Source organism: Mya arenaria, chromosome 11, assembly GCF_026914265.1.
Source record: "Mya arenaria isolate MELC-2E11 chromosome 11, ASM2691426v1".
Classification (NCBI taxonomy): Eukaryota; Metazoa; Mollusca; class Bivalvia; order Myida; family Myidae; genus Mya; species Mya arenaria.
In genome coordinates, this window is record NC_069132.1 from 47289045 (window position 1) to 47406609 (window position 117565).

The 117565-nt window shown below is 35.8% G+C and overlaps 5 protein-coding genes across 7 annotated transcripts; 3 read left to right on the top strand and 2 right to left on the bottom strand.

The window, feature by feature from the left end:
• The first annotated feature begins 2473 nt into the window (after positions 1 to 2473).
• LOC128208020 (calmodulin-A-like) lies at positions 2474 to 22604 on the top strand. Its single transcript, XM_052911300.1, has 5 exons — positions 2474 to 2621; positions 3422 to 3455; positions 4003 to 4131; positions 17286 to 17531; positions 21098 to 22604. Exons 1-5 carry the CDS (start codon positions 2619 to 2621, stop codon positions 21130 to 21132), a joined length of 447 nt encoding a protein of 148 aa, XP_052767260.1. The 5' UTR covers positions 2474 to 2618; the 3' UTR covers positions 21133 to 22604.
• Positions 22605 to 24681: 2077 nt separating this feature from the next.
• LOC128208017 (neo-calmodulin-like) lies at positions 24682 to 35731 on the bottom strand. The gene is made up of 6 exons (XM_052911297.1): positions 35658 to 35731; positions 35396 to 35426; positions 34850 to 34993; positions 26625 to 26719; positions 25624 to 25771; positions 24682 to 25050 (listed from the first exon to the last, which is right to left on the bottom strand). The coding sequence occupies exons 1-6, from the start codon at positions 35658 to 35660 to the stop codon at positions 25022 to 25024; spliced, it is 450 nt and encodes a 149-aa protein (XP_052767257.1). The 5' UTR covers positions 35661 to 35731; the 3' UTR covers positions 24682 to 25021.
• A 150-nt stretch (positions 35732 to 35881) lies between these two features.
• Positions 35882 to 43700, top strand: LOC128208015 (neo-calmodulin-like). 2 transcript variants are annotated; one of them, XM_052911292.1, is made up of 5 exons: positions 35882 to 35963; positions 36121 to 36151; positions 36765 to 36908; positions 38331 to 38573; positions 43554 to 43700. In XM_052911292.1, the coding sequence occupies exons 1-5, from the start codon at positions 35961 to 35963 to the stop codon at positions 43586 to 43588; spliced, it is 456 nt and encodes a 151-aa protein (XP_052767252.1). In that variant the 5' UTR covers positions 35882 to 35960; the 3' UTR covers positions 43589 to 43700. The 2 variants fall into 2 exon arrangements, with proteins under 2 accessions (XP_052767252.1, XP_052767253.1); XM_052911293.1 differs by having other exon boundaries at positions 38331 to 38492.
• Positions 43701 to 59464: 15764 nt separating this feature from the next.
• On the top strand, positions 59465 to 68863 carry LOC128208014 (uncharacterized). The gene is made up of 5 exons (XM_052911291.1): positions 59465 to 59538; positions 60377 to 60425; positions 60822 to 60965; positions 61856 to 62098; positions 68487 to 68863. The coding sequence occupies exons 1-5, from the start codon at positions 59530 to 59532 to the stop codon at positions 68510 to 68512; spliced, it is 471 nt and encodes a 156-aa protein (XP_052767251.1). The 5' UTR covers positions 59465 to 59529; the 3' UTR covers positions 68513 to 68863.
• A 6866-nt stretch (positions 68864 to 75729) lies between these two features.
• Positions 75730 to 98995, bottom strand: LOC128208012 (ataxin-3-like). Of its 2 annotated transcripts, none has more exons than XM_052911289.1 (7): positions 98947 to 98995; positions 93959 to 94123; positions 90781 to 90917; positions 89925 to 90079; positions 82156 to 82404; positions 79006 to 79281; positions 75730 to 77887 (listed from the first exon to the last, which is right to left on the bottom strand). In XM_052911289.1, exons 1-7 carry the CDS (start codon positions 98968 to 98970, stop codon positions 77826 to 77828), a joined length of 1068 nt encoding a protein of 355 aa, XP_052767249.1. In that variant the 5' UTR covers positions 98971 to 98995; the 3' UTR covers positions 75730 to 77825. The 2 variants fall into 2 exon arrangements, with proteins under 2 accessions (XP_052767249.1, XP_052767248.1); XM_052911288.1 differs by having other exon boundaries at positions 78865 to 79281.
• Between the last annotated feature and the right edge of the window lie 18570 nt (positions 98996 to 117565).

The window sequence follows — 117565 nt, forward strand, 5'->3', positions numbered from 1 at the left end:
GTCCATAAAGGTCAATTGGCAGGAGATCTCATTAAATTTAATGAAGAATCATACATTCAATGATGCAATTCAACTTATTCATTTTGATGAGAATCAGCATTTAAAGAAGTTACCATGAGCTCTGATTTTTTGCTGTGCTTTTTTATGACAAATTTATCATTTCTGTAGAAAATGTCTGACACTATCATACAAATTGTAGCAAAAGAAACAAAAAATGGTTGTACAGAATTAATGTTTATTTAAATATCTATAAAAATAGTTGTTCATATAATAAAACATTATGATGCACATTGTAAATGTAAAACATAACTAAAGTACAAGGACATAAAAAAATATTTAATTTTATATATTTATATGATTTTTGAATAATAATATTTCTTATGATAACAATAATAATAATAAGTGTTGAATACTAAGCACTTAACATATTATACAATGTATGAATATCAATAATAACAGTCAAAAAACAACAGTTCAACCAACAAAAGAGATCCAACAAGTACTAGCAATGGGAATCAAACCAATATGACCCAACAGTGATTCAAATAACACTAGTTGTCTATCACACATTCTGTCCAACAAGCAGTCCAAACAACACTGGTGGTCCAACCAACACTTCCAGTCCAACCATTTATAATTGTCAACCAACACGTATGGTCCATCCAATATAGCGGCCCAGTAAGCAATAGATGCCAAACCAACAATAGCATGTCAGGTACTAGCTGTCCATCACGTTGCTACCAATCTAGCAGCCCAACCAATTGTAGTGATGTTCTTCATTGAAAGTAATGATCTCAGAAGGTAACATCAGCATATTTGAATCATATCTGTAAAGAAAGGAATGGAACATAAAAAGCATATTTTTATAAAAAAGTAAGTTACTCTCAGACTTTTTTATGAATGGGTTTTAAGACAATCTGGAACCCGATTTAATTCCAGGCCTGGGGTATGCGACTAGTCCGGTGGCCATCACAGGGTTCTCAATAAGTTTCGGTTGAACCGTCTCAAATAGTAAAGTAACCGACCAGCTTCTACTTATTCTACTGAAAATTCATTTAGTTTTCCAAATTTGAACCGGCCCTATTGGCATTTGAAATGTCCATTTTGGCCGGCAGCCGGTTCTTATTGAGAACACTGCATCATAATATTTGAAAATAACAAATCATTTAGAAGACTACACAGGTGACAGCATGACATAATTACTCTAAGTAAAATGTTTATTACATAGTAATAAAATACACACATCAGTATAAATATCAGAATTTATATTGATGATGATTTATTTATGTTCATTCATAAGACTTATTAGTTATACATGGTAATGTACATACAGATTCCTCATTAGATTATGACTGTCAGATAGTAAAACAGACTAATGTATTATTTGTGTTAATTTTCAAAACAAATGTTTTATAATAGATGAGAATTTGTTGTTTATAATACTCCAATAAGAATAGTAACTGCAGTCTTTTCTGAACCATCTACCCCACCCACCAGAACTAACTGTCCAAGTAAACAGTCAAGCGATTTATAGCTCATGACATTCAAATAATATCACAATAATGTAATATAAACTCATTAAAATGACAAATCTAATAAAAATAAATAAATTATAACAAACCTGGAATGATAATTTGTCCGTATTTATCGCTGTTATTGTACTTCGTCATAACCCGGAAATAAACCGGAAGTCACCATGCCGCAAAGGCTTATGGTCTATTGGAAAGTCGAGAATTAGTAAACCATAAGCTAAGATATTTTTTTTTTTTTAATTTTATCGATATCGGAATTAAATGTTCACCTTACTTTATTTGTTAATGTGTTGAAGGTGACATTAGTAAAATTTCATAACGATTGTCCCGAGTTATTTTGATTTAGAACACTACACAGTCAGCGCACAAAATGATTGGTCGAGTCAGTCATGTGATATGATGTTTTCACGGGAACTTCATAAATCTTCGTGTTACACTTTGAAAAGAACATTTTCCCTTTGTTTGTGTCATTATATGCTCGTTGACCGTAACTATTCATTGTTTTTAAACATATAACAAATGCATAAACTATTAGACGGCGCCCTTTGATGCCTTGCATCAGTGGTCTTTCTTGATATCTTATAGGCTGCTAGATTCCTTTAACATTTCTTGTTTCGTGGTAAAAGTACGTATTTGCGGCTAGCATTCGGAACTTCTCGGCAATTTTAACGAAAACAACTGCCGTCAGTGTAAAATCCCAATCGGAACACCTCGGCCAGTATGAAACAATCGGAACTCCTCGGCTAGTATCAAGTCTATCTCGAAGCTTGCCCGCAGATGGCCGAGTTGTTACGATTGAGTATGAAACAGGAATTGTCTCAATCGTAACAACTCGGCCATCTCCGGCAAGCTTCGAGATAGACTTGATACTAGCCGAGGAGTTCCGATTGGAATTGTCTATCTCGAAGCTTGCCGGAGATGGCCGAGTTGATACGATTGTGTAAAATCCCCCTCGATAACCTCTTTGGTGTCTATAAAAATAGTTGTAGGATAACCGGTCTGTGTGATCTCGGATAGAGGAAGAAACACTCAACTCATCTTTATTTCCCTTTTAGGTATTGCAAAAGACACACATCAGGAATAAATATGGTAAGTTACTAATGTCTTATTTTATGGACAGAGAGTTCGTTTTATTTGACAAGAGCCGAAGAGGTTGAACATTATATTTGTCAAGTTATACACAGGTGTGTCATATCGAGTTGTCTTTCTTTCCAATTATTATTTCAATGAAATCACCGTTTTATGGGTCTTATAAGTGTTTCTTTGCGGTTTACATGTATTTGTGTAGTATTAATCTTTGAGAAACCAAAATGATTTCCGGTCAGGCCTGTGGATTACCATATCGCGCTCCGTATTTGAAAAGATTGGGCAGGGCACTTAACAAATACTGTACAAGTATTTACCTATGGGCATATTTTTGAGGCCTGAAATGGGGGCGTTCATTTGCAGTGAAAAATAAATAGAAACTAATACAAACCATGACTAAACAATCCATAAACGCTTATAATTGGCATGAAATTTAAATGAAGATTACTGTTCATGACTTATACTAAAACAGTATATATATATATATATATATATATATATATATATATATATATATATATATATATATTATACAGTACAATTACATATATACAGTACTGTTCACTGTTTAGTCAAGTATCAACCCAAAAACCACTGAAATAGTTTATACATTTTTTTATAGAAATTTTCATGCTATTGACTTTCCATCAAATGATATACCATTACACTTCCAATCAAATAAAATTTGCTTTCTATCAAATGAAGTACACTTTCCATCAAATGAAATTGCTTTTAAAACTTAATGATATTTTGAATTTGTGTATCACATATGGTATGTATGTAATGTGGCCTTTATTTTACAGCCTGGACTCAACTTGAACCCCACACAACAAGCCCGTATGTAGCATTTTTTTCTGAAACAAAATTATGAATGGTTTATTCATACTGGTACTGTGTGTCTCTGGTAGTTTTTTTGTGATGAAAATTTTAATTGAAAAACTGTTGGTGTGCAATATCTCCAGAAACCATTTACTCTTTCAGGAGAATTTTTGAAATTTTTAGAGAATAACAAATACTACAAAAATAATGAAGTAAATAAGTACATTATTTTTGTAGTATTTGGTATTTTCTTGAAATTCCAAAATTTCTCCTGAAAGAGTAAAGTTCTGAAGATATTGCATACCAACAGTTTCTCAATTAAAATTTAGTGACATTTCAAATTGAAAATGTGTTACTAAACAGTGAAAGAATTGAAACAGTAGCAAAAAATGAGGCACAACTTAAATGTCCTCCCTTTCACCCAATACATTCCTAAACTATTTTTTCATATTTGTGAGAAGGTAGTTATTGGCTGTTTTAGGGAATTCAGCCATAAAACAAACCAAAATATGCCCTTATATAATCCACACATCTTAAATTTTCTTTCCCTCCCTCCTACATGTAGAATTGAAAGAGGCGTTCGTTATCTTTGACACTGACCAGGACGGGAAAGTGGACAGGAGCCAGGCCACCCAGATCATCCGCTCTGTTGGCATTTCACCCACAAACGACAACTTCTCTGACATGTTGGGACGTAAGTAGATACATGTTCTAAACAGTGAAGTTATGTATTTTCATATTATTAATGTCGCTGAATCTTGCATCTTACCCAAATAGAGTTTAAGCTCAACTTAGCACGAAATGCTCAGGAGAAGCTATTAGGATCACCCTGTGTCTGTCATCTGTTGTCATGCTTTAACATATTGCTTCAAACTACATCTCTTCTTAAACCAAAGGGTGTATTTTAAAAAAACTATATAAGAATGGTCCTTGGGTTTTCTCCATTGAAATTTGCTAAAAAATAAAATTCCATACATATCTCTGGATGCCATGGCAACAAAAAGGAAAATCTTTAAAAAAATATTAATGTCCAAAACTATTAAGCTTAGATATTCGGTATTTATCATTAACTAGTGGTCCTCTTCTAAGCTTGCTCATACTGTGCCCCTGGAGTCAAAATGCCACAGGGTCACTTGTTTTACATAATGCAGTCATAGAACAATAACTTCAAAAATATTTTTGTCCAAAACTACTAGAGCTAGAGCTTGTTTGAATTTAGTAAGTCGTTCTCTACCATTTTTGTTGTCAAAACTGACCAAACCCTTGGGGTCACCTGTTTAACTAGCCTGAGAGTTAATATATATTTTTCCTTGTTAACACGATACAGCCTTCAGTTTTGATAATATCTCGATGAAACTTGTACGGTATCTGTTGCTTTTATTTATTATAAATTTATAATGTTATTGTTTTTATACTTAAAGACTTAATGAAATCTATAGCGCGCTTGCCGAATGGGTATTACCTGATGCCGAGGGTAAATATACAGAGTGAACAATGTCAAATTATTGGACAGCTTTGTTATCAAAAAGCAGCCAGCATCTGATGAGTCTTTCTGTACCCCCTAAAAAGAATAAGTCATCAGCAAGTTCTAGTAGTCGAGTCCCTCAAGATTGATACTTTTTAGCTCGACGATTCGAAGAATAAGGAGAGCTATCCTAGTCACCAGAGCGTCGGCGTAACCACTTATGTTAAAGTTTTTGTACCACCTCAAATATTTTCAAAGTCCATTGACATATGGCTTTGAAACTTTCCACACTTGTACACCATCATACCCCCAAACTGTACACAGGAGGAGGTAACTCTATCAAGCATTTTGACAAAATTATGCCCCTTTTTCTACCTAAAATTTACGTTAAAGTTTGCGTACCACCTCAACTATTTTCAAAGTCCATTGACATCTGGCTTTGAAACTTTGCACACTTGTTTACCATCATGCCCCAAAACTGTACACAGGAGGACGTAACTCTATCAAGCATTTTGACAAAATTATGCCCCTTTTTCTACTTAGAATTTACGTTAAAGTTTGCGTACCACCTCAAATATTTTCAAAGTCCATGGACATCTGGCTTTGAAACTTTGCACACTTGTTCACCATCATGCCCACAACCTGTACACAGGAGGAGGTAACTCTATCAAGCATTTTGACAAAATTATGCCCCTTTTTCTACTTAAAATTTACGTTAAAGTTTGCGTTTCACCTCAAATATTTTCAAAGTCCATTGACATCTGGCTTTAAAACTTTGCACGCTTGTTGACCATCATGCCCTCAACCTGTACACAGGAGGAGGTAACTCTATCAAGCATTTTGACAAAATTATGCCCCTTTTTCGACTTAGAATTTACGTTATAGTTTGTGTACCATATCATGTATTGCATTGAAATCTAATCGAACAGTGATCCATGCATGTTTTGCCAAAACTTTTCAATCCATACAGCGAAAAGCGGCGGAATAGTTGAGGAGGTAACTCTATCAAGCATTTTGACAAAATTATGCCCCTTTTTCTACTTAAAATTTACGTTAAAGTTTGCGTTTCACCTCAAATATTTTCAAAGTCCATTGACATCTGGCTTTAAAACTTTGCACGCTTGTTGACCATCATGCCCTCAACCTGTACACAGGAGGAGGTAACTCTATCAAGCATTTTGACAAAATTATGCCCCTTTTTCGACTTAGAATTTACGTTATAGTTTGTGTACCACATCATGTATTGCATTGAAATCTAATCGAACAGTGATCCATGCATGTTTTGCCAAAACTTTTCAATCCATACAGCGAAAAGCGGCGGAATAGTTGAGCGGAATAGTCTCTGTGACATCTCTTGTTAATATTTATAATAATTTATTTTTTATTATGTCTTGGGTGTATTTTTAGTTACTACTTTAATATTAGACAATATTATAAGGGAATAAAGCAAATAATAAAATTGCAAGTTGATTTTTCATTTTGCAAGTTGCGTCAAAGTTAAATTCGAACCCTGTATTGTGTAAAAAATGCTTGCGAACATGATACAGTCTTCAGTTTTGATTGTATCTCGATGAAACTTGTACAGTATTCAGATATCTATAAGAGGTTGGTTCTTTTTGAAAACAGTGATGTTGACCACACAAACCCAGCCAGTAGAGCATAGGCCCTTTTGGGCCTCTTGTTTTTTTTAATTCTGGCATGGAGCTTAGATATTTGGTATGATCATTGACTAGTTGTCCTGTACCAAGTAGGCTCATAGGGTAACAACTGGACAAGCCCCCAGGGGACACTTGTTTTATGTAGACCTATATAGGCAGAAACTATATAACTATAGGCAAACATTTGCTCAAATTTTAACTGTTGGATTAAAACTGGCAACACCCTGGTGTCACTTGTTTTTAAATCTTCTTTTTCAATTTTGCTTGGAGTAGAGCTCAAATATTTGGTGTTTTGAATCTGCTCAAATTCTGTCTCTTGGGTCACATATGGCCACCTCACTTGTTTTATGTAGACTTAAATGGATAAAAAATCCTTTTGTTTAAAACAAAAGACATGTATCAAGTTTACTTAAATTGTTCTCCTTACAGTGGTCAAAACTGGTCACACGCTGTGGATCACCTGTGTTACATAGAATTAAATAGGAAAAAAACTTTTAAAACTTATTCTTTAAAACTGCTAGGTCTATTGCTTAGATATTTGGTATGTAGTATTGGCTAGTGGTCCTTTACCAAGTTTTCTCCTGGGGGTCAAAACTAGCCAATGGGTCTCACTTGTTGTACTGCCTTATATAAGAAAATCTTTTCAACAAGAACACTTCTACTACTAGTACTACTACTACTGCTGCTGCTACTACTGCTGCTTCTACTCCTTAATAATAATAATAATAATAATATTGAATTGTGTACAAGATAAAAGATACAACAATCTTTATTTAATGTCGGATATATCATAACAAACATTAGCTCATTAAACTATTTTCCGACATGACAAAACAAACATACCTAACATAAGTTAACAATACATAACAATAAATTGGTGACCTTGAAATAAAAGCGAATTTAGTTTTAAAATAGTAACACATGGTATAAAGTATTTACAAAAGCCATTTATATTCATGCAGACAATTACAGGTTCCTGTTGTGAAATCCTTGAAAATCTTCTTTTTTGAAACCACATTGCCCAGCCCTTTAATATTTGTTATGTATGATATCTTGTATGTAGCATCAAATGATGGCCTTATACTAAGTTTGTTCAAATTATGCCCCTGTGGTCAAAGCTGGCCCCATCCCTTTTGACCTACTTTCTTATTTTTGAAGCTACTGCAATACAATCTGGACCATGTGTACAGTTTTGAAAACAAACATCAATGTTGTACATTGATTACCTTGACTGTGACCTTTTGACATACTCTCTTATTTTTGAAGCCACAGCAATGAAATTTGGACCATGTGTAGAGTTTTTAAAACAAATATCAATGTTGTCCTTGGATGACCTTAACCCCTACAGCATTTGACAATACTCAATCATAGTTTAATCCCTAGTTGCATTGCTTTAACAAATAAACTCATTCATTCTCTTAAAAAATAAAGGTGTAAAATTTTCACTTAGGTGAGCGGATTTAGAGCCCTCATGGCCATGTTGTCATTTCATTTCTTGAAATTTACTTTAAATCTAATTCTCAAACCTGCCCATATCTTTCCATGCTATAATTTTTCAAACTTGAGTATAGTAATAATGCTACAATCATTCACATCATATTACAATACCTGTTTTTCATAGAAAATGGGCGTATGGGAAGTATCCATTGCTACCAGCTATACTCTTGTTTGACAGTGTTATCAGCCTTTTTAACCAGGTTTTCAACGAAAACCGGGTTATTAGAATGAGGTTGTCGGGCGGGCGGGCGGGCGGGCATCAAACATTGGTTTCTGTTCAATAACTTAAGTTAGCATTGATAGATATTGATGAAACTTGGTGTGTAGGTAGCTTATGGGAAGAGCTAGCTTGGGATTGCTTTTGAGGGGGGTGGGGCTACGGTCAAGGTCACTGATACTAAAAAAAGAAAAATGGTTTCTGCCCAATAACTTTAGTAGCATTAACCGATATTGATGAAACTTGGTGTGTAAGTTGCTTATGTGAAAAGCTAGCTTGGGATTGCTTTTGAGTGGGGAGGGGCTAAGGTCAAGGTCACTATTACTTAAAATAGAAAAATGGTCATGGTCACTGTTACTTAAGATAGAAAAATGGTTTCTGCCCAATAACTTTAGTTAGCAATGACCGATATTGATGAAACTTGGAGTGTAGGTAGCTTATGTACAGAGCTAGCTTAGGATTGCTTTTGAGGGGGGTGGGGCTAAGGTCAAGGTCGCCTTTTACTTAAAATAGAAAAATGGTCAAGGTCACTGTTACTTAAAATAGAAAAATGGTTTCTGCCCAATAACTTTAGTTAGCATTGACCGATATTGATGAAACTTGGAGTGTAGGTAGCTTATGTACAGAGCTAGCCTAGGATTGCTTTTGAGTGGGGTGGGGCTAAGGTCAAGGTCGCCTTTTACTTAAAATAGAAAAATGGTTTCTGCCCAATAGCTTTAGTTAGGATTGATAGATATTGACGAAAGTTGGTGTGTAGGTAGCTTATGTGAAGAGCTAGCTTGAAATTGCTTTTGAGTGGGGAGGGGCTATGGTCAAGGTCACTATAACTAAAAATAGAAAAATGGTTTCCGCCCAATAACTTTAGTTGGGATTGACCGATATTGATGAAACTTGGTGCGTAGGTAGCATGTGAAGAGCTAGCTTGGGATTGCTTTTGAGTGGGGAGGGGCTACGGTCAATGTCACTGTTACTTGAAATAGAAAAATGTTTTTTGCCAAATAACTTTTGATAGCATTTAGAAATTGATTAAACTTGGTGTGTGGGTAGCTTATGTAAAGAGCTAGCTTGGGATGCTTTTGAGGGGGGTGGGGCTAAGGTCAAGGTCACTGTGACTAAAAATTTAAAAATGGTGTCCGCCCAATAACTTTAGTTAGCATTGATAGATATTGATAAAACTTGGTGTGTAGGTAGCTTATGTACAGAGCTAGCTTGGGATTGCTTTTGAGGGTGGTGGAGCTAAGGTCAAGGTCACTGGTACTAAAAATAGAAAAATGGTTTCTGCCCAATAACTTTAGTTAGGACTGATAGATATTGACGAAATTTTGTGTGTAGGTACTAGTAGCTTATGTGAAGAGCAAGCTTGGAATTTCTTTTGAGGGAGTGGGGTCAAGGTCACTGTTACTAAAAATAGAAAAATGGTTTCTGCCCAATAACTTTAGTTAGCATTGATAGATATTGATGAAACTTAGAGCGAAGGTAGCTTATGTGAAGAGCTAGCTTGGGAGGTGGGGGTCAAGGTCACTGTTACTAAAAATAGAAAAATGTTCTTCTGCCCAACAACTTAGTTAGAATTGATGGATAGTGATGAATCTTAGTGTGAATATAGCTTATATGAAGCTGCAGATTGAACTTGCTCATACAACAAATTAATTGGCTATAATTTCTGATTGCCCATAACAAAAACCTGGTTTCGTCGCATTGCGGCGCTTCTAGTTTAACTTAATTTAGAATTGGTCAATAACTATATCTATTATTCTCAAACTTTTGAGGGATGTTGGTCTTGGCTTTAAATTTATGACTTGGCTGTCATTAGGCATGCATGGATTTTTAGCTCGACTATTCGAAGAATAAGGAGAGCTATACTACTCACCCTGGCGTCGGCGTTGGCGTCACACCTTGGTTAAGGTTTTGCATGTAAGCACCTTTAGGTCATTATCTCAGTAAATACATCAGTTATTGCATCGAAACTTTGGATATGTATTCCTAACTATCTTGCATACTAAATTTATGAAGTTAGATAACAATTATTTGAATATAATGCAAATAATAGGCCTTTATTATTCGAATTAGAAATTCTGGTTAAGGTTTTGCGTGCAAGCACCCATAGGTTAATATCTCAGCAACTAATTGAGGTATTGCATTGAATCTTTATACAATGGTACTCAACCATCCAACCTACATAAATAACCAAGTTAGATAACTCTAGTTTGCATTTAATGCAAACAATTGCCCTTTCGACTTAGAAATTCTGGTAAAGGTTTTGTGTGTAAGCACACATAGGTAAGTATTTCAGCAACTACTTGAAGTATTGCATTGAGAGTTTATACAATGGTACTCAACCTTCCAACCTACTTAATTAATCAAGCTAGATAACTCTAGTTTGCATTTAATGCAAAATAATTGTCCTTTATTATTCGACTAAGAAATTCTTGTTAAGGTTTTGCATGTAACCACATTTAAGTCAGTATCACAGCAAATATATCATGTATTGCATTTAAACTTTAGACATGTATTCCCAACTATCTAATCTACTAAATTAATGAAGTAAGATAACACATTTTTGAATTAATGCAAATTATGGGCCTTTATTAATTGACTTAGAAATTCTGGTTAAGGTTTTGCATGTAAGCACACATAGGTTAATATCTTAGCAACTACTTGATGTATTACATTGAAACTTTATACAATGGTTCTCAACCATCCAATCTACTTAAATAACCAAGTTGGATAAATCTAGTTAGCATTAAATTCAAAAAATGGCCCCTTTTTTATTCGACATAGAAAATCTGGTTAAGGTTTTGCATGTTACCACTTTTAAGTCAATTCCTCAGCGAATACATTATGTATTGCATTGAAACTTTACACACAGGCTCCCAACCATTTAACCTTCTTATTTAATCAAGTAAGATAACTCTATCTTTTATAATATATAATTTTTGCCCCTTATTATGCGACTTTGAAATTCTGGTTAAGGTCTTGCATGTTAGCACACATAGAATAATATCTCAGCAACTACTTGATGTATTGCATTGAGACTTTATACTATGGTATTCAACCACCCAACTTAATTGAATAACCAAGTTAGATAACTGTATTTTGCAAATAATTGCCCTTTATTATTAGACTTAGAAATTCTCGTTAAAATTTTGCATGTAACCACATTTATGTTAATATCTCAGCACATCATGTATTGTATTAAAATCTAATCTAACAGTGTTCCATGCATGTTTTGCTAAAACTTTTCAATCCTTACACTGAAAAGCGGCGGAATAGTTGAGCGCGCTGTCTCTGTGACAGCTCTTGTTCATAAACATCTCTTGTTACTTTCTTGTTTTTTTGCAATGTATTAATATCCAAATGAAAGGAAAGCAACATTAAAGTTACAACTTCACAGCAGATGCAAAGCTAGCATAAGTAGGTTTATTAGTATCCTAATGGTAGAGCATAAAATTATATTAGGCTATGGTTTGAATAACATTTCAGTTCCAAATGATCAAATTCATAGTTATTTTTATGCCCCCCTATAAAGAAGAGGGGGTATATTGCTTTGCACATGTCGGTAGGTCTGTCCGTCCATCCGTCTGTAGACCAAAGCTTGTCCCAGTGATAACTTTACAATTCCTAGATGTATTGTCATCAAACTTGACATGAAGGTTGGGCATGAGTAGTAGATAACCCCTATTGATTTTAAGAGTCATCAGGTCAAAAGTCATGGTCACAGTGACCTTTAATAGTAAAAGGTTGTCAAAGCTTGTCTGACTGATTACTCTACAATGCCTTGACCTATGGTCATCAAACTTGACATGGAGGCTGGGCCTGACCAGTAGCTGACCCCTATTGATTCAAGGGGTCATTGGGTCGAAGGTCAAGGTCACAGTTACCTTGAATACTTAAAGATTGTCAGAGTGAGAACTTGACAATGCCTGCAACCATGGCCCTCAAACTCGACTAAGAGGTTGGGCCTGACCAGTAGATGACCCCTATTGATTTAGGGGGTCATCGGGTCAAAGGTCAAGGTCACAGTGACCTTGAACGCAAACTTAACAATTCTTGGCCCATATGGTCAGCAAATTTGACATGAATGTTAGGCCTGACCAGTAGATAACCTCTATCGATTTTAGGGGTCATCAGGTCAAAGATCAATGAGAAAAGGTTGTTTGAGTGATAACTTGTAAATGCCTGCATCCATGGCCCTCAAACATGACTTTACTATCGATTTTAGGGGTCATCAGGTCAAAGGTCAATGTGAAAAGGTTGTTTGAGTAATAACTTGTAAATGCCTGCATCCATGGCCCTCAAACTTGACTTTGGTGTTGGGCCTGACCAGTAGATGACCCCTTTTGGTTGTTTGACAAACATCTCTCGTTAAAAATATAGTCAATTTGGTCCTGTGATAACTCAAGTATCAAAGCTAGGTTCATGAAACTCATGAAAATCAGTATGTGGATAGAGGTTAAAATGGAGATTATGCACATTAGTTTATTTATTTCATCAGGCAAAGTTATGCAAGGTTATGGTCCTTGACTTATTAAAAATACATCTGGGACCTATCAATAGGAATGTCACACTGTACCTATCACTAGGGATGTAATACTGGATCTATAACTAGGGATGTAATACTGTACCTATCACTAGGGATGTAATACTGTACCTATCATTAGGGAGGATATACTGTACCTATCCCTAGGGATGTAATACTTTACCTAATCACTAGGGATGTCACACTGTACCTATCACTAGGGATGTAATACTGTACCTATCACTAGGGATGTCACACTGTACCTATCACTAGGGATGTCAAACTGTACCTATCAGTAGGGATGTAATACTGTACCTATCACTAGGGATGTAATACTGTACCTATCACTAGGGATGTAATACTGTACCTATCATTAGGGATGTATTACTGTACCTATCACTAGGGATGTAATACTGTACCTATCACTAGGGATGTAATACTGTACCTATCACTAGGGATGTCACACTGTACCTATCACTAGGGATGTCACACTGTACCTATCACTAGGGAGGTAATACTGTACCTATCACTAGGGATGTAATACTGTACCTATCATTAGGGATGTCACACTGTACCTATCACTAGGGATGTCACACTGTACCTATCACTAGGGATGTAATACTGCACCTATCACTAGGGATGTCACACTGTACCTATCACTAGGGATGTCACACTGTACCTATCACTAGGGATGTAATACTGTACCTATCACTAGGGATGTAATACTGTACCTATCATTAGGGATGTATACCTGTACCTATCATTAGGGATGTAACACTGTACCTATCACTAGGGATGTAATACTGTACCTATCACTAGGGATGTCATACTGTACCTATCACTAGGGATGTCAAACTGTACCTATCACTAGGGATGTAATACTGTACCTATCACTAGGGAGGTAATACTGTACCTATCACTAGGGATGTCACACTGTACCTATCGCTAGGGATGTCACACTGTACCTATCACTAGGGATGTAATACTGTACCTATCACTAAGGATGTAATACTGTACCTAATCACTAGGGATGTCACACTGTACCTATCACTAGGGATGTAATACTGTACCTAATCGCTAGGGATGCAATACTGTACCTATCAGTAGGGATGTCACACTGTACCTATCACTAGGGATGTAATACTGTACCTATCACTAGGGATATAATACTGTACCTATCACTAGGGATGTAATACTGTACCTATCACTAGGGATGTCACACTGTACCTATCACTAGGGATGTAATACTGTACCTATCACTAGGGATGTAATACTGTACCTATCAGTAGGGATGTCACACTGTACCTATCACTAGGGATGTAATACTGTACCTATCACTAGGGATGTAATACTGAACCTAATCGCTAGGGATGTAATACTGGATCTATCACTAGGGATGTCACACTGTACCTATCACTAGGGATGTAATACTGTACCTATCACTAGGGATGTAATACTGTACCTAATCGCTAGGGATGTAATACTGTACCTAATTGCTATGGATGTAATACTGTACCTATCACTAGGGATGTCACACTGTACCTTTCACTAGGGATGTAATACTGTACCTATCACTAGGGATGTAATACTTGTACCTTATCGCTAGGGATGTAATACTGGATCTATCACTAGGGATGTCACACTGTACCTATCACTAGGGATGTAATACTGTACCTATCACTAGGGATGTAATACTGTACCTAATCACTAGAATGTCACACTGTACCTATCACTAGGGATGTCACACTGTACCTATCACTAGGGATGTCAAACTGTACCTATCAGTAGGGATGTAATACTGTACCTATCACTAGGGATGTCACACTGTACCTATCACTAGGGATGTAATACTGTACCTATCACTAGGGATGTAATACTGTACCTAATCGCTAGGGATGTCACACTGTACCTATCACTAGGGATGTCACACTGTACCTATCACTAGGGATGTAATACTGTACCTATCACTAGGGATGTCACACTGTACCTATCACTAGGGATGTAATACTGTACCTATCACTAGGGATGTAATACTGTACCTATCACTAGGGATGTCACACTGTACCTATCAGTAATACTACACCTATCACTAGGGATGTCAAACTGTACCTATCAGTAGGGATGTAATACTGTACCTATCACTAGGGATGTCACACTGTACCTATCACTAGGGATGTAATACTGTACCTATCACTAGGGATGTAATACTGTACCTAATCGCTAGGGATGTAATACTGGATCTATCACTAGGGATGTAATACTGTACCTAATCGCTAGGGATGTAATACTGGATCTATCACTAGGGATGTCACACTGTACTTATCACTAGGGATGTAATACTGTACCTATCACTAGGGATGTAATACTGTACCTAATCGCTAGGGATGTAATACTGTACCTATCACTAGGGATGTAATACTGTACCTAATCGCTAGGGATGTAATACTGTACCTATCACTAGGGATGTAATACTGTACCTATCACTAGGGATGTAATACTGGATCTATCACTAGGGATGTAATACTGGATCTATCACTAGGGATGTAATACTGTACCTATCACTAGGTATGTAATACTGGATCTATCACTAGGGATGTCACACTGTACCTATCACTAGGGATGTAATACTGTACCTATCACTAGGGATGTAATACTGGATCTATCACTAGGGATGTAATACTGGATCTATCACAAGGGTTGTAATACTGTACCTATCACTAGGGATGTAATACTGAACCTATCACTAGGGATATAATACTGTACCTTATCACTAGAATGTCACACTGTACCTATCACTACGGATGTCACACTGTACCTATCACTAGGGATGTCAAACTGTACCTATCACTAGGGATGTAATACTGTACCTATCACTAGGGATATAATACTGTACCTATCACTAGGGATGTAATACTGTACCTATCACTAGGGATGTCACACTGTACCTATCAGTAATACTGTACCTATCACTAGGGATGTAATACTGTACCTATCACTAGGGATGTAACATTGTACCTATCACTAGGGATGTAATACTGTACCTATCACTATGGATGTAACATTGTACCTATCATTAGGGATGTAACACTGTACCTATCACTAGAGTTGTAATACTGTACCTATCACTTGGGATGTAATACTGAACCTATCAATAGGGACCGTACCTATCACTAGAGTTGTAATACTGTACCTATCACTAGGGATGTAATACTGTACCTATCACTTGGGATGTAATACTGTACCTATCACTTGGGATGTAATACTGTACCTATCACTAGGGATATAATACTGTACCTATCACTAGGGATATAATACTGTACCTATCACTAGGGATGTAATACTGTACCTATCACTAGGGATGTCACACTGTACCTATCACTAGTGATATAATACTGTACCTATCACTAGGGATGTAATACTGTACCTATCACTAGGGAGGTAATACTGTACCTATCAGTAACACTGTACCTATTACTAGGGTTGTAATACTGTACCTATCACTAGGGATGTAATACTGTACCTATCACTAGGGATGTCACACTGTACCTATCAGTAACACTGTACCTATCACTAGGGTTGTAATACTGTACCTATCACTTGGGATGTAATTCTGTACCTATCAATAGGGACTGTACCTATCACTAGAGTTGTAATACTGTACCTATCACTAGGGATGTAATACTGTACCTATCACTAGGGACTGTACCTTATCACTAGGGATGTAATACTGTACCTACATGTATCACTAGGGATGTAATGCTGTGCCTTTTACTAGGGATGTAATACAGGGATTTCTTGCATACCGGACGTGTGTGTCATGTGACCAGTGCTGGAAAATACCCATCTTACATACCCCATTTAAGATGAGTCACGCGCAACAACGCGCCACTTCTTATTTCATTTATTGTATGGTTTAGGAAAATATATTATGCCATTTCAATAAAGCGCAATCAAATATATATGTTTGCAAGACTTTTAATTAAAATTGAAAATAAATAATCGTTAAAAACCGCTATTTTTAGTTATTCAAAATTACTGCGCTTTATAACGTCAGTAAACAACGTCGCACGCGCTTTTTGGTGTAATTGTACAAAAGTTCGTTTTCAACGTCATTTTTTCCACAAATTGATAAATTTAGGTATGCAAGTAAAAATATCAATCATGTTTTTCCGGTCCAGATCGAAAAATCCGACCCTTGGCACGCTGGGTGGCTGGTAACTCGGCAAGCCTTGTTACCGGCTTAGGCACGTGCCCTCGGGTCGGATTTTTCTATCCGTACCGGAAACACATGATAGATACTTAAAGTAAAACTGGATTTAACTCTGAACCAGGATAGTAGTTTCTTCGGGACATATCTGCTGTCAGTCCCCATTTGTGCCTGCCGCCCCAATTGCAAGCAATTAAACAATAACAACTACATAACTGACTTGAAATGTTACATTTTAAAGCTAATAAAATATGTTTTAATTGCAATGGTTGTATATTTTACCAGAGAGCGAGCGTTTGTTCAGCATGGAAGACCTGAAGCGTGTCATTCAAACGAAGGCGCCAGCGTTGGAGACACGTGAAAGTCTCCTTGATGCGTTCCGCATCTTTGACAAAGATGGTAATGGCTACATTGATGCCAAAGAGTTACGTCACGTGCTTGTGCACCTGGGAGAGAAGCTGAAGGATGACGAGGTGGACGAGATGTACCGGGAGGTAGATATCACGGGAGATAACCAGATCATGTATGAGGGTAGGTAACTCTTAACATTTGTTTTGATAATGTAACATCATGTACTAAGGTAGGTAACTCATAATTTAAGGGAGATAACTGTAAAATCACACTAAAGAAACGAGATTAACCAATTCATGAAGGTAGGTAACAAGAGTCAACTGTAAATTACAGTAGATAACCAGGTCATGCATGAAGGTATGTAACTCCAAACATCATGGGAGATAACTTTAAATTAATTAATATTGTGTAAACACTCGCTTGTGAGCACGATACAGTCTTCAGTGTTGATTGTATCTCAATGAAACTTGTGCAGTATTTAGATATCCATTAGAGCTTGGTTCCTTTCGAAATCCAGCCAGATCCGACCATGCATGCCTAGATTATGGGCCTTGAAAGTATTAAAAAATAAGTTCGTCAGTAAACAATTGCTTGTGAACATGATACAGTCTTCAGTTTTGATTGTATCTCGATAAAACTTGTACAGTATTTAGATATCCATTAGAACTTGGTTCCTTTTGAAAACCAGCCAGATCTGCCCATGCATGCCTGGATTATGGGTCTTGAAAGTAAAAAAAAATGCTATTTTAAGCTAAGTCTACATGAGGGAATTCTAATTTTAGCCAAGTTTACATGTAAAGTCACAATTACTTGTGAAGGTTTGTTCAAATTATGCCCCTGGGGTCATTACTGCCCCCCCCCCCATGGAGACACCAATGCGGCAAATGCAAACGACCTTGGCGACGTTGGCGGAGGCCCAGGGAAGAGTTCTCTTTTCTATGTAAGAGATGGCCCCACCCCTTTTGACTTACTTTTTAATTTTTAAAGCTACAGAAATGAAATTTTGACCATGTGAACAGTTTTGAAAGCAAATATTTTTTACCCTCAGATTACCTTCACTTGGCACATATTAAAATAGTCCATGCAACTAATCTGCTTACAACACTTCCTGTTCTCAGATGTTGAACGTGCAGCATTTTCAGCTAACCCAAACACAAAAAGTGAACTATATATTTGTTGCCTATTGCTCAAATGTACATGCTCTGGATTGAAAATGACCACAAGAGCCATGCCAGTAGAGCATAGGCACTTTTGGGCCTCTTGTTTCATAATCAGTGCTTGTCCGGGCCATATCTTGGAATGAACTTAAGGTATTAAAATTAAACTCAAAATATAGACAGATGGCAATGAGAGGAAATGCAGTATCACAGCTTTGTCTGTCCCTTTCTTTCGGTCCTTCTGTATTACAATATAAGTAACTGTACCTAAATTCATTGCTACTGTTTACAATATTAAAGATTATAGGTGTGCTTGACCACTTATTCTTAACCAGGTTTTCACATAGTGAAACTGGTTGATTTTTATCTCTATTGGCCAAAGGCCATTTTAAGCTCTATTGGCCAAAGACCAGAAGTGTCTGTCGTTCATGCATTCATCTGAACACAATTGCTTGTTAATGTTTGTACAAATTATGCCCCTGGGGTCATTACTGGCCACGCCTCGGGGGTTCACAGGTTTGGAATACTTATATTTGGAAATGTTTTAAAATGTTTTTGTCTAAAACTGCTGGGCAGACTCTTGCTATTTTGAATAAGGCACCCTTTAATGGTCCTCTGCCAGGATTGTTCAAATTATGCCCCTGGGGTCAAAACTGGCCCTGCCCCAGTGGTCACAACTTTCATAGAGACTTACATAAGAAAAACTTTCAAAATCTTCTCGTTTCAAACCACAAGGCTCATACAATTGATATTTGTTGTAGAGCATCATAATAATTATGATGACCCTCTTCCAAGATAGATAAAAATATGCCCCTGGGGCCAAAGCTGGCCCCACCCCCAGACCTACTTCTTTATTTTTAAAGCTACAGCAATGAAAGTTGGACCATGTGTACAATTTTGAAAACAAATATTTATGTTTTTCTCAGATGACCTTGACTGTGGCCTTTTGACCTGCGTCCTTATTTTTGAAGCTACAGCAATGAAATTTGGACTTTGCGTACAAATTTGCAAACTAGTATCAACGTTGTCCTTGAATGGCCTTGACTGTGATATTTTTACCTACTTTCATATTTTTGAAGCTACTGTTATGAAATTTTGACCTTGTGTACTGTTTGTAAACAGATACTGTGATGACCTTGTTTGTGACCTTTTGACCAACTTTCTTATTTTTGAAGCTACAGCAATGAAATGTGGACCATATGTTCAGTTTTCAAAATCATTATCAATGATTTCCTTAGATGACCTTGAATGTGACCTTCTGACCTACTTTCTTATTTTTGAAGCTACAGCAATTAAATTTGGACCATGTGTACAGTTTTGCAAACAAGTATCTATGTTGTCCTCAGATGGCCTTGAATGTGACCTTTTGACCTACTTTCTTAACTTAAGCTACAGCAATGAAATGTGGACCATATGTTCAGTTTTCAAAACAATTATCAATGATTTCATTGGATGACCTTGAATGTGACCTTCTGACCTACTTTCTTATTTTTGAAGCTACAGCAATTGAATTTGGACCATTTGTACAGTTTTACACAAGTATCAATGTTGTCCTCAGATGACCTTGAATGTGACCTTTTGACCTACTTTCTTAATTTTGAAGCTACAGCAGTGAAATATGGACCATGTGTACAGTATTAAAAACAAGTATTAATGTTGTATTTGGATGAACTTGACTGTGACCTTTTGACCTACTTTCTGATTTTTGGAGTTAAAGCAATACAATTTGGACAATGTATACAGTTTTAATAACAAATTCAATGATAGGCTTTGATGACCTTGATTTTTTCTGCAATTTCGGGATCTTTGAGTAAAATAGTGATAAAATAAGTGTTTTCACATGTATTACCAGGAAAACTAAATTTTGGTCCAAAAACATGAGCGAGTCCCTATGGTTCTCTTTGAATGTGTCACAGTGTGCTGTAACTAGTATGTACATGATTTGGATATTAGCTACTGTCACTGGCACATATAAAAATAGTTCATGTCATTTAGCCGCCACTAGGTCCATGAGTCCATCCATCCATCTATGTTTTGGCTATTTCTCAGCAACTGCAAGTCTTATTCACTGAAACTGTATGTTTAAAGGCTTAGATATGATATTAAAGACATATATTAGCATTGAAAGTGAATGTATCCATAGCTTAGTGATCAATAAACCTGGTTTCTTGTCCGGGAATGGTACTTAGTCACATTTGTTGAAGATAGGTCAGTCTACTTTGCACAAATGAGAAGAAGTCGTAAGCAAATTCTGTTGTCTGAAAAGAGCTAGTGTTTTAAGATGTTGATAACAGTGTATGATGTGTACGGAGATAAAAAACATTTAAATTGAAAGTTCTTACATACACATGCATTTAATTTGAATATATCTAAACTAATTTCTTACATTATAGTATTTTTTTCTTTTTTCACTAAGTTAAACACAAACAGTTTACTTAAATAACATTGACCATTTTGTTGTTTGTTCCAAAGTCGTTCTTAAAATCATCAATATCATTGCAAAACACTAACTAGTACATGTATTCACAGGGATTGACTCTTCGAAGAATATACCGTGATAGTGTTTAAGAATTCAAATTGATTTTCCAGATATTGTACGTGCCATCGAATCCTGCATGAATTGAGAGAGACAGATGATGTGATCTGCCACCGACCATCAAAATAATATATTATCATTCCATGTTTGGTGGGGAATAGCTGCAGTGGAGGAATGGCTGGAAACCAGTTTTAATTTCATCTCAAAGGCTCTTTAAAATACATCTGCTGTCTTTTTAACCCCTCCATGTTGTACAAACAATGTGGTCTTAGGCAAATCAGAGAGTCTGAGACTAATGTTACCAGTGTTAATTTAATGCAACTGTGAACATAGAATTAACAATTTTAAATTATGAAATTAAATCATGCTGATGCTGTATCATATTTTTCTCAAAGTAACATTTTTGTCCTTTAATTTGTTGTTGTGTAACTAACAAAGTTGGACGATCCTAATATGTATACATAAAACTGGCTTGCAGTGATTCCCTCAGCTAGTTTTTGCTAGACTATGTGTTTCTGTTCTGTTACATGTATTTATATATTGTTCCTGAGTTGCCTGTATTTTCATACTTAAAATCCAAGTTCTGTGTTGCATATATCATGTTAACTATAAACAATCATTAAAAGCAAAAGATACAGTTTTTAATTTGTTAAAATTATTAACTGCATTCACTATAATGTTCTTGGTAAAAGTTCATCAAGAACCCTAGTTTCATACCTAGGGTGTAATCTCTGACCCTAATAACTTGGGTATTATCTCTGACCCTATTAGTATTCTTGATGATTGTACCCCCTGGTGACCAAAAGATAACCATTTTTAGCCGGATTTTTTAACGCGAAATTACAGTTTATAGAATGGTGGGTGTGCTGGCCATTTTTCAAGTTATGGCGTAACAATTCTGCATTTTAATTCCATGTCATAAATTCAATAGTTTTATCCAATTATTATGAAACTAGGTTCGAGTACTTTTCTGAATGTTGTCTTCAACAATTATGAATATGTGTCACCTCAGGTCAAAAACTAGCTCACTAGGTCAAATCTTATAAAAAAAATCCCCATAATACTTTTTTAATAATTTTTTCATAAATTTGGTCAGAATATTTATGAATACAGGACATTTCTTTTTAACCTGTCGTTCAGCTTCAGTATAATCAAAACAATAAATGGTAGTAAAAAGCAATTTCTAATTATTGCCCACTAAACAAACATTCTATTGAAAAAACGCCATTGTCAAAATAAAATATCCGGCTATAATGTGGCTTTCTTGTTAAGTTCAAACATCAATTTATAATGCTTTTATTTTGTATTTGTGATTTCATTTGTTCTAGCAAGCTTAATGAAAAAAACTAGGATGTTTATAATTTCTCTACAAAGGTTGTGATAACAGTGTGAAATATTTATTGATGTACATTTTCATTATTATCGATTGGTTCTTACATTTCATCGTATTGATGATAGACTTACATACGACTACTTGGCATGATATTTGTGTTCAGAAAAGGGACTCGTAGATTTTGTATGTGTTACTGTGCATTACGCCATAAAGCGAACAAAAATAGACTTTTCTTTCTTTTTCCTTTCCCCTTGAAAGAATTACTATGTTCTCAAAATAAATGTGTTGGGGTTAATGAGTGAGCCGGCTGTATCACTCTCCTTACCACCAAATCAAATCCACTGGTGAGGAGTTTTTCGTCCATTTGATGAACAATGTTTTCTTGTCGTCTCGTACAATGGATGTTCTTATTAATTGAGTTAATGTAATATAACATTAACATTTATGGTGTGAGGGTTTTCAGTTAATACAACCAGTGCATTTTTAGCTCACCTGAGCAGAAAGTAGGGAGATTATCCATCTTCCGTCTGTCTAAGCAACATTTTCCTTCAAACAACTTTTCCTCCTAAACCATAAGGACAATTTCAACTAAACTTCACAAAAATGTTCCTAAGGTGGTCATCTTCCAGATTCCTTAAAACAAAGTGGTTCCATTCAGAACTCTGGTTGCTATGGCAATGGAAAGGAAAACACTTCTCAAAGACTGCTGACAGGAATAAATAATTTCACGGAAATGTTCCTTAAGTGACCCTGCATCAAGTCCTTCACCCGATGTTAATTCTTAGAAAATATGGCCGCAAGGGGTGAAACTACTTTTCACTTTATCTGTCTATTTTGAAAAATCTCGCCCTGGCCAGATTGATTGAGGCGGTGCTACTTTTCAGTATATGTCTATGTAAAATTTCGAAAATCATCTTTTCAGAAACAATTTTCCCTGATTTTAAAATAATTTCACTGAAATGTTCCTTACATCCCAATGTGATCCATTAAAGACCTGGCTAGTTTTCACAATATGTCTATATGGAAAACTTAGAAAATCTTCTCAGAAACTATTGGACCGACTTTTAAATATTTTCACAGGAATGTTCCTTAGTTAACACTTTAAATATATCAAAATTATTATCATTTTATTTCTTTTTTATATTTATTTTATTGTTGATCATTGAAGATATAAACTTTAAACCGCATTAATTTATTCATTGTAACAATGCAAAATATTGCAAAATTTATGGCCATTTTTAACTTTTTAAATAAATACATATAATCATGTTTTTATACGCCCGTTTAAAAAACGGGACATTTTGTTTCACCTGCGACACTTGGACGGGCAACGTCTAGTATTTTGTCCGATCAATAACTTTAAAACATTCTGTACAAACATGACTAAATTTGGTATAATTTAATATGTCGGCCAATTTCCATAACCAGCCATTTCGCTCTTGTTACTCAAAGAGTTCTCACCCTTTAATTATAGAAATTGCCTTAAAGGCCTAGTTTAAGGAATGTTTGTCATGATAATCCTCTGCATGCATCTTCTGCTGATTGCACTGGTGTCACAGTAGGGGCCAATTTCCTGTGTATTCGTTTATTGGCTCGGAGCCATTTAGGGTCCATTTATATACTAAAACATCCAAAACTGCACCGCAGGATACTCAGATTTAAGATCTGATAAGACAATTAGGCAATAAGTTTAAGATCAATTAACAGAGGTTGTGTAGAAATACACGTTGTTGTTGTTGTTTTTTTGTTGTTTTTTTTTTTTTTGGGGGGGGGGTCACTTATAGAAGGCTTCAACTTAGACCTTTAACTTGGTCTTGTCCGATCAATAACTTAAGCATTTGTCCAATAATCTCCAAATTTTGGTAAGAATGTGTATGGGCATAATACCTTGGACGAATTCGATAACAAGGCAAATCGCTGTAGTCGCCCGAGAGTCATGGCCCTTTTAATTATGGAAATGTCTAGAGCACCATTAAATTTTTACTCCGGTGAGCGATTTAGTGCTATTTTTGCCCTCTTGTTTCAATTCCTATGGTCAACATTTCTTCTTGTTCTGTGTGATGTGAATAGTTTTAGTCACACAAAGGAAACTAAGAAAACATATTTACCCCTCAACTTCCATTCCTTAAATGAACTGCCTTTCGGCACTTGCGTTTATCAATTGATGAACGCAACATCTTCGGATATGTTCGGTTCGCAATTCATCGCATAACAATATACATGCAAAATATTGATCTTGTTATTGTTTGTATTGTGTTAGCAGGTCCCGTAAAAATATAAATCAACATTTAATAAAGTGTTAATTTATTATATTTTAAATGTATTGTTGCCATAAGTGTTTCAATGTACGTTTAAAAATATTTTCAAGTGGTTGATCTTTTCCCGCGTTATTGTGACGTCATTTGAAAAAATTTGTTTCAGGTTACAGTCGGGTCGTTCTATTTACCGAATGGGTTAGAAACGATTACTGAAAGGTTTTCTTAAATGAAATTAAGTATTTCGGACTCCACACACTTTGACCAGTCCAATTGCGTTCATACCCCGATAATGACATCAACCCCGCAATTCATTCCTTAAAATATTTTATACCACATGTATAAATGTTACACGTAAAATATGTACATAATGTTGAATTGCTGCGCTTCTAAGGCTGTATAACCATAGAGATGAACTCTGAAATACAAAGAATAACACAAAAAGATAACTTTGTTTGAAGAATAACAGGACACTAGTTAACACTCGTCACATACAGTATGTTTTAATGAACCATATCATATTTTCTTACTTTTAATAAGAGTTTCAGAATTTTATTCTCACTTTTTGAGGTTTCAAATGTTCACACAACACTCGGTCACATCACAGGTGATAGATTGTTTATATGTTGATTAAAAATTTCAATAAAAATGGACTCGACCGTGAAATCCGGTATGTACATCGTTTCTTTCTTGTATATCAAAGCACTAAATATCTTCAGATGTGTTGTTTATCTCATTATATGTACCCATAATGATTTTAATCAACATTTAAGAGACAAGCAATGATTCAGACGCCTGTAGGTCACATATATTTTACAATGAATAAATTAATACTTTCTTACTTTTAATGATCTAGTTTTAGTCTTCGATTTCTTAGTATGAAGGAATGAGTTATCTTTATCGACGACGCCGTAGGTGTAACATATTTTCAAAATAATATAAGTTTACATAACAGTTCGTAAATAGCCTTTCCAGTATAACATATTTAAACCTGCATAGTCGACGATGCCGTCGCCGTCGGTGTCCGCCTCCTTGATCATCTCCTCAACCTCCTCGTCGTTCAGCACCTCGCCGTACGTGGTCATGATGCGACGCAAGTCCGCGTTACTGATATTCCCCGTGTTCTCCTTGTCAAAAAGCTGCAACACAAATGTGAAGACTCATTGGGTCATAATCGAGGTACTGTTTTAGCGTTTACTTCATAGTTCACTTACGGCAATTTGGGGAAACAATTTTGTCACGTGGCACAAGCATGTTAAAACGTGCACACAGGATGAAGGGCAAAACAGCACAACTCAGGAAAGTTATTTGCATATTTCTGCGTTATTACCTCGCTCCTTAATAAGTGACCTAGCTTTACCGACTGCACCAATTCATAAGCTTTCCGAAATTGTGCGTTTTGTCTTTCAGAACGTTTCAGTTTTTGAGAACATTCAAACATTATTTTCCAAACACGGCATGCCAACGTACACACGGTTGACCAATTTGTTTTAAAAACGTCTTAAATACCGTAAATATTCGTTGTGTAACGGTCCGCTGTAGGCGGTGGAGGTGCGTTCATAATAATATTCCGTATAAAACGGAAGTACGTTCATACCGGATGTAAACTTGGTTGGTAATATACAAATTAGCAAATCCCGGGCTATGTGAGAATAGAGAAGTTAGTGTATATAAAGACCAGTGGACCCCTTCAGGATTGAGCATGCTTTTTCCCTGAAGGGATCTGTTGGTATTTGTTTCATTACGCCAGAACGCTCGGCTATCTGGAGTTTCTTTTTTTTTGACTCGCACGTTTACAGTTGCAAGTGTTTTGAAATGTGCACAAAACGTAAAACATTCTAAAAGACGAAATGCACATTTTCGGACTGCTTATGAATTTGTGCAGTCGGTAGGCTAGGTCTCTAATTTAGGATCAAGATAATAACGTAGAAATGCGTTAATTTATTTTCGGTTACGCTAATAGCTGAATACAAACTAGTTCCTTTTACATACTTTAAAAGCTTCTGTGAGCTCTGTCTCAGGGTCCGTGTCTTTAATTATTTTCGCCAGGATGTTAAGGAATGCCGGGAATTCGACCGTTGCGTGACCTGTGTAAGAAAAACTTGTTTAAAATAAAATAAAGTTTAAATTTAAAAATAATCATACTAATCATCATAATAATCGTCGAATCCTGAAGCAAAATTCCTGTAAAATCGTTCTCTTGAAGAGAAAAGATGTTAGGTTAAATTTGACATTATTCGAGTATACTCGTGTACATATATTTACCTTCAGCCTCTACGGTGCTAGCGAAGTCTGTTATAACAGAACACACAATTCACAAATTATAATTTTAACAATCATGACAAATCTCCAAACAGTTGGCGTGATGTTGATACCCTTCATATACATGAGAAACTAATAGTTTTTATTGGGCTTATGCGGAGGTCACAAGTGCCGAGTATGGCTCCCGTTTGAGACTTGACAGCGCTACGACACAAACAGTGAAACAGCCAGCTAGACTACTATCCTCAATGATCTGGAATGTCCAAATATTGTCTGAACGCAGTCATATTCGTTCGGAACAAAGTCTTATGGATCGGGAATGGTCCGGAGAGGTCGGCCAAGCTCTCCCGTCAGTTATGTGCGTCCTATAACATTCGGGAAACTTTTGTATAGTCGGATTACAATCGTGATTATGGCGTGACACATTCTGCTGTATCGGATCAAAATCGTAGCAATGTCCTGTGTTGTCTGGACGGTGTCATAAGGAACGGGCATGATCCGGAGAAATATTTCATTGCCGTTTCTTGCCGATGGAGTCCAGATTACGCATAGATCTTGCGAAGTCTTCCGTCAGCGTCGGTTTACCATGCGAAAGATACTAATAGGATCGAAAACAGAAGCGAACAGTACATAACACGCAACAACATCCGAATCGTTGGAATAACAGATGAAATGTAAGAGAGAAGGCTGAGATGACAAATATGGAAGAAATAGCCTTTTTGAAAGAGAAATTTGTGACTAATGTAGTCAACGATGTTGATATCGCACATACAAACAAGACAAACACACAACGTGATATTATAGAAAAATTCAGTCGAGAATGCTGAAAGACAAAATTCTCAGAAACAGGACTTGATCAATGAGAACCTCACCAGAGAGAATCAACGGGTCCTCTGTTCATGAAACGCAAAACGAGCAATGAAGTGGAGCGGGCGTGGATGCAGAATAGTATGATATACTATCGGAAGTTGAACAAGACTATTGAAGTTTACGATGAAAACAATGCATGTTCCTACTAGGCTTACCGAGTCACTCAATGCACTTTATTCTTCAAAACTACGATTTTATACCGTTATTTTAGTGTAAATTTTATCCGATACCTTGTTTTGGTCAACGAAGGGTATACTCATCGTTTTCCGAGTACAGATCGCCAGTTTTGGAGATAGATCAGCACATTAATGAAAATGCTTACTGGTTCATTCTGTAACTTTTTAGACCCCAGGTTAATCCCAAATATTGTATATCTATGGCACACTCAAATAACAATTAAAATGCGTCGATTGTTTTTTCCTACTCCATGTTAGTGTACTATAACATGTATAAGAAGAGTCATTTTGATAACAACCTCAAAACTCCCTGCTAAAAGAAGAATTGTCATTACATTTTGGCTGTTAAATATAAGGGAGGCACGGTTAATCTTTAATTAAAACAGCGTTTACTAAAGTTTTGACGAACTACATTTAAGACGTTAAATTGTTGGCTGTCTCAACTCTTTATCTGGCATGCTTGATTCTGTCCATACTCGAAGTGTGTTTTTACACCATATTCGTCTGGAGTTCATTAGCTATGCGTGTATTAAAGCACTGTAGGACCTTATTATTCCCAGATCATTTTCTTCACAGGTCTGGGAAAAATAGGATCCTATTCTTCACAGGTCTGGGAAAAATAGGATCCCATTCTTCACAGTTTCAAACTGTGACATATATGATTGACCAAAATGGTGGTAAGCAAGAGAATCATATTCTTCACAGATTTTTGATAAATTTGATATTAAAAATGTAATAATAAAAAAGAAATAATAATAAAAATAATAATAATAATAATAACTATAGCAATAATGATAATAATAATAATAATAAGAAGAAGAAGAAGAAGAAGAAGAAGAAGAAGAAGAAGAAGAAGAAGAAGAAGAACAACAACAACAACAACAACAACAACAACAACAACAACAACAACAACAACAACAACAACACATATTCTTATAACTACGCCTTATACAAAAATAATAAAACATATTCTTACAACAACAATAACAACACCACCACCATCAATTCTTAAAACTAAAATTGTCTCTATATATCGGATTGTGTCCCCGAGGGTGAATTGTAACACTATCGTAAATCATCATCGCAGCTCGACCATATCAGGCAAGCTCGGAACAGAACTATCTTTAAACCAAAACTCTTCTAGCACTGGTATTCACTGCTTGCCCGAAATTTTCCACTGCATTGGAATACTTTTTCCAGTACATCTGTCTATGCCAACATAACTCACGACAACAAACACAATGCCATCTACCTTGACTAGGCATACACCAACTATTACGGTGCCAACAAGAACCAATACTATTCCTACTTATACCACTAAAACCCGTACAGCAACAACAACAACAAAACTATCTACAAAAACCGCCACTGCGCCTACAACTGCAGCCAACTAACAGCAACAACAACAGAAACGACAACAACATACTCAACGATTCTTTATGACAATATTATATACGCATATATGTATATCAACAAAATATATCTGCAATACTGGAAATAGCAATCTGTGATAAATGTGAATCAGTTGTAAAATTTACTTTTTTTTGTTAAAAAAATGATGCGATTTTTGACCTGTGAGGAATATGATGTCATGGTACATAAAAAACCGGCTTCGATCACAAATTTCTCAGGAGCTGACAGTCGGGACATATATGTACGAAATGTGTGACAAATGAGATCTTATTTTTCCCAGCTGTGAAGAATAGGATCCTATATTTCCCAGGTGGGAATAATATGATTTGGAAAAATAAGGTCTTACAAAGCACCCTTTACAATATGCATGAAATAAAATGATTTTTCGCGCTTCTACTATAAATTATTGAATCTACATGATTAAGGATAAATTGTAAAATATATGTATAGGGAAAAGGGATTAGAAGGAGAGGGGGAGGGAGGAGAAAGAGAGGGGAGAAAGATTAGAGAGCAAATGGAGGGAAAGAAGATAGGGGATAAGGGAGGGGGGAACGAGAGGAGAAAGAGAGGAGAGAAAGGGGAGGGGAGAAAGATGGGGAATAAAGAGGGGACGAAAGAGGAGGAGAGAAAGATAGGGGAGGGAGATATGAGGGAATTGAGAGAGAGAGGGGAAAAAGAGAAGGGGGAGAGAGAGAGAGGAGAAAGAGAAGGGGGAGAGGATGTGGTAAAGAACTAGTTGGAGGTATGGAGATATACAGGCGAACGTGTGAAGTGACAGGGGAAAAAGAGCACGGAAGGAGATAAAATGCGGAAGTTGAGAGTTTGAAAGCACATAAGAAAGGTTTTGGGATTTAAGGGGAAACGATGGGATGGTGTGTTAAGGGAAGAGAAAGTGTGGGGAAGAGAAAAAAGGCTAAGACAGTTGGATAGATCTCGAAACATGTGCGACCACAAACGCATGTACGAGGTGGCTCAAAGAGCCTGAAGGAAAGACGGAAGAGATGAGACAGATCTCGTACCATGCACGACCACACGTACGAGCGGAGGCTCTGAGAGCCAGCATCGCTAGTTCCCGTACAAATTCATCCAAGATTTGAAACCCTTGGATTTTGTCATAATACACAACTTGAAGTTTTAAATAGCAGATTTATATTACATTTTCGTGGAAATGTTATTTGTACAAATTCATGCAGTGGTACGGAAAAACACTACATGTTATAATATTATATTTTAAGAGCTCTATTCTGGAATGACAATTCTTCAAAAATGAGTTAATTGCCTTATTTTAGCTATTTAGTATTATTTTTATGCCTTCCGTTTATTGCTTATTCAGTCTATTTATATTATTATTAAATATTTTATAAATAAGTGTATTATCATAATAACAATGGTATACAGTAAGGCCTTTGGCCATCACAATGAAAGGTGCGAAAATAGGACCATGAAAGAAAATATGACTGTAGTTGCATACCGGCAGAAAATGATAGATTAACTCTTGAAATATAGAGAGTTCTGAAACAGTGCCGTATACAGTGCGACATGGAGGCACCACGCCCCCGCATACAGTATGCGGCAGATAATTCACTGCATTTAGATCGTGTAACGGTGCCCCGCATGAAGCACCATTTGAAACACTGTTTAAGATGGGGGTTTTATCATTGCCTGTTTTGGGCAAAGAATTGATACAAACATGAAGAAAATAAATTAAAATATAGTGGCCGAGAAACTAAACAATAAATTTGCTTAGCCTAATGCAGGAAAGGCATCATTAAAGGAAAACGGTGAAATTTTGAATTTTATTTCACTTCATATCTAGCAGGCTTAATAATATAAACTAGTTGTGTAAAACTCCGGCCATTTATGTATACAATCCTATCATGCAAAAGGTTACCAGGCTCGCTGAGCCTGAATCGGAACCTTTTTGTGATGATCTGACGGTGGTAACCCTGGAAGAGCACTGGAAGAGGCTTCCTCATTACCGCAGGTGAATCATGACTTCCTCGTTATCAGAGGTGTATCACAGCTTCTGTGTTATCGTAGGTGAATCACGGCTTCCTCGTTATCGTAGGTGAATCACGGCGTACGCGTTATCGTAGGTGAATCACGTCTTCCGCGCTATCGTAGGTGATTCACGGCTTCCGCGTTATCGTAGGTGAATAACGGCTTCCTCATCATCGTAGGTGAATCAAGTCTTCTGTGTTATCTTAGGTGGATCTCGTCTTCCGCGTTCTCTTAGGCGTTATAATAGGTGAATACATGGATAAGAAAGAACAATCGACGCATTTTCATCGTCATTAAAGTGTGCAATAGATTAACCCAATTTGTAATGAACCTAGGTTCTTCAAATGACCAGAATGAGCCAGTAAGCATTTTCTTAAATGTGCTGATCTATCTCCAAAACTGGCGATCTGCACTCGGAAAACAATAACAATGCCTTAGATTGACCAATTTCGGATGAGAATTACAAAAAAAGAGAACGGTTAAAAATTGTTGTTTTGAAGAATAAAGTGCATTGAGTAAGTCGGTAAGCCTAGTAAGAACGTGTAATGTTTTCACGAGATATTTTAAAACGGACATGCTTTTCATCTAAAACAAGCGTCATCGTAAATTAGAATTGCTCTTCATTCGGTGCAAAAGGTCGTTTCTAAAAATATCGTTTTAACTTAAAAAACAACAATGGTTATACTCACCGAATCGAGGACATTTTTCACCCAAAACAATAAACCAGGAAACCTTGACTCACCAGACATTACTGCCCTTGGTTAAGATACATTGTGTTCATTCGGATCTCCTCGGCCACTTTTATCGAAAACAACCTCGGATGTATGCAGGTGTCAAGAACACAGACAAACGAAGCTGGTTGTAAAGAACACAGACTTAACGAAGCTGGTTGTAAAGAACACAGACTTAACGAAGCTGGTTGTAAAGAACACAGACAAACGAAGCTGGTTGTAAAGAACACAGACTTAACAAAGCTGGTTGTAAAGAACACAGGCATACGACCGGGCAGTTAAGACGTATGTAAAGAACACAGATATGCAGGTGGACGGACAAATGAGACAGTGGAGCTGGATGTAAAGAACACAGACATACGGACGGACACACAGATATACGGACGGACAGTGGAGCTGGATGTAAAGAACACAGACATACGGACGGACAGTGGAGCTGGATGTAAAGAACACAGACATACGGACGGACAGTGAAGCTGTATGTTAAGAACACAGACATACGGACGGACAGTGGTGCTGGATGTAAAGAACACAGACATACGGACGGACAGTGGAGCTGGATGTAAAGAACAAAGACATACGGACGGACAGTGGAGCTGGATGTAAAGAACACATACATACATGTACGGGCGAACAGTGTTAAGAACACAGACATACGACCGGAAAAGTGGAGCTAGGTGTAAAGAACACAGACATACGGACGGACAGTGGTGCTGGATGTAATAAGAACACAGACATACGGACTGACAGTGGAGCTGGATGTCAAGAACACAGATACACGGACGGACAATGGAGCTGGATGTAAAGAACACAGACATATGGACGAACAGTGGAGCTGGATGTAAAGAACACAGACAAACTGACGGACAGTGGTGCTGGATGTAATAAGAACACAGACATACAGACTGACAGTGGAGCTGGATGAAAATAACACAGATATACGGATGGCCAGTGGAGCTGGATGTAAAGAACACAAACACACGGACGGACAGTGGAGCTGGAAGTAAAGAACAAAGACATACGGACGGACAGTGGAGCTGGATGTAAAGAACACAGACTAACGGACGGACAGTGGCGCTGGATGTACTTAGAACGCAGACATTCAGACGAACAGTGGAGCTGGATGTAAAGAACACATACATACGGACGGACAGTGGAGCTGGATTTAAAGAATACAGACATTCGGACGGACAGTGGAGCTGGATGTAAAGAACACAAATGTACGGACGGACAGTGGAGCTGGATGTAAAGAACACAGACATACGGACGGACAGTGGAGCTGGATGTAAAGAACACAGATATACGGACGGACAGTGGAGCTGGATGTATATAACGCAGATATTCGGACGGACAGTTGAGCTGGATGTAAAGAACACATACATACATGTACGGGCGAGCAGTGTTAAGAACACAGACATACGGCCGGACAGTAGAGCTGGGTGTAAAGAACACAGACATACGGACGGACAGTAGAGCTGGATGTAAAGAACACAGACATACGGACGGACAGTGGAGCTGGGTGTATAGAACACAGATATACGGATGGACATTGGAGCTGGATGTAAAGAACACAGACATACGGACGAACAGTGGAGCTGGGTGTATAGAACGCAGATATACGGACGGACAGTGGAGCTTGGTGTAAAGAATACAGACATACGGACGGACAGTAGAGCTTGATGTAAAGAACACAGACATACGGGCGGACAGTGGAGCTGGATTTATAGAACACAGATATACGGACGGGCAGTGGAGCTGGATATAAAGAACACAGACATGCGGACGGACAGTGGAGCTGGATGTAAAGAACACAGACATGCGGACGGACAGTGGAGCTGGGCGTTTAGAACGCAGATATACGGACGGACAGTTGAGCTGGATGTAAAGAACACATACATACATGTACGGGCGAGCAGTGTCAAGAACACAGACATACGGACGGACAGTGGAGCTGGGTGTAAAGACCACAGACATACGGACGGACAATAGAGCTTGATGTAAAGTACAAAGACATATTAACATACTGTGGAGCTGGATGTAGAAGAGCAGTGACATATGGACAGTGGAGCTGGATTTAACGAAATAAAACAATACATTCTTGTATTTTAAGTTTTAATTAAATGAATTTTAATGCATAAAGGACTGAATGGCAAACATGCTATAAAAGCATTTTCTAAGAAACAATTTTGCCTTGTTGAGTTTGTTTAATACCAGTGCAAGCAACTTATTAGTATAGTCACGCTTTTGAACATATGAATGGTCAAGCAAAAGGCAAAGAATAAAGATACAAAAAGACAGAAGGACGAATGAACATATGATATGTAGTTAATAACAATTAAAATATTTCAATAGTCACAGAAACATTCAAACTAATGCAATGTAAGAGATATATAGGATATGTGAAATGTGTGATCACGAACTTTACCAACCGATTTGTGAAAAATGTGCTCGGGTGCCCTGTTTTACAGTATACTTTTTCACAAATGGGTTTGTGAAGTTCGTGATAACATATTTCACTTAGTTGTGAAAATTAAGATAAATGAATTGTGTAGTCTAACATTGCGGAATGAGGTCCGACTCAGCTGGCTGCTGCACCAATATCTTTAGTGCGATTTTCACCCGCAAAGGTAAGTTCATCTTCGCCATGTCAGGTCAAACACAAACCTACACTCGACCTCGAGTCGAATCTTAAACTACCCAATATATATTATGTTATGTCCCGCCCATGGGAGTAAAGTTGAAATAATATACGCATTTAACCTACCCTCGACTTCTAGTGTGCTAATGAGGTCACTGAGGTCTGCCTCGGTCGGATGCTGCCCGAGGGCCCTTAGAACCGTGCCCAACTCGTTGGTAGCGATCGTCCCGTCCCCCTCCTTGTCAAACAGGCTGAACGTCTCCTTATACTCTGCAGGCAAACAGTATTCGTGTACTTAAATTGTAAGTGTTTGCAATCACCCGAATTCATTTTATCTTTCGAGTAAGTTCTAGTGAAATAAGTCATTAATTAATCCGAAAAATCCACCTACATGTACCTACCGACCCCTTGACATAGTCCGAGTCAAGCTGCAATTAAACAGTTTTTTAAGGACGGTCTAGATGTGTACTCTTCAGAACGAGAATCTTAGTCGGCAAAAATGCTACTTGTAGTATACCATAATTTGGTGCGCTACTGGATACGGAAAATTTGTAAAATTTAGATATCATTTAGCACTTGTCAACAATTATAAACATGTTGTTTTGTATTACATGTATACCAAACAAACTATTGTTCACCTTTTTCTTTATATAAAATTCATGCAGTTTATACCTTCTAGTTGTTCTTCAGTGAAAATGTCCGACTGAAAAAAAATTAAAAAAAATAACAAACCAATAACATTATATTAACAATCCAATAATATTACAATCACAATCCAATACTATTCCAATACATACGTTTTGAAAAACTTATTTGAACGTCTGTAATACTAAATGTCCTTATTTAGTATGTACACGTGTAACGTACTGATTGCCGTTTATTACCGTTTTTATATCATAAGTTTATACAAAATACAGTCGGCGAATGGACTCACCATTTTTATTCCTTTAACACGTGCGTTTAATTTATGGGATTATTTCTTCATGTTTACATTTAGACGAGTCCTACTATTTAAAATATATTGATTATAATTATCAATAAGACAATGAGGCAAAGATTAACAAAGGCCTAAGATAGATTTTGTTACTATCTGTCATACAACACAATTCAAACTTTGTCGCAATGCGGTAAGATTTTCTGTTAGAAAATGTCTTTGTTTCTTAATATGAATTTGACTAAATGCCTCATTTCTTGATTATATCATAATTGTTCCTACATTGCGGATATTATTGAAAGAATGGTATTTTTTTATATTTAAATTATGTTGTTATGTTTAACGTTACAGATTCTTTTACCATATTATGTGTTTGACTTAATTACTTGACTTGATTTAATATTTCTTCTTATTTCTTTATATTATGAACCGTGTGCACAAAAATGGTACACATTAATTTCAGGAAACGCAGCTTACAGAAGAACAAATTTCAGGTATGTATGTGATGTGCATTGCCTATTCAATTTAATTCCATACCATTTCCTGTGTCAATGCCATTCCGTTAAATCCGTCCCATTCCAACGCAGAATCCATCCCATTTCACCGTTAAATCCGTCCCATTTCACCGTTAAATCCGTCCATTTCACCGTTAAATCCGTCCCATATCACCGTTAAATTAATCCCATTTTACCGTTAAATCCGTCATATTTCACCGTTAAATCCATCCCATTTCACCGTTCAATCCGTCCCATTTAACCGTTAAATCCGTCCCATTCCAACGCTGAATCCATCCCATTTCACCGTTAAATCCGTCCCATTTCACCGTTAAATCCATCCCATTTCACCCATCCCATTTCACCGTTAAATCCGTCCCATTTCATCGTTAAATCCGTCCAATTTCACCGTTAAATCCAACCCATTTCACCGTTAAATCCAACCCATTTCACCGTTAAATCTAACCCATTTCACCGTTAAATCCGTCCCATTTTACCTTTAAATCCATCCCATTTCACCGTTAAATCCTTCCCATTTCACCGTTAAAGCCATCCCATTTCACCGTTAAATCCATTCCATTTCACCGTTAAATCCACCTCATTCCGACTGTAGAGTTCAAGGAGGCGTTCAGTCTTTTTGACAAAGATGGGGATGGCACGATTACGTCGATAGAGCTGGGAACCGTAATGAGGTCGCTGGGAGCCAACCCCACCGAAGCCGAGCTACAGGAAATGATCAACGAAGTGGACGCTGACGGTTAGTCATGTGTATTCATAGTTTTACATGGAAGTGTATGCTGTGACACGTGTTCTCAAATGGTAACACGTGGTCGCGTGATTCCCATGGATGAAAACTTGGTATATCAACGAGATGGACGCTTAAGGTTAACAACGAGATGTCCTCGTGGCCGCTATATCGGTACCCAGTCGGGCCGAGCTCACAGAAAATAATACCTAGCGATGGCACCATTTAAATTTGCCGAACTTACATTTTGTTTTGGTGGCATATTTCTGCCACCAGATAACCATATTACTAACTAGTTAATTAAGAGGTTAACTAGTTACGTAACTAGTTAACCTCTTAATTAACTAGTTAGTTATGTTACGTAACTAGTTATTTTTTTCAATAAATAAAAGATCATAACGGGAAATAAATGCATGTTAGTGCCTACAACTGCCATCCTTTTATTATTTTACCAGCTGAATGTTAAGTGGTTAACTAGTTACGTAACTAGTTAACCACATAAATAACTAGTTAGTTAAGTGATTAACTAGTTACGTAACTAGTTAACCAGTTACCAGTTAGCGATGTTTTTGATGAGTGGTAAGTGATTAACTAGTTACGTAACTAGTTAACCACTTAACATTAAGCTGGTAAAATAATGAAAGGATGGCAGTTGTAGGCACTAACATGCATTTATTTCCCGTTATGATAACCATATAACTAACTAGTTAATTAAGAGGTTAACTAGTTACGTAACTAGTTAACCTCTTAATTAACTTGTTAGATATATGGTTATATGGTGGCAGAAGTATGCCACCATAATTTTTGTACTTTTTCAGGAGATACAAAAAACAATATAAAATGTCACATACAATGACATGTAGGTTCGGGTTTTTCTGCAACTTCTTCTGACCAGTAAACTCAATTTCTATTGGCTGTTAAGTGCGGTGTTTTCAGAAAAGGCGGCAAACTAAAATATGTTAATAAAAAGATGAAAACCCCGAAATAGCATAAAATGTAGGGTCGGCTTTTATAAATGGTGCCATCGCTAGGCTGGACAATGCATGGAGGTAAGTAAAGTCGTGCACTGCTAAGTGCCATACTTACAGATAATGTTAAGTTGCCGCGTGGCTCCAAAAGAGGCCGAGCAAAAGGACTGCTGGACACTGACAGTTTGTTCCTTGATCAAAAATGGTTAGGTATCTCTGTTTCTCACATAATCCGAACTCAAAGAAAAATTGACGTGACGAAAGGTCACATGGTTTGATATACTAGTTAATGCCCTATGTACGTCATAATACCGAAACAGGTGCCTTGACCCGACATCTGCAGACAGTATGAATTTCTACATTTTCTCACAATATTATGTATGACTATTTAGTACAAATGGTTGCACGTTCGGGCAACCGTTTTAGGTCCAAACCGTACAGTACATAACGCAGCGTAACGTTTCAGGGAGCGGCACAATCGAGTTCCCCGAGTTCCTCACGATGATGATGCGGAACACGCGCCAAAACGACACTCAGGAGGACCTACGCGCCGCCTTCACCGTTTTCGACAAGGACGCTTCCGGAAAGATATCAGGGGCGGAACTGCGTCATGTGATGACGAATCTAGGTGAGAAGCTGACAGACGAGGAGGTGGACGAGATGATCCGCGAGGCGGACATTGACGGGGACGGAGAGATAAACTATGAGGGTAGGTGCCCTGGGTGCGGCGAAGATTTGTATGGGTAGGGAGGAGGTGGGCAGGCTGCTCCGGGAGGCTGACACTGGCAGCGAAAAAATAAATTATGTGGTAAGGTGCCCGGAAATGGGCGGGTATTCGTGGGTGGGGGTGGGGGCGTCGAAGATTGTGAGGAGGTTGGTGAGCTTATCCAGGAGACGGACTCCGACGGTGACGGGGAGATAAACGAATTAGTATGGTGCATTGGATGGTCGGGGATTTGTGGGGTATGGGTGGGGAGGAGATGGATGAAATGATCGAAAAGGCGCACATTAATGACGACATCGGTAAGTATGAATAAGATGATCCGAGAGGAGACATTTACTACGACGGGGGATGAATTACGAGGGTAGGCGGGAGTTCGTTTTAGTTATCCGGGGAGTTGGAAAAACGAAGTTGGTTGGGACGGGGATATCAACTATGAAGGTAGGCGGGGATTATAGCAGGAGGGTGGTGGTGGTAGTTGTGTGTATGTGGGGGGGGGGGAGGCATTGAGGACGACGGGAATTCAGTTTTGCGGGTACACGGAAGTTGGTTTCAATTAGGTATCCTGGAAGTTGATATCATGGTTTTGGCAGGGACGGAGAGATCAACTAAGAGGCGATTTGGCTTCAGGGGTTAGGTACAGAAGATCATGGGAGAGGAAGGCGGTTAATAAAGTTGGGAGGTGGAAAGAAAAAATAAGCAAAACCTCTAATGTCAAACTGTAAATCGGTACCAGTTGAGGTGTATACGGTAATTGAATGATGGTCAATACTAATTTCCAAAAGTCGCACACGACCACCTACTGCACAAAATGAAAATTAAACAGGTTCTCTACGATAAAATGCACGCGCTTTTAAAATTAATTTACAATTATGTAATAGTTGATGAAATAAAGTAAATTCTTAATGATAAAGAATGGGCGGAGTGAGCATCATACAACCTAATTGGCTGACACATTGTCAACGCTAAAGCTGAAACAGGTATCGGATGGGCGGCAGTAGGCGGAAAGTTGACATTCTTAATGATTAAGCGTAGTGCTTAATGATTGCCTATCTGCAGTTTCATTACGATAAATATTTATATCTTGATAATAATTTCAGTGTGAACGAAAGAGATGAAAACAAATTGAATTGCGTTAACCGGATAAGTATGTTTTCGTATGAATTAAGTGCATCGATTTATCAAATAAGTATTATTATTTTTCCATGATGTATACTGTTTACTTAAAAGCAAAATACGTTTCATCAGTCGTAATTAAGTACACTTTTTAATAACAATTCAAAAGTTCTCCCCAGTCCTGCCTTACGACCGGAATCAATCGTAAAGCTGCACTCTCACAGATTGAACGTTTTAACAACTTTTTTTTATTTTTTGTCTTGGAAGGAGCATTTTTTTTGCGTAAATATCTGTTAACCATTGATAAAAGACTGCTGACAAAATATCAGATCTCAGCTTTTCATATTTCTGTCCCAAAATTGATGTTTTATGCATTTTTCTTAAACCGTTAGTAGGGGTTGAAGGTGTTAATAAACTGTCCGTCAATGAACTAATTTCGATCTGCGTAATCCCAAATTAGCCCTAGCCACGCGCCTGGTAGATCTTTAAAGGGACTTTACACTAGATTTGCACCAAAAAAAGTTATTTTCTGTAACGAATCTCAGGACAATTATTTAATAAAACGTTTTACTCTTTGATATCATTATTGTAAAAAATACCAAAATGTAAAAAAAAATCGTATCGGAGACCGGGTTCGAACCGGTGTTGCCAAAATTGCAATTTAGTGGTGTATCCACTGTGCTACGGAAGCTTATCTTAAACGGTTGGAATACTTAAGCTGTATACTTAACTTGGTAATATCACTTGATTACATTGACTAGCCAATCACGCATAAGGAATGAGTTCTACCTAGTAACATTTTTTAATGGAAAATTACGAAGTTCTACCTAGTAACATTTTTTAATGGGAAATTACGAAAAAACTGCGGAAATGAATTAATTGTAAACTATGTGGTACTTCAGTTAGTATGTTCCATTGTATTGTGCACATTGATACCAAGTTTATGTCAGTTTTCGACAATTTTCTCTCTTTGTTTTCGCTATTTCATCCAGTCTTTTATTTCCAAGACGGAAAAGTTAAACAGGATTGGTTTGATGCTGAATGTAAACGCAAATATGACGTGTATAAAAACGCTGTATGCCAATTTAACCTTACATTTTCGGATACGGATCGAATTTCGCTGTATGTGGCAAAAAAAGATTATAAGTATCAGTGTCGGAGGTCAAAAAATTCATTCAACTTTACACGTAGTCGTAAAATGAACGATTTAAGAAGGAAGTCTCCGAGGGAGTTTTGGAAAATATTTAAAAACGGGAAAAAAGCAAGTAATGGTGATACTATTTCTAATGAGGAATTTCAAACTTTCTTCAGTAATCTTATGTCAGGTGGTGATTTCAGAGACGAGGAAGAATATAATGATTTTATTGGGGAATTTGATTCTGGTTTAGACCATAACTCTACTTTCGAGTCATTAGATGTGCCTATTTCAGATGATGAAATTTTGAAAGCTATCAAGAAGTTAGGTTCGAATAAGGACAACGTTTTATATGAGTATTTTAAGGTATCAGTACCACACATAATTAGACCATTGAATTCCTTTTTTAATCATATATTGAACACGAAATCGTTCCCTCGATCATGGGCAACTGGTGTTGTTATTCCAATCTACAAAAAGGGAAACCAATCAGACCCTAACAATTACAGGGGGATAACTCTTACTAGCTGTTTTTCAAAATTATTTACTATCGTATTAAATGAAAGGCTGAAATTGTGGGCTGAAGAAAATAGTATTTTCACAGATGCTCAGTTTGGTGTTAAAAATAAGTATAGTACGGTTGATCCTGTCTTTATTTTGCACTCGTTGATTCAAAAACAGTTTGAAAGAAAAAAGAAGCTGTTTTGCTGTTTTATTGATTATAAAAAAGCTTATGATTGCATTGATAGAAGTAGGCTTTGGTATAAGTTTATAAAATTGGGAATCGACGGTAAAATTTTGTCCATTGTTTGATCTATGTATAGCGAGGTGAAACTTTGTGTAAAACACCTGGGAACATTGTCAGATTTTTTCAACAGTAACCTTGGCTTATTTCAAGGGGAGATAACCTCTCCGATATTTTTCTCACTTTTCTTGAACGATATTGAAATGCATTTGCAAGAAAATATAAATGACGGCATTACTGTCGACCAAATTTCAATATATCTACTGTTATTTGCAGACGATGCTGTTATTGTTTCAGAGACAAAGGATGGTTTGCAGAACTCTTTAAATAGTTTATATTCATATTGTCGCAAATGGAACCTCACGGTTAACATTGATAAAACTAAGGTTATGGTGTTTAGGAAAGGTGGTAGGTTGAGCAATAATGATAAATGGTTGTATAATAATCAGGAAGTTGAAATTGTTGGTTCTTTTAATTATCTAGGTGTTGTTTTTACCAGTGGCGGTTCTTTTATTCAAGCTGCAAAAACACTTGCAGGAAAGGGGTTGCGATCACTGCACGCACTTATGGGGCTGGTTCGTAATATTACAGTTCCAATTAATATCATGTTTAATCTCTTCGACTCTTATGTGTTATCTGTTTTAAACTACGGCTCTGAAGTGTGGGGTTATATGAATGCGGAAGTCTCAGAGAGAGTACATAAGAAATTTTGTAAATGGGTGTTAAATGTTAAACAATCCACTAACACTTTGGCCTTTTTGCATGGAGAGTTGGGTAGGTTCCCATTGTACATAGAACGTCATATTAGAATGGTGAAATACTTTTCAAAGCACCACTCAGTAAAGCAAGAAAACTGTATTTTAAATGCTATATTACTTGATCAAATTTATAATGTAGATAACAACGTGTCAACCAAGAGCTGGGTGTCAAGAGTTCGTGACATCCTTCAATCATCTGGTCTTAATGAAGTATGGCTTTATCCTGGTTCTGTGAAAATTGAATGTTTTGTGCCTGTGCTTCGGAGTAGACTTCGAGATATTTATATTAGTAATTGGAGATCTGGGTTAGATCTATCCTCTGCTCTAGATGTATACCGTGAAATTAAAACTAGTTTTGAACAATCAGCGTATCTCAGTCTGGTAGAAAATACAAAATATAGAAATGTTTTGGCTAAATTACGTCTTTCTTCGCATAAATTAAATATAGAGATAGGTCGACATAATAAAATTCCTAGACATGAAAGAAAATGTACATTGTGTATTTTAAATGATATTGAGGACGAATTCCATTTTGTTCTTAAATGCCCTGTGTATGCAGACCTTAGACGCCAGTATATTCCTAAGTACTTTTATACTCCTATTAGTTTGATGAAATATATTTTATTAATGCAAAGTAGTAATAAAATACTCATTAGAAAATTAGCAATGTATTGTGATAAGGCGTTCAAACTTCGTGATTCGTTGATATAAAGTATGTGTCATGGATGTTTTCTATCTTATTTTTGATAGGGTAAAAACTCATATTGGGTTGGTGTATTGTCCTTATGTTTTGTTATTTCAGTACATGTTTGCATCATTTTCCTGGTCCTTACGATGTAATCAAATATACTTTCATTACCCATTATACTCAGTCATATGCGGCTATATACATAACCAATGCATGATTACTGTTTGATAAATCTTAAATAATGTCCGACAGTATGTAATATTCAATTAAAAATTATATCATATGATATTAATTCATTCTCACATGTATATCCCAGAAACAATCAAATCAAATGTATTTAGCGTATAATATGCTATGTGTTAAAATTGTTGCATGCCATATATATATATATATGTATTTTTTGCTAATATGACGATAAGCTTGTTATGCTTAAGTCTAATAAATATTCTGTTCTGTTCTGTTCTGTTCTGCTATTTCATCACACGGAGTACAGCCCCTTTAATTATTCAATTGTTTTTCTTTGCAGAGTTCGTTAAAATGATGCTCGCGAATACAAAGTGACAATGGAAACGTTGATAGAAGACGATAGAAGATAGACGATGTTTTCTATTGAAAACTTTTTTTTTTTTTTTTTTTACTTTTGCAAAAAAGTACAATAAATGGATGAAATTCCTGCCTTCATGCATAAATATTACACACAATGTATATAGCGAGTTGCGACTCACCGTTAAAAAGTGTTAAAAACAATAAGAAAAATTAGTTCATGGTTTTTGTTTTGTTTTGTAAGATTAAATCGCACACGCACACATACACAGAGTTTATTACTATTAGATTTGTTGGAATTAATGGGAAAATGGTACTTAATTATATGCTTTTCGGTGGTTTATAATGATTAATCAGTGAAATAAAATTGATAGTTTGGTGTTTCAAACAGTGAAAATATCAAACTGATATTAGTTTGATATTTTCACTGTTTTCAAATTTCAGCCCGCCCTCAATTCCAAATGAAAAAAAAAAAATAAACTGCCATTTAATATTATTTTTAAGCATATACTTAAAAGAAAAATTGAACACTAAAAGTTAGTATTTTACTCGTGGCTACGCCGCTCGTGGAATATAGCTTTGAGTGCTCACACGGTGAAATATATTACGATCTTACATTGAAACAAACAAGTATCCTCTATACTTGGTTGGTAACCCAATATCTGTATATGGTATTAAGTATGTGACGTAGCAATCATAACAGCAAACGGATAATTGAAATAAGTTGTGTTTTATTTAGAATTAAATAAAAAACAAGAATATCGCTGGTAGGCCATTTGCTATGAAAGTCATAAAATGTATTGTGCTGGTAGAAGGTATATGATTGTAACATGATTATACACAAGTTGGAAAAAAAGATCATAACATGGAAATAGGGGCAGGTTTGAGATTTAAATCTTAAGGTACATTTCAAGCAATGAAATAAAAACAACAACAGCAATTGAAATTAACAAATGTCCAAGAATGGCTCCGATTTTCAAAAACTATCATATTAAGTAGAGTTTCAGGGGAGATAACTAAAATGCAGGGCCGGATTATGATTATTGGGTAATGCACGTTCACTTGCCATCTATCTACGTTTCAAGTTCCATTTCAATCCATTTAGTATTTTCCAAGATATGCCCCGGACAAGTACCCATTTTCGACAAATATCAGGTAAAGGGGAGATATGTAAAAACAAATACGCCGGGCCGTTCGTGTGCACTTCACTATATCTTATTGCCATATGTCTTTATTTGAAGTTTCATTTCAAAACCTTTAGTATTTTCCAAGATATGGCCCGGACAAGCACCAATTATAAGAAAAAATGTTTAGGGGAGATAACTTTATAAAGATGCATGATAGGATTATGGTTCTTGTGCATTGCATTTTCTCTCATTGCCACTGTATTTCAATAGACAAAGTTTTCATTCAATCCATTAATCATTTTCCAAGCTATGGCTCGGACAAGCATCAGTTATGGAAAAAAGGGATAAGGGGAGATGACTTAATAAATATACATCATATGATTGTGGTTCTGGTTTTCGTCACTTCCTCTTATTGGCATCAATCTATCTAAACACTAAGTCAAATACTACAAATACCAATAAAGAAAAATTGGTTCAGGGGGGATAACTAAACACATATGCAGGGCAGTATTATGATTCATGTACATTGTACTTCCTCTCATTGCGATCGATCTATTTTGAAGTTTCATTTCAATCCCTTTAGTATTTTCTAAGATATGTCCCGGAAAAGAGCGCACTTTCGGAAAATGTCAGTTAAAGGGAAAATAATGAAAGAAACGTATGCGAGGTAGGATTACGGTTCTCAGTGTGCACTGTACTTCCTCTCATTGCCATATATCTATATTTGAAGTTTCATTTCAATCACTTTAGTATTTTCCAAAATATGGACAAGCACCGATTATGGAAAAAATGGTTAAGGGGAGATGACTTAATTCATATGCATGATAGAATTATGGTTCGTATGCACTGGGTGGGGGTAGAAAGAAAACAGCCTTTTTACCCCTGAAAGAAAACTGAATGATTCACGATTAACTACGCACACGCCGATCTTTATTGTGAATACATCGAAACCCGTTGTTTTGTAGGTAGGTTTAATTTAACATGCATAATAGGCAACAATAGATAAAATGAAAGGATATCACACACACACACACACAAACTATGCCCAAACGCACGCATACCTGATGTTATGGAACACGTACTAACCAATTTAACCGAAGACCGGTTTTGACCCCCATATAATCACGACACCCGGTCAATATTCTTTCGAAATTAGTGACTACTTTTTTGTAAAATATTGACGCCCCTACTGGTACTTGCTGCTCCTGCTGCTGGTGCTGCTACTGTTCTTGCTACTACTACTACTGCTGCTGCTGCTACTACTGCTTCTTCTTCTGCTACCACCACCACCACCACCACCACCACCACCACCACTACTACTACTACTACTACTACTACTACTTCTACTTCTAATTTATAATAATAATAGCAATTTCTTGGTCCAGTTGTTTCAAACGTTTATTCACCCTTCGTGATTCGTCGTGATTGTATGTGGGGATCAAAATGCTGTCTTACACCCACGGTACTGGGGGTGGACGTCTAGCAGGAGCGGTCAACAACATTAACAAATATGTGATCACAAATCGATTTGTGATAAGTGCACGGTCAACGAGGGGTCGCATACCCAAATACTAGTTTTTACAAAAGTTGTTCTATATGCATTTTATACATTTGGAAGTTTGTGTGACGAGTGAAATATTGTTTCGTTATTTATTCGTCCATATGTTTTTGTTTGTATGTCGGCAATGATTTGGCCATTTGACCAATCGCTTAAATTTTACACACTGGTATAATATTTCTGTTATATCTATTTGGCAGTTGTACAAATATAAATAACCACTAGAACTAGAAAACTAATAAACCCTTGAAAGTTCATTTTAACAGTAAGATTGTCATTCATTTCTTTATAACCGAGATTTTTAACTTCGGAAATGCAAAATTGATGTGGTCCGACATTGTTTAATGAGAGATGGGATATCATATTTGTATAAATCAAAATAAATCCTGGATCGAATCGAGTATCATATTTCCCGCTTTATAACAAATACAGACGAATCATTGAGGATGTGCGTGAAGTTAGCAGCACAGCTGCATAGCAGCAAGCTGCTAGCAGCAAGTTGATATGATGCTGGCAGCTGGCTGCTACGCTGCTGGCAGCTAGCTGCTACATGTTTTCACTGTAAATATAATGATTTAGGTTTACTATATACTACTTTAGTAAACCATTGTATGCTTTCCAGCTGTTTATAGGAATATAAAAAGGGGTAAGAAAAAATGAGATTTTACTGTTTTAGGTCATTTGGTAAAATTTTGATTGCGACGGGTTTATTAAATAAGTAGACCACCAAAATAATAATTTTTTCTGAAATACCAATTTCTCATCTTAAAATACAGGAAGGGGCAACGGGACCATACCAACTTAAGGTAATTCTTTTCATCGTATGAAAACGACAATGCCTCAGTTTTTGCATTGTCTGACGGATTACCATTATTAATGTGTATGATAAATGTTAAAAATCCCATTTGACCGAAAATCGAAATTTGCTGCTGTAAAAGCCATTTTGGGTACGAACTGACCAGAAATTTCGACTAAGGGGACCATAACGAAAAGTGGGGGGATGAACTAGGCCACGAGCCCTACAATATGAGCTATTTAGATCGCTGGAGCTTTTGTCCTGAGTAGCCGAAAATAGAGCTCGAAAATCGAAATTTGCTGCTGTAAAAGCCATTTTGGGTACGAACTGACCAGAAATTTCGACTAAGGGGACCATAACGAAAAGTGGGGGGATGAACTAGGCCACGAGCCCTACAATATGAGCTATTTAGATCGCTGGAGCTTTTGTCCTGAGTAGCCGAAAATAGAGCTCGAAAATCGAAATTTGCTGCTGTAAAAGCCATTTTGGGTACGAACTGACCAGAAATTTCGACTAAGGGGACCATAACGAAAAGTGGGGGGATGAACTAGGCCACGAGCCCTACAATATGAGCTATTTAGATCGCTGGAGCTTTTGTCCTGAGTAGCCGAAAATAGAGCTCGAAAATCGAAATTTGCTGCTGTAAAAGCCATTTTGGGTACGAACTGACCAGAAATTTCGACTAAGGGGACCATAACGAAAAGTGGGGGGATGAACTAGGCCACGAGCCCTACAATATGAGCTATTTAGATCGCTGGAGCTTTTGTCCTGAGTAGCCGAAAATAGAACCCGAAAATTCGACTGAGGGAACTTTAGCGAAAAGTGTAATGTTGAACATTCTTCGCTTAACGCTCCTTTGGCTCATGTTCAGCTAGGCATTGTCAGGTTCATTGGAAACAATCATGGTTATTTAAAACTCATTAAAAAGTATATGTAACTGAAATCCATGCAGGGATCTATTCTGCATGTCAATTGAAATTTATTAACGCCGGCTAGTAGACAATAGGTTTGAATCCTTGGCGCTGATTTGCAATTGAAGTGGGTCCGTCTAGCGCAGGTTCGAATTAAAATTGCCGAAAATAAAACAAACAATAGGCGAATAACACCTGCTCAACAAAAACAATAGCTTTATATATTTAGAGACAGATATTGCCAAAAATTTACATTTAATGCTTTATATAAAGAAATTTGCAATCCCCAGTTCGCATCTAACGACAAACATTATAATGGCGGGCAAACTATTGACTAGTACCGTACATACGTATCAACGGAGGGTACACAGAGGTAACATTTTGGATGGTATAAGAGGTACGGAGTGTAAACAGTGTTTAAGTAGAGGGGGACAGAGGGGGTTTCATTAAGCAAATTCTGTGTCACAGATTTGCACCAAAATTTTTTTTTTCTGTAACGAATCTCAGGACATTAATCTAATAGAATTTGTTACGCTTTGATGTCATAATTGTAAAAAAGTACCAAAATGTAAAAAAAGATTGTGTCCGAAACTGGGTTCGAACCCGCGTCGCCAAAATTGAAATTCGGCGTCTTCCTTACTGAGCTACCATGACTATGGGATACATAATTAAATTATAAAGCTATCTCGGTAGTATCACGTGAAAACACCAACTAGCCAATCACACATAAGGAATGAATTCTACCTGGTAGACATACCCAGTAATCTTTTTTTTAATGGTAAAATACAATATAACTGCTAAACTTAAATAAGTTGTAAACTATGTGGTACTTCAATTAGTAAGTTTCAATGCATTGTACACATCGATGCCAAGTGTATGTCATTATTCGACAATTTTATTTTTTTCCGCTATTTTATTATCTGTGAGACAGTCCCTTTAAAAGGGTTGCAACAAAGTATACGCTGAATTATTTAAACAACATATTAGACATTGAAACACTGATTTTAAATCCTCATCATCCTGTCATTGGAATGTTAAGATAACAGTGACTTTGATTGTTAAGAAATACTGCAGATCACAAGTGTTTCCATTAAACTTCTAGAGCTGTAAAGATTCTGAAGTTCTGAACTATTGGCTCAGTATGTACTTGTACAAAATAATAAATGGCTGTGTACGGCTGTGTCATGTCAAGTAATTTATTTCTCTATATTTATTTCCGTACATACTAAAACCTTTTAACGATTTAGTACATGAAAATGATCGACTTCTTTCATTTCAATTATTAAATATATACAATATATATATATATATATATATATATATATATATATATATATATATATATATATATATATATATATATATATATATATAGGTAAAGATTAATGAAAAGTGAAACATTTCCTCTCTTGATCTGTGGTTATAGTGTAGCCCTTTGTTGAGTCATTTTAGTTGCTATTAGCAGCCACCCGCTGTGCTTTTATTTCTGCTCCCATTATCTGGAGTTCCTTTGATGATGCTTAATTAATATACTATAAACTGTCAGCAGCGGGTGTTTCTTATGTAATCAACTTATTTCTGACCTATTTATAACTTTTCTCAGCAGGGGTCGTTCAGTGCGTTTGTTTGATCAAGAATTTGATGGTCAGTAACACTTACTGGCAATGACATCATACCATTTATGTATTGCTCAACGTCAAGGTACTAAGTGACAGGCCGGGTCGAACTCGTATGGATGAAGGGAAAACGTAACACAAGCTTTGAATGAAAATAGGGCATTTATTAATGCCATAAAATTGTTTTTACGAAATATCGTAAAATAAAACATAAACTTGTGTCAATAGCATGTGTATAATAACATTTCCCGAAATACATATCTGGGTGGAAAAAAATCATTTATAACTTGAGAAACAGGTACTGTAATTTAAAATTAAAGATTTATAAAGCAAAGCGACTCATTTAATATTTTATTTAAATTGTTGTACTGTTATAATAATTTATTTGTGTTAAGAACTATAAGGCAAAACAAAGATTTGGTTAGGGTTAAAACAGGCATTTTTTATAAGGCTTGATTTAAGAATATTGATAAAGAACGTTATTTTCCATTGGCGAATAGCGTTTAAGAATTCCTGTATAAAACGTAAAAATGTTTAAACTACATATTAAAAAAGATGCACTCTTATTCCCAAAGAAGATGTACCACAAGTATTAATACAATTGTTTTAATATTTTTTAAACCAATCGGTAGGGTCGCGCCTATATGTAGGTAGGGTTTGTAAGATTTGATTGAGTTTTTTTATGTGTCATTCTTTCTCTTCAATATTTAAAATATGAAAAAGCAAACAGTTGCTTTCAATAATAATAAAAAGTAAATGTTGTGCTTAGTTTGTTATTTATAGGGTGCAGGGGACAGAGCCTTGAATCCAAATTTCGAAATTAGATTTGCAACTTTTAAGTGTCCAAAAAAACAACTTTCTGAAATCCTTAAAAGATGCAGAGATCAGTTTCGTTTCAAAATTAAATTTGAACTCACTGACAGTATAAAATGACCAGATTATATAGAAAAATGTGCTTTCTATAAGCCATACATGAAAAGTTTAAAACCCATCATGTTAACCTTTCTCGATCACCAGAATGTTGATGATATGTGACTATACTCTGGATCAATCGCCAAGATTCGGAGAGCAAACAGAGACAATTTCAGCCAATCAGAGGCGTTTCACTGTATTCTATTAATAGATTATCTTGCAGTCGGTAAACCTTGGCGATTGCCTATAGCCAATGAAAAAGAGCCTAACATAACACAAATAAAATTAGAACACCTGAAAGCAAGCGTGGCATGAGACGGCTTATCATACTTCATGAATGATGATTCACAACATGTGTACCGCATTTTGTACTAACACTGCGGAAAATGGTTGAATTTACGGGAAAGAACGGTCCCGTACATGGGTAGGTATAAAAGAGTGGCCGGACCGGACCAAATGCGGACCAACTGAAATCTCCGAACTGTTACGGAAGTCGTTCGGAAGTTAACCTAATTTCCCGACCAAATTAAAATACGCATTGCTATGTTTCATAGATATTTTATTATGTCAGGTTAAAATAATAATAATAATAATAATAATAATAATAATAATAATAATAATAATAATAATAATCATAATAATAATAATTATGATTATTATAATAATAATAATAATAATAATAATAATAATAATAATAATAACATACATTATTATTATTATTATTATTATTATTATTATTATTATTAAAATAATATATAATTATAATAAAAACAATAATTAACAGATTATTACATAGTATTTAAAAAAAACATACATAAGTTAATGTAATCTTTGAAAATGATTCCGTGTGAACAATATAGTCACATACATACATACATACATACATACATACATACATACATACATACATACATACATACATACATACATACATACATACATACATACATACATACATACATACATACATACATACATACATACATACATACATACATACATACATACATACATACATACATACATACATACATACATACATACATACATACATACATACATACATACATACATACATACATACATACATACATACATACATACATACATACATACATACATACATACATACATACATACATACATACATACATACATACATACATACATACATACATACATACATACATACATACATACATACATACATACATACATACATACATACATACATACATACATACATACATACATACATACATACATACATACATACATACATACATACATACATACATACATACATACATACATACATACATACATACATACATACATACATACATACATACATACATACATACATACATCCATACATCCATACATCCATACATACATACAGACGCACAAAGAAACAGACGTTCATGCATATAGACGCACAGACAGTCGCACAGCCACACAGACATACATACAGACAGACATTCCTACAGACGCACGTACAGCCGCACATACAGATGCACGTACAGGCTCACAGACAGACATAATAAAACTTTAATAAATATAATATCTATAAAACATAGCAATGACTATGTTTATTTTTTCCGGTCCGGCCACTCCAACACAAAATTAGAAAAAAACGAACGAATTCCGTAACAGTTCGGAGATTTCCGTTCGTCCGGATTTGGTCCGGTCCGGCCAGTCTTTTAAACCCAACCCCATACATCTTTAATATACGGGCGTATTCGACCCAGTACACCCAACGTGTACGGGACCCGTACACGAATACGTATACGGAACACCACGTGTACGGACTTCCGGTTATCCATTCCCACACCCGTGGATATACGGAGTTATCAATGAATATAAAAAAAAAATGTGTTTTTTTTATATTTCTTTTACATACTTTTGAAGAAAAACATATTTTATGCATAGCATTTTTGGCAAAAATATATATATGTATGTACGGAGCCCGTACACTCGCATGTTCGGGATGGATATAATAATAATAATAATAATAATAATAATAATAATAATAATAATAATAATAATAATAATAATAATAATAATAATAGTAATAATAATAATAAATAAATAAATAAATAAATAATCATGATAATAATAATAATAATAATAATAATAATGATTTAGTTAGATTGTGTGTTATTTTTCCTTAAATAAATTTTCTTCTATTTGTCTTAAAGCGTTACTATAATACTAACGCTTTAAGAAAAATAGAATTTTCGGCAGATTGCCAAATAGTTGAGATCATTATTGTGAGATATCTTAATGACAGAAATGAAGACATTGATGCCAAATTTAGCTGATTCTGACTTAAATAAATTAAAATTGTCAAACATGTAAGAGTGCAACTTGAAAGATAGTGCATCTTTATTGCAACTCCCTCATACCAATGGGTGGGTTAGGGTCAACCGCTATCAATGAAAATAAAGTTAGTAATGGGTAACAAATTATGAGAAAAGTAAGCTTACAATTAGAGCCGTTTTAAATACATTTAGGAATAAAAAAATCTGGTTTGCTGCTTCTTAAATTGGACGGACGGACGGAATGACGGGCGGGCGGGCGGTCGGACGGGCGGGCGGGCGGTCTTAAGGATGGACGGACGACCAGACATGTTTTTGTCGTAAACATGTTATTTAACGGTTTCTTGCCAAAAAATAAAAAAAATATAAACACACATATAAATATTCAATATGGTCACAACGATTCATGGCCTATATACAAATAAAAGACAATAGTATAAGTAAGTTAAATTAAAGAACAAATAAAGTTTCAATAAATGGAAAAAAAGATTCGTTTCAAATGCAAACTGAGATATATATTATATTAACTAATGAAGTATTAAGGGAGGCTATTTATAAATGACATAATACTTGAAAGATCTAAACGTTGTTATTTAGTAAGGAATTTCTTAACATAAATGCTTGATTTATTAATTTACTTAAGCTACTTAGTATGCTTACGTTTTTTGATAACAATAGTTTCGATAAACTTATACATACCTGGGTTTCTAATGTAATATATTTTTATCATTTTTTTCTGAAGTCATTATTTACAGGACATGTTATGATTAAATGATATTCATCTTCTAAATCATTAGAGTTACAAATAGTACAATAACGTTGGGCTCTATCTATTCTATTTCGGCCATATCGGCCGGTTTCAATATGCAGTTTATGAGATGATCAATAAGTTTTAATTCAGAACTTTCAATAACATGCAAACTTGAAATTAATATTTTTGTTCTTGATTTAAATAAATAATCAGTCTCTTTTTTTTAAAAAACAGTAGCCTTTTATTTTAGATATGATCTCGGAAAGGATTTTATCATCATTCTTCAAAACAGTTGTCACAATTGCTTAAATTAGGTAGTTTAAATACTAGAATTAGTGAGATAAGGAAGCTGCCTTTTTATAGATTTATTTATATGTCATTACTTCAATTGATTTATAATTCGGTCATTAAAATTTCCACAGTTTGTCGAATTAATTAATAACATTTAGAATGTGCGTGTTTTAGTTGTATTTCGTATAGTTTTATGACCCACTGGCCATGTGTTTTTATAAGCAAATGATCATGTCACTAATTGACATAACGCGTGCTGTCAGTCAAATTAGCCGGCCAATACCAGACTGACCAATCAGCGTCCAAATAAGGCGTGGCTTATCAGTTGCCCTTTGTTATCCGCCATGGTTAAGGCGCTTGGCATTTAAAGGGTAGTGCTTGGAAAAGTGGTGTACTCAGTACTGGTTCAACCCAGGAAAGTTGTATCCCGTGTAAGGGTGCTTTACACCGAGCACGTTAAAGAACCAAGAGGTCTCTTCGCAAAGAGCTAGGGTAACACACCTGGATCTCTTGTATCTCACTCTGTTTCTTCAAGTCTTCCAAAGTCTGGATTTGACTGCGAATTGCTGTCATTCTATCTCATATCACTTATGGCATTAAAACACAATTTAACTCGTGATGGCGTCACGGCGGGGTCAAGCCATAATGCAGCCAATGGGCGCGGGCAGACTTTGATAAACTCAAATAAACAAACGACCTCCGACTATCTGCACTAGTGAGTGTGGCGGATCCGTGGTCTTGAGATAACACACTTGACTATCAATCCAGGGGTCACAGGTTCGATCCCCCGTCGCATCACTGACAAAAACTAATCGTCTTCCGGAAGGGACGTTAAATGGGGGTTCCGTGTGACAGTGCTATACACTAGTGCACGTTAAAGAACCAGTGTAGCTCTAACATTCAGGGTTACATTCTGTCTTTGCACAATGCTCCAAAAACCTAAAATGACTAACAATCTTAATGGAGCACTCGCCGAACGGGCAAGGCTCGAGTGCGAATATAAATAAGCTTACACACCCACTCAGTAATGAGTATGTCCGCCCTGTTAGCTCAATCGGTAGAGTGTAAAACTCTGAATCGGACAACCCGGGTTCGATTCCCGGGCGGACCAGGTCACTACTGTTGTGATTTGTTATGAAATCCTTTCGACGACAATTCGCACTGTACCACTGCCCCTGGCATGTACAGAAGTTGTCAGTTCCTTGCAGAGGTGAAGGCACATAGTACTGGTTCTGCCCAGGAGTGTTGTGCGGTGGTTGAACTGTCACTCTGGGACCCTTAAATGTGCTCACGCCGGGACCCGGAGTATAAACTACTAACACCATCACCACCTTCAGTATTGAGTGAGCTCAATCGATAGAGCTTTGGTAAAAATATAATATAAAGATAAATATCAGATAAAAACAAATCTGGCTTCTTTAAAATAATAACATCCAATTAGAAAACTTGAAATTAATTTCGATTTCAATAATCTGTTTTTAATTAGCAATCGGTCTCTAATCTTAGATATGATTGTATTTTATCAGCATTCATCAAAGCAGGTGTTACAATTTATATAATATTGTTTGAATATATTATTTGTTCATTAATTCATTCATACATTAATTCATGCATACATCAATTCATGCATACATCAATTCATGTATACATCAATTCATGCATACATCAATTCATGCATACATCAATTCATGCAATTCATGCATACATCAATTCATGCATACATTAATTCATGCATACATCAATTCACACTCACTCACTCGCTCACTCGCTCACTCGCTCACTCGCTCGCTCACTCACTCACTCACTCACTCACTCACTCACTCACTCACTCACTCACTCACTCACTCACTCACTCACTCACTCACTCACTCACTCACTCACTCTAATAAATGCAGATCATATCATATATGTTGTCCAATGTAACACCACAGTAACAGCCAAGTCTTATTTTTTTTATCATAAAGATGTCGCTTTAATTTCATCATAGGCTGTTAAAACCCCAAAAATCATTTACAATTTCTACAAAACGTGACTCTTACTTACGCATTCCTGTTTGTCGGCGTAACACGGAAAAATGTATACTAGTCAATGGTATAAAATTTGTTCATGTCATAAATGCTGTCAAATGAAACAAGAATTAACCTTACTTGATTACAAAATTCAAAACTTTTTTATAACATGGGCGTACGGGAAAGAGTGCATTTCCGTATATCCATAGGGTACGGGAATTGTAACTTTTCCGTACACTCAGCGTGTACGGGAACTTGTATATGTCCGTACATTCGTAATATACGGGAAATGTACACGCCCGTATATTTTTCGTGTACAGGAATGGTATAAACCCGTACGCTCAACGTGTACGGAAGAGCATAAATTCCCGTACACTCAACATGCACGGAGACCATACATGTCCATCCGCTCAAGATATACCGAGATGTATGGTGCCGTACATTCATCAAAATTTTGTTAGTACCAGTCGTACATCAACCCTACCAGCATTGTCGATTTTTATAATTTATTATTATAAACATGTCGCTTTAATTTCATCAAAGGTTGTTAAAACCCACCAAAAGCATAACATTTCCTACACAACGGGACCCTTACTAACACATTGCGGTTTCCCTGCGTAACACGGAACAATGTATACCAGTGTATGATTTAAATGTTGTTCATATCATGTATGCTGTCAAATATAACACCAAATTACCAGACTTTATTACAAAATTCAAAACCTTTATAACATGTGTGTACGGGAAAGGGTACATTACCGTATACCCATAATGTACAGGAAGTGTTACTATTCCGTACACTCAGTGTGCACGGGAACTGGTTTATTTCCGAACATCGTATATTCATCGTGTACGGGAAGAGTGTAATCTCATACTCTCAAAGTGTACGGAATAGCATAAATTCCCGTATTTTCAACATGTATGGAGACCGTTCATGCCCGTACACTCAAGATATACGGAGATGTACCGATTCATCCATCAAAATAGTATAAGTACTATCCCATTAAAGCATTAAATTTTCTACAAAGGTAATTTTTACTGACACCATCCTGTTTTTTTACGAAACAGTGATATGTTTAAGTCAATGGTATAAATGACTTTCATATTATATGTGCTTTCAAATTAAACCCCCAAAGACCTTAATTGGCTACAGAATTCATTGTTTTTTGTTACAACACGAATGTACGGGTTAGTACACGCCCGTACATCGAATCCCGTATACTCAAGATGTGCGAGTTTTATGAATATACGAATCCGAACACACCCGTATACTCAACATCCCGTACACTTACCGTACAAATTGAATGTACGGGTTTCAGTACATTCCCGTATATTAAACCATTTTCCGCAGTGTAACATCTTCAATCCGTTAAAGTTAGTCCAATATAGCCAAGAGACATTCGGAGCTCCTCGGCCATTTTTATCGAAAAAGATTTACGTTATTCTGCTCAATCGTTTAAGACATTCGAGAGGACAATGAGAGGGAAATACTTATGATTAACACCTTTATTGTTTAAGGGATTTTCATAAGTAACTAAGCTTGATTGGTTATAATTTGGCGATTATCTCGTAATTACTTTTTAATATCAAATATGTATTTCTAGAAATGGAACTTGATTTTGATATTTTAAATATTTATTTTTATTAACTCCGTCAGAGAAGTTAAACAGTTAATTGTGTCAAAGTCAATTTAAAGAACACCCGCACAATATTGTCCCGTATAGTTCCGAAAAAAATACAATTATATTGACATTGAGTGTTCATTGTATTGACTTCTGCCTAGTTTAAGGAATATTTGCCATGATAATCCACTGCCGTGCATCTTCTCAATATTACACTGGTGTCACAGTAGGGGCCATTCCTGTGTATTTGTTAATTGGCTCAGGGCCTTTTAGGTTGACACTTTTCGAGAAGATTATCCTACTAATACATATAAACAATATACATAGCTATAAATGAATTAATTGAATAAACCAAAATAAATATGACTGATAAGCTTTTAAACAGTGATATAGCATTTATATTTAAACCCATTTTAAATGCATGATCACCATTGTTATATCCAAATTGTGAAGCATCCTTTGTTAAAATATATTGGTGGGCTATTATATATAACATCACTCTTGTTCTTATTCAAAGGCATTGTATAAATACTGTTATTATCGTTTGAAAGAAACAACAACAAAAGATGAAAAGTCCAATTCTATAATAAAACCTTTATAACTGCACGGCTGGATTCCCAGATCGGAGAACTGCTAAGCAGCACAAGGCCATTAAGATAACTTTCGTTATGACTTTGTATTAATATTTTCGTGTATATGCTTATGGGTGTGTGCGTGTGCGCGCGCGTGCGTGCGTGCATGTAAGTGTGTTTGCGTTTATTCATCGGTTCTGTATAGTGTGACTTTTTGAACTGCTATTCGTAAATATGGTTGGTATTATTTTACTTTGTACTGTGATGATAAGAAATGTTACTGTGTCTCAAGCATTTAATGAGTTTTGCCTATCAATTATATAGTTAATATGTTTTCATGAACAAGTTTAAAAATTATAAAAGGGTCATACAAGAATAAATTAAATCAGTAGGGTACTTATTTAATAAAACAAGAAAGGATTTTTTTTAAGAAGGACATTTGCAGATACAAAGTCACACGGTGCAAGATTTCTCCTCGTATGCGACCGTGCACCCCGGTTTAGTAGTGCAGCTTCACCGAGCCCGAGCCACACTGTCTTAGCGGCACGTGCATTTGACCAGCTTGTGGTATTAGCTGACATAACTGCGAGTCGCTGTTGAAGTGCAGACAAAGTTTTATCGTTCAAATGACTCAAGTCAAATTAAGATGTTAAAAGTTGGTTCTTTATTAATTCCCCTTTTACGTTTAATTGTCACGTCCGGCTATTGATATAATGTACCAATAATATTTAATAGAAGAAGAAGTACAAAGATCCTAGTTAATTCTCTAAGTGTTTCCATTACAAAGGGTCTTTTCCTGTATATGTCAAATTTGGGAGTAGTCGGTCCCTGCTAAAATTAAAATGAAATATGGAATCATTGTTGTGACTCGGAGACCTATGCATATCCCTGATTAGAAATAAGAGATGTCTAGTTGGTTTGGTTTTGGCTATTTTAAATGCAAAACAGGCATTGCCTTTTGAAGCACACACTAGTTAACTATAAATGTCAATATATGAGCATACTTTCTTAACATGCACTAGTTCACAAAGCCAAAAGTAACGCCGAATCATTGATATCCTCATTAACTTTGTTATTATTTATGGCCTTTCTCAACAAAATGTTTGCATTGGTGGGCCGCTCATGAAAAAAACCCTGCCGTAATCAAAATTTTACCAAATCAGCTAAATCAGTAAAATCTTTTTTTTTCTTACTCCTATTTGTATTCCTATAAACAGCTGAAATAAAAACAAAACAATTATATACTATTGTATTATAGTAAATATATATTATTATATTCATAGTAAAAACGCAGCAGCTAGCTGCCAGCAGCACAGCAGCTAGCTGCTGTTGCTGCTAGCAGCTTGCTGCTATGCTGCTGTGCTGCTAACTTCACTCACATTCATTGAGGGCTATTGATTCAGTCAATTACAGTTGAGTAGTTTAACTTCGAATACCAAGACGCTTATCAAACCAATATCATTGGAATACAAAATGTCAATGGTAAGAACTAAAATACTACTTTTTAAAACTAATGATTTAATCTGTTTCATTGTATGAGTAACTTCAATGAAATGTATAAATCAGTAGTATTAATATAATATAGGTGGTTTACTATGAGAGTCTTCTACAATGCAAGAGTTGCTGGGACGCCAAAGATTTTTACTCAAAAGTTAATTATACATCACATATTAATTTCGTAGAAAGACTTTTCCGAAAAAAAACCCTGAAAATGTTTAATAATAAAATCTGATAATATATTCCTTCGTAAAATTTGCTCAATTTCCTAACACATTAAGTATCTGTACCAACACTGCAATTTAATTTTGTGCTTTATATTTGATCTCATTATCTTGGATCTTATTTGTGGTCATGCGACAAAATGTACATAATGTTATCACGATTTCAAATATCTGTTAAAATTGTCCTGATTGACTGATTCATTATTGTTTGAAATTTTGAATGATTAAATATTACATGTTTGGTTCTTTTGTTCTGTAGAAGGTCCTTAAGAGGGATTGATATAAACCATGCATACATATAATACTGACATGCACATATAAAATTTTAAGTTCTTCTTAGATGGACTGTCAAACTTTACGATCTCATTGAACCTTTGGTCGCAGAAACAATTCGGATGCCGACTTCAAAATATACAATCAAATTCATTATTATGCGATTCGGGATCAACCCTCGTACATGTGAAATAATAAAGTTGTTAAAAGTCATAATTATAATAGGCGTTGATAATAGTCATGTTTCCTGAAAATAAAAACACGCCTTTTGTCATCAATACCTTTCATGTCCATCTAGTGTCTGATCGTCCGCCGTTTGTTTTCAGTATGACGTATCGCTGTCTGATCTCCAACTGACCGACGAACAGATTGAGGGTAATGGTTTGTAAATGTTAAAAGCGAAAACAGTATTAGCTAGACTCTATGATCCTTTTGTTGATGTTGATAATGACAATTGTGACGATTTACACTTTTTGTTGATGTTGATGTTAATAATGACAATTATGACGATTTACACTTTTTGTTGTTGCTGTTGATGATGATGATGATGATGGTGGTGGTGATGATGTGCTGTTGTTACATGTAGGGCTGGTATTGACGATCAATGCAGATTTTGTATGGGTTTTTTTCGATTGACGATGGTTGTTGTTGTCCTTCATAGTGAAATCATGGTTGTTTTTAGTGGTGATGTTTAGGGTGCTTCGTAAGGTGTCTATAATATAATAAATTCGAGTACACCGGTGATTACTTTTATGATAATCTCATTGACAGACTTCCGAGAGGCGTTTGGTCTTTTTGATCGAGAGGGTAAAGGTAGCATCACTGTAGACGATCTAAAGGCGGTACTGCGTTCTCTAGGCAAGAACCCGTCTGACGAAGAGCTCGTTGAGATGATCAGGGAGGTGGATGATGACGGTGAGCGCCATGGGGCTGAGGGGGGTCGGGCCATGGTGGGTAAGGGAAGCTTCATCTGAAGGCGATGCGTCGCTATCTGGGCAAGAATCATGCTCATTCAGATAATAAGGATGGTGGATAATGACGTTGAGTCCAATGGGGTCGGGGGTGCTTCATAGCTTCAACGGGTACGACCTGATGGAGCTCCGTCAGACGAAGAGTGCAGAGAGGTAGAATATGACGGTGCATCCAGGGATTGGGTGACGATTGGAAAGTAAAGGGGTCGGGCTATGGAGAGTAAGGGGAGCATCACAGTGATCAGGGTGGTAAATAATGACGGCGTGTCCCTGTTTGGGTGAAGTGAAGGGCAGGGTCAAAAAGGGTAAGGGGAGTATCAACAGGGACCACCTAAGGTGGTCTTGTACTCCGTTGGAAAACCCCGCCAAACGAGATGTTCCATGAGATTCTCTGGGAGTTGGATAATTACGGTAAGTTCTGGGAGAGGTTCGAAGGTCGGGCTATGGAGGGAAGGTTAGCATCACTGTGGGCGATCTGAAGGCGATGCTTCGCTATCAGTGCAAGAATCCATCCAATAGTACTCCATGAGATGATCATAGGTGGATGATGATGACGGCACGTCCCATGGGGGTGAGAGTTTCCGGTCATTGAGGTAAATGTAGTTGTACCGGGGATGACCTGAAGGTAGTGCTGCGCTCTCTGTACAAGAATCCATCCGCCGAGAACTCCGTGAGATGATTATGGCTTGGACTGTTTATAGTTTTCTAGGAATGATAGTGATCGACAATGAAATTTATTAAGGTAACACAACTTCAAGACAAAAGTATTGATTAGTAAAATCAAACTGTGCTTCATGTAGTATGTGTGTAGAACTTGATGCATTTCTGTTTTAGAGAGCGGTACCATCGAGTTCCCAGAGTTTCTCACGATGATGGTGCGGAAAGTGAAGGCACCGGAAACTGAAAAGGAACTGATAGACGCGTTCCGTGTCTTTGATCACCTTAACAATGGCTTCGTCAGTGTCACCGAGATGCGTCACGTTCTTGCCAACCTCGGTGAACGACTGACGGTCACCGAGATTAACGAACTTTGTCGAGTAGCGGACGCAGGCGGAGTTGGTCAAGTAAATTATGTTGGTAAGTACATGTGGATATTGTTAACAGATGCATGGTGGAAACAAAGAGCCCTGCAAGCGGGTGCCATTGGGCTCAACAATTTTTTTAGCAAGAGTGGTTGGACTTGATACACATATGCATGTTGTCGTCATGTACAATGGGCTTTGTTTCATGTGAATTTGTTAAGTAAACTGAATGTTCACGGTTCACAGTTCAATATGGGGGGGGGGGGGGCACTGTATGATGCAACATATAAACTGGGTCTGGGCCTCGCGGTTTCAGACAAGAAGATTTTCAAAGTATTTCTTTTGAAAGTCTATAGGAAACTTGTGACCCTGGGGCAGGGCAGATTTTCAAATATTTCCCTATGTAAATATATAAGAAACTTGTCACAATGAACCCCGGGGCGGGCCAGTTTTGATCAAAGGGGCATAATTTGAACACACTTGGTAGAGGACCACTACATGATAAAACTTACAAAAATTCAAGGGTCTGGGCCGAGCGGTTTCAGTCAAGAAGATTTCCCCATCTAAGTGTATAAGGAACTAGTGACCCAAGGGCCGGGGCCAGGTTTGACCCCAGGGGCATAATTTGAACAAACTTGGTAAAGGACCTCATAATGATGCTACATACAAAATATCAAGGATCTGGGCCTAGAGGTTTCAGACAAGATTAACTGTATCAGTCTATAGGAAATTTGTGACCCCTTGGGCATAGACAGTTGTGACCCCAGGGTAATAATTTTAATAATCTTGATACCTAACCACTATATGATGCTACATACCAAATATCAAGGGTCTGGACCGAGCTGTTTCGAAGGTTTTCACAGCTTTCCCTTTATATCTTTATGCAAACCCGGTGACCCGAATGGCATGGTCAATTTTGACCCCAGGGGATTGATTTGAACCACTAGACACTGTAACACACCAAACATATAAGCTCTAGGTCTTACGGTTTATGTCAAGTAGTGTTTTTTTTAAAACAACAACATCCTTTCAGTTGCCAAGGCAACAAGAGTTCTGCATGGAATTTATTTCTTTGATCAGTTTTGAAAGGGCACCACCTAAGGAACATCCCTGTGAAGTTTTATAAAATTGTCCAAGTCGTTTAGGAGATATTGCAATTGTTGACGTCGTACGCCAGACATGGACTAATCAAAATAGCTAACAAGAAACGCCGTAATGCGACGAAACCAGGCTTTCAATGATTTAGCCTTCGTTGTGAGATTCAGTTTCAATTGTTTTTTTTTATTTATTAACAGTGACCTTGACCCTTGGGGCCCCAAATGCAGTCTCATTACCTCTTGCTAAGTTAGGTCACAATATGCCAACCCCAACTGAAGTTATGGTGAAGTTATTTGGTAACAAACTTTGGCAAAGGGTCATCTATTTTTAGTAACATTGACCTTGACCCAAAGTTGCCCGAAGTGAGACATTTAATGTCAAAATATAGATTTGCAGCCATAGCGTTTTCAGAGACCTGGCTGGACAATTCATTTATGGACTCGGAAATACAAATTCAAGGATACAATGTGATCAGAAAGGACCGGAACAGACAAGGTGGTGGAGTATGCTTATACGTTAATGAAGATCTGGCGTTCACCGAAAGACGGGACCTAGAAAATGACAATCTTGAAGCAGTGTGGGCTGATATTTTATTACCAAAAACCAAACCTATTTTAATAGGGTCATGTTATAGACCACCTAAACAAACAGATTTTGTTGATATTTTTGAAAATGTTTTATCTATGGTTAGATCTGACACAGAATGGTACATCCTTGGTGATTTTAACATTATTTTTTTTGCAAAGAAATCAGCTCTTTTTAAAAGGTTTGAACAAGTTCTTAATATCTTTAATCTAAAACAGATCATAAATGACCCTACCAGAATCTCAGAGTCCTCTTCTGTGTTAGATCACATTTTATGTAGCCATCAAAACAAGATTGTTCAGTCTGGTACACTTCCGATAGGTCTCAGTGACCATTTGCCTGTATTTTGTACGCGTAAAACACAGAAAGGGACGTATAATATGCATAAGAATGTTGTTGTAAGGTCTTTGAAACATTACAATGTAGATCATTTTATTCACAAACTTAAACTTTGCGATTGGTCAAACATGTTTATTGCAAAAACTGTAGAAGATTCATGGCTGTCTTTTAAAGAAACATTTCTGTCAGTTTTGAACACTGTTGCTCCTGTTAAGGAAGTCAGACTAAAACAAAGAAGTGAACCATGGTTAGATTCTAACATTCTGGAACTCATCAGTCAAAGAGATGCTTTTTATTTCAAATTCAAAAAATACAAACAGAAGGAGATGTTAGATAAATATCGTTTTTACAGAAACCTTGTTCAGAAAGAAGTAATTAAGGCCAAATCGGAATATATGTCGAACAAGCTGGAAGAAAATAAAAATGATCCAAAAAAGCTGTGGTCAGATTTAAAAAATCTTGGATATAGTAGTAAAAGTAAATCTTCTCCAAATATTGTTTTGAACATTGATGATGAAAATTGTTTTGAACCATGTAAGATTGCAAATCACTTTAATACTTTTTTTTACTACTGTAGCCTCAACTTTAGTAAAAAAAAACTGCCTTTGCCCTTCAATTTGTTTAACTATGAGTCTGACTGTTTTAAACGATTTTATAAAGATAGAAATCCTGACTCTGTTAAATTTAAACTTCACACTGTTAGTGAAGAATACATTTACAAGGAACTATGTAAACTAAATTGTTCAAAAAGCACAGGGTTAGATAACATTCCTGCAAGATTTTTAAAAGATGCTGCACCATTTTTAAAGATACCAGTAACATTTCTGATAAACAGTTCTATCACAAGTAACATTGTACCATCTGAACTCAAAAATGCTAAAGTTAAACCATTGTTTAAGAAAAACAACAGATCTGATGTTTCAAACTATCGAGCTGTAAGCATACTATGTATAGTTTTAAAAATCTTAGAAAGAGTTGTATACAACCAACTAGAATCTTTTCTTGTTAAACATGGATTATTATACGAACTTCAGAGTGGTTTTAGATGTAACTATTCAACTGACTCCTGCCTAATTCATTTGACCGACCATATAAAAGAACAAAATTCCAAAGGTCTATATACAGGAATGATTATGCTGGATCTTCAAAAGGCGTTTGATATCGTAGATCACAAAATTCTATGTCAGAAGTTAAAAGAAATTGGTGTGGATTCAATTGAGTGGTTTCAATCATATTTATCTGGACGTAAACAAGTTGTCAATGTAAATAATACAACGTCTGAATTCATGAACATCTCTTGTGGCGTTCCTCAAGGAAGCATACTTGGACCGTTGCTGTTTTTATGCTATGTCAATGATATGAGTATAAGCCTAAGTGAAAAATGTAAATTAAAATTATATGCAGATGATAGTGCTATCCTTTTGTCACATAAAGATCCGTCTGTTATTAGTAATGTACTCGGCAAGGAACTTGAAAACTGTAGTAAGTGGTTAGTTGACAACAAACTGTCTTTGCATCTTGGAAAAACAGAATGTATTTTATTTGGGTCTTAAAGAAAACTAACAAAAGTTGATAGCTTTAATGTAAACTGCAATGGCCATATCATAAAACCTAAACAATCTGTTAAATATCTTGGAAATATACTGGACAATGATCTCAGTGCTGCATCTATTGTTAACAATATTGTCAGTAAAGTTAATTCTAGGCTAAAATTTTTATATAGACAAAATCGTTTTTTAGATATGAATCTAAGAAGATTGTTATGTAACTCCTTAATACAATGTCATTTTGACTATGCATCGACATCTTGGTACAATGGTATATCTAAACAATTCAAGAACAGATTACAGGTCACTCAGAACAAAGTTGTCAGATTTATTTATGGCTATGATTGTAGAACTTCCCTGAAAGTCTCGGCTTTCAGTGATATTGGATGGCTTAATATAGAAAATAGGATAAAGCAACTACGACTAAACCATGTACATAAAATCTTTAATAGCAAATGCCCATCATACTTACATGAACATTTTACTTTAGTCTCATCCACACATTCTTACAACAGTAGACATAGTGCTGGAAATTTTAAAGTGCCACAGGCTGACAGTTTTATATTAAATACTTTCTTTTATCAAGCAATCCAGGACTGGAACAGTCTTCCAATAAAGTTAAAAGAATTGAAAAATAAGAATACTTTTAAAAAAGAAGTGAAATCACATCTCATTGTTGGTATGAAATGTGCAGAAATGGAAGATTTCCTATTTTATTAATTGTTATTCATTTAATCTTGCATATCAGTCCAAAGATTTTTGTCATATTATGCTAAAGTGTCATATGGTTTTAACAGTCGGTTGCATTATAACTGTAAAAGTTCGATATCAAACATTTAATCATTCTTTAACTGGTCAAGAGTACATGCATGTTATTTTTGTATAAGTAAACCTAATTTAAACAGCTTACAACTGATATCTTGGCAAATAATTATAGTTGTCATAAGGACCCCATTGGAAATAAGTTGAATAACTTTAATGGGTTATCCTGTGTTATATATTTGTCACATTGAATTAAATCTTTGTTAACGCACGTATGTATCCAAAGCATTCTAATGATGTTGTGCTTTAGTATAGATATCATCACTAATACTTTGTTAATCAGTCTGTGTTATAACTTTATGAGATATTTGGTTTGTTACTATGACATATATATGCACGAATAAATCTATTTATCTATCTATAATGGCCCAAAACGCAAATCTCTGAAAAGGTGTAAGTTATTTTTATTGAACAACACATACCAGTACTGGCAGTAGTCAGTGCCCTGGAATCTCACAACAAAAGATAAATGATAAGGATTTGTCATGTTTAAATTGATATTTTATGTATAACTGATCTTAACAATGATTATCCATAGCTGTGCTTCCAATGGTATATACTAATTTGCTCAAATTCAATTCAGCCAAACACAAGTCATCCATCTTTGTTTTCGTTTTTATAAATTAGTTCTAAAAGAGCTAGATGTGATGAACAATACATCTGCCTTCTGATTGGTTAATGTTTGTTTATAGTATGTAACACAGGTTTTGATTGGTTAAAAAATGTGTATGACCATTAATTATGATACCACAAAGCACATACCCAAAGCACTTTTAGCTGCAAAAAAAGTCAATACTGTTGTTTAATTTGTGAACAGTTACCTAAGCTTTTTATATCTGTAGAAAGGTTTTGAAATGCATACTTTTAAAACGAAAGCAGAGTTTCCAAATTTCGGCAGACACAAGTAAAATCATTAAGATAATGCAACAGGATGTTTTTCTTACCTGATGACATCAAAATATCCAAATATAAGTTAATGACTGACTGACTGACTAATTGTAACTACTTGGCAGACTGGCTCATTCATTCATTTACTACTCTCATCATCATCATCATCATCATCATCACCACCACCACCATCATCATCATCATCATCATCATCATCAAGCTTCGTCATTTCTATAAAAGGTTAAGCAAAGCATTTATAAACAAGAGCTGTCACAGGTGTTGAATGCCCCCGAAGTGCCATCCAGTTAAATTGATTATGCAATTTCTAATATGCCTACACATTCAGGAAGAGCTATCACAAACTATAAGTAATTATGCCAGCCCCCATGATGGATGACATCAAGTGTGGAGGAGTGATGCAGTAAGAGGTAGAGACATGGGTCTTGCACCCGACACATCGTCTTTATGTATCCATCACATGTGCAAAGTAATCTTAAAATATCTCAAAGTAATCTTAAACTAAAGTTACAGCCGAAAGCAGATATTCTATGTGCTTAAATGCAGAATTCCATACGGATAAAACTCTAAAATGCGACCTTGAATGTTCAGGTAGGGACGTTGGGTTTTGCACACATCACATCGACTTTATATACAAAACAAATGTGCCAATTAATTTTTAAATCCCTCTGTGCACAACAAAATTACAGCCCGTACACCACCGACTATTCTGTATATGCATATAAGCTGCATTCCGTAATGATAAAACTCAAAGTTTGACCTTGAACTTTGAGGTAAGGACTTGGGTCTTACACAACACACACCGCCTTTAGATGCTGAACACATGTGCCAAGTTATTTTAACATCCCTACTTGCATGACAAAGTTAAAGCCCGGATATGGAAACGGATTGACGGACGGACAGATGGACACACAATGCAATTTTAATATGCCCACCTTCGGGGGCATAATAAAAAGATTTACCTTTTTTTAAAGACGCAGTTTAGAAAACCAAGCTTTTGTGAGGCTGCTTTTTTATTTGACATGGGCTGCATGTGCGTCATATTTTTATTGTGATGGATAATTGTAAAAGTCTATTTGTGCTAAATACAATATATAACATTTATTAAAGATGTACCGTAATCCATTGATTTTTTTTTTCTTTCAGATTTTGTGAAAACAATGTCCTTATGATGACAAAACAGACGATGTGGATGGAGATCTGCAGTTTTGTCATGAAAATTATAAGTAAATGAACAAAGTTAAATTTAATGCTGTATTAATATATTATATACAATGCGTGCCTTCTGTGATTGAACTGACATAGTGAATAAGAAACCGGACATAAATAATTAAGTGTAATTTGTGTTATCTGCTATATGTAAGATTTTTCGTGTAAGTGGACATGTTTGTGATTACTTCGAAAGAGTAAAAGAGACAAAATCTTGAATTCTTAAATGGACTTGTCTTTTATATAATCCTGTTCACAATTACTAAACTTAAATACAAACTAGTTTTTACAAGAAAGTAGTATCTACTGTAAAGACCGACTGTTTAAAATAATTCATATCAGCTTATTGTGTCCTCTTGTTAACTAGCATCAACTCATTAATTCGATATGATAACCCATGTGTCTTAACAGTTTTAAAACACTGAACATAGGCTGTTACTATGTCTTTTTATTGATACAAAATTGCCACACTATCATGAAATGTCAACAATAATTTATTAGTCTACAATAATTGATGAATTATTTTCCAAAATACTAGATCAAGTATTACAACTGTAAAATTGGGGTTTAATGAATGACTCAATTTAAACAGGTTTTCAACAAAATAAAACCTATAGAGTTGAAAGACACTCAGTAATTGAATTGCATGTATTATAGTTTGTAAACTGATGTTCATAAAGTAAGTTCAATTCATTAACAATGTACGAAGAGAAAAGGACATACTATGAATGGTATGCATGTTCTTTATCTTGAATGAAATATCTCTTTTGCGTTGTTGTTTAAATGTGAACTATTTCATGATGTGTTTTAGATAAAACAACTACAGATGAAACAAGTTTGGAATACTGCAGATCACAAATGTGTCAGTTTCAGAGCAGTAAAGATTAACACGTTAACAATGATGACAGAAACAATGTTGTAAATGAAGAACTTTAATTCAAACAGGATTAAGATGAACATTAACAGGAACCTGTATGCCCCCTTAATGGCAGTCAATCAGTCATCTCACATTAAATGTCTGCGGGGAAATTTAAGGTGATGGCCACCATCAAGTTTGTTAAGAATATGGGCAATGCTAGTTATGCTGATATACAGATAGTTGCTTAATGGTCAATTGAAGTGGAAACCAATATGTTTAAAATAATACAACAATAGTCTATTTCTTGGAACTTTCAAGCAAAACATTATTTTTATTAATCATTATAATATTTTTAAATACCTGTTTTGAAAGATGACCATGACAGGTCAATCTGGTGACCTTAACCTTTGACCTGCTAACCCCCAAATCAATATGGGTCATCTGCAGGTTTTGACTAACCACCCTGCCATGTTTGAGGACCTAAGGCCAAAGCATACTCTAGTTATCAACCAGACAAGACTCTTGTGTTCAAGGTCATCATGTCTGTGACCTACTGACCTCAAGTCAAAAGGGGTCATTTTGCTGGTCATTACCAGCCTCTCTACCAAGTATGAGACCTTAGGCCCAAGTATTCTCTATTTATGAATTGGACAAGATTTTGTCTACTGACTGACCGACCAACCAACATGTGCAAAGCAATATACCACTACTTTTTCAAAGGGTGCATACTTAAACATTGAACATATGGCAAGCACTTCAATGTAAATTAACATTTCAATAACATGAAAGTTCTATGAGTAAACAATGGAGTCTACAGTAATTATCTTGATTTAACAGTATATGATGAGCAAACTAATGAAACAATTGAATGTAAACAGCTACATAACAATCACAAATACTTACATGTAAATAATACTAGAAATAAATTGTACTTTATACAAAGAACACAGTAGCAATTCATAGAGATTAATTTTTTGTTTCAGTAGAATATCAATTTCGAAAGTATAATTTTTTTAGTGTTAACAAGATAAAATATATTAAATTGATATCTCATTGAAACAATAATTCTTTTTATTGTATGCTTCAAACTCATTTCTGAAATTATGTCATTAATATTTTGTTCTAGCTGTGTGGACACTGACGTTTGATTTGGATTTGAAAAAGCGCTTGTCTCCCCCATTGTGTGGTCGAAGGTGAGATATAATCAATGATGGTCATAAAATTTATACTTTTAGACTGGAGAAGAACAAACATAGGGGTCATATACTGGTCATGTACAATCTGCATACCAAGTATGAAGTTCCTGGGTCCAAGTATATAGTTCCTGGGTCCAAGCATTCTTTAGTTAATGAGCAGAAAGAAGTGTGATGTACGGACTGGTGAAGCAACAAATTGTTTTTCAGCTGAAGGTAACAGTCACCTTTTGAACTTAAAATCAATAAGGGTCATCTATTAATCAAGACAAACTCGCACACCAAGTATGAAATTACTGTGCCTAAGCATTCTTTAGTTGTATAGCGGAAACTGTTATTTTACCTCAAGGTAACCTTGACATTTGACCTACTGGCCTGAAAATCAAAAGGGGTGAACTACTAGTCAGGACAACTGTCAACTGTCATACCAAGGATGAAGTTCCTGGGTGTAAGCATTCTGTAAAATTTGAGCAGAAACCATTCTTTTACCTAACGGTCACACTGACCTATGACCTTTGACCTACTTATCCCAAAATCAAAAGAGGTCATCAACTAGTCATGAATAACTGGCATACCAAGTATAAAGTTCCTAGGTGCAAGCATTCGTTCGTTATTCAGCGGAACTGTTTTCACCTCGAGCTCACTGCAACCTTGACCTTTGACTTACTGATCCCAAAATCAGGAGCAATATGCTAAGTCATGACAAACTTGCATACCAAGTATGAAGTTCCTGGGTGCAACTGTTCTTTAGTTATTATTGGTAATTGTTTTTCCCTTCAAGGTCACTGTGACCTTGACGTTAATCCTACTGATCCCTAAACGATAGGGGTCATCAACTAGTCATGACCAAGTATGAAATACCTGGGTGCAAGCATTCTTTAGTTATTAAGGGGAAACCATTTTTTCACCTTAAGTTCACCTTTGAACCCCCCAAATCAATAGGGGTTATCTTCTGGTCATAATCAACCTGAATACCAAGTATGAAATTCCTTGGTCTTAGCGTTCTCAAGTTATTAAACAGAAATGAAGTGTGAGGTATGGACTGACAAGACAGCGCAAAAACAATATTGGGGGAGACATAATGTCAAAACAGTTCTTATATCCCACTTTTACATTTCTATAAACCAGCAGAAATCCTTTAATAAACTGGAAGCACATCCTATCATGACCAACATACAGATTTGATATTCACAAAAGCAAACTGATAACCAAGACATATAATTTTTTCAGCAATTCAAGGGTCATAACCAAATAAAAATAATAGCAAAAGATATGGGCCTTGCATACACACATGCATATTTTGAATGTCACTGGTAACATGAGTACTTAATTCAATGTGAATTTCATAAAAGTTTTTAAGTTATGAACAAGATTATATTTTTTTCACTTTTTTTTTTATCTGACATTCATTAAGTTTAATAGTTGATGCATTCTCACATTAGGGGTGACAAATAGGTAGTTTGCCATATTTTACAACTCTTATGTCATTTTTCGAGTTATCATTCTCGTACACCAAATCTGACACTAAATTAAATATTGTCAAACCTCTGATAAATGAGAATATGAAATAAGGTCTCTTCATAACAAGAGCTGTCACAATCAGTGATGAATGCCCCTGAAGTGCCAACCACTTGAATAGATTGCTACTATGCATACTTTAAGGAAAAGCTAACATTAACTATAAGCATATGCCTGACCCCATGATGGTAAGTGTGGCCAATGAAGTGAAAAAGTAAGGGGTAGGGACTTGGGTCTTGCACGTGACACATTCCGTGTCACTTTTTGTAAAGAACACATGCCAATTCATTATAAAATCCCATTTGCATGATTAAGTAACAGCCTGGACATGACAAAAAGTTACTATACTCATATTGAATTGCATCCACGCAGCATTCTTTAATGATTGAACTCTGACCCCGAACTTTGGGGTAGAGTCGAGGGTCTAGCTCCATACACATCACTTTTATGTATTGGACACATGTGCCATTTATTTTAAAGTCTCTCCATGCATAACAAAGTAACACGTTGGGAACGACCAACTAGACTCTATCTGCATATATGCAGCATTCCTTCAATGATAAACTTCAAAGTGTGACTTTGACCTTAAGGTTGGTAAGGGTGTCTTGCTTGCGACACATTGTCTTTATGTCATGAAAACATGTGCTAAGTAATTTTAAAATCCCTCAGTGCATGCCAAAGTTCTCAGACAAAAAAACCAGAAAGATGTGTTTGTTTTATTTGTTTTCAAGCCCATCAAATAGAGAATTTTAGTTATACACGAGACAAAATGATCATTTATGGGACACAAAAATCATATATTTAATACTATTTGGACTTTCACGAATATTTAGTCTGAAGAAATATAAACAGAGTATGGAATAGAATATTAGATATTAAAACACATATAATGTATACCTAATTATTATTAAAAACCATTTTGGCCCAACATTTCTAAGATATTTTCAGGTGTACACATTATCAAAAACAACCCATTTGCAAATTGGCAAATGTTTATACTTCTTCAAACACAAAAGATGTTAATATATGGAGTTTTCATCAAATCATATCCATAATGAAACCCTTAAACATTTACAGAGCTATTCTGTCATTTACAAGAATATTTATGAAAGAAGCAATTTAACTAAAGTTCACTAAAAGAAGTCATATTAACCATCATAATAAATGAAGAAATTGTTAACATTTGCTCTTGTCCCAATTGGTTTCATTTATACATGGCAGAAAATGAACATAATGCATTTTGTTTTTCTTTTATGACAATTTTTGAAATTAAGGCTGAATGTTTAATTTCATTAAGAATATTACTTTCGACATTTCTAATGATAAAAATTGAACACATAACATAAAGAAAGGTGTTTCTCCCACCTCAGATAAGTAGATCCATTAATTTAACCATGCTAGAAATTCTTATCTTGCCCACCGGCAAATATAAAATGCCCGTATGGAACTTCTTTTAATGGTCACCACATTGTAATTACCTCCCTTGTTGAAGACTGTCGTCTGTAGCGCATCATGGAAACCTTGTCTGGTGGCAATATTTAGAACGCGAGTTAATTATTTCTCGCTTCAAATGTCACCAGGAAACAGTGTTCACGCACCTTTCAAGAAATAATGCTTCATTCTTCTTAGAACTATTTAAAGACCGATCAGACCATTTACATACACTGAATCACTGCGCGAATATCCATGACAACCACGAATTATTGCATATGCATACGCAATTATTTTCACTAAGCACAAAAGAGTTCCGGCAAAAAAATACATTTTTACTTAATTTTGTTTAAATGCGGTGGGAGAAAAAGCATCTACCATAGCCGCTCGTGTAAGATAGGTTCATCCCGACCCTCGCGCAGAGTGTTTTGCGGAAACTCGGTAAACCTCGTTTCCGCAAAACACCCTACGCTCGGGTCGGAATGAACTCTCGGCCATGGAAGGTACTTATAGTCTCCCGTAAATGATTGAATATTTTGGTTCTCTGGGAATTTGTACAATGGACTTTATTATTAAATTCTAGTGTTTTTTAACATTCTGGTCTGGGGCATTTATTAAATCATTCACATTGTGGAATTGAAAAGTTATGTGTGAGCAAGATCACTCAAGGACTTGTAAATGAATTTCTGAACACAAGAGATCGCTAGAAGCGATGGATGCTCCCCAAACACCCCTTTTCAGCTTGTAGAAGCTGATTGAAGCATTATTGTACTCAAGTTGAAAAAGTTCATACCATGCAAAAATATGTAGTTTTTAGGGGAAACTTTTTGTGCACTGCATCTCCTCTCATCGCCATCTATCAATATTTAAAGTTTCATTTAAATACCTTTAGTACTTTCCTAGATAAGGGCCGGAAAAGCACCAATTATGAAACTAGATGCCAAATGGCGACATGTCGAGCCCGTTGAAAGAGCCTTTGACACAGACATAATGCTCTTCCATGCAATTGCAACACAGAATACATACAGCCTTCACAAGGTTCAGTCAGGACGGACATACAGACACACACATACAGAACCTGCGACACTCCGTCTCATCATGGTGAAACTCCATGGCAAGTGTTTTACAAATCTTATAATGCATGGTAAGATACACCCCAGACAAGGTTCAGTCCAGAGCAGTCCTATCAACAGTACTCATTTTGACATTCAACCTTGTAAATCTTCTGGGTGACACACCACCTCATCAAGGTAAACCTTAATGGCAAGTTTTTTGAGAATCCTGTAATGCACGGTCAAGATACACCCTGGAAAAGGTTCAGACCGGACGGACACACTTACACACACACACACTGACACATGCACATACATGGAACTGCCATTGTGACAGCTATGTCAAACTCACCTCAAGTGGGCTCGAAAAAAATGATTACCGGTAAGGGACAATAACTTGAGAAATATGCATGATAAGATTATGATTCTTGTGCACTGTCTTTCCCATCTATCTATATACCACTTTTTATTTCCATCCTATCAGTAGTTTTGAAGTTATTTTCTGGACAAGGGTGTAATGGTTCGACAGCAGGACAGACAGACAAAGACACCACTTTATGCTCATCCCTTAAGGGAGCTAAAAAAAATTTACTCTGTAGGTGTAAATAAATTTAGACACAAGTCTAGATATGTAAACAATGTTTCAATATAAACTATATAATCCACCTTAACACATGTTATGATGTTTCTGTACAGAAAATGGTTGAACAGTAATATTCTACAAGGAATCAAAATTGGACTCATAAACGACACACATTCTGATGACACAATTATACCATTGATCTTGAAAAGCAAAGTTCCTTTTGCTGTAAACCGCTGACATTCTTACATCTTTATAGCCACAAGAGCCAAGCATTTTGGCAATAATGAGCCTGAATGGAATTTAATTTCGAATTTTCAACAATGCACAAAGTTAGGTAAATGTTTCTGAAGCAGGTGTTTTCTGTGATCTTATAAGACTAGTTATGATTTTGAATGGTTATGTGAACTAAATATTTTTGTAAACAAACTCTAGGTGCCATGACCTTAGAGGTAGGGACACAGGTCGTGCAAAGACACGTCAAACACATGTGGCAAGTCATTTAAAAATCTGTCCATACATGAGAAAGAAATTGAGCCAGACGGACGGATGGTGCGATTTTAATGTGCCAAGCGTCAAGCATAAAAAACAACAGTATTAAATAAATTATTTTGATAACAATCATAACCATTGGTGCCTGAAACTGCAATGGCAGCATTTGTCACCCCTACCTGAGAACATGTCTAATGCAATCATAGTTTTAGTAATATTGTCATCTGGCTAAAATTTAATACAACATGTGAATTAACATCATCATGACAAATAATTGCAATACCAAATAACTAGACAACGGTTGTATACATTGCAGTTATCAGAAACACTCCAAGTCCATACTCGTAAAATGAATTTTAAATAGCATCACTGTGTGGGAACGGACACCGGATATAGCTCAAAAAGTGATCAATCGATTAGCGTTTGATTTTGACACATGGACAGTTTTCTATCATTTTTTTGTATTTTATGGTGATATATTTAACAAAATCGAAGAGTTTTGAATTACTTGATACTGTGCAATATACGACTATGATGGAAATGTGTCTCCTCTTTTGTATAATAGCACAATTCTCGCCGAAAGTTGAATGATCACTCACAAATGTTCATTTATGTGGTACGATTTCAAACATAAATCAACAAATTGAAAATAAGAATAAAAACTGAATCGAGCAATTTCATTGTAATTACATAATCTAGTAATGTGTAAAATATAAATATGATATCTTTTGCTGTAACGGAGATATTCATACCTTTTGAGGCCCTGGCAGTGTACTGTGGATAGAAAAAGCAAATAAATAACTGCACAGGGGATAGCTATTAAGTGGACTGAGGATAGTAATGATGTATTAAGAAAAACGAGACTGTGATAATGATTACGGAAAGTGTTCGAGGTTGTCCATATCGAGGGATGAGAGCAAAAACATGTTGTTGTTCTTTGTATCTGTATGCACTTAAAACTGTTTCATTCATACATATTAGTCAACCATGATGTATTTTTCACAAGCATCAATATCTAAATATTTGAAATACGCCGGTAATCTAATTTATTGAGTAACACAAAACATATGGCCGTATAATGTATGTGGTGTTTGCTATTCATATATATAATATTGCTTTGTAAATCAAGTAGGTACGTTTTTGCAAACAGAAAGTCACCAGTAGGGAAATACCGGAATGAGATATTGTGATCAAATTTAGAACACGTAAACCTTTTTTCTAAGCTTGGGTCGATGTTGGTATTACTTAGAACAGAATAATGGTCTCTGCTCGTTCACTTCAGTGAGAAAGAATGTATTGTGACCAACCCTGATATTTACGCAGCTTGCATATATACGTTCATTTAGGAGAGCATGGATCAAACTCATGTTAACTAAAGTTTGCTCAATAATTTCTTATCAAATTGTACTCTCACTTTTTGCTGATTATTTAAAAGTTTGAAATAGACATATACATGTATAATGTATATTAACAGTGTTACTATCAATTTTTGTCCCATTTTACATGTTATCACCAGGACACACATTTCTCAACTTTTAAACTATCCCCAGTACATAATACGGCTATCCCCAGTACAGTACTGTGAACATTTCTAAGGGCATATCTTTAACAGTTTAAAAGTTACATTGCCATTTCTTACAATAAAAATAGTTGAGCTTATTCTTGTGAAATCCTTTGATTCAGATTTTTTATTTATTCGATATATTTCTTAAAAATATCAATACTTGTCGAAATTCAATTAGTTTTGAGGTGATCATCTCAGATTTGAAGAAACATTTTACGAGGTCTGCTAAATCGTAAGCACTTTAAAGTATACCATAGGCCAAATTAAGCATTCAGCTATTAGTTCAAACACTTGCTTCATTTGTGGATACGGTAGATATGCGTTAACACAGCAAGATCTTACCTCTGGTAAATTAAAATAACTGCATAATTGTCTTTTACTTATCACTTTTTGAGCTATATCTGGTGTCCCTTCCCACACAGTGAGCATGGGTTGTAACAATTTCTCAAGCCCAGTAGAAATTTAAGACTACTGAGTTGTAGATACAAACAAAATTATATCAAATGACCAACATTGCTGAAGACTTAAGGCACATGAGAGTGAAAGACGAGGGAGATATTCAAGAGTTGGGTTGTCCTCTACAGTGGCTAAGTGTTCTGGCTCATGGACATGACAATGGCTTGATTCAACATCTCTTCCTCTGTCAGCTCTGAAAAATAACATGCATTAAAAGATCATTATGCACCTATCAGTGTTGTGCTCAATGGGAATACGGCGGACACACCCAGGGGATATAGACAGACTGTAAATGAAGGCAATTACTGTGACAGCCTTATATACTAGTAAGTAGTAACTGCTATGCCATATTATACTCATTAGTTTAATACTTATAACATCATTTTCAATTATTGTTCAGATACTTATGTCCATAATCTATTTAATACTATTTCGCTTGTATCGTGAATATAATTTGAATTATCAGGTGGAAATAAACAAAATGGTATATCTAGTACAATTTTTGTCTGTATTACTTGAAATTGAGACCACTGTTTCAGTTATGCTTGTTTTATTTAAATATATGAGCACATCATGTAATATTTCACTTTGATGCAATGATGTTGTTAACAATGTTATTATTTGTAACAATATTTTGAACAACATATTGGTGAGTACCAAGCTGGGAAAACCATATTCTGTCAAACTTCGCTATGTGAAACTGTGTTATTTCGATGTTCTGGTTATGTCGAAGTTGTGTCAAATGTGTTGGGTTGAGTTAGACATGTTTTGTATTCGGATATATCAAATGTTCGTTATCTCGAAGTATTTCCCAAAGTCCCTACAACTTTGAAATCCTGAGTTTTGACTGTATGACTAACTGCTAGGCGTGTCTAATGACTTTTCATAGAACACAATAATAGAAAAAATATTCTAGAATTATCTTATTTTATTCTTCAATCCAGAAACTCATTATAAAAATAACAGTTAAAGAGTCTAGATTATAAAACGTATAAAGTGTTTGAAAGACCATGATGGCATTTAGATACTTCATCTCTGTTAACAGCTTTTATTGTATTTCAAGATCAATATATTGTTTTAATGCATTGTTTAAACAATCATGTGATTATTTATTAAAGCAATTTGAACTGTGATAAATGATGATCAACAAACAAATTCTGTAAATCATACCTCCTGTGTTCCCTTCAACACTGGTATTTTCTATATCACATGAGAACGCACCAGCATTATCACCCGATTTAACAGAAGTTTCAATGTCTTTCTTACTTTCATCACCATTCCTTATTAAATCATTTCCATCATTAGAATTACCAAATGTCCCAAGTTTCTGCAAAAAAGCCAGTCTTTTCTGCCTAATCTCATCTGCATTTGGCTCTTTGCTAACACCTGCCTGGTCACATGACCCAGTGGCTCCTCCCTCACAATCATGTGATGTGGTGGCACCAGCTAGAGTGTAGCCTGGTGTCTGTGATTGGCCAGAGGTACTGGTGGATTGCTGTTTTTGTTTAGTGGATGTTTGATTGTTCATTTTCTTGGTATCACAGTTAGGTGTTGTTTCCATCCTTGTAATTGACTCTTCTATATAGCCTGCAAATGTAAAAGAACATATGGAAAGATTCCAAAACAATTTTAAATGTAAAACATGTATGTTAGCCAGAAACTTTCATCCCCAATTAGGCTTCAAGTATTTTGATTATCTCAATAAGAATGTTAAAGGCAGATTGTGAACATTGTGTGAAAACATTTAATATAACCAGCACGTCACACATTTGAAAATCAACTTTAATGCAGTTCCAAAATTGAAGAGCAATAGGCAGGTATTCCATGACTCCATGAGCACACTCCATGCTCTGCATCCGCACTGCGCATCCACATTTTTTCATGGAGGAACTTTTCCCTGCATCTGTGGTTCATGGTCTGTGAGATTTACAATACTATGCTGGCTTATTTTACTTAATTTATTATTTTCATGATTTTTGAACAAAGAAATTCCGACCGAGGGGTGTGTGGATGAATAACTCAACACCGAAAAAGCATGATTCATAAATGTTTGTTAAATTATGATTGTGTTAAAAACTGAACTATTCTGGTTGTTATAACACTTCAATTAATACTTCATAGAATTAAATGCTCTAGACTGTCAAAAATTTCTTTTGTTTTGTTTAAAAACGTAAAATAAGTACTTGCACAGCCTCGCTTCCTTGGTTGGACGTGTTTGTGGGCGATTGCCGTCCAACTTTGTGATCGCTTTTTAAACTCTACAAACCTTTTTCCTAATTTAAAACTTAAAAAATAAATCCGTCTGGCAAAATCTATATCTGCCAGACATTTTCAACCATTTCGGAGTTACTCTTCCTTTTCCCTTTTGCCACAAATGAACTGTGGAAACTTGGCTGTGCAAATATAAAATCATACTTTATAAGCCATTTATAAAATGGTTTATATTTGTGAGACATAATATTATTATAATTTTCTTCATTGTATGTTGGCCTTGGAGGTTGGAGATATCGCAACATAAATAAGTTTAGTGTAACCGCACATTATTTAGTGCAACATAACCTTCGTTATAAATAAGCCTCGTTTTGGATGCGCAGCAGCGAAAACTTTTCAGAGAAGTTTTACAAATTTATTTTATCAACCGCGAACCACCCCTCCACGCTATTTTATCTAGTTCGCTTATATGTTGCATACATTTTATTGTGGGCGATTGCCGTCCAACTTTGTGATCGCTTTTTAAACTCTACAAACCTTTTTCCTAATTTAAAACTTAAAAAATAAATCCGTCTAGCAAAATCTATATCTGCCAGACGGTTTCAACCATTTCGGAGTTACTCTTCCTTTTCCCTTTTGCCACAAATGAACTGCGGAAACTTGGCTGTGCAAATATAAATACATACACACTCTACATAGCTGGCAGTTGATACATAATATTACTTCAATTAAACACAATTTCTAACATTTTCTGCCTGATTCATAACAATCTTCATAGATGAATTAAATGTCTGCTTTCTACCATTAGCACCCTGTGCGTTTTCTGCAGCACCTTGTCCTTTTTAAATCCTGGCTAAAACCCCTACATATATAAATAATCTATATATACAATTCCCTGAATATTTAGCAATTTTTCTATCTTTCTGATGGCGTCTGCTTTTATGGTTGAGTCGCAATACTCTTTCATTGATTGATCATACAGAATTGGACATTCTCAGACCAATAATACTTTTTTCGCTAATATTTGGGTTTCTAAGCTGAATTTTTATATCGGCGTTAATTCCACAAATGACCTCGGCATGCCTGAAAAAAACACTCACTGCACAGTTTTTCACGGAAGTGAACGGAATGCAGTCACACACACAAAAACATAAAATGGCGACAATGGGTTTTCACTTGTTGGATTTTTGAAGATTCGGAATACGCATGACGGTGTCATGCAATACCATCCTTATTTACCTTTAGGTTGTGTTTCTGCTTAGCATTGACTTGCTTATGCTTTGCATATATACTTGCTTAAAACACAGGACATTTTTACCAAATCATCTCATTGTTAGCTTGTCTGTTTTTTAAAGAATTTTGGTCCTTGGTCATGACTCAAAAACCATTTGAGATATTCAAATGAAACTTGGAATACATGATGCCAGGGATAATAAACAAATGTATGGCAAGGCCCACCTCTCTGACTTGAATAATTGTCGAGTTATTCACCATTTCGAAATGAAAAAAAAACACAAAAAAAAACAAACAAGAGGCCCAAGAGGGCCTATGCTTTACTGGCATGGCCCTTGTGGTCATTTTCAATCCAGAGCATGTATGTATGGGTAATAGGCAACAAACATATAGTTCACTTGGAACGTTTTGTGTTTTGGTAAGCTGAAAATGTTGCAGTTCACCATACTTTCAAGGGCCATAATCTAGGCATGCATGGGCGGATCTGACTGGTTTTCGAAAGGAACTGAGCTCTGATGGATATCTAAATACTGTACAAGTTTCATCGAGATACAATCAAAACTGGTAACTGTATCGTGTTCACAAGCAATAGTTTACAGAGGCACAGACGCACATACGACGTACACATTACCATCGCATAAGCTCTTCTGGCCTCTAGCCAGTAGCTCTAAAAACAAGTTGTCTCTCTTTATTCCTAGACTTGGCTATAGACTTTGCTTAAAATAGCATTTTCTTTAATACTCTCAAGGGCCATAATCTAGGCATGCATAGGTGGATCTGAATGGTTTTCGAAAGGAACCAAGCTTTGATAAATATCTAACTACTGTACAAGTTTCATCGAGATAACAATCAAGACTGAACACTGTATCCTGTTCACAAGCAATTGTTTACAGATGCACAGACGCGCCGACACATACGACTTACACATTGCCATCGCAATGTGTACGTCGTATGGCCAGTAGAGCTAAAAACTAGCATTTGCATTCACTCTTTTTACCTTACAGAAATTCGACCCACCTTCCATACTAAGCTGCAGTGCCTTCTGCAATGAGGCATCATCAACTTCGTTGAGACGCTTGCTTTCAGCAAGCGCCCGCTGCACATCTTCTTCTTGTTCCCCATTGTGCATCTCATTTTGACCCACTCCTCGCTTTCCCTTTTCAGATATTAGGCGGGGCTTGACCGGCTGATTGGCAGGACAGAGACCCAACAGTTGGTCTGCCTCACTCTCCTGAAGATTTCCTACTATGATGAATATTGAGTAACCTGCAAACAATGTAGAGGAGGAAGATTTACCTCAAGAATTTGCATCCAGGACTTGTATTTAATCATACTTCACCTTATCAATGCACTTCAATTTTACTTAAATTGACAAAGACTAAGACTATGGAACCCTAAAGAGACAAATTATTGATTGAGACTATGGACAAAACTTCAAACTGTCTATTGAATAAAACAATGGAGCTCTAATGAGACAAACTGTCTATTGACTAAGGATATGAGACCCTGCAGGGAAAAACTATTGACTGGGACTATGGAACCCTAAAGGGACAAATTATTGACTGAGACTATGACACCATAAAGAGACAAATTGTCTATTGACTGAGACTATAGAACCCTTAAGAGACAAACTGTCTATTGTCTAAGACTATTGAACCATAAAGAGACAAACTGTTGACTAAGACTTTGGAACCCTACAGAGACAAATAGTCTAATGACTATGACTATGGAACCATAAAGAGACACACTATTGACTAAGACTATGGGACTCAAAAGAGACAAGCTGTCTATTTACTGAGACTATGGAACCCTAAAGAGACAAACTATTGACTAAGACTATGGAACTCTAAAGAGACAAACTGTCTATTGACTGAGACTATGGAACCCTTAAGAGACAAACTGTCTATTGACTAAGACTATCGAACCATAAAGAGAAAAACTGTTAACTAAGACTATGGAACCCTTAAGAGACAAACTGTCTATTGACTAAGAAAATGGAACCACAAAGAGTCAAACTGTCTATTGACTAAGAATATGGAACCACAAAGAGTCAAACTGTCTATTGACTAAGAATATGGAACTCTAAAGAGACAAACTGTCTATTGACTAAGACTATGGAACCCTTAAAGAGACAAACTGTCTATTGACTAAGAATATGGAACCACAAAGAGTCAAACTGTCTATTGACTAAGAATATGGAACCACAAAGAGTCAAACTGTCTATTGACTAAGACTATGGAACTCTAAAGAGACAAACTGTCTATTGACTAAGACTATGGAACCCTTAAGAGACAAACTGTCTATTGACTAAGAATATGGAACCACAAAGAGTCAAACTGTCTATTGACTAAGACTATGGAACCCTTAAGAGACAAACTGTCTATTGACTAAGAATATGGAACCACAAAAAGTCAAACTGTCTATTGACTAAGACTATGGAACTCTAAAGAGACAAACTGTCTATTGACTGAGACTATGGAACCCTTAAGAGACAAACTGTCTATTGACTAAGACTATCGAACCATAAAGAGAAAAACTGTTAACTAAGACTATGGAACCCTAAAGAGATAAACTGTCTATTGACTAAGACTATGGAACCCTAAAGAGACAAACTGTTAACTAAGACTATGGAACCCTTAAGAGATAAACTGTCTATTGACTGAGACTATGGAACCCTTAAGAGACAAACTGTCTATTGACTAAGACTATGGAACCCTTAAGAGACAAACTGTCTATTGACTAAGACTTTGGAATCCTTAAGAGACAAACTGTCTATTGACTGAGACTATGGAATCCTTAAGAGACAAACTGTCTATTGACTAAGACTATTGAACCATAAAGAGATAAACTGTCTATTGACTGAGACTATGGAACCCTTAAGAGATAAACTGTCTATTGACTAAGACTATTGAACCATAAAGAGATAAACTGTCTATTGACTGAGACTATGGAACCCTTAAGAGATAAACTGTCTATTGACTGAGACTATGGAACCCTTAAGAGATAAACTGTCTATTGACTAAGACTATGGAATCCTTAAGAGATAAACTGTCTATTGACTAAGACTATGGAACCCTTAAGAGATAAACTGTCTATTGACTAAGACTATGGAACCCTTAAGAGATAAACTGTCTATTGACTGAGACTATGGAACCCTTAAGAGACAAACTGTCTATTGACTAAGACTATGGAACCCTTAAGAGACAAACTGTCTATTGACTAAGACTATGGAACCACAAAGAGTCAAACTGTCTATTGACTAAGAATATGGAACCACAAAGAGTCAAACTGTCTATTGACTAAGACTATGGAACCCTTAAGAGACAAACTGTCTATTGACTAAGAATATGGAACCACAATGAGTCAAACTGTCTATTGACTAAGACTATGGAACCCTTAAGAGACAAACTGTCTATTGACTAAGACTATGGAACCCTTAAGAGACAAACTGTCTATTGACTAAGAATATGGAACCACAAAAAGTCAAACTGTCTATTGACTAAGACTATGGAACTCTAAAGAGACAAACTGTCTATTGACTGAGACTATGGAACCCTTAAGAGACAAACTGTCTATTGACTAAGACTATCGACCATAAAGAGAAAAACTGTTAACTAAGACTATGGAACCCTAAAGAGATAAACTGTCTATTGACTAAGACTATGGAACCCTTAAGAGACAAACTGTCTATTGACTAAGACTATGGAACCCTAAAGAGATCAACTGTCTATTGACTAAGACTATGGAACCCTAAAGAGACAAACTGTCTATTGACTAAGAATGTGGAACCACAAAGAGTCAAACTGTCTATTGACTAAGAATATGGAACCCTAAAGAGATAAACTGTCTATTGACTAAGACTATGGAACCCTTAAGAGACAAACTGTCTATTGACTAAGACTATGGAACCCTTAAGAGACAAACCTTCTATTGACTAAGACTATGGAACCCTAAAGAGACAAACTGTTAACTAAGACTATGGAACCCTTAAGAGATAAACTGTCTATTGACTAAGACTATGGAACCCTTAAGAGACAAACTGTCTATTGACTAAGACTATGGAACCCTTAAGAGATAAACTGTCTATTGACTGAGACTATGGAACCCTTAAGAGATAAACTGTCTATTGACTAAGACTATGGAATCCTTAAGAGATAAACTGTCTATTGACTAAGACTATGGAACCCTTAAGAGACAAACTGTCTATTGACTGAGACTATGGAACCCTAAAGAGACAAACTATTGACTAAGACTATGGAACCCTTAAGAGATAAACTGTCTATTGACTGAGACTATGGAACCCTTAAGAGACAAACTGTCTATTGACTAAGACTATGGAATCCTTAAGAGATAAACTGTCTATTGACTAAGACTATGGAACCCTAAAGAGACAAACTGTTAACTAAGACTATGGAACCCTTAAGAGATAAACTGTCAATTGACTATGGAACCCTTAAGAGACAAACTGTCTATTGACTAAGACTGTGGAACCCTTAAGAGACAAACTGTCTATTGACTAAGACTATTGAACCCTTAAGAGATAAACTGTCTATTGACTGAGACTATGGAATCCTTAAGAGACAAACTGTCTATTGACTAAGACTATTGAACCATAAAGAGATAAACTGTCTATTGACTGAGACTATGGAACCCTTAAGAGATAAACTGTCTATTGACTAAGACTATTGAACCATAAAGAGATAAACTGTCTATTGACTGAGACTATGGAACCCTTAAGAGATAAACTGTCTATTGACTGAGACTATGGAACCCTTAAGAGATAAACTGTCTATTGACTAAGACTATGGAATCCTTAAGAGATAAACTGTCTATTGACTAAGACTATGGAACCCTTAAGAGATAAACTGTCTATTGACTAAGACTATGGAACCCTTAAGAGATAAACTGTCTATTGACTGAGACTATGGAACCCTTAAGAGACAAACTGTCTATTGACTAAGACTATGGAACCCTTAAGAGACAAACTGTCTATTGACTAAGACTATGGAACCACAAAGAGTCAAACTGTCTATTGACTAAGAATATGGAACCACAAAGAGTCAAACTGTCTATTGACTAAGACTATGGAACCCTTAAGAGACAAACTGTCTATTGACTAAGAATATGGAACCACAATGAGTCAAACTGTCTATTGACTAAGACTATGGAACCCTTAAGAGACAAACTGTCTATTGACTAAGACTATGGAACCCTTAAGAGACAAACTGTCTATTGACTAAGAATATGGAACCACAAAAAGTCAAACTGTCTATTGACTAAGACTATGGAACTCTAAAGAGACAAACTGTCTATTGACTGAGACTATGGAACCCTTAAGAGACAAACTGTCTATTGACTAAGACTATCGACCATAAAGAGAAAAACTGTTAACTAAGACTATGGAACCCTAAAGAGATAAACTGTCTATTGACTAAGACTATGGAACCCTTAAGAGACAAACTGTCTATTGACTAAGACTATGGAACCCTAAAGAGATCAACTGTCTATTGACTAAGACTATGGAACCCTAAAGAGACAAACTGTCTATTGACTAAGAATGTGGAACCACAAAGAGTCAAACTGTCTATTGACTAAGAATATGGAACCCTAAAGAGATAAACTGTCTATTGACTAAGACTATGGAACCCTTAAGAGACAAACTGTCTATTGACTAAGACTATGGAACCCTTAAGAGACAAACCTTCTATTGACTAAGACTATGGAACCCTAAAGAGACAAACTGTTAACTAAGACTATGGAACCCTTAAGAGATAAACTGTCTATTGACTAAGACTATGGAACCCTTAAGAGACAAACTGTCTATTGACTAAGACTATGGAACCCTTAAGAGATAAACTGTCTATTGACTGAGACTATGGAACCCTTAAGAGATAAACTGTCTATTGACTAAGACTATGGAATCCTTAAGAGATAAACTGTCTATTGACTAAGACTATGGAACCCTTAAGAGACAAACTGTCTATTGACTGAGACTATGGAACCCTAAAGAGACAAACTATTGACTAAGACTATGGAACCCTTAAGAGATAAACTGTCTATTGACTGAGACTATGGAACCCTTAAGAGACAAACTGTCTATTGACTAAGACTATGGAATCCTTAAGAGATAAACTGTCTATTGACTGAGACTGTGGAACCCTTAAGAGACAAACTGTCTATTGACTAAGACTATTGAACCCTTAAGAGATAAACTGTCTATTGACTAAGACTATGGAACCCTTAAGAGATAAACTGTCTATTGACTAAGACTATGGAACCCTTAAGAGATAAACTGTCTATTGACTAAGACTATGGAACCCTTAAGAGATAAACTGTCTATTGACTAAGACTATGGAACCATAAAGAGATAAACTGTCTATTGACTAAGACTATGGAACCCTTAAGAGATAAACTGTCTATTGACTGAGACTATGGAACCCTTAAGAGATAAACTGTCTATTGACTAAGACTATGGAACCCTTAAGAGATAAACTGTCAATTGACTATGGAACCCTTAAGAGACAAACTGTCTATTGACTAAGACTGTGGAACCCTTAAGAGATAAACTGTCTATTGACTAAGACTATGGAACCCTTAAGAGATAAACTGTCAATTGACTATGGAACCCTTAAGAGACAAACTGTCTATTGACTAAGACTGTGGAACCCTTAAGAGATAAACTGTCTATTGACTAAGACTATGGAACCCTTAAGAGATAAACTGTCAATTGACTATGGAACCCTTAAGAGATAAACTGTCTATTGACTAAGACTGTGGAACCCTTAAGAGACAAACTGTCTATTGACTAAGACTATGGAACCCTTAAGAGATAAACTGTATATTGACTAAGACTATGGAACCCTTAAGAGACAAACTGTCTATTGACTGAGACTATGGAACCCTAAAGAGACAAACGGTCTATTGACTGAGACTATGGAACCCTAAAGAGATAAACTGTCTATTGACTAAGACTATGGAACCCTAAAGAGATAAACGGTCTATTGACTAAGACTATGGAACCCTTAAGAGACAAACTGTCTATTGACTGAGACTATGGAACCCTAAAGAGACAAACGGTCTATTGACTGAGACTATGGAACCCTAAGGAGACAAACCTTCTATTGACTTAGACTATGGAACCCTGAAGAGACAAACCTTCTATTGACTTAGACTATGGAACCCTTAAGAGACAAACCTTCTATTGACTAAGACTATTGATCCCTAAAGAGACAAACCTTCTATTGACTAAGACTATGAAACCCTAAAGAGACAAACTAGTTCTAAACATTCAATCTTTATCTTACAACTTACAGTGAAGATCACATTGGGTTTCAGAAGTATCAAAGAGATGAAGTCTGTGAAATACTGTGAAATCATTAATGTTCGTGGGCATGGAATTTCGTGGTTTGCCGAAAAAAAACAATTTCGTGGGTACTTGAATTCGTGGATTTTCATTTTGAAAAAAAAATTAAAAAATCGAAGATGCGATCGTCATAGATCGTCTGCATAATATCCAAGAGCTGGCCCGTGATTTCCGTCTTCTACGTCACTCGGTTTATGACACTCGCTAATGTGGTACGACATGCCAATTAGTGCATATACCCATGTCACTTATCGATTTAATTGGGAATAAAGGTAATGAAAGAAGATGTACCCTGATCATAAATACAGATAGGGGAAGCCATTGAATGTCAATTAAGAATTTTGCAAACTGTGAAAACACCGAAAAGGTGTATATTGTCACGTTCGGTGCTTAGTAACCTTCAATATACTAATAATCGATTATTTCATTAAATAAAAAAATCGAGTATGGACACTCATCACGCACATCTTGTAAACTTGGAGATTTTCATTAACAGCACACGTTTAAACACGTGCTTATAACTGTCATTTGCTGCATAAAACACATTTAATTGATTTGGTTCATTATTTGTCAAAGGCAGTTATAATATATGAACAGAATAATGATCGTACAGTGAGACAGGTTTTAACACTGTATACTGCGACCTCTGTAAATAATATACTAGAGTATGTACGTAACAAGGCAATTGAAAAAGTGAATAAAGGGTTTATATTTCGTGGGATCTTGAATTCGTGGATCACCCAACCCACGAAAACCACGAACATTAATGCCCCACGAACATTAATGATTTCACAGTAACCAGTAGTCTGGTAGGTCGAGACAAACAAAATGTTATCAATCCTACAAACATGGCAAAAATTGCATTCTGTACAGTATATACAGTGTCAGCAGGGGTGTGGGGACAAAAGCCCCCATTTAATTTTCTCATGAAATTCTTACCTTATAAATAAAATATACTTCCTGTTCTTACAGTAGATCTATATCAAATTTGAATAAGTTTAGCAAAATATTTTATTTTTAATTAATCATAACTTTGTTTTTTGTTGTTTCTTGTTTGAGTGTGTTATTTTTTGTTAAAACCAGCTTATATTCAAGAAAACCATACTAATTTTTCATTTATTGATAAAGGTTTCCCCCTTTGGTCGTAGGCCATATTTAAGGGATTGGCAATGTTTGCTTGGTGGCTAAGTTTGAGGGATTAGTGAAGTTTGAGGGATTGATTAAGTTTGAGGGATTGGCCATGTTTGTGGGATTGGCCATGTTTGTTCGATTGGCCATGTTTGTTCGATTGGCCATGTTTGTTCGATTGGGCAATTTGCGGGGCCGACAATAGATTTGAGTCTTTCATATACATTGTATAATTATTTTACGAAAGCCATAACCATTACATTTTGAACACTCAAAGACTACATAGTTTACTTACCATCTTGTCGTAGTTGGGTCAGGAACATGTGTAGAAATGTGTCTGAGATAAGCTCAGGACCAGTCAACAGGGAGTTGAGATTGAACCACTGGTTACCTAGCTTACGAACTGTCAGCCAGTGCTCACCAAAGTTACAAATGTATGCCCTCATCAACCTGTGGACCGAACAAAATATACTTAAATAACAATAATGCATCTAGATGAAAAAAAAAGAGTTGAATTAAGATGATCATGGATGCCTAGTACCACAATAGATGCCATATATCATTCATAGAATTTTAAACTTAATTATTATTTAAGCCAAAGTAATAGGCCTTGTTACACACATGCATATAGCCAATGAATTGTTAACAAGTATACCCGGTACTAAGTTTCATGAGGATATCTTAAGTGCCTTTGTTTTGGTTTGACCAAAGGTTCAACTTGACAAGTGTTTCTACAGTAACCGGGAGACAATATGCAGTGATAGTTAAAAGGATAAAAGCATGATGTGCGCCAAATGGTGAAAGGAGCCTGATGCAACCCCGAACTCCTCCTGAGTCTTGGCTGAAGCAACATTTTCAGAGAAATGCTTCCTTGGTAAGATGTCAGGGCTGCGGGCCTAAAGTTCGCAAAAGCTTGTATGTTGACATAGCCATGAATGATGCAGTTCACAAGAAACCATTATAGATTATACAAACATCATATACATACGTTCTTTACCTGTACATGTTTCAATAATGTTACAGAGAGCACTAACTCCTTTATGTATATGGTTTACATGTGCCAAACACTAATCAAATTTTAGAATTTTGAACATTAGATTCTAAAAATATAAGTAGATTTGATAATAATTTTCTTATAAAGAAGTCCTTACGTAGGATCTTGTTGTGCCAGTTTGGACATATGATTCTGTGAGTTGTAGGGTAATAGTTCCAACCCCATAACACGCAGGGCTTTGTCTATCACTTGAACTGAGAAGAACCCACTGTCATCATAATTGTGGGATGGTTGCTGAAAAAACACAAGAGAAGCACTTGAATCCTTATTTTCAAAAATCTTAAGCATTATTAAGTTATTACTTTCTAAATTGATCCTACAAAACAACAAGTGCTGTCTGTAAAACAGTGCACTCAACTATAAGACACTTTTGTCTATAAGATATATAACTGATTACCATGCATGATATAAATGATCATGATACCAACAGCTCAAATGTGTTTGATGGAAATTGCCCACAAAACTTGAATAAGGCTTGACATCTCATGAATTTATCCTAGAGTTACCCAAATTGCTTCATCAAATAGGGCTGTTGAGTATTGGTTTAAGTTTCAATCACAGACATTGAGTGGTTGGTGAGATATAGACTTTAATGTCACTTGCACACAAAACTTAAGCCAGAATTTCTAAGTCAATCAAGGGATACTATCTTGCTTCATTTAGTACGTATGTCAGTTGAGTGTGAAGTGTTGTTCTAAGTTTCAATCAAACTCATTGCGAGGTTAGTGAGTTATGGACTTAATGGAACTTGCATTCAAAACCGAAACAATTATTTCTAAGTCAAACAATGGCCATAATTTGCATAAAATCATGCAAGAGTACCCCATAATGATGGTAAGATATGGACTTAATATAATAGAATTTCAAAGTTCACCAGACATAAACTGCATTACATAAAACTTAGAATTTGTTCTTACATAATTATCAGAGTATGTAATTATGAAGTATCAATCAAATACATCAAGTGGCTACTGATATACTCGCTTAATAGTACTTGCACACAATACATTAACCAGAATTTCTAAGACAAACAAGGGCCATAATTTGCATTTTATTCAACCTAGAGTGGTATTACTTGATAATTATAGTAGGTGTTATGACTGGGAAGCCTTGTATCAAGTATTGACACCAACGCCAGGGAGGGTACCAAATTATACTATATATTATGCACTTTTATGCCCCAGAATTCCATTTTAAAAAGTGCCTGCATCCTATCTATAGCATAAGGCTTCTGACATTTTTTTCGAGGTCCATTTCTGGTCGAATTTGCTGTAATAGAGAATTAAATGAAAGAAAAGATATGTTTACTTTTAACTTTAAAGGAATGCAACTCACATTGAATACTTGTTATACTTCAAATAGTCGAGATAAAAAGTGGTTTATCATGTTTGAGCCTGGTCGTCAATTTATGAGCAAATAAGATCACGTTGCAGACTGTTTCCTTGGTAGGAAAGAGTACTGCTTTTTTCTTCTTGAAGTAAAAAAAATCATTTTACATTGAAACAAGAGCTGTCACAGAGACATTGGCTCTACTATTACGCCACTTTTCAGTGTAAAATTGAAAAGTTTTAGCAAAACATGGATCACTGTAAAATAAGATTAGATTTCAATGCAATACATGATTTATTTGCCGAGATATTGACATGAATGTGGTTACATGCAAAATTTTAACCAGAATTTCTAAGTCCAATAATAAAGGGCCATTATTTTTTGCAAAATACAAATGTACAGTTATCTATCAAATACAGTTACCGTATTATATCATGCAAAGGACGCACTTTTTTACCCCCAATTCTCGTCTTAAAAATTGCCTGCGTCCTTTCTATGCTATAAGAATTTCATCTGTTTTTTTCCAAGTCCATTTCAGGTCGAAACATCGGACCAGGGACGAACGCGGTAATAGTAAGTATTTGTACAGCGTCACCGAAGAGAACAACTGACATAGGTAAAATCACCCAAGTTAACACACGCAGAAATATAATGAATGTTTACTTTAAAATGATTTATTGATAAATAAATTGAAAACAAACATGAGTGTTTACTTTTTTTCAAAAGGGACGCTACTCACAAAAACTCAATGTGAGTCAGCATTTAACTGGATTGAGTTATAACGGCAACGGAAAATCGGGAAAGGAGGTAAATATCAATTAATCGTTGTTCATGATTTTAATGTTTCTATATTTTACAAAACATTTTGTTGTATGTTACTGTTTTAAAAAATTAATAAAGGAATGTGCATAACGCAAAGTAGCATTATTGTCACTATCAAATCTTTTCAAATGTGCGAAGGTGTGAAAAACACCCGCTGTCTGTCATTAGAAAAACATCAATAGAACGAACTATTGCGATGGTAATACCGTATGGTTGTTTGTTCGTACTTTACCCGTCGTGCCTTCCGCTGGCAAGGATAATTACCGACACGCATTAATTATGCCTTACATGCTTTATTCCGCGCAGCGACAAGCCTTATCAAAACAATCATCAGTTTTGACGATACACAGTTTTGCAACGGTTGCAATGGTTGACTGTCATTCAGAAGGCATGTCGGAACTATTGCAACGGTTGACTGTCAGTCAGAAGGCGTGCTATTACAGCATTTGTATAAGTCTTATAATATGCGTGAATGTTCTCAAAATGTCAAGACTTATATCATTGTTGTGTACACTAAATTGCCGAAATGTTAAATTATCGAAATACGACGATAATTATCGAAATATACAAGACAGTTATCGAAATATGCCTTATATACAACTATTTTTTTGCCTGCGTCCTATCTATGCTAGCATCCTATACATGATATAATACGGTATTTATCTCTGTTATTCAAGTAGGTTGGGTGGTTGAGTACCATTGTATAAAGTCGCAATGCAATACATGAAGTAGTTGCTGAGATATTAACCTATGTGTGCTAACATGCAAAACCTTAACCAGATTTCTAAGTCAAATATTAAAGGCCCATTATTTGCATTATCTTCAAAAAAAGTGTTATCCCCCTTCATTAATTTAGTAGGTTAGATAGTTGGGAATACATATCTAAAGTTTCAATGCAATACATAATGTATTTACTGAGATAATGACTTAAAGGTGCTTGCATGCAAAACCTTAACCAAGGTGTGACACCCGACGCTTGGGTGAGTAGTATAGCTCTCCTTATTCTTCAAATAGTCGAGTTAAAAATAAGTTAAAAGGTATTAACATGTTAGATGTTAAGTACAAGTATTTATTACATGTTATTTAAATTAAGTTATTGAATGATAATGTGCAGTATGTCTGACCTCCATAAATTGTCTGTATGCCTCAGAGCTGGTCCCTGCCTCAGCCATTTGTTCACGCTCAGTCTCATCTAGCTGTCGGGCAATGTCGGCAAGATCTACGGCAGAGAAATACGGGCCTTGCAGCAGGGAATTCAGACAATGCTGAGCACAAAGGGAGCCCTCTTGCTAGAAAACAATGTTATAAAAATGTTGATTTTTATTCATTATTTCATTTAATCTTCACATAAGATAGAAGGGGCAAAAGGTCAAAGGATCGATCACCTTAAAAATTCTAGATCGGGGTCGTTCCTGATAGTATGGGAAAAATTTGAACGAAACTGTTGTAGACAACATTACTAGTCAACTAGTTTGTGCCTGGACAGTGATGTTTCAGGCAAGAAAACTTTGAAGATTTGCTAACTGAAATTAATATTAATTATAATGATGGAGAAAGTTGTATAAAAGTATATAAATTATAATTTGACCCTAAACTAGTAAAGCAAACAAATTTAGTGGAGAATGATCGCCAAACCCCTTTTATATACACCTAAATGATGCCTAGGCTGTCTGGTAACATAAAAGTAGATTTTATAATTCATTTCTATTCACCATCACCGTTAAAATACCAAGTAAAGAGTCAAATTCTGACAGTAGCCATTAGCATTTATAAAAAAGAATTTTGGATCAACTTTGATTTGACTTTAATTTTGTATCGAGTTATTAACAAGAGGGCCATGATGGCGCTGAGTCGCTAACCTGAGATATGTGAAAAAATAAACTGCTGTAAAACATTTGTTGGGTAGTTAGCCCAATTGGCATTGTCATTAATTGGCTCGGCGCTCCAGGAGGGCGCCAACTAATTATTACAGAGGACTTTTTTCCAAATCATATTGGTTGTTATAATATGCAGATGACACAGTAGTTTTTGCTGAATCTGAAAAGGATCTGCAGCTGACTTTTAATGCCACGAGTGATTACTGTGCTTTATGGCAGTAAAAAGTGAATGTTACGAAAACTAAATTAGCTGTGTTTTCTAGAGGCAAGTTGAGGAATAAGCCTTCTTTTATTATCAAGGGAATGATGTTGAGGTTGTTGATAATTTTAGCTACCTTAAGATTTTGTTTAACTACGATGAGAAATTTGCAAAAGCAAAATCTCATCTTTTTTGTCAAGCCAGAAAAGCTATGTTTTCTCTTCTTACCAAAATATGTGCTATAGGACCAGTTTTTTGATAGAATGGTTTGTCCAATTCTACTATATGCATCAGAAGTCCGGGGATGTGAAAACAACACCGTTATTTCCCAGTTTCAGAGGAAGTTTCTAAAAACTAATTGAATTAAAAAGCTCATTAATAGAATAAGAGCTATCTCAATCTCATGTCAATAATCTCCGTGGATAAGTATGGTTTTGATAGAATTGGAGCTACATATATTTACAAATCATTTGTTGCCTCATTAATTGAATAGAGGCCTCTTATTCAATTAGTGACAGCAACAATTGAATTGTCGCTACAGTACACTTAACTAACTAACTTTGCTCGCTCACTCCCAGAGATAAAGTCAATGATCGCGGGTTTCCACCAGGGTAAAACTGTTTCCCTCCTTGAAAGCCCTCCAGGTTTCTCTGCATTGCTAATTTACCATGGTAAATTTAATATGAATGGTAGATACAGAAGTCGTCCAATTTTAGACCCCTATCTGATGAGAGCAACAAGAAATTATTATTTCTTGTTCAGAAGCTATTCGGATTCGTTTTTATCCTTATAATGTATAAAGTTCTAACCAGCAATTTATTTCTATATATCTGTGTGTAAAAGCCAAATGAATATTGTCTTGACTTGTTAATAACAAACATTGAATTATTGATATATTGCCTATGTTTATATTTCATCGTAGAACAGCCAACATTTTACACGATTTCTTAACCATGACCTTGATGTCATGTGCGTGTTTAATACAATATAGCGTATCAACTATGATATTTATTATTGGTGGTTAAAAATAGCTTATAACGTTTTTAAGATTTCAACAGATAACAAGGCAAGTGTCCGCAGAGTTTTGCAGAGTTAACCCCTCCAAGGAACGCTGTGTTTGTAATTTTGTTGATTTTTAGCTCAACAGCTTTGTTGTTGCATGATTAACCTTAGTTAATAAATTTTAGGTAGTTTTGAATGTATGAATGACCCATATTTGTTTGTGTACTACAGTTTTTACAACTTTTACTGACCGTCATTTTGGACCAAAATCATAAACAAAAATGAGAACATTTCGGACCGATTTTTTTTACACTTTTTGAAACTGAAATCGGTCTGGCTTGGTCAAAACCGGTCCAGACCGGCAAATTGCCGGTTTTAAGAAGCCCTGACGAAGATAATTTCAAAATTGTGGCTGCGATGATTCTCTGCGCAAGGAGAACTGTTCACTACTTTTTGCTGGGATGGTGGACGTCATGAAACTGCCATAATTAAAAAAATTGTCAAAAGACTCGTTGATGGCCATTTAGGTGGACTAAGGTTTGACAATGTATATTTGTTTGAGTTTCCATTTATTTTAAGATTATCTCATAATTTCATAAATGTATTGTTTAATTTTATGACACTATTGTATGCAGGTATTAAACTGAATTCAACATATTTATGTATTTCTCATTTTTTTGGGGCAATATCTTGATTATTGTTTTTAAATATGTAACCTTATATTTTGTTAATAAAAAAAATGATATTTTATTGAATGACAAAGTGCTAATAACACGTGCTTCTTCTACAGTAAAATATTATGCTATTGCATGTTAATGTGCTCTTTAAACATGTCATTCATATAAAAAAAAAAAAATATTCCTACTTTTTGTCTGTCTGACACCAGTATGTATATATGTAGTGTTTTAGCCAGGAATTAAAAAGGGCAGGGTGGGCCAAAAAAAGGGCAGGGTGGTCCAAAATAGGGGCATGGTGCTTTCTTAAATGGGAAAACAATGCGCACAATATTAGCTTTAAATTGTTGTAAAACAACCATGTACCTTATCAAAGTACATGCATGTTCATGCACACATTGCAGTAATATCCCTACAGAATACTCTTAATTCTTCTTTCTTGTTCATTTTCTCTTCAGACACTTTCTTTACCATCTCGGGTTGTTGTCACCAGGGCTCTCACAAGTCACAAGGCTGATTTTTTGGGGAGATGTCACTTCTTCCACCAGTCAAATTAGGGAGAAGTGGGGAGACTTTAAGGAGAAGAGATACTTATCCTTAAACCTGAGATAAATATTGTGCCATGCCACAAAACTAATTAAATTCACATTTACTCTGATTGCTTTTACTAGATGGAATGTTAAAAAAGTGTTCTTTTTTGGCCTATCAAAAGTGTACTTGTCTATAGTCTCCTTTTTGCAACATATAATTTACCTCCAAAAATTGTCAAAAATAAGAACAAAGACATTTAAAAAAAATACCATTTGAAACAATCAGAATGGCCTTATATATGAGCTGTTAAAAACATTTAAGTGCAGGGGGCGAATCTGGTTTTGGTACGATCAGGATAGGGTACGAATGTCACATTCAGCTTTGCTGTTGTTTACTTGTCTTTGGTTAATTAAATTTCAATATGCTGACATTTTAGAACAAAATGACATTTAAAATCTCTATTCTTCATGAAAAACTCACTAATAGTTAATAATAGAACTTAAAAATCGAGAAATAAACTCCGAAAAATGTTATGACAAAATGGCGATGACTCGCCGAATCTTCTACTTTTAAACATCGTACAAATGAGGAAAATACTGTAAGTAAACGCTACATAAAGCAAATAAGAAAGTTTTGAGATTACAAAACAAATTTTCATTATGAACATTCAACATAAAAAGTATCAAATATTGGTCATGAAGTCAAGTCTTAGCGCCACCGTCTGTTTTTCAATAACCGTCTGCTTCAAACGAAACAATGTTCTTAAAAGTGTGCCTTGTTTTTACACTGCAAGTATCAATTGTTTCTAATGCTTGACAACATTTTTCATCATTTCTTCGCTTTTTCTATCGCAATTTAACAAACTTTTTATCATTTGACCAGTGTCTTCTCTGATTGGTTAACATGGGACGTTTCGATAATTGGATGATAGATGACCCAATTATGTGATTAGGAGATTAACGATTATAAGTGGCTAAATTAATTAAATTGCAACAACATCGGCATCAAAGATCGACATTTAGAGGTGCAACTTCTATGTCTCAGACAAGGAATAATGTGTCATAATGGACAGCAATTAGCACCCTGATTATAAGCGTGAATAACCATTAATCAGACCCGCGGTGATGACGGTCATGTGCCTTAGCACGCACTGATCTGTGACAGATTAGGAAACGGCGACATTGACTAATGAAATACTTTTAGGGCGTAACTTTGTGATAAACAACGATCTGAATGGCCAGAAGGGCGCAAGGGGGCGGGAAAAATATGACAGGGGGCGGGAAAAAAGGGGCAACGGGGCGGGGTCAAAAAAGGGCAGGCCGGGCCACCCTTTCATTCCCCTTTAGCTAAAACACTATAGATGTTTAAACGCAATCGACGGCTCTTAAAATGCTTAGACGGCAGGAGCTTCTGGAAAGCTTTGCCCCCTCTGAATCCCACAAGGACGCTGCTACGACAAGTAAGGGGGCCTATCGCGGCCCCTTTAACCCAAGGCAAAAAAGTGGCGACAACTTTTCAGAACCCAGAGGGAACCCTGATGTTATTTGAAGCCTGAAGAGCTTAGTTTAATCATATTTTATTGTATACAATAAACACACGTGATAAACATATTCTCGTCAAACAATATTATTATACAATTCAATTGGTTTGGGCCACAAGTTATGACAACATTAGAAAATGGCCCTCCCCGAAAAGAGCTCTTCATATATTTCAGTTATTTAGGCATTCCATGTATCGGACAGAACAGAAAACTGGGGAAATCATTTAAAAGATATTAAACCCAGGCTCACGCTCTGGTGAATATTGTGATAAATGAATTGAAAACTAACTTTTTCGTGAAAAATAGCTTCCATGATCTTGGTTAACAGGCGCTTGACATTGCGGATGCAGACAACAGTTTCTGTGGGTGATGCAAAAAACGGTATCCGGTACCGGTATCATCGTTATCCTGTATAATAATAATAATAATAATAATAATAATAATAATAATAATAATAATAATAATAATAATAATAATAATAAAAATAATAATAATTACAATAAATAATAAAAATAATAATAATAATAATAATAATAATAATAATAATAATAATAATAATAATAATAATAACTTTATTTCATGAAGAGAACATACTAAGTTTCATAAGTATCTTGTTTACACGATGTGGTCTTCAATGGATTCTACTAACATCTAAGTATGTACATGTAAGACGACATTCAAACACAACATATACAATGTTCAAAATTATGCAAGTCAAAAATAAATCGTATTTAAACAAACATTTTAAACAGACAATCATTCACTAAAGTCATTGTTTTGCCAGTCATAAGGTATATCTGAATTGTGATTTTAATGCAAATAAAGATGCATGATCCTCGAACAAAAAGAGCTATAGAATTCAATACAGATTTAGTACAATTAGAAATGACTTATTACCATATTTAGTTCTGTAGCAAAGGGAACTTAAATCATTATGAGTGGCAGACCGCAATGAGTAGTTTTTGTTATTGGTAAATGAAATTACTTCACTTAAGTATTCATGCAGGCCTGAGACCATGCAAAAACGTGTAGATAATAAGTCCAACATTAAATTTAAATCTACTTGTAAACGATTAACAGCCTAATTCCTTGAACAATAGACTATATGACGTTTTAACAGGTTTTCGTAAAAATATTTTTGCAGCTTTATTCTGAATAATAGATATTTTAAATGTGTGTGGAATTATATATCTACTCCATATAGAACAACAATAGTCCATTGTGGACAACATATACGCATTGTAAAATAGTTTTTGCATGTCATAGCTCAAGAGGTAATTAAATCGTTTTGATAGTGCTATTTTAGAAGTCAGTTTCCTACAAATATTGAAAACTTGCTCTTTTTAATTCATTTGGTTAACAATAATAACTCCAAGAAATGTATGGCCTGTAATTTGTTCAATAGTCGTATTATTTAATAGCAATGTCCGGGAGATGGGTTTTGATGTGTAACTTATGTTAATCAAAATGCATTTTGATTTTCCTGAATAAATTAACATGTTATTGTTAATGCACCAAGAAGCTACTGAATCCAAATCGTTCTGCAAGGTTTTTTAAAGATCTGTCATTCTATAACCAGATGTGTGCAAAGTGGAATCATCCGCAAAGAGATCAATACAGGACTTATTGAGTGAAAGGTACATATCATTGATGTAGATCAAAAAGAGACGAGGTCATAGCATACAGCCTTGTGGAACACCACTTTTAACAAATTGAAATGTAGATAGTATAGCTCCTACTTTTACGCATTGTCGACACATTAGTAAGTATTAAGTTATAAGCTTAAAGCTGGAATCAGAGAAATGATAAAGTCGCAATTAATGTAGAGGATATTGTGATCCACCAATTCGGAAGCTTTACTAAGATCTAGAGAAACAGTTCCAACAACCTTACCAGAATCAACATCTTTCAACCAAGAATCAACTAATCGTATAAGAGTTGTTTGACATGAGTGATTCTGACGAATATCGAAATGGAAATAATGTAATATGTGATATTTATCAAGATAGTTTCTCAATTGATTTGAAATGTGTTTTTCAAACACTAGAAAATGTAGGAAGAATTGAGATTGGCCGATAGTTGTTGAGATCGTTTACGTCAGACACTTTGGTTATTAGACTGTTACACGCCTCTTTGAGGTGGTCTGGAAATATTCCTATTTGAAATGCTGCTGTTTATAATTGAAGTTATAGGTCCAATTACTTTATCTCCACAATATTTGAGAATCTTTGATCCTATTTCATCAAGTCCAGAAGCCAGTCATCTAAACTGTCTATAGTTTTACGAACTTCAAAGATAGAAATAAATTCTATTTTAAAGTATTCATTTTTATGTTTATTATCTAACACATATTTGAGGGTTAAAAATTTACATTCATCATATTTCACTTTCTCAACGAGATTGGAGATGTTTGTGAAAGGGGAATTTATAGCACATAGTATGCTATCAGTGTCCTCTAGATATGTATATTCAGTTGATTGAAATAGTCTGGGTAAGATTAGATGCTTTTTTTTTCGTGAATGAACTTATATTATTCCATAGATATTTGAAACCTTTATTTTCTTTGATAGAATTGTTATAAAATTGTATTTTTCTTTTTCGAATTAAATGTGCGACTTTATTTCTATGCTTCTTGTACTTATCTAGTTTAACTTTTTTAGTTTGTCACGAAGCCTAATTGCAGTTTTTATATTCTCATCGAACCATCCTGGAGTGATTTTACACTCTTACATTTCTTTGGCGGCATGTTTTGAAATAAATTTATGTAATATTAGTATTGGTTAGAAAACTGAAGGCTTCGTTTGAATCATATTGTGTCTCAGTGTCCAATATATTTGAATTTTTTAAATCTTCCTGAAAAGCATGTATATCCAACTTCTCAATCAGTCTATACTTCATGTATATGTGGTCTTGTTTTGGTGATACATTATGAATGTGCCTAGTGAAACATACAGGATAATGGTCACTGAGACCATAGGCTGGAACTAAAACGTCTGTTATCCTGTCAGGTCTGCTAAAATATAAATGGTCTATTAGATTAGTAGATGATTTTGTAATTCTGGTTGGGTTGATCACAAGTTGGATTGATCGGAAGCTGTGAAAGACCATTCGACAACACAAAAGAGGACCACAGTGCATTTTGAAAGGTATTTAAAGGAGAATCACATTGAAAGTTAAAGTCACCAACTATATGAACCTGTTCTGAGTTGGATGTTTTAGAGAAATGACTTTCACACATAATATGCCGTAATCCAATCTTTCGCTGAGTGTGGGGGACGATACAAGAAATTCGTTTGTTTGAAGAAATGTTATCTCAATCCAGACAGACTCTAGGCTTTGAAAATTTAATGTCGTTCCTATTTAAACGGAATATAGTATTTTTATATATATATATGAGAAGGCCGCCAACCTTTTTATAATGTCTATCTCGACGAACAATTGTATAGTTCCTAATATAGAAATCTTCACCACTGATTTTTTCACATAATTCTAAAACGTCAAAGTCAAAAGTGTTAAGTAAGCACCAAATCTCATCTAGTTTTGGCCACAAGTGTTGAATATTTAAATTGACAACGTGTTATCCTCTGCTATTGAACTCATAAATGTCATTACATTGACTGTTACCAACATCAATATTGAAGAAATCCTGAGATTGATTTTTCAGATGAATTTCAAAACAGTCTTCACAATTGTGATTACAAGAAGAACGTTGCGTATCAATAGATGAGTAAGGCATACACTATGTTTGTTTTTTATCGCTGCTATCAATATTATTGAAACACATATGATGATTTTCAGATACATTTTCATAAGTACATTTGTTTTCATTACATTCAGTACATAATGCTTCTAAATAGCTAAATTTATTTGTGCATTGGTATATACCGTAATTATCTGATGAATGTCTGTCTCTGAATTCTCACCGTGAATATTGCCTTCTGCAATCTCTTGTCATATGATTGTTTCTTTGACAAATTGAACAAAACATATTGCTCATACATGTATATGAATAACGTGGTAGCCGACGTCCATTACCGGCGTGATCGTAGTGGATCTGCTCTCCATTCATGCCATGGCGTTTTGATTTTAGCACTGTAATACAACGGTCAATGCATTTGAGTAGCGCAACAGTTCCGTACCGGGATAAATGAATGCCGTCACGTAGGAATTATTTTCTCACTGACCTCCCGTCTGTTCTGATATTTAGCTTAAGTAATATGATACTCCCGCCTCTAGAGTTTAATTATACTGTTATACTGCTAGACACACATTTGTCTTGCTGCGTTCTTGGTATACATATGTAGCTGAATAAATGGAATACAAAATTAGGTTGTATTGTTAATCCATAAACACCAAACATTAAAACACCGTCTCCATACACGGACGTCTTGTCAATTCCTTTCAAAATGGAATCGCCAATCACTAGGGTCTTTCGCTGTTCCCTTACTGTATAGCAGATTTTGTTGTACCGGCTTGATCTTTTCGATTATATCCGCATGGTTCCGTCCCGGGCGGCATGGATCCTGATGTCTAATGTTTGCTGCTTCCTGGTGAGTAGCTTTGGATTGTCATCTTAGTTGATGGGATATTGTTTTTATGTTTCTTCGACATATTAAACAAGGATGTTGTTTTTGGTGCCACAGCAATGGACACAACTTCCGGATGACCACTTCCGGCTGCTACTGCTGCTTTATATAAATGTCCTGTTGATGAAGTACACAACTGTTTCTGAGACTTTTGAATGTGTTTGATACCGTCCGATATTGACTGCAATATTCGCACTAATATAACTATATCTCATCAAGCTTCGCAGTCTTCAATTCAATATCTTTCGATTCTGACTGTATATTGTATTTGAGCATACATTTACATGCTCTTTTATTCCTGTCATCTCATCGCGAATGTGTGCCTTGCAGTTGAAGTGATATGGTTGCTCTGCGATGATCTTATTTCATGTAAGGAAGACATAATTTCCTTGAGCATGGAACTAGTGGATCGGCATTCATCTTCACTAGCTAAGGTCACTTCCGGATCCGATTGAGTTGCGCTTTTCTTTAGCTATGGCGTCAGACTCCTGTGTGAACGGTGTTCACATTTGTCGTTTTGCGAGCTTTATAATATTCCCGCAATTGTTGAGTTGACGGCACCAAGAGAAGTTTCTTCCTCGATTAGGAGATTATCAATCAGTGTCAAAATTCCATGATAATTCAGAAAAAACTCAAACTGTTTGCCATTCATCAAGCACGTATCACTTTTTATACCGGACCTGTCGATACCGGGCTCGTTGATATACCGGGATCTTATCTGATGATAAATCACGGTCTCGCATGACCCGGTCTTTATTGCCTATTGAAGGCATGGTTATTAGATTGCGACCACTGTTTTTGGAGGTATAAAAAAATCCTTTAAGTCTCTGTTTACAATTTGTTTTAGGGTAATTTTATTGATAGAGACACATTTTAAGTTGAATTATCTGTAGTGGGACTACTACCTAAATTTTGATAATTATCTTAGGGTGGTTTCATTGTTACTGTGAATTGCAGTAACTCATGTCCCATTTTGCATGTAAAACACTTGAATTAAGTCGGGATGGGACACACGGCGGCGTCAAGTCATAATACAGCCAATGGAATGGGCGCGGAAATACTTTTTAAACTCTTAAATTACAACAGTACGTGTGCCTCTGTTTGTTCAATTGTTCTACAAGGTGGGGAATCATAAAGAATGAGATATGCACTGAAATGAAATAGAGACACCCGTTATGTAGAGGACTTGCGTAAGGCGATCTCTTAAATGTTTTATTTTAGTTTAATGTAGCGTATTTTTAAAATCTTATATTTTATATGTGTACAAATGATTTTTAAATTTGCATATATAGTAAAAATAAATGTTATACAAACAATCTAAAATAAATTTCTACATCATCATCATCATCATCATCATCATCATCATCATCATCATTGAAAGTACCAGATGTAAAACATGTGTTAAAGATAGAAAAATCGAAATAGGATACAAGTTTTCACCTTGCCGTACACCAATATGACAACTACAAAGTCAGATAAATCATTTTGAGCCTTAACACATGAATTTGCCTTTGAATGCATGCCATAAATTATTTAAATACATGATCCAACTATATGGTGTTGTTGCTATTTAAGTGTTTACGAGTATCCTTTAAGTTATACTCTGGAAATAACTAACCATTTTACAGTGGTATGTCAACTAGTGGAATCGTGCGCATGTGCCCGTACACTTTGTTCAGTGCTCAAATCCATCTTACTTTTTGTAATTGCTTGCATGAGTATAATTGGGAACAGCTTTTGTAAATACTTTTCCAATATTTGTACCTATTTTAAACTATATGCTTTTACTTCCAGGTCAGAAGCTCATTGTTATGTGTTGATTTGTTATGTTTGTTTTTTATTCGTGTCGGAAAATAGCGCATTGAACTAAAGTTTTCTTGTTATCATATACCCGACTTTAAATACAAAAATAGTGTATCTTGTATATTTGTTCTTAAATTGAAGGTAAATCCAGTTGATTTGAAGTGTTATTTCCTCAAAAAGAGATGTATATGGAGTAAAAATACTATTATAAATATACATAACGATCCAGTGGCGGTCTCCCTCCTCCCTTATAATGAAATATGGTCAACATGTGGACCTTCATGCTCAATGTAGTGGTAGCCTTAAGAAAATCTTCAGCTGAATATCGGTTTCCGATCAATATTCGAAAAACGCTTAGGCCTGGATACCTCGAACTGGAAAGAGATCCCTCAAACACTCAAACATGCCCACTACCCGAACTATTGTAGGTCAGTTGGTCAAAGGTCAAGGTGGTGGTGACTTAAAGCTGAAAATCCGATTTCGTTCAATAAATTTTATACACGTACGTCAAACTTGGTATCCTGATTCAATTCCTCGTCTTCCTTTTAGTCATGTTTCAAAAAACATTTGTGACATCGTTGATGCTTTGCATCAAAATTACTCTTGTCTTTAGTCTAGTGTGCATAATTAAATTAAATATGTTAATAATAATTATTGAATAAACTTCTACAAAGCACCAAATGTAGCTACTCTTATTTAAAACCAATACACACACATGTATAACAAATATAAATTTTGAGTAGTAAACCTTTGACTATACAAGTTTACTTAACAAACTAACATTGTCCAGAACCACAGGAACTTGACATAACTTGAACTTTTCCTGTGTTCAGATCCAGCATCCTAAATTTTCTATTTATATCTATTGCTGTACGGTTTAAAACATTTCTGGGCACATTCATCATATTTTATGTTCGCTTAATTGCTTATACACTTCTAAACACAACACTAATCAAAACATATATAACTATACAATATATCTATATCTATCTCGTACGATCTCTTCAGCCGAATGGTACGAAGTCTCCGTAATTATCTTTCATACCCAACCTTCCGGACTCAGTCCGGGCTTTCCAACTCTGCCTACATGTAGTAATGAGGCCGATAAAAGGCTATGTTAACAAAGAAGTTACAATCACCTGAACACTTATACCATGGACCTATAAACCATATAGTTATAGGTCCGTGGTAGTGCATATATGCGTAAACAATGAAATGAAAACGACAAATTAAAAGCATGAAACAATATTTGTTTTCTTTTTATTGATTTCTCTGCTAAGGTACATAATGACAGTCTTATTTATAGATGAAATGGCCAATATGACGACCAGCGCACCATGTACATGACTGATACATGTATACACGAACATGTCTTTCCCGAAAACCAATTCAAGTTGTCCGAGTAATCGAGTACCCGAGTACTCAATCGGAAGATTGTCCGAGTACTCAAGTACCAATTTTACTACTCGTTGCCATCCCTAATTTAATGCATTCCGGACCGTGCCAGTCCGGGTTTCCAAATATTGCGTAGTAAGAGTCGATTTAAGGTTATTTTAAACAAAGAATTTATATATGATTGATAAACACCAAGAAACATGAAAGGGAATCTATATTTTCATTTGAAACAATGACTTCCGATTTTTGAAACAAAATGAGCACTTTAATGTATAATTAACTCGTTCCGAACTAAGTCCGCTTTTTACGATTCGCGGACGTGCAGGACGGTTGTAACTAAAATAGAAATACAGAAGAAGGCATTACCATAGCCTTGCGTGGAAACTGTGGGTAAACCAAGAAACTATGCTAATGTATGCTTTACAATCACCAAGAAACCCCTAATCATGCGAGAATGAAATAGTATACTGTTCAATTAAAACAATTAGTTTTGATTTCTGAGGCGAAATGAGCATTTCAATACTTAATCAATCCGTTCCATAACCAGTTCGGGTTTCATCTCTTAGTCAGAATCCAGTCCGGGGAATAAAACTATCCACTTCTTCTATGGTTTCAGGTTTTATCAACAAGGGTATCAAAAGTGTCTTGAGATATACGTTGGCTGAGAAATATTGTTAAGTGATTTCGCATTCTATGCATAAAGTGTTGTCTGACTCTTTACTGTGGCATATTTTACAAAATATTGAAAATTTGGCAGTAAACAAAGGGCAGTTCATTCGGAGCTCCTCAGCCATTTTATCGAAAACAACCTCGGATGTATTTGGACGGTTTACATATATTCAAAAAGTGGTACGTTTAAGTCCGCTACAAGTAGATCGCGTAGTAATTTTATTTAGCAGTTAAACTTTGTGACTTAACTCTTTGGATTCTTCATTATGATTGCAATAATACAATTCAATGACAATCAATTTAAACTTAGATCAATAAATACAACTCTAAAACACTACATTTAATTAATGATATAATTCAAAGTTTTACGAACTACTTCAACAGATGTACCGCCATACATCCGAGGTTGTTTTTGACAATCGTAACAACTCGGCCATCTCCGGCAAGCTTCGAGATAGACTTAGCCATATCTTGATACTAGCCGAGGAGTTCCGATTGTGTTTTTGAAAAAAAATGGCAGAGGAGTTCCGAATGAGGGCAGTTATATTTGACGGGACCCGGGATCCGGGACCTTAATTTTAATTTTGGTTTTATCTTTGCGTTTGTAATGTTTAAGCTCGTACAAGCCATTCAAAATTGTGAATACCTTAAAATAAATATATCACTAGCATATATATAAATTATTTCAATGCATAAATTATGATGCACTTATGTATTTTTTGTATGCCCTTGTAACTAATTGTATGTTTGATTTTATGCATTTCCTTTTTAAAATTGTTAATAAATCAATAAGAAATATGGAAAATAAAAACAACAACATATATTAATGTTGATATTAGCGTCAACGACATCTTTGAATAAGCCGGGACTTCTACTGATAACTGTGTATATAGCCGGGACCGTTCAGGTCGGGACTGTAACTGCCGGGATCGATTTTGGAGAAAAGCCGGGACTTTTGCGGTCGGTACTCTGTAGCTCGTTACTGCCGGGACCACTGATTGAGAAAAGCCGGGACCGCTATGGCCGGGACCTTAGCTAATAACTGACGTTTATTGACTTCAATGTAGTGATAGAGACAAGACAACTCGCGTATACAGCTTCATAATCATATTTGCATATTATAATATCAATAAGAATAAAAAAAAACAACAACATTTGTTTCAAATAATGAAAATAGTATAAGAAACAAATCATTTATGATTATATTTAAACATTTGAGCTCATATCATCAGTATGTAGAACTCTAAATACCTAACATATATTAAAAGTACAATACATGACAAATAACTTAAACAATGAAAGCATTGGCAGTGTCCGAAATTGGCACATGCAATAATATAGTTTCCACATTCTGTCTTAATTTTCTTGTTGTTTGGTGATGATGTTGGCGAATTAGAGATAATTATGTTTTTGAATCAGATGCAGGCAGTACATTTTCGAAGTTGGTAGGTTTGTGTTTCTTTATGACAATTGTATTTTGATTATTTGTTTTATATCTCATAAGGCCTGGAGGTTATTGGTCCCAGATAAGGCTTATTAATTTATTTCCATTTTGTTGGCTATCTATCGGATTGCCAATAGATTTTTTGCGGCTATGATGTAGCAACACGTACTGGTTGATGGACATTTACACGACTCTATGGGGAATAAGTGGGCAGTGTATTTCCTGTCACATACACCTATTTCCAATAAAGGCGTTCATGTCAGGTATCAATCGCTCCCCGCCGAGACTGCTGATGTCGATTACTGATACCGAGATCCCGCCTATGATGGTCCCGGCAAATACCATACTGCCTGGATCACAGATACGCCGGGACCGTTGAGGCCGGGACCTTATAGCTAGTAACTGCTATTGAGAAAAGCCGGGACTTCTGAGGTCGGGACTCTAAAGCTCGTTACTGCCGGGATCGCTGATTGAGAAAAGCCGGGACCGCTATGGCCGGGACCTGATGCTTAGCTGAAAACTGCCATGATATTGATTAAGCTTATTTAGTCAAATCCTACCTTTAATCACATGTCCTATCTTATTGTTTTATGAGTCATGTGTTATAAAACCTTATTAATTTCTAAAATGCATTTTTTTTCGTTGACGATGTTGATTTTTAACTGTTTATCAATTAATACTGGTCAAACTAATAAAATTAAATGGGAACTGTATGACACTGGAAACGAACTGAACTGATTTTATATTTGATGACTAAGAATAAGAATACAAGTTATGTTATATATAATAGCCCATGAATATGACTTAATTATGATGCTTCACAATTTGTATAAAACTATGGTGACCATGCATTTAAATTGGATTTGAATATAATAACTATTATAAACTTATCTCTCTTATTTGTTTATTATTTACTTTCAATCCAATACATTAGCTATGCTTATAGTGTATATATGTATTAGTGAGACAATAAGAGTATCTACTCATAAAGTGTCAATCCTAAATGGCCCTGAGCATATAACCAAATACGAAGGAAAATGACCCCTACTGTGACACCAGTGCAATAAAAAGGAGATGCATAGCAGGGGATTAACAGTGATTCAGTTAAATATGCTAATAGATTTAAGTGTTATAAAACACTAAACAGCGCTAGATAATTATCATTATGTATCTTAAATTCTATTGTCTCTTTCACCATACAGTTCCCATAAAAACGACGTAAATGTTGTCCGAAATTACAAATAACTCTGGTATCTGGATAACCCGTTACTGGTGAATACGGTACTGAAGTGCTCATTCCCAGATGCCACTATATGGTATCCTGGATAAAACATTATTGGTGAATATGGTACTGAAGTGATCAATCCCCGATGCCAATCTGGTATCCTGCGTTACTGGTGAATACGGCACTGAAGTGATGAAACAGATTAACACCAAAATGAAGTAATACACAAGGGTTAATTTGTTCACATTGACACAAATGAAGAGGCTATCACACTAACAAATGAAGTCACCTTTGTTAAAAATATGTAAATAAGGCCTAAGACCACAGTTATGTTTACTATATGTTTAATTTAGACACTAACCTTTTTTTTCACTTCAAAACAGTCTTTGCATATAATATGTTTTTGCAAAAACAGACTTCAAAACTCCTATAGTTCAATTTCAGGCTGTATGCAACACATACTGAAAGTTTGGCAATGATATATAAAACACTTTAAGAATGAGTATTAGCACTTGTGGTATTTTCATAAAAAGCAGAACTAGCTATTTCCATCAAATGGTAAGCCGCAAACATTTGAAGAGTCATTTGTAAGCTGAAAATCATATGCACACTAAATAAAACATCATTCTGCATCATATGTGTAGTAAGTTTTGATACTTGTTTGCAATTAATGTAATGTTTGCTTAAAAGAGCAAACAAAATGAGCGAATAGATGCACAATGCAGACCAATGACCAATACAAGTCATGTAGCAGTTTCATTAGAAAATGATATTGTGTCAAAGCCGCACCAAAAACGGTTGACAAACAGCATAAAAGAAATTCATTTAGGAAAGAAACAAACAGTATCAATGAGCTTATATGAAAAATCTTACTCACATTATGCTTCAGTTTGGATACCATTTTCCATTATGATCTCGAAGTACTAACAAAATACGGCATGTTGGCATGTTTGCGTACACCACATACAGCTTGACCTGGTGAGCAGCTTGTCGGGCAGACTGGCTGGCTGGTTCTTCACCATTTCCTTCCTGGCCTGTTTAAAATAATAAGAAAGGAAAATAAATAAATGCACAACACCTACACAAACAAACAATCATTGATGCCCTTATAGCCTATTCAACAGACTTGATTAACACATCTCTGGCATATTAGTTTAAATTGATGGGTTCAACATTTAAGTCTTCCACCGCCACCAAAAGTGACTCAAGACAGGTGCGTTAAAGCCAACCCTTGGAGATGAACCCAGTATCACAACCTGTGAACATGTGTTTATACATGTATGTCACTTGCCATCAGGAAACCTGGAATTGACAACTCCATACCATATTGGACCATGCGTGAGGTTACGCTTAAGATTTATTGAGAAGCTGGGGCCTTATCGCACGCAGATTTGAGTGAATGGCGGAGGGTCTTTACAGTGTTTACCGTCAACAACACAGACTTCTTTCAGACGGCAATGGGCCTGAGGCATCTCATTTAGATTTTACTTTATAACAAGCAGGAACTTTGACACAATGGCAATTTATAACAAATTTGACCATGAGATTGATTAAGCCATTACAATTTGACTTACACGTTTGTTGAAAATTTGAAAAATAGAGCTGCACCTATTTTTTAAGGTGCAGGTCTAAGAAAAGGCGGTCTAAATATAGAGGTGCAGTTGTATTTATGAAAGAGGTGCATCTCCATTATAAAGTTTTAAAAGAAAGGTGCGACTCTATATTTCGAACAGCACGTATGAATATAGAGGTTACATCTTAATAAAATACAGGTGCACCTGTAAAGTAAGTGGATTTTAGTAACATTCTCTCACCAAGCCATTTTCTTTCATGGAAAGGGTACGGCAACTCTCACTCAGCCATGGTGGTGTTTGGCAGGATGGGTCGCCTTCCCCACACCCTGGATAGATTATTTAGTTACAATATTTCACACGATCTGTGGCCCACAGTAACACCATCAACCCACAACCGCCCATTTGTCTTTCAATCACTATCTCGCACTCCACCATGGCTGTGCTTGGCAGGAGGGGAGACACCTTCCTCACCCTCCCCGTCCAACCTTTAAGTTACTCTCTCTTACACTGTCACAGTGTTGCTTGGCAGGACAACCCTGCCCACCATTCCCATCAAGTTCTTAATTTTAATCTCTCAGCCTACGTACAATAATGAGCCATCAGTGATACTTTTCTTTATCATGTTGACATTTCTTATGTATCCCTGTAATGCTGACAACTCTCTTCCATTTAACACTGGGTGAAAGAAATATAGTAAGATTATGCATCGATGTTGAATAATAATGACAAAATTGTTCAATATATACCCGACAGTGATCTAAACTAGATTGAATTTGTCATTTGAGTAGTTGTTTTGATATTAAAATATTCTGGGTCATGAATACCATTTACACATGATGTTGGTCCGTACCCATCCTATCACTTTTTTCAATCACAATTTCTCACTCAGCCATATTGTTGTTTGCCATGAGGGGACACCCCTCCCGCACCCTCCCCGTCCAACTTTTGAGTAAAACTGTCACACAAACACGGTATTGCATTGCAAGACAGAAACCCCTCCCCATCCATCTTCTTTTTTACAATCCCTTACACATTTATGGTGTCAGCCCACTAGCTCCCTCTCAACATATTCAGTCACAATCTCTCATCCCCCATAGTGTTTGCTTGGCACGAGGGGTCACGCCGCACTATTTATTTACGACCGTTCACACAATCTGTGGATCACAGCAAACTATTCATCTTTACAGTAACAAAGCCATAGCCGGTGTTCGACGGCAACTGTCCATTTATCATTTATCTTTTCAGTCATAATCTCGCATTCCACCATGGTTTCGCTTGGCAGGAGGGGGTACCCCTTCCGCACCATCCCCGCCCAACTTCTTAATTTAATAACAATCTGTCACACACAATTGGAGTTGCATGGCACAAGAATTCCCCTGTCACACAATTACTCTATATGTTGATAATTGAAAGGTGTTCCCATCCTTTGATCTCAGTCAAAACCTTTCACTCAGCCATGGTTGTGGGTCACAGACACCCCATCCATCTTTTCAGTGACAATATCTCACTCAGCCATAGCGACTTCTGAACTGGTCAACTGCATGTCATAAGTTTATGAAATGGATACTTTCATTTTATGGTTTACTATTATAGTGTTTTTACAAAATAATCATACAATACCTGGTATACAAGTACGTGACAAGCTCTGCTATGTGTACCAGTGTAATCCATGGTCGTAATTAAATCGGTAATCCAACAGGAATAAATTCTTGGCAATTTGTATCCGATCAACAATTGTGAAACATTTAAATAGTATTGTAAAAGCCATAATGACAACTACTGGAGAATGATCTGTCAGAATAGTGACCTTCATTTAGAATGGTAAACAATGCGTATGAATATCTTTAATGAACAAGTGAAAACAAAATATATATATCTCCGACAATCTATAGAAATATGATTTATTTGTCTTTGTGTGTTTAGCAAAAGTATTCATAGTAATTGTTTATAATCATACTTTGAACTATGGTGATAACTAGTGGGGCGCTATTTCGCATCTCGTAGTTTCAATTTTCACTGTTTTCTTTCGGTGTCGTCACGCTCTGATGGAATTTTGGTGTCCGGCATGCACACGCTCAATATCGTTTATGAACAGAAAAATACTGGTTCCATCACCTTTACGTCTTTTTTCCAGGCACATAGTGGTTGCACTTTTGAAAGAAAGTAGTGCTAAGTGTATATTTGCATACAAGTAGCCGTAATAGGGCTCTGCCGAGCTTCGCTCGGTTTAGAGCCCCTATAAAAAAGTGTGAAATGTGTCACATCAAGGGCCAATACACAGAGGTGACATCATCATGTTACAAATGAGCGTATCCTTTTTATCGTCTACCTTCAAGTTTTACCTACAGTGCTTCTCCGTAAACACAACAACTTTGTGTGACTTAGTTTCTTATTTGCTACTATTGATTTAATGAATGTTTACAATGCGCAAAAAAGAAATATAGCTCATTGTCAGAGACATCGACTTATATTAGATATGCAATCTAATGCTTTTGTTCATATTTAAACACATCACAATGTCCATTAATGTATGTATGTATGTATGTATGTATGTGTGTATGTGTGTATGCGTGCGTGCGTGCGTGCGTGCGTGCATGCATGCATGTATGTATGTATGGTAATTCTTTAGACATTGCAGTCAAGGATAACCTGTGAAAGTGCAAGCACTTATTTCCAACGGGGTCCTTTGTTTTTGCTGAAGGAACAGCACGCTAAAGAGACAGTGGTGGGATACAAGGAAGTCCGGGTGCGATACCCTAGCTCTTTTTCGAAGAGACCCATTGGTTCTTTTACGTGCTCGGTGTAAAGCACCGACACACAGGGTACAACTTTCCTGGGTTAAACCAGTACTGAGTACACCACTTTTCCAAGCACTACCCTTTAAATGCCGAGCGCCAGACAAGGGAGCTATTTGTACCAATTTTGACGTATTTTGTATGACGCGGCCAGGGCTCGAACCCACGACCTCCCGCTTCGTATGCGGTCGCTTAACCACTAGGCCACGGAGACGGTCATATCAACAATATCAAATGAAGTTCGATTTTCTGCTGATTAAATTCCCAATAAACAACATGATGCTTTGCAAGAATCATTTAGTTAAATGTCCAAACATCTATATTCTATATTCATAGCATGTTAAAAAAGAGTTATATAAAAACAATCTTTGGGAAATTATATATCACATCGTCAAGAGTAAAGGCAATTAAAATATAACATTTTTCCTTTGTGTACTTCTTATTTGTAACTCCTGCTTTATTTATTTTATCAACAAAGGAACTTTAAGCATACATTTGAAAGAAATGAATAATTACAGCCAATGAATGCACCCGCTTTTAAGTACTTAAACACTCATTAATTGTTAATCTGGACAATTGATGTCGCCACTATTAATGATATCGCATTCTGGAATTTTTTATATGTTTTTGTCAAAGCTTACTGTTTTGACTTTTAGGAATCCTGGTCAATAATTACCAAAAAATAATCAAAATTATTAAAACCATGAAAAATGTATATTTTTGTCGATTTATGACAGTAGGGGTAGCCAAATGTCCATGTCGCCTTTATGGCATGGCGTTTGATTTTGACTCAGCATACATGTCTTTAAACCTGAAACAAATCCTTCTTCAGGTTTTTTGACAATGTTATGGTGACAATTCCGAGATATAACAGTCAACATTGAAATATTGTCCGATGTTCATACAAATTTCTTGACTAACGTCCATGTCAAAAAATTAGCATTATCGACGGGAAAATGCAGTCTTAAAGCCATACTTCGTCAGAACATATATCATATGTGGTGCTATCGGGGATTAAAATCATCCGAAAGGGCAACTTCTTGAAAATAACTATTACTTTTTGTGAACATATCAACTAACCTTGTCAAAAAACAAATACAATGTATTGGTCTGCAGCATAATTTTAATTAAGTAATATATTACAGGTCAGACGACAATCAGCTAAAACACTCAAGTTACGTCTTTGTCTCTGAGGTTCTGAGCCACAATGCAGCTATGGTCATCGCTATCATAGACAGGCTGATGAGACTTTTGAAAAACATCATTCATGATTTAAAATTTGTTCATTTTTGGACTGATTCACCCTCATCACAATATCGGAATAAAACTATCTTCGACCTAGTGAGTAATTTTGAACAGCGTTATGACACATGCGCGTCATGGCATTATTTTGAATGTGGCCATGGTAAAGGACCATGTGATGGTGTTGGCGGCACGACAAAAAGGAACGCCGATAACGCTGTGAAACAGGGGAAAGTGTTAATTCAAGACGCGGAGGACATTTTTGCCATGGCTTCACAAGAGGAAGGCGCTGTAAAATATCAGTTAATAACTGAACAAGAGTACAACCACTCTAAAACTGAAGTTGATGACGGAAATGCACAGATTAAACCTGTCAAAGGCTCTATGAAGTTGTATGCCGTGATAGGCCAGGGAGACGGCCGACTATTGACACGGAATACGAGTTGTGCTTGTGGTGACTGTTATGTAGACAAGTTTAACAGTCAGTCTGAATGCAATTGGAGTGAAATTCCAGTTACTAAGAGAATACCTCAAGTTGTCGAGGCAAATCAAATCAAGAAGCTGATGAGCCAGAAATTGATCAAACTAATGATGAAACAACGCGTAACCAGTCAGAGCCAAAGCCACTTGCTCCTACTGAAGTCAGTGAATGGTGTTTTGTAGTTGCACGATATGACGATAAGAAATACATTGGTCAAGTAATAGAAGTTTGCTTTCATGACAACACTGTTCATATCAACTTTATGGCCGACTCTGGTAAGCGTGAAGGATGCTTTAAATGGCCAATTACCGAGGACAAAGTATGGCGCGATATGGCGGACAACATTAAAGTGATTGAAACGCCGGTGCAGACCACTAAGGCAGGTCGCCTATTTTCTGTTCCTGAAAATATACTGAAGCTTGTGTGCGATGAATAAATGAGAAAGGTGTGTTCAGTAAAATCCATGACGGTGAATAATTAATCTTTTAGAGGTTTTCCTTGGTCAATTTTTATTCTTTTCAACACTGCGACGCTGTAATGAAAAGCTGATACATCGAAGCTAAAAGTAATGAACGGGAAAATTAGAGTTTATGAAGTTTCTAGTCAATATTTTTTCTGAATTATTTAGAAAAAAACATTCACTATTGCATAGCAATATTTTATACATTCCACCACCTGCTTATTGCGTCGTAAAGATTGAGATGTATGGAATTCAAATTAACCACCCAAAATCAAGATTTGTATCGAATTTGCTGCTTTTTGTTTTTAAAATAGATTTTTAAATAGATATGTTAACATCTTGAATTGAAATAAGTAAATATTCTTATGCATACAAGTTTTGCTTAAATACGCTCATAATCTAAATTGTGGAAAATGAGAGTGTAATGAACGGGACAAGAAGGTGTAATGAACGGGACATTTAAATTTACATTTATTACGATATGCTGTTTATTTATACAAAAGACAGTTGTGTTTTCACGATGTTCTAAACACAGGTCATTTGTATTTTTCAGTTAATGTTACCATGGTTCCAATTTTATTTGTTTGATATTTCAAATAAATAGCATTACCGCAATGGCTGTTTTTTTTTTTCTGACTCGGTTATTACATAGGTATAAAAGGGAAGTCAATGTGCAGTGTTTTAAGTAAATACATATATGTATATGGAAATAAAAGATTTCTCGATTAAGTGCTGGGGTTTTTCACTCCCATTTGTCTTGGTTAACAAAGAATGAATGTAAAACAAACCTCATATTAATTAGAGCCGTATAAAAATACGATTTATCCCACTCAATGCAGATCTTTTCCCTTAAAATTGCATTATATCAAATCAATTTTATATCAAACATAACTGTATTTCAGCATTAAATGTTACGACATTCAAAACCAAAATGCAAAACATAAATTTATGAAATCACAAATAAAAATAAACTTCCCCCCTTCATATAGCACTTTATTGGTCCCGACCCGGGATCGATATTAACAGTCAGTTAATGGAGAGGTCCCGGCTGTGATGGTCCCGGCAAATATGATTTTAATGGTCCCGACCCGGGATCAATAATAATATAGTCCCGGCTTTTCCGAAAAAGTCCCGGGTCCCGGCAAACATACATAACTGCCCGTAAACAAAGGTCGGCCCAGTTGTATGATCGGACCTGCTTGAGCAATCGTAACAACTCGGCCATCTCCTGCAA

Bases quoted from the DNA above. Each gene is read 5' to 3' on its own strand.
- LOC128208020 (XM_052911300.1), top strand. The intron at 3,456-4,002 runs GTATGTAGCATT...TCCTACATGTAG, and splicing joins GAACCCCACACAACAAGCCC to AATTGAAAGAGGCGTTCGTT. The intron at 17,532-21,097 runs GTAGGTAACTCT...TTGATTTTCCAG, and splicing joins TAACCAGATCATGTATGAGG to ATATTGTACGTGCCATCGAA.
- LOC128208017 (XM_052911297.1), bottom strand. The intron at 34,994-35,395 runs GTATAAACTGCA...GTTTGCCTGCAG, and splicing joins CACTGAAGAACAACTAGAAG to AGTATAAGGAGACGTTCAGC. The intron at 25,051-25,623 runs GTTTAAATATGT...TTTGTATTTCAG, and splicing joins CGGCATCGTCGACTATGCAG to AGTTCATCTCTATGGTTATA.
- LOC128208015 (XM_052911292.1), top strand. The intron at 36,909-38,330 runs GTTAGTCATGTG...GTAACGTTTCAG, and splicing joins CAACGAAGTGGACGCTGACG to GGAGCGGCACAATCGAGTTC. The intron at 38,574-43,553 runs GTAGGTGCCCTG...TTTTCTTTGCAG, and splicing joins CGGAGAGATAAACTATGAGG to AGTTCGTTAAAATGATGCTC.
- LOC128208014 (XM_052911291.1), top strand. The intron at 60,966-61,855 runs GTGAGCGCCATG...TTTCTGTTTTAG, and splicing joins CAGGGAGGTGGATGATGACG to AGAGCGGTACCATCGAGTTC. The intron at 62,099-68,486 runs GTAAGTACATGT...TTTTTCTTTCAG, and splicing joins TGGTCAAGTAAATTATGTTG to ATTTTGTGAAAACAATGTCC.
- LOC128208012 (XM_052911288.1), bottom strand. From the start codon at position 98,970: ATGGAAGCTATTTTTCACGAAAAA. The intron at 90,918-93,958 runs GTCAGACATACT...GTGTTTTTTCAG, and splicing joins CATACAGACAATTTATGGAG to CAACCATCCCACAATTATGA. The intron at 82,405-89,924 runs GTAAGTAAACTA...CATTGTTTGCAG, and splicing joins GACCCAACTACGACAAGATG to GTTACTCAATATTCATCATA.